This window comes from Oncorhynchus mykiss, chromosome 5 (assembly GCF_013265735.2).
Source record: "Oncorhynchus mykiss isolate Arlee chromosome 5, USDA_OmykA_1.1, whole genome shotgun sequence".
Taxonomy (NCBI): domain Eukaryota; kingdom Metazoa; phylum Chordata; class Actinopteri; order Salmoniformes; family Salmonidae; genus Oncorhynchus; species Oncorhynchus mykiss.
Genome location: NC_048569.1, coordinates 8,768,415 through 8,912,593, shown reverse-complemented (window position 1 = coordinate 8,912,593; position 144,179 = coordinate 8,768,415). Strand labels below are relative to the sequence as shown.

Sequence of the window (144,179 nt, the reverse complement as noted above, 5' to 3'; positions counted from 1 at the left end):
AGTAAGACATAAGGGAACCCCCCATTTTTTTTGTCAAGAGCCCCCCATGGACCCCCACGCCAACAACTATTATACAGAATTAGTTCTCTCTGTTTGACAAGTAGTACGAAGCAGTGTCTTAGAGAATTGCTTCTCCATAATATGTCATGTATTCCCTGTGAATCTGGTTGTTTTTCACTTGCTCTGTGAAATTAGTAATTGAAGTTGCTTGAATTAATTTCCCATAAAGTAGTGTGATAATACGATGTGACTAGGTTTTGGCCGTTGTTCCTACTATACCGTCACACTATTTTATCCATTTTGCTGGTCTCTTGTGTTTATTAAATAGATCACAACATTTCCTCTGCAACTTCGGAAAGGGAAATCAAATCGATTTTTGCTCATGATGAAAATAAATTGTGTGATCATCCTCACAATTCAAGCCAGTCCTCCATGAAAGCAATTCAGTTTGTCCTTCTCTTATAAACCTATAGCTTCAACACAACTCTCCTTGAACAGTCCAAGTGGCCTCTCTCTGAGACAGCTATCCCTATGAAATTCTCATATGAAGACTTTTCCTACAAGCCCAAAACTGATGGAGAAATGGGCTAGGGACTAAAACATTGGGACAACCCTAATCGGGGCGGCAGGGTAGCCTTGTGGTTAGAGCGTTGGACTAGTAACCGGAAGGTTGCAAGTTCAAACCCCCGAGCTGACAAGGTACAAATCTGTCGTTCTGCCCCTGAACAGGCAGTTAACCCAGGCCGTCATTGAAAATAAGAACAAATTCTTAACTGACTTGCCTAGTTAAATAAAGGTAAAATAAAAAAAATTCTGACAATTTAGAACATTTTCTAAATGTTCTAATTTCATCTAGGAGAATATTTCCCTCCCTTGTTAAATATCATTTGAAGTCATTTTCCTTACCGACATCCGTCCTTATCTTTATATTCAAGTTACGCCCATCCTCTTTGTACACACCCCTGGCTTTGACCATCTTTTACTCCCTGTAACTATCATCTGACAGCGTCCTATGATCCCTTTTACAATCAAAACAGACACAGACACAGAGACAGAGAGGCAGAGGAGAAAGAACCAAACCTAGGAGGTTATGACAATCTTCTAGACTTTCTGATTAGCCATTTTGAATGCAGTGTATTGTAGTAAATACAGTCACTTCTAACATCATTAAAAGTATACTAGCTATGGAATGAGCAATTTCCTCCACAAAACACCCTGAGCTGTACTAAAGGGGAGGCACTGCTGGTTTTCTTGTGGTTCTTCTCAGCAGGAGTGGTTCTCCTTCACTGTAGCACCGAAGGCAATTAGTTGGATGTGTTCACATTATGGGTAAATAGACACGGCTCTGTTTTACATGCAATCAAGATCATTTTGCCCAATCAACGAAGTCAAATGAATGTTCCAGCCAAATAAATAAAGAGCACTGCGGGTCACAGACAAAAGTCATTATCTTTAAGAGTGCAAGCTTTTTCAGTCATTGGCTAGCCTGGCTTTCTGTTGAATAGGAGCTAGGTCCAAGAAGGTATAGTTTCATTTGGAGGAGAAACTCAAGGTAATTTTCACTGACTACAATGTACTAAAGTAGTCATAATAAATTAGTTGCGATTTAGGTTTCAGTGCTGTTTTTTGCCATCATAAATCTGACTGAAAGATACAAGAAAAACACAGCACTTAAAACGGTAGGAGAGAAATTCCACAAAAATACTCATATCGATGTTGAAATTACAACCAAGAGTTCTAGACCCCTGCAGAGACATACATAGAGGCACCAAAGCTGAGCTGTTGGTGCTAAAGCAACCGCATTAATGACACGTCCTTGGTTTATGGTTTTCTACTGATGAAATATGATCTGTTCTTGGAGGAGACTGGTACAGCAAAGCAGATTTTTAGCGATTTAAGAACATTCAATTTACCTGTGTTTACCTTTCTATGCCTCATGCAAAATTCCAGATTGAGGATGGGGGGAAAAAAAATTATAAATCGCTCTCAAAACATTTTGAATTACCTTCACATTAGTGTTGCACCAGGGACAGAGGAGAGATCCAATTTTCCAACAGAAGGCCACCGCATTAATATTCCTTTCCACTGAAAAGTCAATGTTCATCTTTGAGTTTGGTTAGACGCTGACCTTTTCCCTCATTATAAATCACTGGATCTCCTAGTGTGGTTTTCAACCATCTTGAACCAAGTTACTCCTAAGAGCTGATCTGAGGTCAGAATTTCCTTTTAAGATATGAATTCCTTTTAAGATATGAAGAGTAAACTGACCCTAGAACAGTACGGTTTACATTACCTCCGCCTCATCTCACTGAAACCAGTGCAACAGAATCTGTAACAATTTAGATGTTCCTTTACAGATGATTGAGGCCTGGTGTTCACTATTCAACTAACTAAACACATGCCGTCCGTTTCATGTATTGAGAGCCATCTGTAGCACGCAACAACTAGGCCAACTTTTACAGCTAGGACGGACGAAGACAATAAACAGTTACGGATGTCAGCGGAGTAGCAGTTGACTTTCAATAAATCTATGCATATAGTTTGTTGAACATCTGAGAAGCTGTTGGGGACTATCCAAATAGGGCTGTCCAGATTACGTGAATGTACACAGATTCTGGTGTTCTTTTATGGCCTACTATTTTACTTCTCTGGTTTACTGATGCCCTAACCTAATTTAGAAAATGATTTAGCTTAAATCGGAGTGTAAGTCTGAAGGTTCCAAACAAAATGGGGACCAAGAGATCCAAGTTCAAAAGAACTACAACCAAGCTGAGAACAACAACATGTAATGGTCTTGTTACACGTATCAGTTTGTTCATGTTATTCTATGAAATAAGGGGGAAATGAATGATACAATAGGACTGCTGTTGGTTTGTGTCAAGCCTTTCTTAGGCTTCCTCTCTACTCCGTGACCGCAGCTCTGAGCGACTATTCCGGGGCTGTGCTTTGGGTGGCCCAAAGAAAATGTTACTATGTGGCTTTAATGCGGTGCGTGGATGAATTAGGGCCCTCCAACTGCCAGAAGAAAATCATAAGTTTCAGAGTCAGCACAAATTCCACGGACGTTAGTCATCCAACAGAATGGCTTGGAAAACTCTCAAAATGTCAAGAACAAGCTTGGCACAGAAGGGTAATGGCTGTCAATCACACCAAGTAAAATGAGCACCTTGTGTAAAATTTTAGGTGTGAGAAGACAAATGACTGACGCAAATAAATACATATTTTAGAGAGAGAGAGTTCTATTTTTCTTTTATTGATTAGAATGCAGGAATTACACAGAGGGCATGGAATATTTTTTCTGATTAAAAAAAAAAGTCAGTTACACCAGGGGAAAACTTTACTAAAATATGACAGACTAGTGGGGATGTGACAATACCAGTATCGCAATATTTTTCCCAATGTAAAATAAAAACACAAATCAGACTAAACTCTTTGATCCTTTAAAAACTTGCTGTATGTATAAAATGTGTGCTATAGCTTGGAAAATACACAAATGTGACTCTGGATGAGAACAGAAAGATGTTTGTTTCCAACATTAGGGCTATTTTCCTAAAGAAGTTCAATCCACTTTGCATTTTGTTCTTTGCCACGATACTAAACGGTATCCCAATACTGGTGTCATCCTGGACCTACTAGACTAGTATGCCTTTAAATCCATTTGATATCAAACCGATTAAAATAAAAATATCATGGACAACACGCAACTGTGTTCAGGGGTTGGACAATAGACAGGGTTAGACTTCCTATATTTTCCTAGTCACTAGTATGACTAGAAGCCTAGCAAGAAAGGCTGGTTGGGACCCTATAGATGTGCCTTCTAATAGCATGACTTAAAGCTCCACCTGCTCTTGCAGGAGGCAGATCAGCCCTCTTGTTTTCCGTGTCACTCTTCTCCCTCCATCCTGGCATCTTTCAGCACTCCCCACATGTGTCAGATTATCTAATGACGTGATGCTGAGATCTCATTTCCAGCCAAGGCCCCCTTGATTAAAAATGGAGCTCTTCTCCCACAACTACAGGTATGCCTAAGAAAAGTCGCGTTTCGACAACCCAGCATGGCTTTCTCGGGGTAATTAATCCACCTGGGATGCTTCGTCTGGGCGCGTATTCATAAAAAGAGTCTCAGACTAGGAGTGCTGATCTAGGATCAGGTCTCCCGGTCCATGTAAATGTTATTCATTATGATATAAAAAGGCAAAACTGATCCTAAATAAAGCACTAATACTCTAAGACTCTTTAAGAATAGTCAGTTAAAGTTCCGTGCATGATCAGCATTGAGGTTTCTGTGTTTGGATTTTTATTCTTTGGGATAAGCATATAGGGAACCACTGGGAGAGGGTTGAGTTGATAGCGGAGGAGGAAAGGTAGAGGGTTGGGGGAGAGTTGACAGCGGAGGAGGAAAGGTAGAGGGTTGGGGGAGAGTTGACAGCGGAGGAGGAAAGGTAGAGGGTTGGGGGAGAGTTGACAGCGGAGGAGGAAAGGTAGAGGGTTGGGGGAGAGTTGACAGCGAAGGAGGAAAGGTAGAGGGTTGGGGGAGAGTTGACAGTGGAGGAGGAAAGGTAGAGGGTTGGGGGAGAGTTGACAGCGGAGGAGGAAAGGTAGAGGGTTGGGGGAGAGTTGACAGCGGAGGAGGAAAGGTAGAGGGTTGGGGGAGAGTTGACAGCGGAGGAGGAAAGGTAGAGGGTTGGGGGAGAGTTGACAGCGGAGGAGGAAAGGTAGAGGGTTGGGGGAGAGTTGACAGCGGAGGAGGAAAGGTAGAGGGTTGGGGGAGAGTTGACAGCGAAGGAGGAAAGGTAGAGGGTTGGGGGAGAGTTGACAGCGGAGGAGGAAAGGTAGAGGGTTGGGGGAGAGTTGACAGCGGAGGAGGAAAGGTAGAGGGTTGGGGGAGAGTTGACAGCGGAGGAGGAAAGGTAGAGGGTTGGGGGAGAGTTGACAGCGGAGGAGGAAAGGTAGAGGGTTGGGGGAGAGTTGACAGCGGAGGAGGAAAGGTAGAGGGTTGGGGGAGAGTTGACAGCGGAGGAGGAAAGGTAGAGGGTTGGGGGAGAGTTGACAGCGGAGGAGGAAAGGTAGAGGGTTGGGGGAGAGTTGACAGCGGAGGAGGAAAGGGAGAGGATTGGGGGATGAGCATATAGGGAACCACTGACCACAACCTGAGAACGCACAATGAGGCCTTCATTCTGACAATGTGTTCTCTATGCTGACATTGCATGTCATCGTTGGTGCACATCTACATGGGTTTCGTGTGATAGCTGCTCGGTCGTAGTGACACACCATACCTTAGCCTCTCCTCCTCGCTCCTGTTCTGCTAGAGGGGAGTGCTGTGTACATCAACACGTCAACTACCATGTCAGTTTCTATTCTCTCAGTTGTCACCAGCTGGTAATTACAGAACAAAGGAGACAATTACTGTTCTCTGCACACTGGCAACGAACTACTCCTTATAGGCATGAGGGCACATTGATATGAACCCCCTTCATGTGTTGAGTTCGTGAGTGAGATGAACATTTATATAAATATCCAAATCTAGACTATGCCAATCAGGAAAGCTGCCAAGCCTACAGAGGTATGCCTAACTATGCCAAATTGTAATGCATTAGAGGACAAACAGATGTAAGCTTGCCAAAATTGCATTTGCAAGCTATGTTATTGGCATGGCTCAAATATTATGAAAAATGAAGAGGGGGGATCAAAACTGTTGTTGAGATGCGGGGGAACCCGGAGCAGGGAGCAGCTTTGAAGATTTCCGTCCGCGGCCTGAGTTAACACTAGATTAGCTGGCTGAACTCTGGCTAACTTCTCTACCACGTCCAGTCCCACTACCTCTCGCCTTACTTCACAGCTCAGCTGCGGGAGAGGAAAGGGAGAGGGTTGGGGAAGAGTTGATAGCAGAGGAGGCAAGGGAGAGGAGAGTTGATAGCAGAGGAGGAAAGGGTGAGGGTTGTGGGGGTTGGAGAGTGGATCGCGTAGGAGGAAAGGAAGAGGGTTGTGGGGGTTGGAGAGTGGATAGCATAGGAGGAAAGGAAGAGGGTTGTGGGGGTTGGAGAGTGGATAGCGAAGGAGGAAAGGGTTGGGGGAGTGTTGATAGCGAAGGAGGAAAGGGTTGGGGGAGTGTTGATAGCGGAGGAGGAGAGGGTTGGGGGAGTGTTGATAGCGGAGGAGGAAAGGGTTGGGGGAGTGTTGATAGCGAAGGAGGAAAGGGAGAGCGTTGGGAGAGTTGATAGCGGAGGAGGAAAGGGAGAGGGTTGGGGTGGGGGAGTGTTGATAGCGAAGGAGGAAAGGGTTGGGGGAGTGTTGATAGCGGAGGAGGAAAGGGTTGGGGGAGTGTTGATAGCGGAGGAGGAAAGGGTTGGGGGAGTGTTGATAGCGGAGGAGGAAAGGGTTGGGGGAGTGTTGATAGCGGAGGAGGAAAGGGTTGGGGGAGTGTTGATAGCGAAGGAGGAAAGGGTTGGGGGAGTGTTGATAGCGAAGGAGGAAAGGGTTGGGGGAGTGTTGATAGCAAAGGAGGAAAGGGTTGGGGGAGTGTTGATAGCGGAGGAGGAAAGGGTTGGGGGAGTGTTGATAGCGGAGGAGGAAAGGGTTGGGGGAGTGTTGATAGCGGAGGAGGAAAGGGTTGGGGGAGAGTTGATAGCGGAGGAGGAAAGGGTTGGGGGGAGTGTTGATAGCGGAGGAGGAAAGGGTTGGGGGAGAGTTGATAGCGGAGGAGGAAAGGGTTGGGGGAGTGTTGATAGCGGAGGAGGAAAGGGTTGGGGGGAGTGTTGATAGCGGAGGAGGAGGAAAGGGTTGGGGGAGTGTTGATAGTGGAGGAGGAGGAAAGGGTTGGGGGAGTGTTGATAGCGGAGGAGGAAAGTGTTGGGGGAGTGTTGATAGCGGAGGAGGAAAGTGTTGGGGGAGTGTTGATAGCGAAGGAGGAAAGGGTTGGGGGAGTGTTGATAGCGAAGGAGGAAAGGGTTGGGGGAGTGTTGATAGCAAAGGAGGAAAGGGTTGGGGGAGTGTTGATAGCGGAGGAGGAAAGGGTTGGGGGAGTGTTGATAGCGGAGGAGGAAAGGGTTGGGGGAGTGTTGATAGCGGAGGAAGAAAGTGTTGGGGGAGTGTTGATAGCGGAGGAGGAAAGGGTTGGGGGAGTGTTGATAGCGAAGGAGGAAAGTGTTGGGGGAGTGTTGATAGCGGAGGAGGAAAGTGTTGGGGGAGTGTTGATAGCGGAGGAAGAAAGTGTTGGGGGAGTGTTGATAGCGGAGGAGGAAAGGGTTGGGGGAGTGTTGATAGCGAAGGAGGAAAGGGAGAGCGTTGGGAGAGTTGATAGCGGAGGAGGAAAGGGAGAGCGTTGGGAGAGTTGATAGCGGAGGAGGAAAGGGTTGGGGGAGTGTTGATAGCAGAGGAGGAAAGGGGAGGGTTGGGGTGGGAGAGTTGATAGCGAAGGAGGAAAGGGAGAGTGTTGGGGAGAGTTGGTAGTGGAGGCAGTAAAGAAGAAAAGAAAAAAGAGAAACCAGCCCTGTTTGTAACTCTTCTTCTGCCAGTCCCCTGCCCTGTTTGTAACTCTTCTTCTGCCAGTCCCCTGCCCTGTTTGTAACTCTTCTTCTGCCAGTCCCCTGCCCTGTTTGTAACTCTTCTTCTGCCAGTCCCCTGCCCTGTTTGTAACTCTTCTTCTGCCAGTCCCCTGCCCTGTTTGTAACTCTTCTTCTGCCAGTCCCCTGCCCTGTTTGTAACTCTTCTTCTGCCAGTCCCCTGCCCTGTTTGTAACTCTTCTTCTGCCAGTCCCCTGCCCTGTTTGTAACTCTTCTTCTGCCAGTCCCCTGCCCTGTTTGTAACTCTTCTTCTGCCAGTCCCCTGCCCTGTTTGTAACTCTTCTTCTGCCAGTCCCCTGCCCTGTTTGTAACTCTTCTTCTGCCAGTCCCCTGCCCTGTTTGTAACTCTTCTTCTGCCAGTCCCCTGCCCTGTTTGTAACTCTTCATTCTGCCAGTCCCCTGCCCTGTTTGTAACTCTTCATTCTGCCAGTCCCCTGCCCTGTTTGTAACTCTTCTTCTGCCAGTCCCCTGCCCTGTTTGTAACTCTTCTTCTGCCAGTCCCCTGCCCTGTTTGTAACTCTTCTTCTGCCAGTCCCCTGCCCTGTTTGTAACTCTTCTTCTGCCAGTCCCCTGCCCTGTTTGTAACTCTTCTTCTGCCAGTCCCCTGCCCTGTTTGTAACTCTTCTTCTGCCAGTCCCCTGCCCTGTTTGTAACTCTTCTTCTGCCAGTCCCCTGCCCTGTTTGTAACTCTTCTTCTGCCAGTCCCCTGCCCTGTTTGTAACTCTTCTTCTGCCAGTCCCCTGCCCTGTTTGTAACTCTTCTTCTGCCAGTCCCCTGCCCTGTTTGTAACTCTTATTCTGCCAGTCCCCTGCCCTGTTTGTAACTCTTCTTCTGCCAGTCCCCTGCCCTGTTTGTAACTCTTCTTCTGCCAGTCCCCTGCCCTGTTTGTAACTCTTCTTCTGCCAGTCCCCTGCCCTGTTTGTAACTCTTCTTCTGCCAGTCCCCTGCCCTGTTTGTAACTCTTCTTCTGCCAGTCCCCTGCCCTGTTTGTAACTCTTCTTCTGCCAGTCCCCTGCCCTGTTTGTAACTCTTCTTCTGCCAGTCCCCTGCCCTGTTTGTAACTCTTCTTCTGCCAGTCCCCTGCCCTGTTTGTAACTCTTCTTCTGCCAGTCCCCTGCCCTGTTTGTAACTCTTCTTCTGCCAGTCCCCTGCCCTGTTTGTAACTCTTCTTCTGCCAGTCCCCTGCCCTGTTTGTAACTCTTCTTCTGCCAGTCCCCTGCCCTGTTTGTAACTCTTCTTCTGCCAGTCCCCTGCCCTGTTTGTAACTCTTCTTCTGCCAGTCCCCTGCCCTGTTTGTAACTCTTCTTCTGCCAGTCCCCTGCCCTGTTTGTAACTCTTCTTCTGCCAGTCCCCTGCCCTGTTTGTAACTCTTCTTCTGCCAGTCCCCTGCCCTGTTTGTAACTCTTCTTCTGCCAGTCCCCTGCCCTGTTTGTAACTCTTCTTCTGCCAGTCCCCTGCCCTGTTTGTAACTCTTCTTCTGCCAGTTCCCTGCCTTGCGACTATTTTCAATAGTTCCCCTCAATAAAATTGCACCATGTGAGGCAGTTCTGTTCATAGCGTCACTGGTTGTGTGTCGTGATTGTAGCAAAGCTATTGGTTAGTATTACAAACACATAAGTGATCCACTACCATGATAGATGTGTTTATTATGCTCTTAATCTAATTCAAATCACTAAATTAGAGGGCACCTCGTTGCAACACCAAGCATGATCTGTTTACTCTACACTGAAAAAGGGGCCAGACATCAATCATTTTGACCTGCTGTTACTATTGCAAGTTTTAAACTGCATTAGGGTTGGGCACTGCAGGGAGAAACACTGGAAAATGTATGTTATGGTTTTGCTTGTGATGAAGGAAAAAAAAAAAAAATCAGATGTATGAACACAAAGTTGTTTTAGAAGTCAATAAATAGGACCAGTTATCACCAAGTTGGCATACCTGGATATTGCCATGGCTTGAACATACAAGGAGGACACCCATACAATGAGTGGAGCAGCGGTATAAGGCACTGCATCTCAGTGCTAGAGGCGTCACTCGACACCCTGGTTCGAATCCAGGCTGTATCACAACCGGCCGTGATTGGGAGTCCCATAGGAAGGCGCACAATTGGCCCAGCTTTGCCAATGTTTGGCTGGTGTAGGCCGTCATTGTAAATATGAATTTGTTCTTAACTGACTTGCCTAGTTAAATAAAGGTTAAATAAATAAAACCCATATAGCCTTTAACGTAAACAATGTTTTCTCAAGAAAAGTCATACAAAAGGTACATTTAAAAGACAATGTGTGCATAATCATTCCAGTTAAAGAGTACAGACATCAACTCAAGGCTAAAAGACAGCCTCAACACATTCACATTCTAAAAATCAACTACTCTTTAGAGAAGAAATGCTCCTTTGTTCGATGGTAAAGACGATAGGCCTGTAAGTTCAAGGGCCGGTTATTAGCAAGTGAAACTATTAGCATGTCAATGGCCAGTTTGAATATCCCCCAACACCTTTTGATGGGATGTGAGTAAGGAGCACAAGAGGTGAGCCTTCTGTGGATACCCCCTGCCCCCTCTCACCCCCTTCACATACCTCCCCAGGCCAGGCCAAGCTGTGCCTGGCCCCATCAACAGGCACTTTTATTCTATTTATACCCAAACCCCTGGATGAGAGACCGTTGCGCCAGCCAGTAAAAAAAGAAGCCTGCGTGACCAGTAGCCTATAAATGACAGAATTTGTAAAAACGAACTAACCACCACCAGGTGAAAAGAGCAAATCCTTTAGCTTGATTTTGTCGTTAAAAAAATCTGCTGTAATTGAAAGCAATTCCATAGGAGTTCCATAACCATTTTTTTCCTTTCAATCATATAGGCATATAGTCTTTTCCCCCAATCATGAACCACTGTAATTCTACTAAGGTAGGCAATTACGTTATTGTATATGTTATTGGAAGGTCCTTTGAGGGGACCTGGAGACACAAGGTAGGCCTACATGATCCTAAATATCTGTCCTACCCCCCTTTGACCTGATACCAAATGGCAGGACCTGGGGACCCAAGCTGAAAACAGGAAATCCCAACATCTGTCACCCCCCCACCAGGGTCTAAATGAATTAGCAAGACTGACAACGACAAGAGATCACTTTCAAATAGGCAACTGATTAACACCTTCACCAACCGTGGCCTCTGCCTAGTAATCCTTGGTTTTATATGAGATGGATACTGAATATCATACGATGGACACTTTTAGTGTCATGGCACTAAAACAGCCTCTTCAGTTCGGTCTGTAGACCAACCACATTTCAGATCACACACATTAAAAACAGGACAAAGATGGCTACATTTTGAACTTGTCCAATACAGTGCACCACTCTATTCTATTCCTTGAATAAACGGGCCTAATTAGGACGAGAAAAACACACTCTCCTGGTCCACTAGGAACTTCTAGGGGGTGATTTAAAATGACCGAGGTCTGATCATCACAACCTGAATGTATCCCGCCCCAACAACAATGGACGTGCTTGTTGAACCAAATCCAAACGTCCCACAGACAAGAAAATAAATGGAAAAGGTCTGACAGGAATCATAGGAAAAAGAAACCACTGTAGTATTCCAATAAACTCTTTCAGAACCTATCCCTGCGATGCAACACAGAATAAGAATAACGTATTTATGTATGTGAAACTGTGCTATCCTACTGTAAACTATTGCTCAAACTTCAGAAACGGATGGCATTTCTTATTTAAGAGTTTTTTAACTAAGCAAATTAAAGTAATTGAGATTACTCACTGACATAAAACGTGCTAGCGTATAACACGAAGTTATAAATAACTGCGAATTCCAAGGAGCACTTACCTGCGGATCTCAAACTTGGAGCCAACACAACCGCAATAAGGAAGCTTTTGAAGAGCTTGATCAAAACACCACTCTTTATCCATGCCATGGTTCCACAAAGTGCTCATGCAGTTTTATGAAACTTGACCTAGGAAAGTCTCATCCGATATGCACTACAGGTATTTCAATTATTATCTTGGGAGATTGAATTCGTCTGGGGAAAAATTGAAGTAGTAAGTAGCACTCAATGGGATAAAAACTACGGTGTGCAATAAACGAAATTCCTGTTTATAGTAGCTAGTTGTTCTGAAAAAATAACGGCGAATTTCATCCAGTGCATTCAGAGGGAGACCGTCGAGAGTCGCTATTCCTTCCTTAACTGTTGCCCGAAGTATCCTAGTTCAAAACGTCAGCTTTCTTCACACATGACGTAGCATGGAACTCTCCCCCAAGGAGTGAAGCAACTTTGGGGCGCTTTGTGTTGTGGGAGAAGCGCCATCTACGGGCGAAATATGTGATACGTTCAAGACCTTGACGTGCAACATTGTTTCTGAGAGGTCTGCTCTGTGGATCATTTGCTCATTGGTCGATATCTACAATAAGGAACTTACTAATGATTCTTACAATCATTTTACTAACCCTTAAAGCCGAAATATGCGATTACTACATACATATTGGGACTTTTAAATTAATTATATACCGATTGATTCTTGAAGAATATAGAGTATAAATCCTCATGTACTTAATTAGGTTCAACAGTTGTCTTCCATCAGAACCCAAAATAAACTTGTTTTACTCCAATGTTTACAAACGTAAACAAGCACTATATAGCCTCAACATGGTTAAAACTATAATTTAGATATCATGGATGTCCTGTCCTTGAATGATACATAAATATGAGTGGTTACATTGCTCCAGCCCCACCCGTTTGACGACCCACCCCCCCCAAAAAATGATAAGTTACCATTTTCCCATTTATTTGATTAATAGTCAATCAAATTGATCGCACATTTAGCAACACAAAGGCACATAATATACTGCATATTGGATGTTGTATAAATGAACCAGTGAGTATGTCTTTGTTACAAAAAAGTGACACTAGTGTGTCTTGCAGGAGTGTCATTATGTCACTCAACAATAGGCTTCAACATGAAAACGAGATTGATGTGCATCACAGTGCAAATGTATTTATATTCAAGTTGGCATGTGTTAAAACTCTCAAATTACATTAGGTGAAATTTGTATGCAAATCATTCATGTGATCTAATGAAGAAATTGAATTAACTTTTCAAATCAAACTTCAAATCATTTAAAACACGTTAAAAAAAACTGGAGGCAAGTTACTTAATGATCAGTAACAGAACGTTATAATACGTTAAAACGAACCTAACATAAAAATAAATCCCCAATGATAAATACCGCCAGGGTGCCAATGCAGGCTGACCTAACCATGATGCCAAGTGAGGCGATTGGTAAGATGAGAAAGAGAAACAATCTTGCAAGTCTTAAAATCAGTGACCGCTTGGAATCAAATATGAATTAGTATACAAGACAACAAAACTAAAATAGGTGCATTTCATACAACGCAGTGCGATAATGTGAAACTCTTGGGAATACAATCTAACATTTAGGCAAAAGACAGAAAATACACAATTTGGTTTGTGTCAGTATATAAAACAAACAAAAACAAAGAAACGGTTTCATAATACAGTATGTATATAAAATCATTTTAAAGTAACTTCACTTACAAAATGAATCAGCTCTTTGGTTACAAATATTTATGGGTTTATTAGTTAAGACTTTCAACCTTCATTCAAACAGACCTGAATGACGGTTGGGGGACGAGGCCCAGATTTTACATTCATGTATATGTGAGAAGGTGAACGAGGACCGTCAGCAAAATGGGAGGTCAAACATAAATAAGTAGCTGTGAGAAGGATAATCTGATTTTTAAAAAAAAAAATCGACAACGCTCCTCACAGAAAGTGTTGTCCACCTTGAGTCTTCTCCTCCTCGAGTTTGTGGATGAACGCACCCGGCTATGCCTTGATGGACCTTTCCAATGTCGCTGTCGATTGATGCTCTGCGAAGCCTGGAGGTGAATCCTGGGAATGTCGGCAAACTGAGAACGGAGAACTACAGGTCTGGTTGGTCAGGAATCATTTGAGGATAGCCAGAGCTGCCTCTCTGATACAGGATGCAGCTTTCTCAATGTCCTCTTCAGTCTGCTCGATGGTGACCACTACCCGGATCCTGCAGACAGTGGGGCCGTCATGGCAAATGTCATCTTTCAATGCTATGATAACTTCCAATAGATATTCTACTCATTTACAACAAAAACTGCATACATAACCTTTATGTTAATATATATATTTGATAAACTTACGAAGGCGGAGGGAGAAACCGCTCCTCTTTATCCAAGTACCGAGCTAGGGTGAGTGCGATCTGTCTCTCCAAACACTGGTCAATGAAGAACAGTAGAACCATCAAACAAAACCTACACAAACAGCTCTCGGGAAAACCAAGGCCACCTGTCTAAAAGAAACTCATGGTATCCATCTCTCTACAGTAGTTCCTTCATATGTAATGTAAGATAAAAACACTCACCTATGAGCAACACTCAAGAATCAAGGCAAAACATTTTAAATTGAAAAAAAAAACCTCAACATAGTAAAAGCCAATGTTTATCATTAAGACACTAGTGTTCTAAAATATGTCATACAAAATGTAGATGTCTTACGTAATCTACAATGCTGCGAAGCATCTTCACGTCAGTGTCTCTGGATCCAGAGCTTCTCTCTAGCTGTAGGTGTAGGGCAGGGGCATAAGCTTCTCCTATTACCTTCACCCCAGGACTCCTGCAATACAGAAACGACATCTACATAAGAATAGTGTAAATACAGATTTCACAGCAGAATAAGAGAAAGTCGATTTGAAAAATATTTACTCACCAAATCATACATAAAAAAATAAAATCTAAACCAGATAAGTATTACAACTTTGAAAGGACTACTACTTCTTCAAACCCTTGAGAAACCAAAACACCGAAATTCCCAATGTCTTACGCATATTGAATATGAAGTGCTTTCTCCCTACAGACTTCTTGGAACAGAAGAATTCTTAGCAACCCTGTGGTCATAACTCTGAACATGCTTCCCTTTTAGAGTCGCTGCAGTTTTCAGCTCTGGGAAGCTATTTACAAGGAAAGGAGGTTCTTCTAGTGCTGCTTTTCCACAGTAACACCAGTGTTCCACCCTGATGTTATACTAGGGACATGGGGTTTACATATCTAGGGTTGACAATGAGGACTTGTGAAGAGCAGAATCAACAACATCTGCATCATCAAGACAGTTGCTTTGTGAGAAGGTGTCAAAGTCCACATTTAACCCTTGTTATGTAAATGACAGCTGAAAAGTACCAGTGGCCTGGCTTTGTCTCTAAGTGAGAGCAGGTCTGCCGGAGCCATGGGACATGCAGACGGAAACAGAGGAGTCTGAGCCTTTTGGGGTAAAACACTGGGGTAAATCCTGAGCCTTTTGGGTAAAACACTGGGGTAAAACACTGGGGTAAAATCCTGAGCCTTTTGGGTAAAACACTGGGGTAAAACACTGGGGTAAAATCCTGAGCCTTTTGGGTAAAACACTGGGGTAAAACACTGGGGTAAAATCCTGAGCCTTTTGGGTAAAACACTGGGGTAAAATCCTGAGCCTTTTTGGGTAAAACACTGGGGTAAAACACTGGGGTAAAATCCTGAGCCTTTTGGGTAAAACACTGGGGTAAAATCCTGAGCCTTTTTGGGTAAAACACTGGGGTAAAACACTGGGGTAAAATCCTGAGCCTTTTGGGGTAAAACACTGGGGTAAAACACTGGGGTAAAACACTGGGGTAAATCCTGAGCCTTTTTGGGTAAAACACTGGGGTAAAACACTGGGGTAAAACACTGGGGTAAAACACTGGGGTAAAACACTGGGGTAAAACACTGGGCCTTTTGGGGTAAAACACTGGGGTAAAACACTGGGCCTTTTGGGGTAAAACACTGGGGTAAAACACTGGGCCTTTTGGGGTAAAACACTGGGGCAAAACACTGGGGTAAAACACTGGGCCTTTTGGGGTAAAACACTGGGGCAAAACACTGGGGTAAAACACTGGGTTTTTTGGGGTAAAACACTGGGGTAAAACACTGGGGTAAAACACTGGGGTAAAACACTGGGCCTTTTGGGGTAAAACACTGGGGTAAAACACTGGGGTAAAACACTGGGGTAAAACACTGGGGTAAAACACTGGGGTAAAACACTGGGGTAAAACACTGGGCCTTTTGGGGTAAAACACTGGGGTAAAACACTGGGCCTTTTGGGGTAAAACACTGGGGTAAAACACTGGGCCTTTTGGGGTAAAACACTGGGGTAAAACACTGGGCCTTTTGGGGTAAAACACTGGGGTAAAACACTGGGGTAAAACACTGGGGTAAAACACTGGGCCTTTTGGGGTAAAACACTGGGGTAAAACACTGGGCCTTTTGGGGTAAAACACTGGGGTAAAACACTGGGGTAGATCCTGTATGGAAATGTTCCGATGTTCCAATCATACTGACCCCTTTGTTAACTTCCCAGTACATTGTGTCAGATATGAAATACTTACTACATCCCTATGGAACAAGACTGATTTTGTGATGTATAGCCTAGCTATGGTATAGAGACAGCCAATATAAGCAGTGGGGGGGGGGGGGGGGGGATCTGGATAAAGAGAGACATGTGAGCCTCAAAACTAGGAGGAGGTCTCCTAAGAGATATCCTATTGCCAGACGAGAGGACGAGACGCTAAGCAGACACTATGGAACAGTCGCAGGGAGAATCCATGGAAAACAGAGACATGCGAGAGACTGCTGTTATGGTTTGGTGTATAGGATTTCAAAATGTGTAAAAACACATATGGATAACCCCAGGGTCCCGCACCGAGGTTGAGCGAAGAAAGTAAACGGGGAAGGTTTTGTCAGAGCAGCGCAATTGCGTGTGGAGATCTCATTGTTAAAAGGTGTAATAAATAACTGAAAATGTCTGCGTCTCGTTTTAACTACTCCCACGCCCTGCCTATATTCACTGTTTTCTTGAGTTGGGTTTCATTTCAATCAATAAAAATATATAAAGCCTTTTTTATTTATTTTTTTTACATCACCCAATGTCACAAAGTGCTGTACAGAAACCCAGCCTAAAACCCCAAACAGCAAGCAATGCAGAAGCATGGTGCCTAGGAAAAACTCCCTAGATAGGCAGGAACCTAGGAAGAAACCTAGAGAGGATCCAGGCTCTGAGGGTGGCCAGTCCTCTTCTGGCTGTGCAGGGTGGAGCTTATAACAGAACATGATTGGTTCTCACTCTTTTTTCCCCCGCAAGGACCAGTGTTAATATAATGGGAACAACATGACTGCTGGGACATACAGTTGAGGTCGGAAGTTTACATACACTTAGGTTGGAGTCATTAAAAATCGTTTTTCAACCACTCCTCAAATTTCTTGTTAACAAACTATAGTTTTGGGAAGTCGGTTACATCTATTTTGTGCATGACACATACATTTTTCAACAATTGTTTACAGACAGATTATTTCACTGTATCACAATTCCAGTGGGTCAGAAGTTTACATACACTAAGCTGACTGTGCCTTTAAACAGCTTGGAAAATTCCAGAAAATGATGTCATGGCTTAAGAAGCTTCTGATAGGCTAATTGACATCATTTGAGTCAATTGGAGGTGTACCTGTGGATGTATTTCAAGGCCAACTTTCAAACTCAGTGCCTCTTTGCTTGACATCATGGGAAAATCAAAAGAAATCAGCAAAGACCTCAGAAAAATAATTGTAGACCTCCACAAGTCTGGTTCATCCTTGGGAGCAATTTTCAAACACCTGAAGGTACCACGTTCATCTATACAAACAATAGTACGCAAGTATAAACACCATGGAACCACACAGCCGTCATACCGCTCATGAAGGAGAGGCGTTCTGTCTCCTAGAGATGAACGTTCTTTTGTGCGAAAAGTGCAAATCAATCCCAGAACAACAGTAAAAGGACCTTGTGAAGATGCTGGAGGAAACAGGCACAAAAGTATCTATATCCACAGTAAAACAAGTCCTATATCAACATAAGCTGAAAGGCTGCTCAGCAAGGAAGAAGCCACTGCTCCAAAACCGACATTACGGTTTCCAGATTACAGTTTGCAACTGCACATGGGGACAAAGATCGTACTTTTTGGAGACATGTCCTCTGGTCTGATGAAACAAAAATAAAAACAAGCATACAAACCTGACTCAGTTACACCAGCTCTGTCAGGAGGAATGGGCCAAAATTCACCCAACTTATTGTGGGAAGCTTGTGGAAGGCTACCCAAAACATTTGACCCTAGTTAAATAATTTAAAGGCAATGCTACCAAATACTAATTGAGTATGTACACTTCTGACCCACTGGGAATGTGATGAAATAAATAAAAGCTGAAATAAATTATTCTCTCTACTATTATTCTGACATTTCACATTCTTAAAATAAAGTGGTGATCCTAACTGACCTAAGACGGGGCATTTTTACTCGGATTAAACGTCAGGAATTGTGAAAAACTTTTTAAATGTAAAGTTTAAATGTATTTGGCTAAGGTGTATGTAAACTTCAGACTTTCTGAAGTCTTGGCTGATCTCTTGATTTTCTCATGATGTCAAGCAAAGGGGCTTGAAGGTAAGCCTTGAAATACATCCACAGATACACCTCCTATTTAGTCAAAATATTTTATTTTGTCTATCAGAAGCGTCTAAAGCCATGACATAATTTTCTGGAATTTTCCAAGCTGTTTAAAGGCACAGTCAACTTAGTGTATGTAAACCTCTGACCCACTGGAATTGTGCTACAGTGAAATAATCTGTCAGTAAACAATTGTTGGAACAATGACTTGTGTCATATACAAAGTAGATGTCCTAACAGACTTGCCAAAACTATAGTTTGTTAACAAGAAATTTGTGGAGTGGTTGAAAAACAAGTTTTAATGACTCCAACCTAAGTGTATGTAAACTTCTGACTCCAATTGTGCGCCGCCCTATGGGTCTCCCAATCATGGCCGGTTGTGCTACAGCCTAGAAATGAACCAGGGTCTGTAGTGACGCCTCTAGCACTGAGATGGCAGTGCCTTAGACGCTGCGCCACTCGGGAGCCCCAATGATATCAATCACAAAATATGCATTAAGGCAGCCTGGATCTTATCGTTCAATGGAAAGTTCACAAGACCATGCAACATAACAATTCCTTTCCCAGGACAAAAATCAACTTAACTTACTCTTGCAACGCTTTGTGGACGTGTTTGCACTTCTCCCTCAGGATGGCAAAAATTTCTACAACACAAGAGAAGGGAAAGGGTTCAGTATTTTTCATTCTCAGATTGAAGCACCAGACGAGCTAAGTTCCAGCTGGCGTACAGTAATTAGTTTACCTTGGCCAGTGTGTGGCTGGCGCCTTTTCAACAGGGAGTGAGACTGGGGTCTGCTCGGCAGTGCTAAGTGCACTCGACCTCAGCTCACGCTGTGAGACACGCGTGAGTGCGCACACACGCACGTAAGCATACTTAGCATTCACACACACACACACACACAAATGTACTGTTCAAGCACCAATCACACCTAATAACACAAACACTGAAATAACTTTCACTGGACATACACACTTAGAAATTGGACTGCCATTCCTAGAATCCTCCTTATTGGAGGAGAGGAAAAGCTGTCCAGGTTGTGAACAGTGCATGTGGTTTGGATCAGAAACTCAAATTGATCACATGGTGTTTCACTGAAGCGCTGCCAATTCAATCAGGAATAGTCAAACAAAGTCTGGAGTCATTTGATTGGAATTTAATAAACAAATTAGTTGATAGACATGAATATCAGGGGGCAAATAATTGTTCTAAGTGTAAGATATGGTGTGTGTGTGTGTTTGGAAGAATCCTTGTTGCGAGCGAGTGTGTGTGTGTGTGTCTCTCGCTCATCTACCTGGGTCTTCCTCCATGATGTTAAGGGCCTCTATGGCTGCAGCAGCCAGCATGGGGGGCAGGGAGGCAGAGAAACAGTACCCCTGGCCTGACAGACGCTGAGAAACACAACACATCAGACCTGGGAAACACAGAGAAACAGTACCCCTGGCCTGACAGACACAAATTATCTTGTTTGCTCAGAACCAATAGTTACAAAAGTGCAAACTCTAAATTGAATCAAGTGCCTGAAATACTTATCCTATACTATGACTTGTCCGTTACCTAAACACCCATATCAAAGCAGTCAGCATTCAAAAGTCAGTATTCACACATGGACAGCTGACGTCAGACCTGTACAGCTGACGTAATTGTATACAAACATAGACATGTTTTCCTCTTTCAAAGTAGAGCTTTGCATGTTACAGCTGTTTTTAGAAAAACAACTGATCATTGAATGCATGTTCGCTTTGTGTGTGTGCGTGTATGTGTGTGTAAACTGCTTATGGGAATTTCTCCAAGTGTGTGTCCTTTGGAAATAACAAGAGACAGTTTAGGGAGCAAAACCAGTTTACACAGTGGGCCTCCAAGACTATGACTGGGAAATACTGCACTCCAATCTGTAAAAAGCCTATTATCAATACCTGATGGTCTATGACGAACGACCTCCCACAGCAGAAGCCACCGATGGAAGCCACAGCGTTCTCCATGTTGGCACTAATGAGGTCAATATCGTCAATCTGAAAATGACAAATAGGAACCGAAGGGAGGGTAGTGAGATCCACCACACAGAACCCAGGGTCATGTTCACGAGGGCACACAATTAAAGACGTTTCACAACAGAAAATGGAAGCAAGCGTTTCTAATTGTCCAGGTAGTCCCTCCCTGTTTTCAGCCAGTTGTCTTCCGTTTGGTGTCTAATGAACACTAACCAGATTTAATCCATCCTATGGGGTTGGCTGTGTGGCGTACTACTCACGTTGACCCCAAAGTGTTCCGTAACCCCTCTGCCATGTTCTCCCAGCACCCCGAACGACATACTCTCCTCCAGGAAGATGCGGACCTTGTACTTGTACTTCAGCTTCACCTGGCGGCCAATAGAAATATGAGCTGGAAGGTGGAACATACCAAACACTATATTCTGTTGTAACGTGCTAGAAACTTGTCCCATAGACTGAAAGTAGAAAAAAGGGGCGAGCGCTCATTTATACAGCTGCAGTTGATACTTTGATCAAAATACTGTATAATATGAACCATGAATCCAAGTACCATCATTACAAAGTACCACATATGACACACACAGCTCTATGGGAATCAATCGGTGTGCTCAAACTCAACAGTAAAAAAAGGTCAACCATCTTGGGATATAATGGAACCGTATTGGGTCACTCACCAGGTCTGGAAGGGGACAAACATCTGCAGTGTTTATATACAGCCCCTCCACTATGATGAACCTCCTGGTCACTCTGGCCTTCCGAGGATTCTACAGCAATAGAACAAGATAGGTTTGATAAGTGTGACTTTCAAAATGGCCTCCGCACACTTACAGGTCAACTAGATTGTGTTGAAACAAAAATGGTGGCAGCCCTCACACAGATTGCGTCCCAATCAAATGCTTTTAAATGTGGGGACTAGTGAAGAAGCGCAAGCTTCAGTAAGGAGATATTGAGACTCAACAAGAGTCTACATCCCAATTCTTCACCCTTCTTCTGAAGTGTGCACTTCTCATCATGAATTTAACTATGTTGGAAACTCCCATCAGCCAAAACTTACACCATTCCTATACTTTTAAATCCATGCCAGGGGGAAAATCTCAATTGCATTTCCTTGATTCCTTGCGTCCCCTCTCCAAGCTTCCTTCTCAAAACACAATGGATGAGGTCAGAGATCCCTCCCCTGGGTTTTAAGAAGGAGGTGGGGAGAGAGGATGCAAGAAAATTCAATTGAGATACTCCCACTGAGTATGTAAGTGCACACTTAAGGAAAAAAGTGCAGAGAATCGGGATGAAGAGATTGGTCAAGTGGATGGTGTTGACAAAATGGTGGCAGGCCTGCTTTGACTAACCCTCTGATCCTCGATCTCCTGCTCTTTGAGCAGTCTCTCCAGATCTTCCATGTCGTTGTGTTTGAAGTACTTGATGAAACTGCGGGAGGCTTGGAGACCCTTTTGTATGGAGAAACATGCCGCCTCATCCCTGGAAAGATTAAAATAAATATGGATTCAAAATGCTTGTTGGAGACTAAATTGAAATAGGACTAGCTGGCTTGTTGAACCAATGGGGGGGGGGGGGGGGGGGGGGGGTGAGAGAGGAAACTTACACAAACACTATGTCTCCTCTCTTGGAGTAGGCCGGTATAGCACTAGCTATCGTTGCAAAGCCATAGGAATAGATGATGGCCTCCTCTGTTTTCATGAACTTGGCCAAACGATCCTCTAACTCCAAGTGGACATCTGGAATGATCCCCCCAAAAAAAGAGTTATGGAGACAAAATGGAACAATACTGACAACCCTTCAGTCTACATTTGTACATGTTGACACATAGGGACATATTGTAAGATCTGAAATACACAAGAGGATAACTGAGCTGCAAATCAAATTTTATTTGTCACATGAGTCAAATAAAACAGGTACAGTGAAATGCTTACTTTACAAGCCCTTAACCAACAATGCAGTTAAGAAAAATATTTTATAAATAAAATAAAATGTAAAAACATAAAAGAGCAGCAAAATAATAACAAGGCTATATGGGGGGACTGGTACCAAGTCAATGTGCAGGGGTACAGGTTCGATTTTTTTTATTTTACCTTTATTTAACTAGGCAAGTCAGTTAAGAACAAATTCTTATTTTCAATGACGGCCTAGGAACATCATGTAGTCCCCCCCCCCCCCCCCAAAAAAAAGTTATATTTAATACGTTTTACCATCCTGAGGGAGAAGTGCAAACATGTCCACAAAGCGTTGCAAGAGTAAGTTAAGTTGATTTTGTCCTGGTGAAGGAATTGTTATGTTGCATGGTCTTGTGAACTTTCCATTGAACGATACGATCCAGGTCCTTCTTAATGCATATTTAGTAGCGCAGCGGTTTAAGGCACTGCATCTCAGTGCTAGAGGTGTCACTACAGGCCCTGGTTCAAAATATAATTTATATTTGAGATACTTCAAAGTAGCCACCCTTTGCACACTGTTGGCATTCTCTCAACCAGCTTCATGGAGGTAGTCACCTGGAATGCATTTCAATTAACAGGTGTAATTTGTTAAGTTAATTTGTGGAATTTCTTTCCTTCTTAATGCGTTTGAGACTATCAGTTGTGTTATGACAAGGTAGGGGTGGTATATAGAAGATGGCCCTATTTGGTAAAAGACCAAGTCCATATTATGGCAAGAACAGCTCACATAAGCAAAGAGAAATGACAGTCCATCAACCTGGAACATTTCAAGAACTTTGAAAGTTTCTTCAAGTTCAGTCGCAAAACCCATCAAGCGCTATGATGAAACTGACTCTCATGAGGACCGTCACAGGAAAGGAAGACCCAGAGTTACCTCTACTGCAGAGTATGAGTTCATTTGAGTTACCAGCCTCAGAAATTGCAGCAAAATAATAAATACTTCAGAGTACAATTAAGACACATCAACATTAACTGTTCAGAGGAGACTGTGCCATGGTCAAATTGCTGCAAATAAACCAGCACTAAAGGACACCAATAAGAAGACTTGCATGGGCCAAAAAATGAGCAATGGACATTAGACCGGTGGAAATCTGTCCTTTGGTCTGATGAGTCCAAATTTGAGATTTTTGATTGTAAAACAGTCTTTGAGATGCAGTGTAGGTGAACGGATGATCTCTGCATGTGAGGTTACCACAATGAAGCATGGAGGAGGTGTGATGGTGCTTTGCTGGTGACACTGACTTATTTAGAATTCAAGGCACACTTAACCAGCATGGCTACCACAGCATTCAGCAGCGATACACCATTCCATATGGTTTGCGCGTAGTGGGTCTATCATTTGTTGTTCAACAGGGCAATGACCCAACACACCTCCAGGCTGTGTAAGGGCTATTTGACCAAGAAGGAGAGTGATGGAGTGCTGCATCAGATGACCTGGCCTCTACAATCACCTGACCTCAACCCAATTGAGATGGTTTGGGATGAGTTGGGATGATTTGGACCGCAGAGTGAAGGAAAAGCAGCCAACTAGTGTTCAGCATGTGGGAACTCCATCAAGACTGTAGGAAAAGCAAAGCATTCCTCATGAAGCTGGTTGAGAGAATGCCAAGTGTGCAAAGCTGTCATCAAGGTAAAGGGTGGCTACTTTGAAGAATCTCAAATATGAAGATTTTTTAAATTTATTTGCTTAACACTTTTTTGTTTACTACATGATTCCATGTGTTATTTCATAGCTATTTCATCGTTTCATAATGTAGAAAATAGTCAAAATTGAGAGAAACCCTGGAATGAATAGCTGTGTCCAAACTGACTGGTACTGTACATTTAGGTAGGGAGGGGTAAAGTGACTATGCATAGATATTAAACAGAGATTAGCAGCAGTGTAAAAATATGCAAATAGTCCAGATAGCCATTTGATTAGCTGTTCAGCAGTCTTATAGCCTGGGGGTAGAAGCTGTTAAGAAGCCTTTTGGACCTAGACTTGGCACTCCGGTACCGCTTGCCATGCGGTAGCAGAGAGAACAGTCTATGACTAGGGTGGAGTCCTTGACAATTTTTAGGGCTTTCCTCGGACACCGTCTGGTATAGAGGTCCTGGATGGCAGGAAGCTTAACCAAGTGATGTACTGGGCCGTAAGCATTACCCTCTGTAGCTCCTTGCGGTGATGCAACCAGTCAGGATGCTCTCAATGGTGCAGCTGTAGATCTTTGAGGATCTGAGGACCCATGCCAAATCTTTTCAGTCTCCTGGGGGGGAACAGGCATTGTCATGCCCTCTTCACTACTGTCTTGGTGTGTTTGGACCATGATAGTTTGTTAGTGATGTGGACACCAAGGAACTTAAAGCTCTCAACCTGCTCCACTACAGCCCCGTCGACGAGAATGGGGGTGTGCTGGGCCCTCCTTTTCATGTAGTCCACGATCATCTCCTTTGTCTAGATCACATTGAGGGAGAGGTTGTTGACCTGGCACCACACTGCCAGGTCTCTGACCTCCTGCCTATAGACCATCTCATCGCTGATCAGGCCTATCACCGTTGTGTCTTCGACAAACTTAATGATGGTGTTGGAGTCGTGCTTGGCTACGCGGTCATGGGTGAACAGGGAGTACAGGAAGGGCCTAAGCAAACACCCCTGAGGGGGCCCCCGTGTTGAGGCTCAGCGTGGCAGAGGTGTTGTTGCCTACCCTTACCACCTGGGGGCTGCCCATCAGGAAGTCCAGGATCCAGTTGCAGATCGAGGTGTTCAGTCCCAGGGTCCTTAGCTTAGTGATGAGCTTTGAGGGCACAATGGTGTTGAACGCTGAGCTGTAGTCAATGAACAGCATTTTCACGTAGGTGTTATATATGTCCAGGTGGCAAAGGGCAGTGTTGATGCAAGAGCTTGCGTCATCTGTGGATCTGTTTGGGCGGTATTCAAATTGGAGTGGGTCTAGGGTTTCTGGTATAATGGTGTTTATGTGAGCCATGACCACCCTTTCAAAGCACTTCATGGCTACCGACGTGAGCGCTATCGGTCGGTAGTCACTTAGGCAGGATAGCTTGGTGTTGTTGGGCTCAGGGACTATGGTGGTCTGCTTGAAACATGTTGGTATAAGACTCATGTCAGGGATAGGTTGAAAATGTCAGTGAAGACACTTGCCAGTTCGTCAGCGCATGCTAGGATTACACATCCTGGTAATCCATCTGGCCCTGCGGCCTTGTTAATGTTGACCTGTTTAAAGGTCTTACTCACATCGGCTACGGTGAACGTGATCACAGTCATCCAGAACAGCTGGCGCTCTCATGCATGCTTCAGTGTTGCTTGCCTCGAAGGATGCATAGAAGTAATTTAGCTCATCTGGTAGGCTTGAGTCACTGGGCAGCTCACGGCTGGGCTTCTCTTTGTAGTCCGCAATAGTTTGCAAACCCAGCCACATTCGACGAGCGTCGGAGACGGTGTAGTAGGATTCAATCTTAGTCCTCTATTGACACTGTCTGTTTGATGGCTCGTCTGAGGGCATAGCGGGATTTCTTATAAGCGTCCAGACTAGAGTCCCACTCCTTGAAAGTGGCAGCTCTAACCTTTAGCTCCGTAGTATTGAGCGAGTCACTGCTACTTCCTGCTTTAGTTTTTGCTAATAGGCAGCAATCAGTAGGACAGAATTATGGTCAGATTTGCCAAATGGAGAGAGAGCTTTTTATGCATCTCTGTGTGTGCAGTAAAGGTGGTCTAGAGTTTGCACATGTAACATGCCGGTAGAAATGAGGTAAAACTGATTTAAGTTTCCCTGCATTAAAGTCCCAGGCCACTAGGGGCGCCACTTCTGGATGAGCATTTTCTTGTTTGCTTATGGCTTTATACAGCTCGTTGAGTGCGGTCTTTGTGATCGCATCGGTTTGTGGTGGTAAATAGACAGCTACGAAAAATAGATGAAAACTCTATTGGTAAACAGTGTGGCCTGGTCCTTTAATCTGGAGTAAATCCTTTGAATACGACTTAAATAAATCTTTGTCCAGTTCGAGGTGAGTAATCGCTGTTCTGATATCCAGAAGCTCTTTTCGGTCATAAGAGATGGTGGCAGGAACATTATGGACAAAATAAGTTAAAAACAAGGTGAAAAACCACCCACAAAATACCACAATTGGTTAGAAGCCCGTAAAAAAAGCAGCCATCTCCTCCGGTTCTCAGAGCATGATTTTTCTTTAGAGCAACTCACCAAAGGTCCCATAGAAACCTCTTGGACCACAGGTACCAACACCATACCTCCTGAGAGAAGTCAAGGCCTTTTGCTGTCAGAGAAAGAGGGGAAATAGAGCAATTGATATTCATTGAAATGCTTTTGTCCTCCTACAAATATGCATTGCCGCTATAGGCATGAGTGGTGATGGTATGTTCAGAAAGACTAAACAAAACAAATAGATGGGTTAGCTGACATCACGAAAACGATGCGCACCCTTCAAATGGGGCAGAAGTGTGCGAGTTGCCAGATAGCGACCAACAATGACAAGAAACAGCCATGTGGGGAACCATTAGTGACTCGGTTCAGCTAGAGTCTTGTTCTTGATACCATGTCTTGTTTTGACTGATTTCATGTCAATGCTAATATGGCAAAAATATTTGCTAGCTAGCGAACCAACAACTTTAACAACGTATTTGAGAGACAAGTGCTCATTGTGCAAATGTATTTATGTTTTCAATAAACATTGGGATGGAGAATAAATATAGTTTACATGTTGTTACAATGTTTATACATTGTAAACCAACTGTCTGTTTTGCCCCATAGTTGTGCATAATCAGAAATGGCTAATATCTTAGAAAATAAACAAAAAAGGTATGCTTCTACTTAAAATAGTACAGACCTTCACTCGCTCGTTGTCAAGGAAACCCAAGAAGTTAAATGAAGCAAAGTTAATGCACTCTTTTCCATTTACAATGATTTTGTGGCTTGGTGGGCTGTAAAATAAAACACATGCTATTAGCTAAACACAACACAAGGTTCACTTGATGTTAGAATGAAGTGAGGTAGACAGCTAGACCGACCAGGGTACTGTTCAGTAGGCAGAAAACTGTTTTGAAACCATGTACACCGTTAACTTGTTCAACAAGACCACATATTGTAGTTTTTGCTACGGTGTGCCCTACTGAACAGGACCCAGGTATTTGACTGTACTGTGTAAAGCAAGCTAGATTTGCCTACTCGGAAAGATGTTACAGCATAGGCTGTGAGATCATTCACTGCACTTCAAAAACAAGTCAAGAAAGCATCATTAGCTTACCCAGTGACGATGTCATAATTGAGGGAAGGATGGTCTTTGGACATAGGAGGGACAAGGGGTTCTGGTTGCCATTCTTCAATTAAGTCCTCCTTTTCCTGTTATAGACCAACACTACAGAGTTAACACATTGTGCCAGAAACAGTTGCACGCAGAATTTCCATCCATAGTGTCCTATGCACTCACAGGTGGGTGAAACCATTTTTCTCTACCTTCTCTGTGAGGTCTGAACGCTCCTGTAGTTTGTACGTCTTTGAAAACAGCAGTCTGATGATCCACAATATGAGGATCCCCTCCAGGACCAGATGGTAGGCAGGTGCCTGGGGAGAGAAATGGGTAAAATCTTATTTGTCACATGCGTAGAATACAACAGGTAGACCTTACCGTGAAATGCTTACTTACAAGCCCTTAAACAACAATTCAGTTCAAGAGTTAAAAACATATTTGCGAAACAAACAAAATAACAACGTTATATACATACAGGGGGTACCGGTACCAAGTAAATGTGCAGGATTATAGGTTAGTCGAGGTAATTTGTACATGTAGGTAGGGATAAAGTGACTATGCATAGATAACAAATAGTGATTAGTAGCAGTGTCAATGTAAATAGTCAGGGTGGCCAGTTGATTTGTTCAGCAGTCTTATGGCTTGGGGGTAGAAGCTGTTAAGGAGCCTTTTGGACCTAGACTTGGTGCGCCGGTACCGCTTGCCGTGCGGTAGCAGAGAGAACAGTCTATAACTAGGGTGGAGTCCTTGACAATTTTTAGGGCCTTCCTCTGACACCACCCCGTCGATGAGAATGGAGGCCTGTACGGACCTCCTTTTCCTGTAGTCCACGATCAGTTCCTTTGTCTTGCTCACATTGAGGGAGAGGTTCTTGTCCTGGCACCACACTGACAGGTCTCTGATCTCCTCCTTATAGGCCATCTCATCGTTGTCATTGATCAGGCCTACCAACGTTGTGTTGTCAGCAAACTTAATGATGGTGTTGGAGCCATGACTGGCCACGCAGTCGTGGGTGAACAAGGAGTACAGGAGGGTACTAAGCACGCACACAAGTGGCCATGTGTTGAGGATCAGCCTGGCAGATGTGTTGTTGCCTACCCTTACCACCTGGGGGCTGCCCATCAGGAAGTCCAGGATCCAGTTGCAGATCGAGGTGTTCAGTCCCAGGGTCCTTAGCTTAGTGATGAGCTTTGTGGAAATGATGGTGTTGAACGCTGAGCTGTAGTCAATGAACAGCATTCTCACGAAGGTGTTCCTTTTGTCCAGGTGGGAAAGGGCAGTGTGGAGTGGAATTGAGATTGCATCATCTGTGGATCTGTTGAGGCGGTATGCAAATTGGAGTGGGTTTAGGGTTTCTGGGATGTTGGTTTTGATGTGAGCCATGACCAGCCTTTCAAAACACTTAATTTCTAACGACGTGAGTGTTACGGGGCGGTAGTCATTTAGGCAGGTTCCCTTCTCTTTCCTGGGCACATGGACTATGGTGGTCTGCTTGAAGCATGTAGGTATTACAGACTCAGTCAGGGAGAGGTTGAAAATGTCAGTGAAGACACTTGCCAGTGGGTCCGCACATGAATACACTTCCTGGTAATCTGCTCCGAATACACGTCCTGGTAATCTGCTCTAGAAATAAACGTCCTGGTAATCTGCTCCAGAAATAAACGTCCTGGTAATCTGCTCCAGAAATAAACGTCCTGGTAATCTGCTCCAGAAATAAACGTCCTGGTAATCTGCTCCAAAAATAAACGTCCTGATAATCTGCTCCGAATACACATCCTGGTAATCTGCTCCGAATACACATCCTGGTAATCTGCTCCGAATACACGTCCTGGTAATCTGCTCCGAATACACGTCCTGGTAATCTGCTCCGAATACACATCCTGGTAATCTGCAGCGAATACACGTCCTGGTAATCTGCTCCGAATACACGTCCTGGTAATCTGCTCCGAATACACGTCCTGGTAATCTGCTCCGAATACACGTCCTGGTAATCTGCTCCGAATACACGTCCTGGTAATCTGCTCCGAATACACGTCCTGGTAATCTGCTCCGAATACACGTCCTGGTAATCTGCTCCGAATACACGTCCTGGTAATCTGCTCCGAATACACATCCTGGTAATCTGCTCCGAATACACATCCTGGTAATCTGCTCTGAATATACATCCTAGTAATCCGTCTGGCACCAGTCTTGTGAATGTTGACCTGTTTAAAGGTCTTGCCGACATTGGCTACGGCAAGCGTGATCACACAGTCACCCGGAACAGCTGGCGCACTCCTTGAAAGCGGCAGCTCTGGCTAGCTCCCATGGAGGAGCGGTAATCATGCTTACCAACGCTAGGATCATTACAGTATCTTAGATACTTCCCCTCTCCCAAACCATGTAAAGCAGTTGTTGACTGCCACCCGGGAGGCTAGGACCTTCTCTTTCAAATGAGTGTTGAAATAATATTTTATACATGCCTTTTTATGGTTAGGGTTCCCACACTGCCAATATTTTCATGTTACAGCACTTGTTTATAAAAAACAGATGAAAGACAGAGTGGACTACCTGTGCTAATTAGCCATCTGTGTAAACGGAAGACAGACGCCACAAACTGAAAAATACTGTCCGCTGCAACTGTTAAACCAGTACACAGTAAGAGTGTATTTTGCATTTGTGAAATTATTTTTGATGTGACATGAAAGTAGAAGGATTTATGTTTCTAAAACCGTACCGCAGCTGAGAATCGATTCACGTTTACTTTAAATATTTGTCTGTTTTGACTTCGAACCAATTCGCCTTTAAACAGAACATGTGTGGTCCTTGGACTATAAAAGAGTCATGTTTGGCTCCTTTCGTCCATAATTGGGCTACTGTTAAGGAAAAAACATCACTTACTCAACAAACAATATGTATACTAACAAAATGTGGCTCCATTTCACGGGGTATTGATCAGCAATGCTAAAGTTAAGTGTCAAGATAATAGCTCTCAAATCATAAGATATCTGGTGATCAATGAAGTTGGAACAAACTCAACCCAAAAACTATCAAAATATGCCCTCGACGTGGAACATGTGAAATAAAAAGAAATACGTGTGTGTTTCGAAATTAAGATAATGGAAAATATATGTAGTGTAAAGTCCTGTTATAAAATCATCACAGCCCCCTTCATATTTATCTCACTACGATTGGCTCATACTACAAAATCGAACGACGCACCTCTGACACGAAAGACTATTGCCTACAATATTCTGTCAATCATACCTGGTAACAATATGAAGTACACTTCCTGAAAAACCGGAGTTGTCTGTCGTTTCTCTCTTTTTATATAGTTTAATACACAAACAACATATGAGACCGTTTTTTGTAACTGAACAGAATACATCTACAACTTCAAATTTAAAAAAGTATTTAAATAAAGATAAATTACCTCGTATAGTGCTTGTACCATCTCCACTAACACCCACTGCTGCCCCGACGCCATCTTGGTTACCTGATCACATGGTCAACGTCATCGTCCGTAAAATGAAGGGTGCGTTCGTAAGTTCACTCTGGTTATCTACTCCAATTAATTAACGAAAACGCAACACCGGTTGAATATAACGGATGTCAGTAAACGTCGCAAAATTGTTGCCAGCAGCACAGTTAGTCACCAACCCAATAGAACACATGAAAACAGCCTAACCAGCTCTGCTAATACAAATCAAATGGTGGTGTTCTCTCATTTGGGGCTGGAAGTAGTTAGCCAACTTTAGACAGTAAATTTGGGTGCTTGACTTCCGTTGTAAGGTCAGAACGCTCGCATCAACCCTAATCATTGGCCATAACATCCAGTGTGCGCTCTGGACGGTCCTCTGAATTTGCGAACGGACAATCTGACAACGCTCTGAATTTAAGAACGACCAGACATCCTCTAGCACTCCAGAGTGAATTTACGAACACACCCGAAGATGAGCAAGGCCTCTAGCGAATGCGCATATAGGGCTGCGCCCCTTTCCGGGCCATGGCTTGAAAAGGGTTTGCGCTTTTCTCAAATGATCGTCAAAAGTTTAAATCTCCGGGGTGAACTATAATAATTCAAAAGATTAGAAATCGCTTTTAAAAAAACGCTTATTTATGTTTTTTTTTTTTAAAGGCAAAGGTACAAAGACTGTACATACCAGAATTAGGGGGCAAACAAACTGCTCATCCCATACAATGGCGCGGCCTGTATCGCCCAATCAGAGAGCAGATTACAAGTGACGTGACCTGTTAGCGACAGGTAAAGGCATGTTTGCAAACAGAGCCCCAGTGTTTCAATAAATACCTTGATTACTTAAAAAAATAAAAAAATATTTTTAAAACAGATCACATGAGTTGTATCTTATCTGTGATTGGACGATACAGACAGTGAGGCTCATGGTTAGTGTAGGTTTTTGGTGCTATTTGAAACAGAATCTGACACTAAAAACACGACTTCTCAACATAAACGTAGCCTGCTTCGCTACGTTTTTACTTTCTGGAACGTTCAATTGAACGGAAACGACGCTGTACTGAACGACCAGTTGAAAAATGGGGAGGGGTTGGGGAACGCTGTCAGCATGGCCACTGCCTTTTAACAACGCCACTCATTGCTTAAAGATACACCCATCAAACGGTGACACACATCAAATCAAATTGTATTAGTCACATACACATACACATATCATACACATATTTAGAAGATGTTATTACCGGTGTATCAAAATGCTTGTGTTCCTAGCTCCAACAGTGCAGTAATATCTAACAATTCACAACAATATACACAAATCTAAATGTAGAATAATGGAATTATGAAATCTATAAATATTAGGACGAGAAATGTCAGAGTGGCGTTGACTAAAATACATTAGAAGTCTGTTCAAAAATCTACCTCAAAGTCTGTTCAAGAACGTATTGGGGAAACATGTCGTTCAGTACAAACCGTTCTGCGACATAGCAAACGTTCAATCGAACTGAATGAACAGGTTTCCATCCAACCTTTTTATTGGGGTGAAGTAGGCACGGGCGTAACTTTGTAGAATTTTGTAGTATATTAACAATATCAGTGAACAATACAAAGTTCCATCTTGAGTTGATGGGTAGGCCTACAGTAGCTACGGGACAGCAGTTTAAAGCTTAAAACTACAGTCTGGAATCTGGTAATAATGGTCATTTCAATTATTGAACAATTGATTCTATTCTTGGATAATATAATGTATAAATGCACACCAAGGTAATCCTTTTCATGCCTAATTTTGGGGAGGATCAGATGGTGACAGGGGGTCTCAGCAGGGTCAGGCAGTAGGGGAAGACCAGGCTGTGACGGAGGTGATGTGAATTTTTGCAGATACAACACTTTGTTCTCTCTGTGCAGCAAACACTGGACAAACCAGATGCTATTTTAAAGACAGTCTGACAAACCTCCAAAGTTGATTTCCAAGAGGCTTTAGAGGCTTTTCCCGATGACACAAAACATGTAAAACAAAAGTGCGAGGAAGATCTGGTAGAAGCTATTGATGATGATGAATGGATACAGATGTGTTTGAATGCCCAGTCATGTTCATATCATCACAGACATAGATTGCTGCAGTTTAAGGCCACCCATAGAACACACTAAATTCCAGTGAAACTGAATTACACAGACTCGGAAAAGTACTTCCTCTGCTGGAGGTGTAAAACACAAAAGGGGAACATATTTGCATATGTTATGGTCTTGTGAAGGCTGGCTCAATTCTGGCAAAGAGTATGTTCTTTTATCTCAGCACGTCTACAGATTCTCCCTTCTCCCTGTTATGTTTGCTTAGAAAGGTTGATACTGGACACTTATCTGAAGAAACTGTATAACCAAGCATTTCTAGTATCTAAGAAATGAACTGCTATTACCTGGAAGGATGGATGGAATACAGTACGACTAAAGGAGTCTGTATTGAAAACATGCCAACGTCTGGAGAGATCCCTATTTAGGCAATCGCTAGCTGCTGGGCTAATCAGTCCTGGCCCTGGGGGTCTGTCGTCCTGTGGGTTGTCGCTCTGGCATTGGCCTAACACCCGAAACCACTAAGGTCCTAAAGCTGAGTGGGGTGTGTTGGGTTTGGGGGGCTGCAGAGTTGTGGACCCCTAGAGACAGGACGGGGCGACCCAGCTATATTGTTTGCAATTTTTTTTTTTAAAGCTCTACAGTACTATTAGTCCTATGAGATTAATTATTTGCTGTTTCTGTATTTTAATGAATATTTGAAGTGTTTGTGGGGTTTCTTTTGTTTTTTTGGTAGTTTTTTCCCCCAAACCTTTCCCGTAGGAATTTTAAAAATTAAAGGTGTGAACTGGGAAGGAAATTGTGTTGGGAGTGAGTTGAGAGTTGGGAGAGAGTTGAGAGTTGAGAGTTGAGAGAGTTGGGGGTTGGGCGTGCAGGCGGCTCAGGCTGGCTGGTCGGTTTGGCTGAAATTTGATATAGAAGATGTCTTAATAAAGACAATCAGTTGTTTATTTGTTATGCAATTGATTAAAGGTGCAACATAATATGTATTATTGAATTAACTTTGATCTAGTTCAGTCTTATTGATCACTTAAACATATTTAATAATTATATATTACCTAGCTGGATTACTGTGGGCATTTTTCTTAATTTTTGTTCAAAAAAGAGATGGTTTATTGAATTGTGCAAAAATGCAGGAAATAACCTTTAGATGCCCACAAAAATTCTGGGGGAGGACCCCAAGACCCCCCGCCAGGTTATGTTCCCCCCAGTTCTAAAACCAAAGTGGAGCCCCTGGAGGTAGTCATTAAAAAAATCATGGTAAACACTATTATTGCATACAGAGTGACTTGTTAAGCACATTTTTACTCCATAACTTATTTAGGTTTGCCAAAACAAAGTGGTTGAATACTTATTGACTCAAGACATTTCAGCTTTTCATTTTGTATTAATTTGTAAACATCTCTAAGAACATAATTCCACTTTGACATTATGGGGTATCGTGTGTAGGCCAGTGACACAAAATCTAAAATCTCCATAAAATGGGGCTCCTGAGTTGTGCAGTGGTCTAAGGCACTGCATCTCAGTGTTAGAGGCGTCACTACAGACCCTGGTTCGATACCAGGCTGTATCACAACTACCCGTGATTGGGAGTCCAGTAAGGCGGCTCACAATTGGCCCAGCGTCATCCGGGTTAGGGTTTGGCCGGGGTAGGCCGTCATTGTAAATAAGAATTTGTTCTTAACTGGCTTGCCTAGTATAATAAAGGTTAAATAAAAACATTAAAATGCAGGCTGTTACACAGCAAAATGTGGAAAAAGTCAAGGGGTGTGAATACTTTCTGAAGGCACTGTATATGATGGTGTATAGAGACAGTATGGACAGTATATGAATAGAAAAGGTGTTTACAGCAGTAGTTATATAGGATCAGCATTGACTAGAATACAGTATATACATATGAAGTGGGTATAACATATGTAAACATGTTCTCGATAGCTGGTGTACGACCTTCCCAGAATGATTCTGCAGTCTCTCTTCTGGACACGCTACAGCTGAGCAGTCATTGCTTGGGGATTTTGACGCATTGCCTCGGAGCGCCGGTATCAAGCGTAACATCATTGGGAGTCACACAATGATATCTACGACTCGGGATGCAGTTTATTAGGCTACAGATTAATTGAAGCTGCAATATGTAACTTTTTGGGCAACCCGATATACTTTTAATTTTGGTTTTGTACACCTCCTTAAGAAAAGCTGAAAAGACTCTATTTTTTGGTTATTGAAAAGATATTTCACAGAGGTTGAGATGGTACAGTGATTCTCTACACTATACTAGCTTGTTTTTTTCACATAAACCTAAATTAGGGAAACTATTAGACTTTTAGCAACCAGGAAATGGAGGAGCGATTTCTGCATATTGCACCTTTAAATGATGATGAACTTCACAGGGATGCACTGTGATGAGCTTTGTGCTCCTTTCCACTAAATATTGAGGGTCTTATTCTGGTGACATGATGTTACTTTGTAAATGTGTCTCTTTGAGGAAAATACGTTGGTTACTCATATCTGCTGTCCTGCGCCTGACTCTCTACACCAGCTACAAACACAGGATCCTTACACACATTCACTTTAGAACAAAACCACCAGTAGAGTTGAAAATGCACTGGAAACACATTTAACTTGTATTTTTTTTCTATTACATGGAAATTTAATCGCAGAAGTTATTGTTATGTGCACTACTTCATCACGCATAGCATTTTACCCACAACATGTCAATTTGATGGAAACGTCTCTAGTGGGAAAATGCGCATATTGTTTTTATTTTACCCCTATTACTAGCTTGTTCAACCTCTCTTTCGTGTCGTCTGAGATTCCCAAAGATTGGAAAGCAGCTGAGGTCATCCCCCTTTTCAAAGGGGGGGGGACACTCTTGACCCAAACTGCTACAGACCTATATCTATCCTACCCTTCTAAGGTCTTCGAAAGCCAAGTCAACAAACAGATTACCGATCATTTCGAATCCCACCGCACCTTCTCCGCTAGGCAATCTGGTTTCAGAGCTGGTCATGGGTGCACCTCAGCCACGCTCCTAAATGATATCTTAACCACCATCGATAAGAAACAATACTGTGCAGCCGTATTCCGTGACCTGGCCAAGGCTTTCGACTCTGTCAATCACCACATCCTCATTGGCAGACTCAATAGCTTTGGTTTCTCAAATGATTGCCTCGCCTGGTTCACCAACTACTTCTCTGATAGTGTTCAGTGTGTCAAATCGGAGGGCCTGTTGTCCGGGTCTCTGGCAGTCTCTATGGGGGTGCCACAGGGTTCAATTCTGGAACCGACTCTCTTCTCTGTATACATCAATGATGTCGCTCTTGCTGATGTCGCTCTTGCTGATGTCGCTCTTGCCGTTCGCTTTGGACACCGTGTTAACAAACCTCCAGATGAGCTTCAATGCCATACAACTCTCCTTCCATGGCCTCCAACTGCTCTTAAATACAAGTAAAACTAAATGCATGCTCTTCAACCGATCACTGCCTGCACCTGCCCGCCCATCCAGCATCACTACTCTGGACGGCTCTGACTTAGAATACGTGGATAACTACAAATACCTAGGTGTCTGGTTAGACTGTAAACTCTCCTTCCAGACTCACATCAAACATCTCCAATCCAAAGTTAAATCTAGAATTTACTTCCTATTTCGCAACAAAGCATCCTTCACTCATGCCGCCAAACATACCCTCGTAAAACTGACCATCCTCGACCATCCTCTATTTCGGCGATGTCATTTACAAAATAGCCTCCAATACCCTACTCAATAAATTGGATGCAGTCTATCACAGTGCTATCTGTTTTGTCACCAAAGCCCCATATACTACCCACCACTGCGACCTGTACGCTCTCATTGGCTGGCCCTTGCTTCATACTCGTTGCCAAACCCACTGGCCCCAGGTCATCTACAAGACCCTGCTAGGTAAAGTCCTCCCTTATCTCAGCTCGCTGGTCACCATAGCAGCACTCACCTGTAGCACGCGCTCCAGCAGGTATATCTCTCTGGTCACCCTCAAAACCAGTCAATTGTGCCAATTGTGCGCCGCCCTCAGGGACTCCCAATCATGGCCGGTTGTGATACAGCCTGGAATCGAACCAGGATCTGTAGTGACGCCTCTAGCACTGACATGCAGTGCCTTAGACTGCTGCACCACTCAGGAACCAAATCCACCAGTAGACAAAGGCAAAGGCTGTGTTCGAGAGCATCAAATCCATGATGCATTATGGGTAAATGTTGACTGACTGATCTACAAATAATAATGAGTAATCTTATTTTCTGGGATTGTGTTGGCGGATCGCATCCAACTTCTAACGTACATACACATACCTACTGTACAGCAGTGTGAGGCCAGTCACGGCCTAACTACATTAAATTATCTTCATTAGTCCTGTTCCAATGAGTAGCATTCATGATGCAAGGTGATCTGTAGAAGAGTCAGTCAGCAGTCGCCTGCACTGTCAGCTGCAATGTCGAACAAGCCCAAAACTCTGTGGTACAGCACACCGTTCCAGAACATTTTGAACGTTTCCCTGTATCCAAAACACAGTATCATAGAATGCAATTTAACGTTCCAGAACATATTGAACGTTTCCCTGTATTCAAAGCACAGTATCATAGAATGCAATTTAACGTTCCAGAACATATTGAACGTTTCCCTGTATTCAAAGCACAGTATCATAGAATGCAATTTAACGTTCCAGAACATATTGAACGTTTCCCTGTATTCAAAACACAGTATCATAGAATGCAATTTAACGTTCCAGAACATATTGAACGTTTCCCTGTATTCAAAGCACAGTATCATAGAATGCAATTTAACGTTCCAGAACATATTGAACGTTTCCCTGTATTCAAAGCACAGTATCATAGAATGCAATTTAACGTTCCAGAACATATTGAACGTTTCCCTGTATCCAAAACACAGTATCATAGAATGCAATTTAACGTTCCAGAACATATTGAACGTTTCCCTGTATCCAAAACACAGTATCATAGAATGCAATTTAACGTTCCAGAACATATGGAACGTTTCCCTGTATTCAAAGCACAGTATCATAGAATGCAATTTAACGTTCCAGAACATATTGAACGTTTCCCTGTATTCAAAACACAGTATCATAGAATGCAATTTAACGTTCCAGAACGTATTGAACGTTTCCCTGTATCCAAAACACAGTATCATAGAATGCAATTTAGCCAGTTCACATCCCATGAAGGATCAGAATACTAAATAATGGACTATTAAAAAAACATAGATACGCCACCCGAACAAGGCGCCACCCGAACGCCACCCGAACGCCACCCGAACAAGGCACCACCCGAACGCCACCCGAACAAGGCGCCACCCGAACGCCACCCGAACAAGGCGCCACCCGAACGCCACCCGAACAAGGCGCCACCCGAACGCCACCCGAACAAGGCGCCACCTGAACGCCACCCGAACAAGGCGCCACCCGAACAAGGCGAGGGACCAACCTCGCGGAAGTCGTGACAGCAACACACAGCCAAGCACTTCGTTTAGAAAGTGTATTATAGTAAATAACATTTGTGGGACTGGATTTCTATTCAATGAGAATTCTGGGTAGAAAGTCCTTGAATGGCATCTCTAAAGTGAACATGAGTGGAAGCAGAAGCAGATTGATCTTAATTGTATGGGATGTTGTTGATTAAAGCCAAGTTTACCGAAGTCTCTAAATGACGGTTATGAAATGATAGCAAAGCCTTTGTTTAAGAAAACAGTGATGACTTATTACTTTTTAGCTTGCTCTTTAGTTTGATTAAATTACCAAGTGAGTGCGCTTGATTGAGACCAGGTATCAAAAACATTAGAATTTCGATTCAAAACAGATTTCCACCATGTGATCAAAACACTCGAGGCAGGATGTATTTACGAGTTTCCCCAGTTTGCCTTAAATCATAATGAAATGGTCATAGCGGTGGGTTTTGTAGTTTGGCACCAAGAATTGTAAACTGTATCCCAGTAGGTTTCTTACCCTGTGAGCAATACTAATGATTGCCTCAAAAATATACTGGTTGTGCTACTGGTTTAAGTTTCGTTGTTTAGTTACTATTATTGTTAAAAACATGCACATTATCAAAAGCTTGAAAGCAATCTCATTGGTCCCACTTTTAAGTTTACAATCAAGTCCAGGGTCAGCACTTTTTATTGGAAAGGTAAGGTACGAATTGCACTGCACCTCTACGTGTTTTCATTATGAGATTTTTGTATTTTTATGAGGTAATTCCAATAAATTACCATCTAAAATCTAATAAAATGTCATTTGTCACATGCTTCGTAAACAGCAGGTGGAGACTAACAGTGAAATGCCTAATTACTGGCCCTTCCCAACATTGCAGAGAGAAAAATATAGAAAAATAATAACACAAGGAATAAATACACAATGAGTAACGATAACTTAAAATTATGACAAATAATTGAATAAATATGGTTCAGTAGCCTGGAAACTGGATTAGCTTCATAGGTCTCAGGCTGACTGTCAGCCGGTCTAGTTCAATAACATACACCAACCACCAGAGGCCAGTGTTGTACCTTTGCCTGGGCCAAAAGTACATCATGTACTCTGTTCGGGAACTGCAATGCTGCAAATGAATGTCATATTGTCATGTTTAGACAGTGTGCTGTGGTAAAAATACAACTTCCCTTCCACCCCAACAGTTGCTACTGAGAGGCAAAGGATTCTAAATGATTTGTTAGAATGATATATTTTGGGAGAGACAATTCAAATTGCTGCAGGATTTCCTTTTTCAAATTAAACGCATCAAATAATGTGACAGCAATATTCGGTTTTTCATCAAAATAATAATTTTTGCGAGCTAACATGACGTATTAAATACATTTGCATATGTCGCAAGAGAAAATCTAATTCGCCTTTATTAAACTCGACAGATAATATTGCATCAATGGCTGTCGATTTGACTCGTTTGACTGCTAGGATTTAAAATAAATCCGCTTTGCGCATGTGCAAAACAATAGATAAATCCATCAGTTGAGTTTGAGTGATGAAAGTTGGGACAGAGGATTTACGAAATCTCAGCGCAAGAAACACTTTTACGAATTTAAAAGAACGAATGTTATTTCTGGCAATTGTGTCTCATTCTGTACCAGATGTTATACAAACTGTTACAAAGGAATAAGGCAAATAGTTAGGCCTATTTGCGTGATTGACTTGTCATTTCAATAGGCCTAAACTACTGAATAAAACCTCAGTTTATGATTGTAATTCAACTTTGCCATGGTTTATTGAGCTAGATGCAGGGAGCCTATAGCCTATAGCCCCAGATAGCCTCCAGTAGCCTAGGCAAGATGTAATTAACATGAACGATTTAGCAGTTTGTATAGTTCATATTGACAGACTCATTTATTCAATCTAAATAGCGAGGCGTTATCGAGGTAAGAAGGGCTTGTGTTGTCCAAAATCCTACTGGAATAGGCTACTGAGGATGGGGTCATAATTTCAATCAAAAATTAATAATATGGAAATGAACAGACAGTTTTTAAACTGTTTTTAATTTTTTTTAAACCTGTAGCCTAATCTGATTTACAGTTACGGTCAATCTAATGCATTCTAGCAATAGCTGGTCGGCAATTGCGATAGAGCTGTGACCATGATCACAATTGATAGCGTTCAATTTAATTAACTAAACATGGCTATTAATAATTGCATAATAACACAAGGCTACAACAGCAATAAACTGAAGTTGTAGGCTATTTATTAAATCCATTTGCCAGCTCCATGCAAATGTATCATTCTACACATTTCATGTCAGTTTCATTGTGTGAGTTCCATAAACTCCATTTCAAATTTTAACTGGTTTGATACGGTTTTACATAAGCAAAATCGAGATTAGAGTGGAGTTAAAAGCACCTCTTCCATCTAATTTATCTAATGCGCTCTTGTGCGTCCAAAGTAGGTTTAAACTTTTTCAGAGCATTTTTGTCAGATTAGTTCTTGATGGGCATCAGTTCTAGCATGTTTTTTTTATTTTATGGAAAAAGGGTTAAAGCAGTGGTGCCCAAACTAGGGGTCACGAGCCCATTTGCGGTCGCCTGATATGAAAATGGGATCGCGGGAGAATTTCCAAAATCCTGAGACTTTTTCCACATTTTGTTATATTACGGTCTTATTCTAAAATAGTACCCCCCGCCAACGCGCGGCTCCAGCAGCGCATCGACACCGACCTCGGGGACGACCTGGAGGGCGAGGCGCATTGCGACCCGGATGGAGACGGTGGAACTCTCGCACCATTGAAGGATCCATCACGTCCTCCACCGGAACCCAGCATCTCTCTGCCGGACCATACCCCTCCCAGTCCACGAGGTACTGAAGGCCCCTCGCCCGACGTCTCGAATCCTGTATGGAACGAACGGAGTAAGCCAGGGCCCCCTCGATGTCCAGAGGGGGCGGAGGAACCTCCCGCACCTCAGACTCCTGGAGCGGGCCAGCCACCACCGGCCTGAGGAGAGACACATGGAACAAGGGGTTAATGCGGTAATCGGGGGGAAGATGTAACCTTTAACAAACCTCGTTCACTCTCCTCAGAACTTTAAATGGCCCCACAAACCGCGGACCCAGCTTCCGACAGGGCAGGCGAAGGGGCATGTTTTGGGTCAAGAGCCAGACTCGGTCCACACCGGGGCCTCACAGGCGGTGACGGTCTGCGCCAACATTCTGGCCAACAGGCGACCAAGCACTCTGCGCACCAGGGACACATGCACAGCTAGTGTAGCGGAGTATATAAAAATGTCATCAATATACACCACTACACCCTGCCCATGCAGGTCCCTGAAAATCTCGTCTACAAAGTCTTGGAAGACTGATGGCGCATTCATCATCCTGTACGGCATGACGAGGTACTCATAGGTGGTACTGAAAGCCATCTTCCACTCGTCTCCCTCTCTGATACGCACCAGGTTGTAAGCGCTCCTGAGATCTAAATAGGTGAAAAAGTGTGTATTGACTCTATAGCTGTGGCTATGAGTGGTAGCTGGTAACTATACCTCACAGTGATCTGATTCAGACCCCGATAGTCAATACACGGGCGCAGACCTCCCTCCTTCTTCTTCACAAAAAATGAACTTGAGGAGACGGGTGAAGTGGAGGACCGAATGTACCCCTGACGCAGGGATTCGGAGACATGTTTCCATAGCCTCCATCTCTGCCTGTGAGAGGGGATACACGTGACTCCTGGGAAGTGCAGCGTCTACCAGGAGAACTATCGCACAATCTCCCCGTCGATGAGGTGGTAATTGAGTCACCTTCTTTTTGGAGAAGGCGAGAGCCAAATCGGCATATTCAGGGGGAATGCGCACGGTGGAGACCTGGTCTGGACTCTCCACCGTAGTAGCACCAACGGAAACCCCTAAACACCTACCTGAGCATTCTCAAGACCACCCCGTGAGAGCCCTCTGTAGCCAAGAAACTGTTGGGTTGTGACAAGCTAACCAGGGTAGGCCCAGCACCATGGGAAACGCAGGAGAGTCAATAAGGAAGAGACTAATTCTCTCCGTATGACCCCCCTGTTACCCCCCTGCGTGACCTCCCTAAGCAACTCTGACCCTAATGGTTGACTATCTAAGGCATGAATGGGAAGGGCACATCCACGGAAACTATGGGGATCCCTAAACTATAGGCTAAAGCTATATCAATAAAATTCCCAGCCACGCCTGAATTGACGAGCGTCTTATGCTCAGGGAACGTGACAGACACAAACATTTGTGCAACAGAGGGCTTTGGTTGAGAATGGTGCTGGCTCACCTGGGGTGACGCCAGAGCGCCCTACCTGCTGCCTCGATTCCCAGAGGAACCAACCCAGCACCGACTGGCAGTGTGACCTCTGCGGCCACAGATGGTGCACGAGCGGGAACCCCCTCCGGTCTCCCTGCGCTCTGCCCCTCCCAGCTCCATGGGTATCGGAGAGGGGGTGCGGGAGGATGGAACCACCAGACCCCGATCTGAACGTCCGCGAGTAGCCAGCAGGTTGTCCACCCGGATGGACAGGTCCACCAGCTGGTCAAATGAGCAGACTGCAGCGGTAATGGTCGATCAGGGCCCTGTTGTTCCATCCCGCGCCGGCAGCCAGGGTCCTAAACTCCAGGGTGAACTCCTCAAACTGGTCCACATTTGCCTCTGACCTCGCCATGATGGATAATCCGCCATTTTGAAAATGTTGTGCAACTATTGAGAAGTCCAGATAATACGTTATGAGAAAGACGTCATATTTTGGTTTTCTGGTCAGAGAAAGTATTTAGCTAAACTTTTTTTTTTATCCTCTGAGAATGAAACCTTTCCCTAAACTTGGTGTGCAGCATCTATTGACCAAGATCATTGTAAGTTGATACCTTGAACGTCATAGCTGCTGGAGTCAATTAAGTTGAGTGAGTGTGTGGTCTTTTCAAATGCTCTTGGAGGGTTGGAGCCTCCTGCTGGCTCTGAAGATTGACCTGGAATTTAAATTTAATTGATGGAATTTACAAGGAAAGTGAATTGAATTTGTGGAATTGACCCCAACTCTGAGAACTATACAACATAGATTTGAGATATGTAATCGCTGTTTATCTGAGTCACTTGAAACTTGATTTCTACATAACTTCCTGTTTCAGTGTTTCCTCATTGTGTATCCGTTCAGGATGATCTAGCTGATCTGCGCTTCTGTGTGACAGAAGAGACCAGTCAATTGCCTCAATAACTAAGGTAGGATGGAAGAGAAACTGTAAGTCTCTATGTTTTTTAAATGTTCATTATACACTGACTGTACAACACATTAAGGACACCTGCTCTTTCCATGGCATAAAATCCAAGATGGTGTAGCAGTCAGACGTCTTTGTCCTTTGTCTTGTCTCGTATATATCTTTTTATATATTTTTATTTGCATTCTTTTTAATATTTTTCCTAAACCTCAACTTCAAAATACTCTCCTGCAACCCGCCTCACCCAATGTGGTGTGGATCAGTTTTTTTTCTAAAGTATTTCAATTTACCTCCGAACTGGAATACCTCAACTGAAGCTAGATAGCTAACTAGCTACCAGCTATCAGCTATCAGTCAGCTAACCTTAAGCTCGGAAAGCTCTCGCCAGTTCGTACAACGCGTTTCAAACCAGGGCATACTGGACCTATTTTTCTCTCCATATCCCCGGATTCCTACCGCAAACTCTGAACCCTTTCATCTGGATCATGGCAGCTAGCTAACCGCAACCCGGGTTGACTACTCCTGGCTAACGTTTCCATCACGGAGAATGCACCAACTAGCCTGGGGCTAGCCCATGATAGACCAATCTCCCAGCTAGGGCTCCTGGGCTACTCCTGAAGCCCACTCCTCGGCTACAATATCCGGACCCCTTCTACTGCCGGTACGGGGCAATGAACCCCGCCGATCCTTCACGACTGGAATACCGACATAATCTGCCCGAGGATTCCAACAGGCCCCTCAGAATCGACGTCCCCCGAAGGCCCATTCTGCTAACCGCGGCCTGCTAGCTATCTATAGCAAATTGGACTGTTAGCTGATCCACCAGCTAGTTTCTTGGACCACTATACCCATTTTGCCAATTGGACTTGGACCCCTCTGCTGCTTGGAAGCCTACTAATTACACGACTGGTCTATCGTCGTCACCGCACGAGGAGGCAAAAACAGACTTTTCCCCCATCGCGACGTCCCTCTAAGGTCCTTATGCTAGCTTGCTAGCCCCGGCCTGCTAACTGCTAGCTTGCTAGCCCCGGCCTGCTAATTGTCTGAATTGCCATGTCCCCATACCCACTGCACTGAGGCTAGGAAACACTGTCACTACCGATAAATCCACAATAATTGAGAATTTAAATAAGCATTTTTCTACGGCTGACCATGCTTTCCACCTGGCTACCCCTACCCCGGTCAACAGCACTGCGTTCCCCACAGCAACTCGCCCAAACCTCCCCCACTTCTCCTTCACCCAAATCCAGATAGCTGATGTTTTTAAAGAGCTGCAAAATCTGGACCCCTACAAATCAGCCGGGCTAGACAATCTGGACCCTCTCTTTCTAAAATGAAATTATGCCGAAATTATTGCAACCCCTATTACTAGCCTGTTCAACCTCTCTTTCATATCTTCTGAGATTCCCATAGATTGGAAAGCTGCCGCGGTCATCCCCATCTTCAAAGGGGGTGACACTCTAGACCCAAACTGCTACAGACCTATATCCATCCTGCCCTGCCTTTCTAAAGTCTTTGAAAGCAAAGTTAACAAACAGATCACTGACCATTTCGAATCTCACCGTACCTTCTCTGCTGTGCAATCTGGTTTCAGAGCTGGTCATGGGTGCACCTCAGCCACGCTCAAGGTCCTAAACGATATCATAACCGCCATCGATAAGAGACAGTACTGTGCAGCCGTATTCATCGACCTGGCTAAGGCTTTCGACTCTGTCAATCATAAAATTATTATTGGCAGACTCAACAGCCTTGGTTTCTCAAATGATTGCCTCGCTTGGTTCACCAACTACTTCACCGATAAAGTTCAGTATGTCAAATCGGAGGGCCTGTTGTCCAGACCTCTGGCAGTCTCTATGGGGGTGCCACAGCGTTCAATTCTCGGGCCGACTCTCTTCTCTCACTGCTGGTGATTCTTTGATCCACCTCTACGCAGACGACACCATTCTGTATACCTCTGGCCCTTCATTGGACACTGTGTTAACTAACCTCCAGATGAGCTTCAATGCCATACAACTCTCCTTCCGTGGCCTCCAACTGCTCTTAAATGCAAGTAAAACTAAATGCATGCTCTTCAACCGATCGCTGCCCGCACCTGCCCGCCTGCCCAGCATCACTACTCTGGACAGTTCTGACTTAGAATATGTGGACAACTACAAATACCTAGGTGTCTGGTTAGACTGTAAACTCCACACTCACATTAAACATCTCCAATCCAAAATTAAATCCAGAATTGGCTTCCTATTTCGCAACAAAGCATTCTTCACTCATGCTGCCAAACATACCCTCATAAAACTGACCATCCTACCGATCCTCAACTTCGGCGATGTCATTTACAAAATAGCCTCCAACAATCTACTCAACAAATTGGATGCAGTCTATCACAGTGCCATTCGTTTTGTCACCAAAGCCCCATATACTACCCACCACTGTGACCTGTATGATCTCGTTGGCTGGCCCTCGCTTCATACTTGTCACCAAACCCACTGGCTTCAGGTCATCTATAAGTCTCTGCCAGGTAAAGCCCCGCCTTATCTCAGCTCAGCAGGTATTCCTCACTGGTCACCCCCAAAGCCAATTCTTCCTTTGGCCGCCTCCCCTTCCAGTTCTCTGCTGCCAATGACTGGAACGAACTGCAAAAATCTCTGAAGCTGGAGACTCTTACCTCCCTCACTAGCTTTAAGCACCAGCTGTCAGAGCAGCTCACATATCACTGCACCTGTACATAGCTCATCTGTAAATAGCCCATCCAATCTTCCTCATCCCCATACTGTATTTATTTATCTTGCTCCTTTGCACCCCAGTATCTCAACTTGCACATTCATCTTCTGCACATCCTACCATTCCAGTGTTTAATTGCTATATTGTAATTACTTCGCCACCATGGCCTATTTATTGCCTTACCTCTCTTAACCTACCTCATTTACACACACTGTATATAGACTTTTCTATTGTATTATTGACCGTGTTTGTTTACTCCATGTGTAACTCTGTGTTGTTGTATGTGTCGAACTGCTTTGCTTTATCTTGGCCAGGTCGCAGATGCAAATGAGAACTTGTTTTCAACAAGCCTACCTTGTTAAATAAAGGTGAAATAAAAAATAAATAAAATAAACATAGACTGACCAGGTGAATCCTTGTGAAAGCTTTGATCCCTTATTGATGTAACCTGTTAAATCCACTTCAATCAGTGTAGATGAAGGGGAGGAGACAGATTAAAGAAGGATTTTTAAGCCTTGAGACAATTGAAACATGGATTGTGTGTATGTGCCATTTAGAGGGTGAATGGGTAAGACAAAATATTTAAGAACTGTCAAGAACTGCAACGCTGCTGGGTTTTTCACACTGAACCATTTCCCGTGTGTATCAAGAATGGTCCACCACCCAAAGGACATCCAGCCAACTTGACACAACTGTGGGAAGCATTGGAGTCAACCTGGGCCAGGGAACCTGTCCCATAGTGTGTTTGATTCTGTTGATTGGGTCTGTTGATCGGGTGTTTTTTTAAAATTATTATCATGACTATTGTTTATGATTGGGTTATCTTCTGTTTACAACCCAGAAGTGAGATTAACAGTCTCTTCCCAGTCACAGCAACACAGTGTTCTAGCCCTCCATTAACAGTCTCTTCCCAGTCACAGCAACACAGTGTTCTAGCCCTCCATTAACAGTCTCTTCCCAGTCACAGCAACACAGTGTTCTAGCCTTCCACCATTTCCAGCCAGACCCTGTCGTATATTCAGACAAAATGTCATCATTCTTTGTGCTGATGGGAACTTAGAGCTTCCTTCTGATTCCTTTGTTGCGACAAAATAGTTACGATCACAACTAACTTCCTTTTCTCAGTGATCTGCAATGGCTCCTGTTCCTGGGCTGCTGCTGGCCACTCTGGAGGAGTTGGTTGAAGCAGAATTTAAGACATTTAAATGGCACCTGACCCAGGACCTGGTGAAAGGCTTTCCTCACATCCCAGTGAGCCAGCTGGAGAACACTGACAGACTGGACACTATGAAGAAGATGGTGGAGACCTACGGTCCTGAGGGAACTGTGAAGATCTCACTGGAGATCCTGAGGAAAATGAGCCAGAACCAACTGGCTAAAACACTAAAGAATGAGTACGATGAGGTTGAGACAACAGAACCAGCAGGTTAGTGGACTGTAAAACAACACAAAGCAGATAAGAGATTACTGATTTTTGCATAGCAGGTAACATAAAGGAGGAACTAGTAGGAGGACGATAGAACAAAACAGAATTTTTCTTTGTTTCCCAGAGTGCTCCTTTGGTTCTAGAGGTAAGCTTAATGAATCAAGAAAACACCCGTTGGACCAAAGTGATGTTGTAAACAGTTTTTTGGGGGGCTGAGAAGTGCAGGTAAAACATTTATGAAAACGTCATGAGAAAGACATCATATTTTGGTTATCTGTTCAGAAAAAATGATAATTGTCTGGTTTCTAGAAAGCATTTAGCTAAACTTTTTACAACCTTAACCAAAAGACATCATGATGACGTCATATTGCAGCCAGTTGTATCCGCTGGACAGGCTCTAGTTATTGCACTCTGACTGATCCAATCCAGACACAAACACATAAAGTTATCATGACCGTAATAAAAGTAAGCTTTGTTTTTTCCTTGCAGTCGAAGACAAACTGAAATGCTATCTCAAGAAGAAGTACGGCTGTATATATGAGGGGACGTCAAAGGAAGGGGATTTTATCTATCTAAATCAGATCTTCACTGAGCTCCATGTGTTTGAGGGGGCCTGGGGAGGGGTCAGAGATGAGCATGAGGTCATACATCCGAACATCAGAACACCAGTCACAGGAGAGACCACTGTTGAAGTCAGAAACATTTTCAAACAACAGTCCGATCAAAAGAAGCCAATCAGAACAGTTCTAACTCAGGGCATTGCCGGTGTAGGAAAGACTGTCTCTATTCAGAAGTTTATTCTAGACTGGGCAGAAGAAAAGGAGAACCAGGACATTGGTTTCATCTTTCCACTTTCTTTTCGCCAAATCAACTCTAATATAGGGGACGACGACTGCAGTCTGATTGAACTGCTTCATCAATTCTTCCCTGACATGGAACCAATCAAGAATCTAAGAAACAAGTCTAAAGTTCTGTTCATATTTGACGGTCTGGACGAGTGTCGACTCCGTCTAGACTTCAACAATAAGGTCCTGACAGATGAAACAAAGCCAGCCTCTCTGGACAAATTGATCACAAATCTGATCACAGGTGAGCTTCTGCCTTCTGCTCTCATCTGGATAACCTCCCGGCCTGCAGCAGCCTATAAGATCCCTCGAAAATACATCCAGCAGTGGACAGAGGTACGAGGGTTCAATGACCCACAGAAGGACGAGTACTTCAGGAAAAAAATCAGGGATGACAACATGGCCAGCAGAATTATCACACACATGAAGTCATCGAGGAGCCTACACATCATTTGCCACATACCAGTGTTCTGTTGGATATCAGCCACTGTTCTAGAGAAACTGTTGGGTGAAGCAGAGAGAAGAAAGATACCTAAGACTCTGACTGAGATGAACATACATTTCCTGATCTTTCAGATAGACAGAATGAGAGAAGCAGAAAATTCCACAGGAAGTGACAGCATAGTCCTTAAACTTGGAGAGCTGGCATTCCGTCAGCTGGAGAAGGGACATCTGATATTCTACAAGGAAGACCTGAGAGAGTGTGGCATTGATGTCACAGAAGCATCAGTGTACTCAGGTTTATGCACGGAGATCTTTAAGATGGAGGGAAGGACGTGTCAGAAAACTATGTTCAGCTTTGTGCATCTGAGCATCCAGGAGTTTCTTGCTGCTGTATACGTGTTTTTCACATTCATAAACTGCAATGAGAACCCACTGGTCAAACAGAACACCCTCGTCAAACTTTTGAAATGGCGGAAACACCAACAACCTATGATTGACTTATACAAGAGTGCAGTAGATCAGGCCTTACAGAGTGAGAATGGACACCTGGACCTTTTCCTCCGTTTCCTTCTCGGCCTCTCACTGGAGTCCAATCAGACTCTCCTACAAGGCCTACTGAACCAGACAGGAAGAAGCTCACAAACCAATGAGAACATAATTGAATACATCAAGAAGAAGATCAGGAAGAATCCCTCTCCAGAGAGATGCATCAATCTGTTTCACTGTCTGAATGAGTTGAATGATCATTCTCTGGTGGAGGAGATCCAAACCTACCTGAGCTCAGGAAGTCTTTCAGAGGCCGAACTTTCACCTGCACAGTGGTCAGCTCTGGTGTTCGTGTTGCTGACTTCAGAAGAGGACCTGGATGTGTTTGACCTGAAGAAATACTCCAGATCAGAGGAGGGTCTTCTGAGGTTGTTGCCAGTGGTCAAAGCGTCCAGAATAGCTCTGTGAGTTCCCGTATTAACGTCATGCTCAATATTAAATGTGAATATATTCAAAAATTCAACAACTAATAAGTCATTGTAATTAATAAAGCCTTTTAATGATAATGGATGAATAATTTAAGAACCCTAAAGGAGATCCTTTAAAGGGGCAATCCAGGATTGGTACATCTATTTTTGGAATTTTGTATTAATCATATACCGTATAGGCATTGATTCTTGAAGAATATAACTTAGAAATGGCTCATGAGCTTAGTTCTTATCCCATCAGAACCCAACATATAAACTTGTTTTACTCCATTGTTTGAAAACAATGTAATTGTAAACTGTATCACTTAAAAAACATGGTTAAAATTATGATTTTGATCTCATGGATCTATGAGCCCCGTCTATGAATTTGAGAGTGGTAAACATTTTCCAGACCCATCCATAACTAGATTTCTGTTACAATTAAGTGAATTTCAGTTCAATGTGCATGTATATACAGTACCAGTCAAAATTTTGGACACATACTCATTCCAGTTTTTTTATTTATTTGTACTATTTTCTACATTGTGTAATAATAGTGAAGACATCAAAACTATTAAATAACACATATGGAATCATGTAGTAACCAAAAAAGTGTTAAAAAAATTCAAATATATTTTATATTTAAGATTCTTCAAAGTAGCCACCCTTTGCCTTGATGACAGCTTCCATCACACCACTGATTCTAACGTCTGGTCTCAATATCTAGTAGGCTACAATGTGAAGCACATTCCTCACACAAGATCATCATGCTTAAATATCTCCTTTAGCCCAAACTGACCTCAGGGTCTCAAGTTTACAATGTGTTGTTTTCTTCTTTGCACTCTCTTGGCATTCTCTTAACCAGCTTCACCTGGAATGCTTTTCCAACTGTCTTGAAGGAGTTCTCACATATGCTGAGCACTTGTTGGCTGCTTTTCCTTCACTCTGTAGTCCAACTCATCCCAAACCATCTCAATTGGGTTGAGGTCAGGTGATTGTGGAGGTCAGGTCATCTGTTGCAGCACTCCATCACTCTCGTTCTTGGTCAAACAGCCCTTACACAGCCTGGAGATTTGTTGGGTCATTGTAATTTTGTTCAAGTGTGCCTTGAATTCTGTAAATAAATTACAGACAGTGTCACCATCAAGGCAACCCCACACCATCACACCTCCTCATCCATGCTTCACAGTGTGAACTACACATGCGGAGATCATCCATTCACCTACTCTGCATCTCACAAAGACACGGTGGTTGGAACCAAAAATCTCAAATTTGGACAGATTTCCACTGGTCTAATGTCCATTGCCCGTGTTTCTTGGCCCGAGCAAGTGTCTTCTTCTTATTGGTGTCCATTAGTAATGGTTTCTTTGCAGCAATTTGACCTCGAAGGCCTGATTCATGCAGTCTCTTCTGAACAGTTAATGTTGAGATGTGTCTGTTACTTGAACTCTGTGAAGCATTTATTTAAGCTGCAATTTCTGAGGCTGGAAACTCTAATGAACTTATCCTCTGCAGCAGAGGTAACTGGGTCCTCTCCTGTGGCGGTCCTCATGAGAGCCATATTCATCATAGCTCTCAATGTTTTTTTGCAACTGCACTTGAATAAACTTTTAAAGTTCTTGAAATTTTCCAGATTGACTGACCTTCATATCTTAAAGTAATGATGGAATGTCGTTTCTATTTGCTTATTTGAGCCGTTTTTGCATAATATGGACTTGGTCTTTTACCAAATATGGTTATCTTCTGTATATCACCCCTACCTTGTCACAACACAACTGATTGGTTCAAACACATTAAGAAGAAGAAGAAATTCCACAAATTATCTTGAAATGCATTCCAAGTGACTACCTCATGAAGCTGGTTGAGAGAATGCCAAGAGTGTGCAAAGCTGTTATCAAGGCAAAGGGTGCTACTATGAAGAATCTCAAATATAAAATATATTTTGATTTGTTTAACACTTTTTTGGTTACTACATGATTCCATGTGTTATTTCATAGTTTTGATGTCTTCACTATTATTCTACAATGTAGAAAATAGTACAAATAAAGAAAAATCCTTGTCTAAACTTTAATTTGTTTGTATGTTGGATTGTTTTCTTCATTAGGCTGAATGGATGTAACCTCACAGAGAAATGCTGTGAAGCATTGGCCTCAGTTCTCAGCTCAAACACTTGTCACATGAGAGAGCTGGACCTGAGTAAAAACAAGCTGCAGGATTCAGGAGTGATGCTACTCTCCGCTGCACTGGAGAGTTCACATTGTAAACTTGAGACCCTGAGGTCAGTTTGGGCTAAAGGAGATATTTAAGCATGATGATCTTGTGTGAGGAATGTGCTTCACATTGTAGCCTACTAGATATTGAGACCAGACGTTAGAATCAGTGGTGTGATTGAAGTAAAAGTACATAAAGGCTGTTTACACACTTTTTTTCCTATAAGCATTTACCCACCTATCACAGAAAAATGTAGGGAGCATTGCTTTATTCCCCTAGAACAGAGATCAGCATTTACCCACCATTTTGTTTTTTTATACCACTGACTGCATTGAATCTGGGAGATTGTATATCAGAAAACAGACTAATATGATCACAATCATTCTAAATAATTGTACTTCCATTCAAGACTTGTTCCACAGGTCATCTCCAGTCTTTCTACATGTCTGCTGTTCTTCATTAGCATCACCGTTTTCTGAGTATTTATTTGTATTTACTCTTGTTTCGTATCTAGTCTGAATGGATGTCAACTCACAGAGACAAGCTGTAAAATCTTGTCTTCAGCCCTCACGTCTTCACACCTGAGAGTGCTGGACCTGAGCGACAACAAGCTGCAGGATTCAGGAATGAAGCTGCTCTCTGCTGGACTTGCGAGTCCACACTGTAAACTGGAGACACTGAGGTCAGTTTGGGCTAATGGAGATATTTAAGCATGTTGATCAATGTTTAAGGAATGTGCTTAAACGTTTGGGCTTGATAACTGAGCATCATCTCGTTTTAGGAAGCCATCATAATGGGCTGTTGCCTTCCACTCACTAGAAACTTTAGTAACAGTAAGCAGTGGCCTAGTGGTTAGAGCGTTGGGCTAGTAACCGAAAGGTTGCTAGATCGAATCCCCAAGCTGCCGTTCTGTCCCTGAACAAGGTTGTCATTGTAAATAAGAATTTGTTCTTAACTGACTTGCCTAGTTAAATAAAGGTGAAATAAAAATAAATTTAAAAAACACCCAACACCGTAACTACTGATGTGACCTGTAAGAAAAGGAAGCGCAGCAATTAGGAATTGTTTGGCAATGGAGTTGAGTGTTTTTAACGTGGATTAAGAACAGTCAATTCATCGTTATGTGAATACAAAAATCTTCATTTTTATAATGTAACAACAATGTAACAATATGTTATGTAACAATGTAATAATACGTTACATAGTGTTACTACAGATATCGAATCCCTGAGCTGACAACTGTTACCAAACACTTGATATCAGATAGAATTAAACTATTTCCACAGGTTGTCATTCTGTGGAGTCACGAAGGAAGGCTGTGCATCTCTGGCTTCAGCTCTGAGGTCAAACCCTTTTCATCTGAGAGGGCTGGACCTGAGCTACAATCACCCAGGAGACTCAGGAGTGAGCCTGTTCTCCTCTGGACTGGAGGATACCATGTACAAACTACAAACTGTCATGTGAGAACTGAATCTGTAAATCTGTCAAATAAAGGATAAATACAAATATGACTTGTGATAGAGGAACTTAGTCATGGGGTCTCAACTTACTGTTGAGAGATAGAATAGTAGGTATAATTTTCGAAAATTGGTTACAGCAATATTTTTGTTTTTTTGTTGCTTACGTGTTGTTTTTGCTTACAGTGTTCACCCTGGGGGAGAGGGCTGGTTGTTTAGAAGACGTGGGTTATTATTCTGTTTTTGTTCTGCACATATTATCAAAAACACCATTGTCTTACGTCAGATGGTGTCACTCCTACGGTAAAAAAAAATAATACCTCAACCAAGATACGAGACTGTAAGTGTAGTAGGCAAGTGTTGCCCTGACGTAAGATAATGGGGGAAAAAATAACATTTAATGCAATACACCAATTACATCGCCAATACATAACTGCATCATGATGTTCTTGTCCTTATCTCCCTCAGTGTATGGCTGTGATCTCACACTGAATCCGAACACAGCACACAGATACCTCTCTCTGTCTGAGGAGAACAGGAAGGTGACACAGGTGAAAGAGAAGCAGCCGTATCCTGACCAACCAGGGAGATATGACAAATGGCCCCAGGTGCTGTGTAGAGAGGGTCTGACTGGACGCTGTTACTGGGAGGTAGAGTGGAGTGGGGATTGGGCTCTCATAGCGGTGACATATAGAAGATTATACAAGACGGGAAGGAGACGGCTAGGAGCCAATGACACGTCCTGGAGTCTGGACTGCTGCGGAAACAGTTACACTGCCTGGCACAATAATGAAAACACCGACATATCTGTTTCCTCCTCCCACTCCAACAGAGTAGGAGTCTATCTGGACTGGCAGGCTGGCATTCTGTCCTTCTACAATGTCTCCTCTGACACACTGACCCACCTGCACTCATTCAATACCACATTCACTGAGCCCCTCTACCCAGGGGTTGGGGTTAAGTTTGACTCTTCAGTGACCCTGTGTGATGTAGATACCAAAGACTTCAAAGCAACTCAACCATAACAATGTCATGTTTTCCTACTGTAACCAATCCTACAGGCAATTAGATGAGTAGTGTTGTGTTTGAATTCATTTGTGCTGTTGCGCCTGCCGTATAAAATACATCCTATTCAAGGTTTTTGCAACTGCACTTGAAGAAACTTTCAAAGTTCTTGAAATGTTCCGGATTGACTGACCTTCATGTCTTAAAGTAATGATGGACTGTCGTTTCTCTTTGCCTATTTGAGCTGTTCTTGCCATAATATGAACTTGGTCTTTTACCAAATAGAGCTATCTAGAGCTATACCAAACCCTACCTAGTCACAACACAACTGATTGGCTCAAACGCATTAAAAAGGAAATAAATTCCCAAAATGTACTTTTAACAAGGCACACCTGTTAATTGAAACGCATTCCAGGTGACTACCTCATGAAGCTGGTTGAGAGAATGCCAAGCGTCTGCAAAGCTGTCAATCAAGGCAAAGGGTGGCTACTTTGAAGAATATAAAATATTTTTTTGCTTACTACATGATTACCATATGTGTTATTTCATGGTTTTGATGTCTTCACTATTATTCTACAATGTAGAAAATATTACAAATAAAGAAAAATGTAGGTGTGTCCAAATTTTGGACTGGTACTGTATATCATTTTTAAAAATGGGGGGTGGGGGGGATTCAGTCTGGGCTTCAACTTACTGTTGAGTGTTTGAATAGTAGAATACAAAAGGTGCAATTTGGTAAATTGGTTGCTGCAGTTTTCCTCTCGTTGTATGTCATTCACAGACATTCACTTAATCATTAGCCCCTGCCATGCCTAAACATTTTAGATTGGTAAAGTAGTCTAGTTAGTATAGCCAGCTATCTAAACTTGTAGTAATCATGGCTGAATTTCCGACCGGGCACAGAGGACATGTGCCCAGAGGCCCTGACCTCCAGGGTGCCACCATTGATTTAGTTAGTTCCTCTCACTCTCACTGGCATAAGTAATGGCAAAATGTGTATAATTGCAGGACATTTTCTGTGAAGCAAATTATTTGTTTACCTTTTGTTCATAAAATACCTTTTTAATCCCGGTGCTGCGTTAACGTGTAATCGTATAGCTAATAGGCTGCGTTTGTTGATCGACTGTGAGTGAAGCTACAGCAACCAATGAGATAATGGCTGGGGTCATATTTGCTAGTTTTTGCTGTTCTCCAAATAGCATTTTTTTTTGTTTTTAAATTGTATACATATGCAGTAAATGAGCTTCAATTTAAAAAAAATGTGGGTCATCAGACTCACCTGGACACCATCACTTCCCTGATTACCTTCCCTATAAATGTCTCTCCCTTTGGTTCCTTCCCCATCACTTCCCTTGGGAAGGTTGAACACCAGGTGGGCTGTTCTACTGGAGTTGTCGACCATAGGTATGATGATTTAGTAACTTATCATTAAATCCTATAATTTTGCTCCCGAGTCGAGCAGAAGTCTAAGGCTAGAGGCTAGAGGAGTCACTACAGACCCTTGTTTGAGTCCAGGCTGTATCACAACCGGCCGTGATTGGGAGTCCTATAGGGCGGCACACAATTGGCCCAGCGTCGTCCAGGGTTAGGGTTTGGCCGGGGTAGGCCGTCATTGTAAATAAGAATTTGTTCTTATCTGACTTGCCCAGTTAAATAAAGGTTCAATATTTGTATTTTTTTATCCACCCTGTCATAGCAATGTTCTTCTAGTTTTCGTTCAATTTACAGAGAAATTGCATGCCTATGTCTGAAAATTGTGAGCTTCCTCTTCCTGTGAGCTGGGGTAGGCCTATACAGTTGAAGTCGGAAGTTTACATACACTTAGGTTGGAGTCATTAAAAATCGTTTTTCAACCACTCCTCAAATTTCTTGTTAACAAACTATAGTTTTGGGAAGTCGGTTACATCTATTTTGTGCATGACACAAGTAATGTTTCCAACAATTGTTTACAGACAGATTATTTCACTTATAATTCACTGTATCACAATTCCAGTGGGTCAGAAGTTTACATACACTAAGTTGACTGTGCCTTTAAGCAGCTTGGAAAAATCAAGAAAATTATGACATGCCTATAGAAGCTTCTGATAGGCTAATTGACATCATTTGAGTCAATTGGAGGTGTACCTGTGGATGTATTTCAAGGCTTACCTTCAAACTCAGTGCCTCTTCGCTTGACATCATGGCAAAATCAAAAGAAATCAGCCAAGACCTCAGAAAAAATATTGTAGACCTCCACAAGTCTGGTTCATCCTTGGGAGCAATTTCCAAACGTCTAGGTTAGCCAAAGAAGGTAAACAAAAGGTAAACAAATAAGGTACCACGTTCAACTGTATAAACAATAGTACGCAAGTATAAACACCAAGGGACCACGCAGCCGTCATACCGCTCAGGAAGGAGACGCGTTCTGTCTCCTAGAGATGAACGTACTTTGGTGCGAAAAGTGCAAATCAATTCCAGAACAACAGCAAAGGACCTTGTGAAGATGCTGGAAGAAACAGCCACAAAAGGATCTATACCCACAGTCAAACAAGTCCTATATCGACAACCCAAAAGGCAGCTCAGCAAGGAAGAAGCCACTGCTCTAAAACCGCCATAAATAAGCCAGACTATGGTTTGCAACTGCACATGCGGACAAAGATCATACTTTTTGGAAAAATGTCCTCTGGTCTGATGAAACAAAAATAGAACTGTTTGGCCATAATGACCATCGTTATTTTTGGAGGGAAAAGGGGGAGGCTTGCAAGCCAAAGAATACTATCCCAACCGTGAAGCACAGGGGTGGCAGCATCATGTTGTGGGGGTGCTTTGCTGCTGGAGGGACTGATGCACTTCACAAAATAGATGGCATCATGAGGTTGGAAAATTATGTGGATATATTGACGCAACATCTCAAGACATCAGTCAAGAAGTTAAAGCTTGGTTGCAAATGGGTCTTCCAAATGGACAATGACCCCAAGCATACTTCCAACGTTGTGGCAAAATAGCTGAAAGACAACAACGTCAAGGTATTGGAGTAGCCATCACAAAACCCTGACCTCAATCCGATAGAAAATGCATGGGCAGAACTGAAAAAGCGTGTGTGCGAGCAAGGAGGCCTACAAGCCTGACTCAGTTACACCAGCTCTGCCCGGAGGAATGGGCCAAAATTCACCCAACTTATTGTGGGAAGCTTGTGAAAGGCTAAACAATTTATAGGCAATGCTATCAAATACTAATTGAGTATGTAAACTTCTGACCCACTGGGAAAGTGATGAATGTAACAAAAGCTGAAAGAAATCATTCTCTCTACTATTATTCTGACATTTCACATTCTTAAAATAAAGTGGTTATCCTAACTGACCTAAAACAGGGAATTTTTACTTGGATTAAATGTCAGGAATTGTGAAAAACTGAGTTTAAATGTATTTGGCTAAGGTGTATGTAAACTTCCAACTTCAACTGTATCTTTTTTATTTACTTTTTTTTACAGTACCCCAAACTGTGAGTACTGCAATGCGGCTTTGATTGAATTGAGCGTAGCTTTATTCATCTGTTCCAATGTGTTTCTATCAGGTAGCCTAACTCACAAGACAACTTGGGATGAGAAGTGCTTCAGAAGGGTTCAATAGCAACTCCATGGAATGGCATTGGTTGTTTAACAAAGACATTCTTAGAATAGAACTAAGTCCTGAAAAACAATAACAAATCTGGAGAAAAATGTAAATGATTAGTCACCATAAGCTGGTGGAGAACTTCTTAGAAGAGGATTAGTTTTTTTTTACCAGGTATGTTGACTGAGAGCACATTCTCATTTACAGCAATGACCTGGGGAATAGTTACAGGGGAGAGGACCTTTCGATAGGAATTCGAAAAGATACATCGTTCAAAACATTGCATGAAGGCTGCATCCCTTTTCATGCATAGCCTCAGGAAGTTTTACATGTGAAGTCTGCAAGTGCCCCTACAAGGTGCTTCACTTGTAGCACATGGTTACGAGAACAAGGTTAATACCTAGCTCTGTGTGTTTACGGGGAAGCTGAAAGTTAAGAGCTGTTCCTAGTTTTGCCATTGCAGTAGGTTTGTTATATACGCGGCTGTCTTAGGCCGACCTCTGTTAGAATCAATATTTGCCAAGGTTTCAAAGAATTTATGTCATAGCGAAATATCCGCTGTAGTTAACTTCCAGCCTAGGGTAGGACATATTCCCTACATATCAAGCAACTAAAACCTTTCTGTGCTTACACCTTATCTGGGCATGATGTTGTGGTATAATATGATCTAATGTAATAATCCAAAGCTGCATTAGACTCTGTACTGTACCATACTATGCTTCTGTTGTGTAAAATAAGTGATATTGTTTTTTATAGGCTGATGTTGTGGAACTGAAATCCAGAAGTGTTTCAGGGGCTCCAGATGGGCCACATTAATTGAACAAAGCTCGCTACGTACGCTTCACTTAAAAACCTGAAGGCTCTTTGAAAAATGAGTCTAAGTGATGGCTAACCTAGCAGATGGCAGATTCATTGCTGCAGAAGTGAAGAAAATAAAATAAGGGTTCTGCTTGGCAGTTGAACACCAGTGGTAGCTAGCATAATCGTCTGAATGTGACATATGAGGCACAGGGCAGTAACCAGCTCAGTGAAATCTCATTAAAGGAGAATAGAGGAAATATTGGTTTCAGTAAAATACCGTTTCTTTGCCCCAGTGCCATCTTTTATGGGGTTTGAACCATTAACTCTGACTGAAACAATAGAACTTTGTCCAACTTCTTTTGATTGGCGTGAGCTCGACAACTTCCCTCTCTGCATGCGAGGCAACCCGTTCAGGAAGCTTCGTCTACGGTTCTGACCACAGTAGAACTGGCTCCTGGCAGTAGTGATCAATGACGAAAGCCACATGGCAAGGGTGTCGAAAAACAAATACACAAGTGAAGGGGACACCAGTCAGATTTCCTATTTCATGGTACCTTGAATTCATTACGATCCCAACAAGGTTTGAAGGTGAATACTGTTTGTAGGTGAATACTGTTTGTAGGTGAATACTGTTTGTAGGTGAATACTGTTTGTAGGTGAATACTGTTTGTAGGTGAATACTGTTTGTAGGTGAATACTGTTTGTAGGTGAATACTGTTTGTAGGTGAATACTGCAAATTCCCCTAATGCTTATCAATGACCACACTGTGGTTTTCCAATTCCATTCATTCAAGTGGAATGACAGCGTGGGGAAGGCAAGTCTCAGTCATTTAGGAAAGCGTCAATGGTGAAAAATCTGCATCATTGGCCACCACGTTGCCTAGCAACAGCAGGCAGCCAGCCGCCTGTGATAGTTTGACACTTCCTTCTCACCGGAGCCACCAATGCTCCCACAAGCCTACCAGAAGATACTGATACACCATTGGATTTCCCTTTGGATATGCAATTTAAAGAGATGCTCCACACAAAATACAACCTAACGTTTTTTTTTTCTTCTCCTGAGTGATTTAACCACAGATAGGGTCTCTAATCATAGATTTTTATTTTAGCCAGTAAGTTGACTGAGAACACATTCTCATTTACAGCAACAACCTGTGGAATCGTTACAGGGGAGAGGAGGGGGATGAATGAGCTGGGGATGATTAGGTGGCCATGACGGTATAAGGGCCAGATTGGGAATTTAGCTTGGACACCGGGGTTAACACCCCTACAATTAGTGCCATGGGATCTTTAGTGACCACAGAGAGTCAGGACACCCGTTTTAACGTCCCCGACAAAAGACAACACCATACACAGGACAATGTCCCCAATCAGTGCCATGTTTTTTAGACCAGAGGAAAGAGTGGCCCTCCAACACCACTTCCAGCAGCATCTGGTCTTCCATCCAGGGACTGAACAGGACCAACCCTACTTAGCTTCAGAGGCAAGCCAGCAGTGGAATGCAGGGTAGTATGCTGCTGGCAATAAATACAATGAACACAAATAAATACACAACATGTAATGTGTTGGTCCCATGTTTCATGAGCTGAAATAAAAGATCCCAGAAATGTTCCATTCCATACACACAAAAAGCTTCTTTCTCAAACTTCCGTGCACACATTTGTTTACATCCCTGTTAGTAAGTATTTCTAATTTGCCAAAATAATCCTTCCACCTGACAGGTGTGGCATATCAAAAAGCTGATAAACAGCCTGATAATTACACAGGTGCACCTTGTTCTGGGGACAATAAAAGGCCACTTTAAAATGAGCAGTTTAGTCTCACAACACAATGCCACAGATGCCTCAAGTTTTGAGGGAGCCTGCAATTCGCATGCTGACTGCAGGAATGTCCACCAGAGCTGTTGCCAGAGAATTTAATGTTTATTTCTCTACCATAAGCCACCTCCAATGTAATTTTAGAGAATATGTCAGTAGGTCCAACTGGCCTCACAACCACAGACCCATGTGTAGCCACGCCAGCCTCCACATCCTAAGACTAGCCACCTGGACAGCTGATGAAACTGTGGGTTTGCACAACCAAATAATTTCTGCACAAACTGTCAGAAACTGTCTCAGGGAAGCTCATCTGCATGCTCGCCGTCCACACCAGGGTCTAGACATGACTGCAATTCGCCCTCGTCGTAACTGACTTCTGTGGGCAATTGCTCTCCTTTGCACAGCCATTGAAGAGAAGTGGGACAACATTCCACAGGCCACCCTTACAAAAAAAAGATTGCAGTTTTGAACTGCAGTCGACTGTAGTATTTTGGACACAGTAATTGCAGAACAACTGGTCTAAAGCACTGCATCTCAGTGTCATCTCAGACACTACAGTCCCTGGTTGGGTTCGAATCCAGGCTGTATCAAATCCGGCCGTGACTGTGAGTCCCATAGGGCCAATTGGCCCAGCGTCGTCCGGGTTTGGCCGGGGTAGAGCGTCATTGTAAATAATAATTTGTTCTTAACTGACTTGCCCGGTTAAATAAAAAGTTAAAGAAAAAATAAAAATAACAACTGCAGTTACACTGCAAAATTACTGCAGTAAAAAAAACAAGTGTTATTTTGGATGCAGTATTTGCAGCCGGGGCGTCCCGAACGCATTTTGAAATTGCATTTTTGTCCCTGACAGTTTTATCATTGAAATGTGGCAACAACGGTGTGCTTTCGAACCATGCGGACGCCTAAGAGTAGGCTGTTTGGAGTGTTCATCAAGACTTACATTTTTTAAAAATTTTAAGTAATGCCCCCCCCCCCCCTCTGACTGCAATATTTTTTCTTAAAGGCACAATCAACAGCCTGATCAACTCTATGCGAAGGAGATGTGAGATGTGTTGCTCTGCATGAGTCAAATGGTAGCAGGGCATAACACCCGCCACCTGCGGGTAGATTTAGGTATTGGCGGGTATGTATATGTATAGTTCACCAGCCACGTTAGCGGGTGGTGAATTTGCAGGGCTCTACGGTGAGAGCATTACATTAGCGAATAAAAAGTCAAAAAGTCAAGTATAAGCACATGTTCGAGTTAGGGTTAGAATCATGTTGCAGAAGCTGTTTCAAAGTCATTCTCCTGACTTGTTTCATAGCTGCTAATAGGCATCTTATATCCCACCTCTCGCAGAAACACTGCTTGGCAGCGGAGGTGTCGCAAGGAGTGAAAGTGCTGATATACTGTATTCATTTTTGGAGGTGCTGTGCACAGGCATAAACGTTGGTATAATTTACTCAAAAATCTACAAAGTGCGACTTTGTCCTCGTGTATCTTGGCTATTTACATTTTTTTGCTCACAAACTTGTTTGTTTTTCAACATTAGTTTGAGTCTGCTACTTCAACTGATTGTGAAGTAAAGGTCCCTTCTCTTACACACACACCGACACGTGACAGGACTAGAGTGGCCCGTTACCACGGAAACATCCCGCCCTTAAAGGGGCAGGAGAAAATGTTGTCTGATATTTTGATTAAAAGACTCAGGTCACAAAAAATGAAATACAATTGAATATACCACATTACTTCTTACAAATACATTTATTTTACAAACATTACAAAGCATGGTCATCCATTAGTTTTTTTTTATGTAATTATGTCCCCAAAAATATTTTGGCTGTGAAAAAAATCTGAGTGGTTGATATATATTTTGAATCTACCTGCCACAGTGGCTGGTGGACCACAACGTTAAATGGTAGTCACACCAGATACTGACTGGTTTTCTGACCCACACCCCAATTTTTAAAGGTATATGTGACCAACAGGTGCACATCTGTATTCCCAGTCATGTGAAATCCATAGATTAGGGCCTAATGAATTCATTTCAATTGACTGATTTCCTTATAGGAACTGTAACTCGTAAAAATCTTAGAAATTGTTGCATGTTGTGTTTATATTTTTGTTGCTTTTTCACATTAACTTAACCATCTTTTCAAATTCCAAACAATCGCCCATCTTGTTTCTGCAATTCTGAGCAATGTCACTTGCTTCAAGTGAGTTTCCTGAAACATTTCTATTATCTAACTAACCTTAGGCTTGGAGCTCATAATCTTCTCAACAGAGGGGGAATTCACAGGGATTATGCCCACTCACAGTCACCACATGGTAGGCTCCATGGATGGATTATGGAGTACACAATGTCCTTTTTCACATTCAAGTCAGTACACATTACCACACCACACTGAATACTGACATCTACATTGTATATTAAGATTTCATTCCAAATGGCACCCTATCCTTTTACAGTGCACTACTTTTGAGCAGAGCACTATGGCTCCTGGTAAAAGGAAGTACACTATATATAGGGAATAGAATGCTATTTGGGACAGTCTAATTCCTCTTTAAAGCTGTGATGGCATTTACTTACAATGTACTGTACCCACTAGTCATATGTATTAAAATGAATACTGGTAACCATCATGGTTAATAGATTAATAGTTCAAATCAACTGTTTGTTGTCTATGGCATTTTCCTAAAAAGTGTTAACTATGTATAACAGTTTCTGGTGGGAGTGGATACATTCCAATTGGCACCCTAATCACTATATAGTGCACTACTTTTGATCACCGCCAATAGGGCTCTGGTTCTATTCAAATGATTCCACAAAGACAGGGTCACATAACATGGAAAAAAAAATATTTATTTCAACCGAAGACATTTGGTAATCTACAAGCCAACACTGGATGTCAATTCATGAGGGATGGAAGTGTACAAAAAAAAAAAAAAAGCACAAAAAAAAACCCATCAGATATGTAAAACAACAAAAAAAATTAACATTACTGAGCAGAGTGAATTCCCTGATGTTGAAATTCATTTGTGGTGAGCATTGGCTGAGAGTAGATTCATGCTGACGTACCCTGGTCAATACCACTTTGGCCGACACTCGCATTGTATTGCAAACTTCATATTGTTCACACACACACACACACACACACACACACACACACACACACACAAACACACACTCTTGTGCTTTTCAGTTGTCACAAAACATTGTATGACACTCTCATTTAGACTTAGTATTTGGGAAAACTTCTCTCTCTCCCCCGCCCCCCAGTACATTTCTAATAATGGTGAATAAATATTACCACAATTATTTATCATATGGTGAATTCTTTTTTTGGGGGGGGGGGGGGGGGGGGGGGGGTTGAACATTCCAATCAATCTGAAATAAACTAAGAGTACAAAAAAGTTACAAAAGACAAACAATAAATTAGAATACCTCAGGTTGTGGCACACAAGGAATATGGTATATACAAACAAAACACTTGAGGGAAGGACCGCCAACAATCAGTGTGATACTTTTATTATATGAGTTCGAGGCCCAGTGACTCTTCTTTCCTCATCAATACTGGTATTAGTTTTAATCCAAATAAGTGAACCAAACCCCCATTTCATTATTTACATTTTCAATGACAGAGGCATCAATTGAAAACAAATTATTAATTTGATAAATTAAAGGACTTTTTGAAGACTTCATTTTTTTTGATTTTGAATATTTTCTCTTTACTTCTTGTTAAAATTCTTAAAATATTCTACCCTAATCCATAAACTACACCCTATCCTACCCATAGACTACCCCCTATTCTACCTAAATACATAAACTACCCTCTAGCCTACCCTAACCCATAGAGACCTCACCCTATCCTATGCCAAACCACATCCTATTCTACCCTAACCCATACAAACTACACCCTAGCCTGCCCTAACCCATACAGACTACACCCTATCCTACCCATACATACTACACCCTATCCTACACCTAACCCACAGAGACTACACCCTAGCCTACCCTAACCCATAGAGATTACACCCTAGCCTACCCTAACCCATAGAGACTACACTCTATTCTATGCTAAACCACAGAGACTACATCCTATTCTACCCTAACCCATACAAACTACACCCTATCCTACCCTAACCCATAGAGACTACACCCTATCCTACCCTAACCCATAGACTACACTATATATCCTACCCCAAACCATAGACTACACCATATATCCTACCCCAACCCATAGACTACACCATATATCCTACCCCAAACCCATAGACTACACCATATATCCTACCCCAACCCATAGACTACACCATATATCCTACCCCAACCCATAGACTACACCATATATCCTACCCCAAACCATAGACTACACCCTATATTAGACCACACCATATCCTACCCCAAACCATTTACAACACCAGTGCAATATCATACACGCGTCATGTTTAAAATAATGGAAAATATGCCTCTGAACCTGAACAAAATGTCTTGGAGCTAAACAGTAGGATGTCAACCTGTGTGTCAATGGTAATCATACTGTCCTTTGTTTTGCACAAACATTGGAGTTGTCTAGGCATCTTCAATGACCAAGTAATTTCATAGACAAAAGATAACATTTGCTTTGATAAGTTATTCTTTACTCTTAGAATGTGCATGAGTTCATGAACTCGGCCACATGGTCAAGTTTTTACAGACAACTTTGAGTTTGGGTTCGCCTCGATGCCAGATTGCAACATTGAATGCTTTATAGATTCTGTTACCCACACCAGTACCTAGTCCTTAACCACCAGAAGCTAGTCCTTAACCACCAGTAGCCAGCACTGTACCATCAGTAGCTAGTTCACCAGTAGCCAGCACTGTACCACCAGTAGCCAGCACTGCACCACCAGTAGCCAGCACTGCACCACCAGTAGCCAGCACTGCACCACCAGTAGCCAGCACTGCACCACCAGTAGCCAGCACTGTACCACCAGTAGCCAGCACTGTACCACCAGTAGCCAGCACTGTACCACCAGTAGCCAGCACTGTACCACCAGTAGCCAGCACTGTACCACCAGTAGCCAGCACTGTACCACCAGTAGCCAGCACTGTACCACCAGTAGCCAGCACTGTACCACCAGTAGCCAGCACTGTACCACATAGCTAAAGGTCTTTACATTTTACTGCACAGCATATACTCATATAGCCCAGGCTTATTGAAATCAAGTTTACCAAAACATTTACAGTAGAATGTCGAGTGAAATGCCAGTTCATGCCATTTCAACATCAGTTATTGTTCTACTGAACAATTATCATGAAAATAAAGACAAGGAATGGGAACTGGAACGATGTAAACAACAGCGAAGTAACAATCACATTTCCTATTGGAGTGGAATTCACTTGAGGCAGTCAAAAAAAAAAAAAAAAATATTCGTCAGCAGAAAAAATATAATTCCATATGCTCTACAGACATTTTGGCACCCAAGGGCCATAGCAAGCCACTTTTCACAAACGTGGTCACCCACCATTCTGACCGCCAAACCAGACAAAACTATATATAAAAAGAAATATGTTAATAATAAAAATAAAACAAAAATCTACATTTTGTACTTGTAGGTTCCAGACCTTTAAACACTGAATTGACAAAACCCCACAGACCCCCCCCCCCCAAAAAAAAACTCACATCAAAAAATAATAATTTGAAGAGAAGAAGCGTTTTACACTTTGAACTTGCAGAGATGAGGATCATGCTTTTTGCGTCTGGCTTAAGTTGGAAGGGTGAGGTACACTAAAACTGAAGCGCTGCTGTCCTTTTGACTGTCGTCCTCCGTGGGAGAGGGCCGATGGACAGACAGGCAGAGGGGGGGAGCAGCCTCATTCCAATGGCGTGACAAAAACTGTCCATGTATTTGTGGCGCGAGGAGAGTTGAGAGGGCTGAGGCGGAGAGAAGGGGGGGGTCGATAGTGGGCTCATTGGGAGGAGCAAAGGAGGGCAGACAGAGCGGAAGGACAGGAGGCGAACATCATCCCCTAGTCCAATATTGGGGAGGGAGGATGAGGGAAGCAGTCACTGAAGGCAGACATGGAGACCAGGATGAAAAACATCAACATGAAGGAACCTAGAGGGAAGACAAACAGGCAAGGTTTAAACAACTGTCTGAAACCAAACAGTCTTCAGATAAGTTAAATGACCGTCTTTTAAGACATATTCCTAAAATACAGGCCACATCTCCCATACATGGCACATTACCAGAGTACATGACAAACATCTACATTCATTTAGGCCAAATATGACCATTTTATTTTAAATAAGACAACAAAAAAATATTGTTTTAATGTTTTTCACTCCTTCAGCTATTCAAAGCAGAGTCAATGTTACAGTCTCTGAGCTCTTACCGTGAAGCTGCCCCTCCATGTTATCCTGCTTTTGTGTCCACCAGTTGCAGCTGCACATTCACAGGCATGGCCTCTCCGCCGTATCCACCTTTTGACTGCATTTGGTTTTGAATGGAGTTCACCTGTGGAGGAAGTAAACAGTATGTTAAAGACAAGATGATGGACAACTGCTAACCTTGTTGAAGCAATACCCACATGTATCTATTAACCTGCTAACCTTGTTGAAGCAATACCCACATTTATCTATTAACCTGCTAACCTTGTTGAAGCAATACCCACATTTATCTATTAACCTGCTAAACCTGTTGAAGCAATACCCACATTTATCTATAAACCTGCTAACCTTGTTGAAGCAATACCCACATTTATCTATAAACCTGCTAACCTTGTTGAAGCAATACCCACATTTATCTATTCATCTGCTAACCCGAACATTTAAATTACATTGTCATCTAGCAGACGCTCCCATTCAGGGCGACCCACAGGAGCAACCAGGGTCAAGCACACTGCCAAAGGGCACAAGGACAGTTCCCCCCCACCCAGTCGAATCGGGGACCCGAACCAGCGACCTCTCAGCCACTGGCCCAAGCTCCCAAACCTCTAGTTTGTGTGCATGTGTGGCACTATTTACATGTGTATGTCCGTGTGCATACAAGTGCTTGCTTGGCATCAGGCAAAAAGGCATTGGATGTAACAACGTTCCTGTTTAGCATCAGTTTAAACTATTTTTTCGTTTTGTTCATTTAGACTTAATTTTTTGGTTTTTAATCTTTGAACATCATTCCCAGCAACTTCACTCCCACATCCCCGACCCTCAGTTTCCCTCAACACACCAAGTATTCAGACCCTTTCCTGAGACTTGAAATTGACCTCCGGTGAATCCTGTTTCCATTGATCATCATTGAGATGTTTCTACAACTTGATTGGTGTCCACCTGTGGTAAATTCAATTGATTGGACATGATTTGGAAAGGCACACCACACAGTTGACAGTGCATGTCAGAGCAAAAAAAGCCATGAGGTCGAGGGAACTGTCCGTAGAGCTCTGAGACAGGATTGTGTCGAGGAACAGATCTGGGGAAGGGTACCAAAAAATGTCTGCAGCATTGAAGGTCCAAGAACACAATGGTCTCTATCATTCTTAAATGGAAGAAGTTTGGAACCACCAATATCCATCCTAGAGCTGCCCGCCCAGCCAAACTGAGCAATCAGGGGAGAAGGACCTTGGGTCAGGGAGGTGACCAAGAACTGGTCACTCTGACAGACCTCCAGAGTTCCTCTGTGGAGATGGGAGAATCTTCCAGAAGGACAACCATCTCTGCAGCACTCCACCAATCAGGCCTTTATCGTAGACTGGCCAGACGGAAGCCACTCCTCAATAAAAGGCACATGACAGCCCGCTTGGAGTTTGCCAAAAGGCACCTAAAGGATCCTCAGATCATGAGAAACAAGATCCTCTGGTCTGATGAAACCAAGATTGAACTCTCTGGCCTGAATGCCAAATGTCACATCTGGAGGAAACCTGGCACCATCCCTACCGTGAAGCATGGTGGTGGCAGCTTCATGATGTGGGGATGGTTTTCAGTGGCAGGGACTGAATTGTCAGGATTGTTTGAAATATGAACGAAGCAAAGTACAGAGAGATCCTTGATGAAAACCTGCTCAAGAGCGCTCAGGACCTCAGACTGTGGCAAAGGGTTACCTTCCAACAGGACTGGTACATCTGGTACCGGGGGACCTGCAGATGAGTTGTGAGGCCTGTAGGTGTCCTAGAGCAAAACAACCGACATGTGTTCAACAGTTCCACCTTTCCAGAGGGGTCATATGAGTGTGTAGCCCAAACTTCTCGGACGCTACAGACCGAAGTTGGTACATCGGCTGTACCGACTTCAGACGAGTCCCAAGACACTTGTGTACAGCACAATGGAGAACACCATTCGTGAGTCTCATCTTTCCATAAATGGGTCATAATAGTGCAATCTTTAAATCATAATGAATAGTCTTTAAATCATACTGTAGTCAATCATAATGAATAGTATATAAATGAATAGTTTTTAAATCATCGTAGTGTCTTTAAATCCTAATGAATAGTCTTTAAATAATAATGTATAGGTCTATACTTATCCCATCTTGGTGGCTAATGATTGACATCCCATCACATTCCCATTATGCATTGCTTCCTCTGCACGGCTTCCATTGCTTCCTCTTACCGAGTTCATGCCACTGAAGATGTCTCCCGATCCCACGTGGGATGTGTGGACAAAATTAGTGGGCTCCCCGATCATACTCCTGTCGATGCGCCTCCGCCGCTTCTGCAAGAGGGGGAGGAAAAGGATACATTCACCATCCGTCTTTTTCTACCCAAGGTCCATCTGGGAATTGTTTTTTATTCTATGACAAGGATAAGAGTTTCAGTTTACCATTACGTTTAATGTTAAACCAATTTCCTATGTTCAGCTTCCAAGGGGTTTGTGCATCAGTGAAGCAAGCAACAGAATCTATCGCTATGTACACATGCCTGAGCTGTATGGAATACAAGCCAGTGGGTGAATCCTTTCTCTCCCAGTAAAAAGGAATTTGCCCTCTCTCTCAGTGCTGGTGCCTCTGATGTATTTAATGTAAACATACATTTTTCCCACTCTGACAACCAAAATAAACTTGACTCTTTAGCGAAGGATAATGAACTGTGCTTGTAATGAATTGTCAGAGCGAGTCAGCTAGCAGGCATCACAGCATGCACAATATAGGCCTATTCTGGCAACATTAGCAGTGTGTGATTAGATGGCATTGCTCGTGGTGTTCTGACTTGTTACATAGTTGATGAAGGTTGTAACCTATGCCGTGAGGCCCTTTAGTACACATTGTAACACTACTGTAAAAATATCAACAGTTCCTGAAAAGCTATTGTCCTTCCCTTCACGTCATACTGCTGTAAAGAATCAGTAACTAAAATCGGTAACTACTTGAACGCCACACATCCAGTTGCTATGACAACTGCTTTCTGATAACCGAGGTGCTGTGAGGTCTGCCATTTTCCTCAGTCTACACACGTCACTGGTCACAGAGACAAATATCATGTCATGGTAGCATCACACATACACACACCACAGGACCATCTTCAAAGCCATCGTCAAAGACTGATTCCACTATAGTGGTGAATAAAATTCAGACAAACATGCTTGTGAATGCCCATGTAAACCAATGTTTCAATCACACCTTTTCCTCAGAGTGCGGTAAGCCACGAAAAACACCGGGTCTCGCCCTTAGCCCCATCGTCAATAAAGGATTTATGATAAACGGCCAAATCCCTTTCGTGGGATACAGCAGTGCTGCGTGAGTCCTAGGTCTGCAGCTGTGATTGCTCCTTCACTTGCAAATCTCACTCAGCGAGCTGGAGCACTGGTCTAGGGGTGAGGGGTCACTGGCAGGTCTGTTTACACTGCGCTCCAGTGTTTTACTACAGGGAAGCCTCGTTACACTGCGCTCCAGTGTTTTACTACAGGGAAGCCTCGTTACACTGCGCTCCAGTGTTTTACTACAGGGAAGCCTCGTTACACTGCGCTCCAGTGTTTTACTACAGGGAAGCCTCGTTACACTGCGCTCCAGTGTTTTACTACAGGGAAGCCTCGTTACACTGCGCTCCAGTGTTTTACTACAGGGAAGCCTCGTTACACTGCGCTCCAGTGTTTTACTACAGGGAAGCCTCGTTACACTGCGCTCCAGTGTTTTACTACAGGGAAGAGCTGGAATTCCAGACTGAGCACAATGACAGGAAATCCTTCCGTTTCCCTCTCAGACATTCCCCAAATCTGCGTTGCAGAATATTAGCATCCTTGGGTACTTCAAAGCGGCTCACTGAGATTACACTGACATTCCAAAAATGGAGAAATGAGCTCAAAGCTGACACAAAAAACATACTTGTTCATTGTTGTTGCAATGCAAAATGCCCTTGATCTTGGGTTTAACTGGAGAGGGAAGCCAAGTTGGTTCTCAGGGAAAAGGTAGGCTATACTTCATACTATGACAAAAATTGCTCGATTGGCCAACATCTCTAGACTATACACTACTAGGAGACAAACTGTAGCCTACATTTGAACCCAAACATATGGGACATCCATGCTTCATGGGTATCAATCCCCCCACCTTCGTATAATATGTATTTTCAAAGAACATCAGAGGTTTACAGCAAAATAGCATGCTGCTTCCACTATCCCCCAAAACAATTAGCCTCAACATATTTCCTGGGGTTGGCCTATTAACCTTTCTGCAGCGCATGGCTTTGAGACGAAGGATAAATAAAAATGCACTGACATTTAAGGTATCGTCTGTTTACTGGCTGTGTCCCTTAAGGACAACCTATTTAAAATGTACTACTTTTGGGCCCATAGGCTCTGGTCAAAAAGTAGTGCACTATATAGGGAATGGGGTGCCATTTTGGGACACAGCCTATGAAAATGTACTGACGGTTCCCCACCAAGTGCTTTGATGTGCTTTCAACCCCAAATTATTTTTTAGCTTAATAGCATACAACGGTGAAGTCCAAAAAACGAATATCTTCCTATTAGCGAGTTCTAATCCCCTAAGAGCTAGACCAGTTGCTCCATCATTGACGCCAGCAAAAGCCGTTCAAATCTTTTGCTGACCCCCAGATAAACAAACCAATGTTTCTGGTCACAACTCAGGAAACTAACACGATCCACTAGTGGTTCCCGACCCAACATAGAGTCCATAACATACTTCTACCTCAGGCTAACCGTTTCTCAGGCTAATGTTTACAACCCAGGAAACACTTTCTGTCATAGTGGAAGTACACCACATGACCAAATGTATGTGGACACCTGCTCGTCAAACATCTCATTCCAAAATCATGGGCATTAATATGGAGTTGGTTCCCCCTTTGCTACTATGACAGCCTCCACTCTTCTGGGAAGGCTTTTCCACTAGATGTTGGAACATTGCTGTGGGGACTTGCTTCCATTCAGCCACAAGAGCATTAGTGAGGTTGGGCACTGATGTTGGGCGATTAGGCCTGGCTCACAGTTGTGTCAAGAAGCAGTGCGATTTCGGAGGACGCACGGCACTCGACCTTCGCCTCTCCCGAGTCCGTACGGGAGTTGCAGCGATGGGACAAGACTAACTACCAATTAGATACCACGAAATTGGGAATAAAACATATTTTAAAAAGTATTTGATAGGGTCAGGGCTCTGTGCAGGCCAGTCAAGTTCTTCCACACCGATCTCAACCAACAAGTTCTGTATGGAACTTTGCTTTGTGCACAGGGGGCATTGTCATGCTGAAACAGGAAAGGGCTTTCCCCAAACTGTTGCCACAAAGTGGGAAGCATAGAATCGTCCAGAATGTCATTGTATGCTGTAGCGTTAAGATTTCTCTTCACTGGAACTAAGGGGCCTAGCCTAAAGCATGAAAAACTGCCCCAGAACATTATTCCACCTCCACCAAACTTTACAGTGTGCACTATGCATTCAGACCGGTAGTGTTCTCCTGGTTTCCACCAAACCCAGATTCGGCCGCCAGACGGTGAAGCGTGATTCATCACGCCAGAGAACGAGTTTTCACTGCTCCAGAGTCCAATGGTGGCGAGCTTTACACCACTCCAACTGACATTTGGCATCACGCATGGTGATCTTAGGCTTGTGTGCACATGCTCAGCCATTACATGAAGCTCCAGACAAAACAGTTACTGTGCTGACGTTGCTTTCAGAGGCAGTTTGGAACTCGGTAGTGACTGTTGCAACCGAGGACAGATGATTGCGATTTTTATGCGCTGCGTGCTTCAGCACTCGGCGGTGCCGTTCTGTGAACTTGTGGCCCTACCACATCACGGCCGAGCTGTTGTTTCTCCTAGACGTTTCCACTTCACAATATCAGCACTTAGTGTACCGGGGCAGCTCTAGCAGGGCAGGAACTTGACAAACTGACTTTTTTTGGAAAAGTGGTATCCTATGACGGTGCCACGTTGAAAGTCAGAGGTCTTCAGTAAGGCCACTCTACTGCCAATTTTTGTCTATGGAGATTGTATGGCTGTGTGCTCGATTTTATACACCTGTCAGCAACAAGTGTGGCTGAAATAGACAAATCCACTAATTTGAAGGGGTGTCCACATACTGATATGTTTGTGTTATAGTGTAATGCACTGTTACTGGGACTGACTGTGCCGTTGGTCATGTTGGCCCCAAGCATGGTGGAAAGAGTCTGCAGGGCATGGCTGGAGCAGTGCTGTGTGGCTTTCCTGCCTTGTCAGTGAAACTCACCATAACGAGATTCCAATGGCTCATTAGTGAGATTTCCATGGGCTTCCAAGCGCCGGGAATCAACCTCCGTTAGCAGTTTGAGAGCCTGTCAGTTTAACAGTACTGCCGAGCCGGTTGAGGAGAGGGTCAAAACGGAGTACTAAATATATAATTGAGGCCTGGTGTCGGGACAAGCCAGGACGGCTCCCCTTCTCCTCTACTTTCACAGGCCACACTTTCATACTTATTCATACATAAAAAAAAAACGATCTAATGTAGTCTGAAGGAGCATTTTTATGAAAAAAAAAAAGCTCTAGAAGTGTGTATGTATGGGAAAGAGAGAGCGTGAGAGTCAGACAGAGAAAGAGAGAGAAAGACACACACAGACAGCCAGCCAGCCAGAGAGACAGCCAGAGAGACTGACTCAGAGTGCTAGTGAGATCATCTATAGATCAACAGTAATAACAAAGACTAGCCCCTACATGTCAGATGTCAGCAGCACTACCAGGACTATCATTTCTCTCATTTGAGAGTTCACAAGAGTTTTACGGTTCAAGACCATAAAGGCTGAGCAGTTGAGTATAAACAAAACTATAGACCCAGTGTACATTATGACTCATTTGATAAATATGGTTTCATAGTTTTCCAGTTTGTGAGCACAGGAAATAAAAGTTGGAAGCTCCTGTGTCAAATGGCAATCTGTTAGCCTAGCGACGGAACACTATCTGTTGCTAGGGAGGAGTCATAACGTTCTCATCGTGATCATGACACCATGGACCTCTTGAGTACGTTTCCATGGTATTAAGTGGGTTATTGAATGACATGTTAATGTAATTATATCTGGCCGGCGAAACAATGAGGTGCTTAATTTCCGCTCCAGTGTTTTCACTCACAGAAGGGCTTAAGACGGTCCTGAAAAAGATGAAAGCTACAAGTTACAGTGTTCCTCAGGATCTAAACCTAATCTCAAGAAACCTTTGAGAATAATAAGATTCAAATAGGTTAGTTTTCCTGTAATATAGGCTATGACATAACCAAATGAGCTTTGTCTATTTATCTCAATTAGTATTTCAGATGACAAAACAGTAATTCAACCTTCCAGGTTTATTTTGCCCAGTTCATCCAACACTATGATCCAGACTGTCTGGTGTGGCTTGCATGTTCAGGACTTCCGTTCAGCATGACCTTTGTGCTCATTGAACACAATATTGAGCATGATGGAACCCGGCAGCAGCATATGGTGGGTGGCCTCAGGTCAGAATTAGCCATAGTAAACTGTGATCTAGATAGCAATGATGTCAAATCCAGGGTACTAACCGCAATTCTCACCATTTGATTATCTTGAAGTCCAACATAGTTCTAATTAAACCACAACATTATGAAGCTCCGACTACTGGTTTGTGTCCTGATTTAGAAACACATATATCTTTACTTCTAGCTGGTTTGTATCCTGATTTAGTTCTACATAGCTTTCATTTTAGCCAAAGGTTCGAGGCAGGGGCGGCCAACCCTCCACCAGGGGAGCTACTGGCTTTTGTTCCAGCCCTGCTCTAACCCATCTGACTAATAAGCAGTGGTCCATCAGGACCTGAATCAGTTAGAGCAAAGCTTGCAGACCCAGTAGTTCTCTAGGAGGGTTGGCCAGACATCAAAAATATTCCTAATTGGAGATGGGCCTGGTAGACCTAGAGTTTTGTAGGATTTTTAGAGTACCTTGTCCTAGACTGGTCAACTTCACTAGTCCTCCACTCCTTGTTGGAGTGGCTAAATTACCCTGGGAAACGTTCCCTTGGAAAGGCTATTTAACAGAACCCATGATAACTAACGCAACTTAGATCCTATGGCGAGCTCTACCCGCTCACCAAATACAAAACAAATACTTTGCAGCACAGAATGCTAATAGCCTTGCCTATAATACCCAGGAAATAGTTAGTGCCTTCAGAAAGTACTCCTACCCCTTGACTTATTCCACAATTTGTTGTGTTACAGCCTGAATTCAATTGATTAAATATATATATTTTAAAAATCACTTCTCTACACACAATACCCCATAAACTGTATTAAAAAAAGAAAAACAGAAATATCTACAAGTATTCACACCCCTTGAGTCAATACATGTTAGCATCACCTTTGGCAGCGATTACAGCTGTGAGTCTTTCTGGGTAAGTCTAAGAGCTTTGCACACCTGTATTGTACAAAATTCTTCAAGCTCTGTCAAGTTGGTTGTTGATCATTGCTAGACAGCCATAGATTATCAAGCCGATTTAATTTAAAACTAGGCTATACACACACACACACACACACACCCCCCCCCCCCCCCCCGGCCACTCAGGAATAGGGCTGTTGCGGGGACCGTATTACTGCCACACCGGCGGTCAAATTCCACATGACCACGGTAATTAGGCTTCTCCAAGCTCTGATGCTGATCATTAGTAGCCTACCAAACTTGCTAACTGCCTGGTACTCAGCGCTCTATTGTCCCTCTAATCACTCTGACATCAATGCAAATGTAATGAAAATCTAATAAAAACACATCATGAGAGCCCATGAGCTCATTTTGTGCAACATTTCTATAGGTTTTGTAAATGCAGGAGAAAACAGAGTGATGGCTGCTAATAAAAAGAGGAGGATCCATCAGCTTTCTATAGGCTAGGCCTACTGTAGTATCTTGAATAGATCAACATATAATTGGAGGACACAGGATGTAATCTTTACTTGTCATTTATTAGGAACTGATTTACACCACTATCTATCATGGAGACCAATACTCAACTATCTTTATTGCTCACAGAACGGTCACCAATCTAGGACCGGTGATAGCGCTGCCTATTGATTAGATGAGCCAGCATCATTTTCCACTCTATAACAGCTACTATATTTGTTTCTCAACTTTCGTAATATTAAGCACTTTGCGTCTCTTTACAACAGGAGTAGAGCCTACCTGGCTCGCATGAAAATAAACCATTCGCTATTTAAGTGCATAGATATGTATTTTTTCCCGCTGCCTCGTTTCCCGCTGCCTCGTTTCCCGCTGCCTCGTTGCATGGTAACAAATGTCACAAACAGTACAAGTCAAAAGTTTGACACCTACTCATTCAAGGGGTTTTCTTAATTTGACCATTTTCTACATTGTAGAATAATAGTGAAGACATCAAAACTATGAAATAACATATATGGAATCATGTAGTAACAAAAACAGTGTAAAACAAAGCAAAATATTTAATATTTGAGATTCTTCAAAGTAGCCACCCTTTGCCTTGATGACAGCTTTTCACACTCTTGGCATTCTCTCAACCAGCTTCATGAGGTAGTCACCTGAAATACATTTCAATTAACAGGTGTGCCTTGTTAAAAGTTAATTTGTCGAATATCTTTCCTTCTTAATGCATTTGAGCCAATCAGTTGTGTGGTATCAACGAAGGGGTGGTATACAGAAGATAGCCCTATTTGGTAAAAGACCAAGTCCATATATGGCAAGAACAGTTCAAATAAGCAAAGAGAAACAGTCCATCATTACTTTGAGACATGAAGGTCATTCAATGCGGAAAATGTCAAAAACTTTTAAAGTTTCTTCAAGTGGAGTCGCCAAAAACATCAAGCTCTATGATGAAACTGTCTCTCATGGGGACCACCACAGGAAAGGAAGACCCAGAGTTACCTCTAATTAACTTATCCTCTGCAGCAGAGTTAACTGCACCTCAGATTGCAGCACAAATAAATGCTTCACAGAGTTCAAGTAACAGACACATCTCAACATCAACTGTTCATAGGAGACTGCGTGAAATCAGGCCTTCATGGTCAAATTGCTGCAAAGAAACCACTACTAAAGGACAACAATAAGAAGAATAGAGTTGCTTGGGCCAAGAAACACGAGCAATGGACATTAGACCGGTGAAAATCTGTCCTTTGGTCTGATGAGTCCAAATTTGAGATGTTTGGTTCCAACCGTTGTGTCTTTGTGAGACGCACTGTAGGTGAACGGATGATCTCCGCATGTGTGGTTCTCACCGTGAAGCATGGAGGAGGTGTGATGATGCTCTGCTGGCGGAACTGTCTGATTTATTTAGAATTCAAGGCACACTTAACCAGCATGGCTACCACAGAATTCTGCAGGGATACGCCATCCTATCTGGTTTGCCCTTAGTGGGACTATTGTTTATTTTTTCAACAGGATAATGACCCAAAACACACCATCGGGCTGTGTAAAGGGCTATTTGACCAAGGAGAGTAATGGAGGGCTGCATCAGATTACCTGGCCTCCACAACCACCCAACCTCAACCCAATTGAGATGGTTTGGGATGAGCTGGACCGCAGAGTGAAGGAAAATCAGCCCAAAAGTGCTCAGCATATGTGGGAACTCCTTCAAGACTGTTGGAAAAGCATTCCTCATGAAGCTAGAGAATGCCAAGAGTAACAAAGCTGTCATCAAGGCAAAGGGTGGGTACTTTGAAGAATCTCAAATATATTTTGATTTGTTTAACACTTTTTGGTTACTACATTATTCCATATGTGTTATTTTATAGTTTAGAGGACCTATTTATTTGTTAACCGCTCAACACAGAATAGCAGCATGTGCGCACTCCCTCAAATGCTATTATTTTCTTCTGAAATAGACGACATTTTCTTCATATGATGCTTCTTTAGACCCGTCTAAAATAAATAATGGATTTACTGTGAAGGTGTAGGCTGTGTTACATGGATTTACTGTGAAGGTGTAGGCTGTGTTACATGGATTTACTGTGAAGGTGTAGGCTGTGTTACATGGATTTACTGTGAAGGTGTAGGCTGTGTTACATGGATTTACTGTGAAGGTGTAGGCTGTGTTACATGGATTTACTGTGAAGGTGTAGGCTGTGTTACATGGATCTACTGTGAAGGTGTAGGCTGTGTTACATGGATCTACTGTGAAGGTGTAGGCTGTGTTACATGGATCTACTGTGAAGGTGTAGGCTATGTTACATGGATCTACTGTGAAGGTGTAGGCTATATTACATGGATCTACTGTGAAGGTGTAGGCTATATTACATGGATCTACTGTGAAGGTGTAGGCTGTTACATGGATCTACTGTGAAGGTGTAGGCTATGTTACATGGATCTACTGTGAAGGTGTAGGCTGTGTTACATGGATCTACTGTGAAGGTGTAGGCTGTTACATGGATTTACTGTGAAGGTGTAGGCTATATTACATGGATTTATTACTTTATTAAAATGGCTTGTAGGCTATGAGTGGAAGCCAGGAGATGCTAAATGTGTTTATGTTAATTAACGGTAAATTACCGTGAGACCGACAGTTATTTTCTTGACAATCACCGACTGACAACATTTCGTGACCGCCACAGCCCTACTCAGGAACATTCAATGTGGTCTTCGTAAGCAACTCCAGTGTATGTTTAATGTTGTTGTACTGCTGAAAGGTGAATTTGTCTCCCAGTGTCTGTTGGAAAGCAGACTAAGCCAGGTTATCCTCTAGGATTTTGCCTGTGCTTAGCTCTATTCTGTTTATTTTTATCATAAAAAGACTCCCTAGTCCTTGACTAGGACAAGCACACCCATAACATGAAGCTTGAACATATGAAGAGTGGTTCTCTGATGTGTTGCGTTGGATTTGCCACAAACATACCGCTTTGTATTCAGGACATGAAATTAATTTCTTTGCCACATTTTCTGCAGTTTTACTTTAGTGTCTTATTGCAAAACAGAGGCATGTTTTGAAATAGGGTTTTTAATGTACAGGTTTCCATTTCACTCTCATTTAGGTTAGTATTGTGGAGTAACTACAATGTTGTTGATCCATCCTCGGTTTTCTCCCATCACAGCCATTCAACTCTAACAGTAATAAAGTCCCCATTGGCCAAATAGTGAAATCCCTGTGCGGCTTCCTTCCTCACCGGCAACTGAGTTAGGAAGGATGCACGTATCTTTGTAATGACTGGGTGTATGGATACGCCATCCAAATTAATTAATAACTGCACCATGCTCAAAGGGATATTCAATATCTGCTTCATTTTTTAAAAACCTATCTACCAATAGGTGCCCTTCTTTGTGAGGCATTGGAAAACCTCCCTGGGTCTTTGTGGTTGAAACTGTGTTTGAAATGCACTGCTTGACTGAGGGACCTTACAGATAATTATGTGTGAGGTACAGAGATGTGTAGTCATTCAAAATGTTATCATGTTAAAAACTATTATTGCACGAAGAGTGAGTCCATGCAACTAATTATGTGACTTGTTAAGCACACTTTTACTTATTAACTTATTTAGGCTTGCCATAATAAAGGGGTTGAAAAAAATCTAAATCAAATTATTTGTCACATGCGCCGAATACAACAGAATACAACCTTACAGTGAAATGCTTACAAGCCCTTAACCAACAACGCAGTTAAGAAAAATAAGTGGTAATTAAAAAAATAGATATGTAAAAAAAGAAAAATAAATAATTAAAGAGCAGCAGTAAAATAATAGTAGCGATGCTATATACAGGGGGTGCCGGTACAGAGTCAATGTGTGGGGGCACAGATTAGTCGAGGTAACATGTACATGTAGGTAGAGTTATTAAAGTGACTATGCATAGATAATAACCAGAGAGAAGCAGCAGCATAAAAGAGAGGGTGGGACAATGCAAATAGTCTGGGTAGTCATTTGATTAGCTGTTCAGGGGTCTTATGGCTTGGGCGTAGAAGCTGTTAAGAAGCCTTTTGGACGTAAACTTGGTGCTCCGGTACCGCTTGCCGTGCGGTAGCAGAGAGAACAGTCTATGACTAGGGTGGCTGGAGTCTGACAATTTTTAGGGCCTTCCTCTGACATCGCCTGATATAGAGGTCCTGGATGGCAGGAAGCTTGGTCCCTGTGATGACTGGGCCGTACACACTACCCTCTGTAGTGCCTTGTGGTCGGAGGCTGAGAAGTTGCCATTCCAGGCTGTGATGCAACCAGATTCTCTCGATGGTGCAGCTGCAGAACCTTTTTGAGGATCTGAGGACCCATGACAAATCTTTTCAGTCTCCTGAGGGGGAATAGGCTTTGTCGTGCCCTATTCATGACTGTCTTGGTATGTTTGGACCATGATAATTCGTTGGAGATGTGGACACCGAGGAACTTGAAGCTCTCAATTTGCTCCACTCCGCTCCCGTCTAAGAGAATGGAGGCGTGCTCGGTCCTCCTTTTCCTGTAGTCCACAATCATCTCCTTTGTCTTGATCACGTTGAGGGAGAGGTTGTTGTCATGGCACCAATTGGCCAGGTCTCTGACTTCCTCCCTATAGGCTCTCTCATAGTTGTCGGTGATCAGGCTGTTGTGTCGACAGCAAACTTGGTGTTGGAGTCGTGCCTGGCCATGCAGTCATGGGTGAACAGGGAGTACAGGAGGGGTCTAAGTATACACCTCTCAGGGGCTCCAGTGTTGAGGATCAATGTGGCAGATGTGCTGTTACCTACCCTTACCACCTGGGGGCGACCCATCAGGAAGTCCAGAATCCAGTTGCACATCAAGGCATTCAGTCCCAGGGTCCTTAGCTTAGTGATGAGCTTTGAGGGCACTATGGTTTGAACGCTGAGCTGTAGTGAATGAATAGCATTCTCAAATAGGTGTTCTTTTTGTACAGGTGGGAAAGGGCAGTGTGGAGTGCAATAGAGATTGCATCATCCGTGGATCTGTTGGGGCGGTACGGCAAATTGGAGTGGGTCTAAGGTTTCTGGGATAATGGTGTTGATGTGACCCATGACCTGCCTTTCAAAGCACTTCACGGCTACAGACGTGAGTGCTATGGGTCGGAAGTCATTTAGACATGTAACCTTCGTGTTCTTGGGAACAGGGACTATGGTGGTCTGCTTGAAACATGTTGGTATTACAGACTCAGGTCAGGGAGAGTTTGAAAATGTCAGTGAAGACACTTGCCAGTTGGTCAGCGCATGCTCGGAGTACACGTCCTGGTAATCCGTCTGGCCCCGCAGCCTTGTGAATGTTGACCTGTTTAAAAGGTCTTACTCACGTCGGCTACGGAGAGCGTGATCACACAGTCGTCCAGAACAGCTGATGCTCTCATGCATGCTCGTCTGGTATGCTTGCGTCACTGGGCAGCTCGCGGCTGTGCTTACCTTTGTAGTTTGTAATAGCTTGCAAGCCCCGTCACATGTGACAAGCGTCGGAACCGGTGTAGTACGATTCAATCTTAGTCCTGTATTGACGCTTTGCCTGTTTGATGGTTCGTCGGAGGGCATAGCGGGAGTTCTTATAAGCATGCGGGTTAGAGTCCAGCTCCTTGAAAGCGGCAGCTCCACCCTTTAGCTCAGTGCGGATATTGCCTGTAATCCTTTGTTTCTGTTTGGGGTATGTATGTACTGTCACCGTGGGGACGATGTCATCGATGCACTTACTGATGAAGCCAGCGACTGATGTGGTGTACTCCTCAATGCCATCGGAAGAATCCCGGAACATATTCCAGTCTGTGCTAACAAAACAGTCCTGTAGCTTAGCTTCTGCGTCCTCTGACCACTTCTTTATTTACAGAGTCACCTGTGCCTCCTGCTTTACTTTCTGCTTGTAAGCAGGAATCAGGAAGATAGAATTATGGTCAGATTTGCCAAATGGAGGGCTTTGTATGCGTCTCTGTGTGTGGAATAAAGGTTGTCTAGAGTTTTTTTCCCCTCTGGTTGCACATGTGACATGCTGGTAGAAATGAGGTAAAACGGATTTAAGTTTCTCTGCATTAAAGTCCCAGGCACTTAGGAGCGCCGCCTCTGGATGAGCATTTTCCTGTTTGCTTATGGCTTTAAACAGCTCATTGAGTGCAGACTTAGTGCCAGCATCGGTGGTAGATCGACAATTACGAAGAATATAGATGACAACTCTTGGCAAATAGTGTGGTCTACAACTTATGAGATACTCTACCTCAGGTGAGCAATACCTCGAGACTTCCTTAATATTAGATTTTGTGCACCAGCGGTTTACAAATATACACAGACCGCCACCCCTCGTCTTACCGGAGCCAGCTGTTCTTGCTGATGCAGCGTAAACACCGCCAGCTGTATGTTATCCATGTTGTCGTTCAGCCAAGACTCGGAGAAACATAAGATATTACAGGATATTCATAAATCGTAGCTCGTCTATTTTGTTATCCAATGACTGTGCGTCCTATCCTTACAAGGCACCGCGACCCACGTCCCCGATATCTCCCTCTCTTTCTCCTGTGAATGACGGGGATGTTGGCCTTGTCGGGTGTCTGAAGTAAATCCTTTGCATCCGACTCGTTAAAGAAAATAATCTTCGTCCAGAACAAGGCAAGTAAACACTGTCCTGATATCCAGAAGCTATTTTCGGTCATTAGAGACAGTGGCAGAAATATGATGTACAAAATAAGTTACAAATAATGCGAAACACACACACACAATAGCACAATTGGTTAAGAGCCCGAAAAACGGCAGCCATCTCCTCCGGCAACATTCTGTTGTATACTTAATGACTAAAGATATTTCAGCTTTTCATTTTAAAAACATAATTCCACTTTTGACATTATGGGGTATTGTGTGTAGGCCAGTGACACAAAATAGATTTTTTTGGGGGAAAAAGAGGTGTGAATACTTTAAGGCAGTGTAGAGCACTAAGCTATTGGGATGAACAGCATGATGTAGGCCTTTATATTTCCATTAACACACTACTGATCATTCAGTTCCCACAGAGCCTGGCAAGTGGCAACACCAGGGTTGAATCCCACAAGCACCACATAGTTTACTGGAAATGGCTTTGGATAAAAGAGCCTGTTAAAATGACCATGACTATCATAAAACAATACAACAGTTATAAAATGTGGAGAGAATGCTAGATGTGGCCTATTGCTATGCATCCCGGAATGATTAAGCTAGATGTGGCCTATTGCTATGCATCCCGGAATGATTAAGCTAGATGTGGCCTATTGCTATGCATCCCGGAATGATTAAGCTAGATGTGGCCTATTGCGATGCATCCTGGAATGATTAAGCTAGATGTGGCCTATTGCTATGCATCCTGGAATGATTAAGCTAGATGTGGCCTATTGCTATGCATCCTGGAATGATTAAGCTAGATGTGGCCTATTGCTATGCATCCTGGGAATGATTAAGCTAGATGTGGCCTATTGCTGTGCATCCTGGGAATGATTAAGCTAGATGTGGCCTATTGCTGTGCATCCCGGAATGATTAAGCTAGATGTGGCCTATTGCTATGCATCCCGGAATGATTAAGCTAGATGTGGTCTATTGCTATGCATCCCGGAATGATTAAGCTAGATGTGGCCTATTGCTATGCATCCCGGAATGATTAAGCTAGATGTGGCCTATTGCTATGCATCCCGGAATGATTAAGCTAGATGTGGCCTATTGCTATGCATCCCGGAATGATTAAGCTAGATGTGGCCTATTGCTATGCATCCCGGAATGATTAAGCTAGATGTGGCCTATTGCTATGCATCCTGGAATGATTAAGCTAGATGTGGCCTATTGCTATGCATCCTGGAATGATTAAGCTAGATGTGGCCTATTGCTATGCATCCCGGAATGATTAAGCTAGGTGTGGCCTATTGCTATGCATCCTGGAATGATTAAGCTAGGTGTGGCCTATTGCTATGCATCCCGGAATGATTAAGCTAGATGTGGCCTCTTGCTATACATCCCGGGAATGATTAAGCTAGATGTGGCCTAATGCTATGCATCCGGAATGAGGACACACTAGTGCTCTGGGTGTAGATGGGGAAAGTGTTCACGTGAGGAAGTCCTCAGGCGCTCTTCTCCGTACTGGATGGTCTAATTTATATAGGCCTCCCCATCACCGCTCATCAGAAGTGCAATGCCTGTTTTAGCAATTTAGTCTAATATGGGTTAGGGTTAGTTAAATCTGGGACAAAGAGATGCTCACACACAAGCTCATTCATACACAAAGTTTCATTCTCACAGACATACACACAATCATACAAGCGTATACCACACACAGAATCCCACACACGCCACACAGAATCACGCGCATGCCACACAGACACACATGCTTGAACACCACAGAGAACCACACACGCAATGCTTAGGGGAACGTACAACTAATTTCTCTTAAACACATCTTCCTAAACTGAACAAAAATATAAACGCAACATGTAAAGTGTTGGTCCCATGTTTCATGAGCTGAAATAAAAGAGCCCAGAAATGTTCCATATGCACAAAAAAATGTATTTCTCTACAATTTTGTGCACAAATTTGTTTACATCCCTGTTAATGAGCATTTCTCCTTTGCCAAGATAATCCATCCACCTGACAGGTGTGGCATATCAAGAAGCTGATTAAACAGCATGATCATTAAATGCAAGTAAAACTAAAATGCATGCTCTTCAACCAATCGCTGCCCGCACCTGCCCGCCCGCCCGCCCAGCATCACTACTCTGGAAGATTCTGACTTAGAATATGTGGACAACTACAAATACCTAGGTGTCTGGTTAGACTGTAAACTCTCCGTCCAAACTCACATCAAACATCTCCGATCCAAAATTAAATCTAGAATCGGCTTCCTATTTCACAACAAAGCATTTACATTGACAAAATAGTCTCCAACACTCTACTCAACAAATTGGATGCAGTCTATCACAGTGCCATCCGTTTTGTCACCAAAGCCCCATATACTATCCACCACTGTGACCTGTATGCTCTCGTTGGCTGGCCCTCACTTCATATTCGTCGCCAAACCCACTGGCTTCAGGTCATCTACAAGTCTCTGCTAGGTAAAGCCCCGCCTTATCTCAGCTCACTGGTCACCAAAGCAGTACCCGCCCGCAGCATGCGCTCCAGCAGGTATGTATATCTCACTAGTCACCCCCAAAGCCGCCTCTCCTTCCAGTTTCTGCCGCCAATGACTGGCAAAACTCTCTGAAGCTGGAGACTCTTACCTCACAGATCACTGCACCTGTACATAGCTCATCTGTAAACAGCCCATCCAATCTACCTCATCCCCATACTGTATTTATTTATCTTGCTCCTTTGCACCCCAGTATCTCTACTTGCACATTCATCTTCTGCACATCCTACCATTCCAGTGTTTAATTGCTATATTGTAATTATTTCGCCACCATGGCCTATTTATTGCCTTACCTCCCTTATCCTACCTCATTTACACATGCTGTATCTATATTTTTCTACTGTATTATTGATTGTATGTTTGTTTATTTCATGTGTAACTCTGTTGTTGTTGTATGTATCAAACTGCTTTGCTTTATCTTGGCCAGGTCGCAGATGCAAATGAGAACTTGTTTTCAACAAGCCTACCTGGTTAAATAAAGGTGAAATAAAATTACAATAAAAATTACACAGGTGCACCTTGTTCAGAGGACAATAAAAGGCCTCTCTAAAATACAGATGTCAGATGTCTCAAGTTGAGCGAGCATGCAATTGGTATGCTGACTGCAGGAATGTCCACTAGAGCTGTTGCTAGAGAATTGAATGTTCATTGAAATGTTCAATACCATAAGCCGCCTCCAATATAATTTCAGAGAATTTGACAGTACGTCCAACCGGCCTCACAACCGCAGACCACGTGTAACCAGCTGAGACCAGCCACCTGTACAGCTGATGAAACTGTGGGTTTTTGCACAAGCAAAGTATCTCTGCACAAACTGTAACAAACCGTCTCAGGGAAGCTCATCTGCGTGCTCATCGTCCTCACAAGGGTCTTGACCTGACTGCAGTTTGGGGTCGTAACCGGCTGCAGTGGGCAAATGCTCACCTTCGATGGCCACTGGCACACTGGAGAAGTGTGCTCTTCACAGATGAATCCCAGTTTCAACTGTACCGGGCAGATGGCAGACAGCATGTATGGTGTCATGTGGACAAGCAGTCTGCTGATGCCAACATTGTGAACAGAGTGCCCAATGGTGGCGGTGGGGTTATGGTATGGGCAGGCATAAACTACGGACAATGAACCCAAGTGCGTTTTATCAATGGCAATTTGAATGCACAGAGATACCGTGATGAGATCCTGAGACCCATTGTCGTGCCATTCATCCGCCGCCATCACCTCATGTTTCAGCATGATAATTCACGGCCCCATGTCACAAGAATCTGTACACAATTCCTGAAGCTGAAAATGTACCAGTTCTTCCATGGCCTGCATACTCACCAGACATGTCACCCACTGAGCATGTTTGCTCTGCATTAACATGTACGACAGCGTGTTCCAGTTCCTGCCAATATCCACCAACTTTGCACAACCATTGAAGAGTGGGACAATAATTCTACAGGCCACAATTGACAGCCTGATCAACTCTATGGAAAGGAGATGACGCGCTGCACAAGGCAAATGGTGGCCACACCAGATGCTGAATGGTTTTCTGAACCACACCTACTTTTTTCCCCCAAAGGGAATCTTTGACCAAAAGATGCATATCTGTATTCCCAGTCATGTGAAATCCATAGATTGTGAATAAGAAATGAGGCTTCATTTATTGTAGCTGAGGATTTTATCTAAGTTAATCTGAGAACAAGGCTTCCTAAATTCTATCAGCATATTGAACACAAGCTGGTAGCATTCTGGACCATTGCTACTCTAACTTCCGCAATGCATACAAAGCCCTCCCCTGCCCTCCCTTCGGCAAATCTGACCATGACTCAATTTTGTTGCTCCCATCCTATAGGCAGAAACTAAAACAGGAAATGCCCGTGCTCAGGTCAACCAACGCTGGTCTGACCAATCGGATTCCACGTTTCAAGGTTGCTTCGATCACGTGGACTGAGATATGTTCCGGGTAGCCTCAGACAATAACATTGATGTATATGCTAACTCGGTGAGTGACTTTATTAGCACGTGCATCAGAGATGTTGTACCCACTGTGACTATTAAAAAATCTTACCTAAACCTAATCAGAAACTGTGGATTGATGGCAGCATTCGCACTAAACTGAAAGCGCAAACCACCGCTTTTAATCATGGCAAGGCGACTGGAAACATGATTGAATACAAACAGTGTAGTTTTTCGCAAGGCAATCAAACAAGCAAAGCGTCTGTATAGAGACAAAGTAGCGTCGCAATTCAACAGCTCAAACACGAGACGTATGTGGCAGGGTCTACAGTCAATCACGGATTACAAAAAGAAAACCCTCATTTCACCACCACCCTACCTGATACCGTCAACCCACTTCAGTTTGCTTACCGCCCCAATAGGTCCAAGATGCAATCCCCATCACACTGCCCTATCCCACCTGGACAAGAGGAATACGTATGTAAGAATGCTGTTCATTAACTAGAGCTCAGCATTTAACCTCTCTGGGATATGTGGGACGGTAGCATCCCACTCGGTCAAAAGCCAGAGAAAATGCAGAGCGCCAAATTCAAATAAATTCCTATAGAAATCAAACTTTCATGAAATCTGTAAGATACCAAATTAAAGCTACACGTGTTGTGAATCCAGCCAACATGTCAGATTTCAAAAAGGCTTTTCGGCGAAAGCAAACAATGCTATTATCTGAGCATAGCACCATAGTAAACAAAAGAGAGAAAACATTTCAACCCTGCAGGCGCGACACAAAATGCGGAAATAAAAATATAATTAATGCCTTACCTTTGAAGAACTGCTTCTGTTGGCACTCCAATATGTCCCATAAACATCACAAATGGTCCTTTTGTTTGATTAATTCCGTCGATATATATCCAAAATGTCCATTTATTTGGCGCATTTGATCCAGAAAAACAGGTTCCAACTTCCGCAACGACAAAATATCTCAAAAGTTACCTGTAAACTTTGCCAAAACATTCCAAACTACTTTTGTAATACAACTTTAGGTATTTTTAAAAATAAATAGACAAAATTGAAGACGGGAAGAAAGTTTGTTTTCAAGCATGCTTTCTGGTCTTGCGCCTCTACACAAAGGAAAAACCTCAACCAATTTCTAAAGACTGGTGACATCCAGTGGAAGCGGTAGGAACTGCAAGCAAGTCCCTTAGAAATCTGGATTCTCATTGAAAACTGGGTGACCTAAAAAAAAAAATCTGAATGGTTTGTCCTCTGGGTTTTGCCTGCTACATAAGTTCTGTTATACTCACAGACATGATTCAAACAGTTTCAGAAACTTCAGAGTGTTTTCTATCCAAATCTACTAATAATATGCATATCTTATCTTCTGTGGATGAGTAGCAGGCAGTTGAAATTGGGCATGCTTTTCATCCAAAATTCCAAATGCTGCCACCGATCCTTGAGAAGTTAACACCATAGTACCCTCCAAACTTGTCATTAATCTCGAGACCCTGGGTCTCGACCCCGCCCTGTGCAACTGGGTCCTGGACTTTGACGGACCACCCCCAGGTGGTGAAGGTAGGAAACAACTTCTCCACCCCCATGATCGTCAACACTGGGGTCCCACAAGGGTACGTTTTCAGCCCTCTCCTGTACTCCCTGTTCACGCATGACTGCGTGGCCATGCACGCCTCCAACTCAAATCAGCAGGCGACACTAGTGGTAGGCTTGATTACCAACAACGATGAGACGGCATACAGGGAGGAGGTGAGGGCCTTTTTCTAGCCTACCCCAAGACCTATAGACATGACAGGATTCGTGATCCTCATGAAGACTTTGGTGAGTCTTAACATAGTTATTCAATAGAAGTCAATAAACAAATTATTTGAGTGTGAAGCAGTGTGTCTTGTCAGATGGGAAGAGAGAGCGAATTGTTTGCTCTGCTACATGTATGACAGAGCGACAAGCGTTTAAGCCCTGTGGTCAGCCAAGCTTAGGGTTAGGTTTGTACCATGTTTTGTACTGCTACCATGTTGTGTTGCTACCATGTCGTTGTCATGTGTTGCTGCCATGTCGTTATCATGTGTTGCTACCTTAGGTCTCTTTATGAAGTGTTGTCACTCGTCATGATGTGTGTTTTGTACTACACACACGTACGTGTGTGTGTGTGTCTGTGTGTGTATATATATTTTTATCCCAGCCCCTGTCCCTGCAGGAGGCCTTTCGGTAGGCAGTCATTGTAAATAAGAATTTGTTCTTAACTAACTTGCCTAGTTAAATAAAGGTAAAAAATCTATATAAAAAGGTCTCAGCCCTCTGGTCGGCCAGACTTAGCAGAATCATCAACTCTCGGCTTGGACAGAGCTGACAAAAACGCTCAGGATTCTTCACATGCTTTGGCCATAAAAAGGCAGAGGGAGGGAAACCTCACCTCTTATTGTGGAGAAAGCTAGATGCACGTGCACACACACTGAGGGGGGGGACCAGTTGGAGACACACACTGGGGGGAGGGGGGGATCAGTTGGAGACACACACTGGGGGGGAGGGGGGGGACCAGTTCGAGACACAGACACACTGGGGGGGAGGGGACCAGCTGGACACCACTCACACACACACACCAGACACCCCTCAAATAGTAGAGAAAGAACAAGAACAAAGGATTTTCTGCTGTGGAGGAATCTAATCAGAGACACATTTCCATCTATTTTTAGACCACGTTTCCAGGGTGTGTGTGATCAGCCTGGGAATTGGGGGGGGGGGGGAGAATGTGACAGCAGCTATCTCCTGGGATGTGTAATGATTTTAAAGTTTAGGCCTAGAGGGAGGGCATTCACATTGCACAGAGACGGTACAAAAACACAGTGCACACACACACACACACACACTGGGGATCACAGTATCCTACTTGTTGGAAGAGGGAGCATGTTTCTCTACATTCAAATAAATCAACCCGTACTGTAGTTGATGATGGGACGATTTCAAAATTAGAACATTTTCAACAACAAAAATGTAACATCTCCTGCCTTGCTTGGGTGTTTAAAACAGACCTAATCCACCCACATAACACAGACCCACCCCCGGCTCCTACCCAAGACGGACCCCCGGCTCCTACCCAAGACGGACCCCCGGCTCCTACCCACGACTCCTTCTCCTAGATCTGAAAGTCTGATGGATGTTAGGATAATTTCTCCACCGAGCCCTATGGTACACTGGTGGAGGCTAGGGGCTTGGGGTCTGAGGCATGGGGTCTGAAGCTAGGGGTCTGAGGCGTAGCGGTCTCTGAGTTGGAGGATACAGGACACTACAGGCAGTTCACACACACACACACACACACACACACACATACTTAACCCAGATCCTGAGTGTCGCATACTAACAAAACACTAAATCACGTAGTTAAATGGGTGTGTTCTATACTACAACGCTATTAAAAAGTCTGACATAAAATGACTCAATTGTTTGTGGGGTCACTTACCGGCTGGGGCTGCTCTGCAATACAGCAGTTGAAACACAACCAGAACTCGCTCATCACTTAGCAGTCTTAACGTGTTCCAGGCTAGGATGATGCTCCAAAGTTCCACGGTGGGGTGGGGGAGGGGGGTACTGTAGCGCAGGCCTGGGTAGGTGGGGATGGGGGAGGGGGTACTGTAGCGCAGGCCTGGGTAGGTGGGGATGGGGGACGCAGCCTGAGAGGTAGAGATCCAGAGAGCCTCTCAGGGCAGTAGTAGCTCCTGACCGGGTCAGTCACACCTGGGATAGAGAGGAGAGGCAAGAGATGAGCTGACCGTTTGTACAGTCGTCACATTAGCACTACCCATACACATGTGAAATGTGTTCAAGTGTACAGTCACACACACACACACACACACAGTCGTGCACACAAACAAATGCTCGAAGGGCAGAGTATGCGTAAGGTTCTCCAAGTCGTCACTATCTGGGTTTGTGGGTTAGAGATATTCCTTGTCTTAATAAGACAGGAGAGACTGGCCGCAGGCTCCTGTGTGTGTGTGCGTTTGTGTTTCTGACACTATTCTCTACCTAGCTGTGGTGCTACTTTACTCACAATGAGCCCGGAGTACAGACATATGCCATTGTGTCTGGTGACCGACACAGACACAATAGATGTGTATTGCTTGGCTCCCTTCGGCTAGTGTCCCAACACTACCCGAGGCCAAGACATTTCACATTAAACACCTGGCCTTGTGAAACCACACATAATAGAAAATATGTTGGTGTTCTCATACTTGTTTTCTTAAGGGGAAAAAAATTTGCAATAATAGACTGTCTGGGACTTTTTCAGCAGACATATGTTGAGCTGAAGTGTGAGTTCATTGGTATTCTGAGATGTGATGATGAGTCCATTGGTATTCTGAGATGTGAAGATGAGTCCATTGGTATTCTGAGACGTAAAAGGTGTCCATTGGTATGGTGAGACGTGATTGCTCCCCAAAAATATGAAACATGAAAAAAATATTTATAAATCGGAGGCACATTGAAGATACTAGAACCAATCCACATTTACTTTTCCTCTGCAAACACAAGGAGTAATGAGTCTGACAACCCCAGTGTAGAATAGTTGATCTATTTACCTAGTCGGCTTGTTGTTGTTGTGTGTTCTAGGCTAGAGAAATATTCCTCCAGAGGCACATCCAAGTTACCAGTGCCACAGGGAGGGAAACCTGCATTCTGACAGGCAGCCAATGCACAGCACAGCAGCTTTAAACAGTCTCTGTTAAAAAGATAGCGATCCAAACCTTCCATTCCTACTTTATTTCTCAATTCCTAAATATGCACGAAACTGCACCATTTTAAACCCAGCGTTTTTAGCAGCATGGTTAGGCACGTTACCACTCACCCAGTGAGTGCATAGGGGAGAGTGGGGCTAAATGTAACAGGTCAAATGTAGGATAACTTTGGGGTAAAACGCAACCCTGCATCATTTTTTGGGGAGTGACTTAAATTGTGATTTAGACAGATGGCATTTTTGTTGTTGAACAAGAGTTGTGGCAACCAGGGAAAGTGTTGGGGGACAAACTGGTGACATGAAGTGGGTTTCTGTGAGAGCTACAGGCCAGAGGTCAGACAATAGATTCAAATGTTATGAATCCACGATTCCAATTAAATTTTTTTGCTCATATTACTTACTACTTTCCGAAAATACCTAATTTTCATTCAATGTTGAACTGAGCATGTAACCGTGTTGACGGTCATTGATCTACAAGCAAAAACAAACTATGGAATAGCTACCGATATTCCCTATGGAATATCGGTAGCCTAATGAATCCGCACGCTATGCCCGGGCCTTCGCCCCGGCGTGCACGGCTTTCGACCGGGCTGACTAACGCAAGGTAGGTGGCCTGTTTACCCCCCCCTGTTCAGAGAAATTAGTAAGTGAAGTCGCTTGAATTATTTTCCATGAAGTGAAAGTACCAGGTTTTGTTTACTACATGATTCCATGTGTGTTATTTCATAGTTCTGATGTCTTCACTATTATTCTACAATATATAAAATAGTAAAAAATAAAAACCCTGGGATGAATAAGTGTCCAGACTGGTATTTCTAACAAGACCCCTTTTCCATCAGTTTATCCAGAAAACAACTGCTCTTTAATTACTTGTTACTTTCATTTTTTATTCTTATCAGTATTTTTTTTGTTTAAACTGCATTGTTGTACTAGGGGCTCGTAGGTACACCTGTTGTACTAGGGGCTCGTAGGTACACCTGTTGTACTAGGGGCTCGTAGGTACACCTGTTGTACTAGGGGCTCGTAGGTACACCTGTTGTACTAGGGGCTCGTAGGTACACCTGTTGTACTAGGGGCTCGTAGGTACACCTGTTGTACTAGGGGCTCGTAGGTACACCTGTTGTACTAGGGGCTCGTAGGTACACCTGTTGTACTAGGGGCTCGTAGGTACACCTGTTGTACTAGGGGCTCGTAGGTACACCTGTAGAACTAGGCGCATGTGACTAATACAATTTGATTTTATTTAAGTTAAAGCCTTTACTTAGGCCAAATGTTTTAGATGGAAATGGTCGAGAAATGTATCAATTCCTTCATTCCATGTGTAACTCTGTGTTGTTGTATGTGTCGAACTGCTTTGCTTTATCTTGGCCAGGTCGCAGATGAAAATGAGAACTTGTTCTCAACTGGCCTACCTGTTGAAATAAAGGTGTTCTCAACTGGCCTACCTGGTTAAATAAAGGTGTTCTCAACTAGCCTACCTGGTTAAATAAAGGTGTTCTCAACTAGCCTACCTGGTTAAATAAAGGTGTTCTCAACTGGCCTACCTGGTTAAATAAAGGTGTTCTCAACTGGCCTACCTGGTTAAATAAAGGTGTTCTCAACTGGCCTACCTGGTTAAATAAAGGTGTTCTCAACTAGCCTACCTGGTTAAATAAATATATATATATTTTTAAATACCCTAAAAATAGACTCCACTTTAATTTGTCACCCAATTCGACATGCTCCTATGAATTTCACATGTTGGTGCTCATGGGTCCTTTTACATGGAAATACCCTCCAAGGAAAACCTCAGTGCATTCATTACTTCATGTTCCGAAAGTAAAGCATGTCAACAAACCGTCTTTCCTATGTTACCTCCAGAAGTACAACCACGATACACCTGTAGTAAGGTCTACAGATGAAAAGTTGTGCTTTCCACTCAGTAGCATAATTTTGCAGATGGAGTATACAGATCCAGTAGAACTTGGCTTCGATTGGTTCCTTCACAAAGTGGGCTAATATAGGAGTATTCTGTGAATAATGCCATGCTGTGATTAAAAGATTTGTGTAAACAATTTTTTTATTTTACCTTTATTTAGCAAGTCAGTTGAGAACAAATTCTTATTTTCAATGACGGCCTAGGAACAGTGGGTTTAACTGCCTTGTTCAGGGGCAGAACGACAGATTTGTAGTTTGTCAGCTCGGGGATTTGAACTTGCAACCTTCCGGTTACGCTCTAACCACTAGGCTACCCTGCCGCCCCGTTAATGGCAGGAATGTGAAGCAGCATGCACTAAGGAATGTAATCAGGATTTGGGGCAATATCGTAATATTTCTCAATACAATCGCGGGAAAACATAGTTTGGGATACATTCCCTCTGGCGTTTTGAAATATTCACTCTATCATTGGGGTCAGTCAGTGGCAGTTGAAACTTTCTTCGGACAATCATTTTCTCCTCCATGTTAGATGTCATATTGTACATTGTGTTTCTCCTTTTCGTAAGCCTAGCTTAGGCGGTTGCATACAAGACATGGCTGCGGGAAGTTGTTTAGATTAGGGGGTGCTGACGATCACCTTTATGATAAAGCATTGCATGCATCCATTTAAAACGTTTTTAAAAATTAGGCAAGTCAATAAAAACAAATTGTTATTTACAATGACGGCCTACACCAGCCAAACCCTAACGATGCTGGGCCAATTGCGCACCGCCCTATGGGACTACCAACCATTGCCGGTTGTGATACAGCCTGGAATCAAACCAGGGTTTCTGTAGCAATGAGATGCAGTGCCTTAGACCACTGCACCACTCCTATTCTTAACCTAAGCATAGGACAAGATTGGGTAACAGCAGTCACAGCACTAAGTTCATTAATGGCTGTTTGGAAAAAGCCTGCGGAAAAGCTTGTTGTCAACAGCACTCGCGCAGAGACAGAGGCTCAAATGCCCTGAGGGAGCGAGCGTGAGCCCCAATCCCAATTACATTCCTTAGTGCAAGCAGCTTCACATACCTGCCATTGTGTTTACACAAATCTTTAAAAATCGAGCTCCACACTGCCCTTTCCCACCTGGACAAAATGGAACACCTATGTGAGAATGCTGTTCAATGACTACAGCTCAGCGTTCAATACCATAGTGCCCACAAAGCTCATCACTAAGCTAAGGACCCTGGGGGGACTAAACACCTCCCTCTGCAACTGGATCCTGGACTTCCTGACAGGCCGACCCCAGGTGGTAAGGGCAGGCAACAACACCTCTGCCACGCTGAGCCTCAACACTGGGGCCCCTCAGGGGTGTCTACTTAGTCCTGTACTCGCTGTTCACCCACGATTGTGTGGCCAAACACAACTCCAACATCATCATTAAGTTTGCTGAAGACAACAGTGGTAGGCCTGATCAACGACGAGACAGCATATAGGGAGAAGGTCAGAGACCTGTCAGTGTGGTGCCAGGACAACAACCTCTCCCTCAATGTGAGCAAGACAAAGGAGCTGATCGTGGACTACAGGAAAAGGCGGGCCGAACAGGCCCTCATTAACATCAGTGGGGCTGTAGTGGAGCGGGTCGAGAGTTTCAAGTTCCTTGGTGTCCACATCACCAACAAACTATCATGGTCCAAACACACTAAGACAACCGTGAAGAGGGCACGACAAAACCTTTTCCTCCCTTAGGAGGGCATGAGTCCCCAGATTCTCAAAAAGTTCTACAGCTGCACCATTGAGAGCATCCTGACCGGTTGCATCCACCGCCTGGTATGGCAACTACTCGGCATCTGACCGTAAGGTCATCACTGGGGCCAAGCTTCCTGCAATTCAGGACCGATATAATAGGCGATGTCAGAGGAAAGCCCATAACTCCAGTCACCCAAGTCCTAGAGTGTTCTCTCTGCTACCGCACGGCAAGCGATACCGGAGCGCCAAGTCTAGGTCCAAAAGGCTCCTTAACAGCTTCTACCCTCAGGCCATAAGACTGCTGAACAACTAATCAAATGGCCACCGGACTATTTACATTGACCCCCCTCCATTTGTTTTGTACACTGCTGCTACTCGCTGTTTATCATCTATGCATAGTCACTTCACCCCTACCTACATGTACAAATTACCTAAACTAACCTGTACCCCCGCACACCGACTCAACACGGTACCCCCTGTATATAGCCTCGTTATTGTTAGTTTATTACTTATTTTTAAACTTTTGTTTATTTGGTAAATATTTTAACTCTTCTTGAACTGCACTGTTGGTTAAGGGCTTGTAAGTAATCATTTCACGGTAAGATCTACACTTGTTGTATTCGAAGCATGTGACAAATAAAAGCTTGATTTGACATTCGCAACTCAACAATCATCTATTTCAGGGATGGGCAACTTTGATGGGGGTGAAAAACAGGACTCATAAGGGACTAACAGTGGCTCGTGAGTCTGCGTACACATGATAACATAATAACCCCCCCCTCCCCTCTTCACGAGCAAAACATTTTAGCAGCCCCCCTTGTGACAGTGAAGAGAAAACATTTACGTTTTAAAAAGGGAATTTCCTGCAATTTTGCCATGGGGTGGAGAGAACATTTTGCAATTTTAAATCAAGTTTGCTGCAATTCTACACATTTTGCCATGGGGTGGAGAGAACATTTTGCAATTTTAAATCAAGTTTGCTGCAATTCTACACATTTTGCCATGGGGCGTAGAGATAAATGTGCAGTTTTACAGGTCATTTCTGCAGGCCGCCAGTTGCCCATTCCTGATCCATTTGGTTCTTGCCGCGGGCCTCCCAACTGTAAGCTATGCGCTTGTGATTTAAAACAATCCACAGCGGTTATTATTTTATTTATTTTTTTAAGCGAAAGATCTGGGGCCAAATCATGCTCATCTATTTTGACTGATTTTTATTTATTTCTGTGCCCTCATGGTGAATATGAAGTGATCTAGAGCTTCTATTTTCTATTAGTTTATCATTCTAACCTCGGTGAAAAGGGAACAAACACAAACAGGGAACATGGCATTCTCTCACCCTCGGCTTGCAGGCCTGCTCCTGCCCATGTCAAACACAAACAGGGAACATGGCATTCTCTCACCCTCGGCTTGCAGGCCTGCTCCTGCCCATGTCAAACACAAACAGGGAACATGGCATTCTCTCACCCTCGGCTTGCAGGCCTGCTCCTGCCCATGTCAAACACAAACAGGGAACATGGCATTCTCTCACCCTCGGCTTGCAGGCCTGCTCCTGCCCATGTCAAACACAAACAAGTTGGCGTACTTGCCTCACTAGTCTAGCAAGCAACACAGTGTTGGATCGAGTTGAGCGCTTTTCTCTGCGATATCCATTTGTGCCCAGTTTTAAATTAGGCAAAATCTTGTGGATCTCTCTCTCTCGAAACTTGAGCTCTGTTCATAACGGTCTATTTTGCGTTGCAAACAGTCACAAGTTAAATTAACTTAGGCTACAGTGACAACTGCTACTGAATCTTGGCTACTCATCACATTAGGAATTGTATGATATTGTTAACCTGCGAATGCCAGATTTTATTTCATCTCCAAGTAAGACACTGCAGCAAGAGGGGTTCAAAACACCACCTCAGAAGTCTTTCATCACAGTTTAGTGAAGGGGACAGAGCCACCGGAAGGAAAATCATTTGGACTTGAAAGAGAAGTTAACACACACACACACACACGCGTAACGTTTTCCCTGTGTGTTTCTTGTTAAAGCCAGTACTCGATACTAAGTCACAGGAAATTACCAAATTATAAAGCAAATCAGAATTTCAAAAAAAAGGCACACACTTTTCACCACTGTGTCCAAATATGTGTAACTGAAAAAAAAAGTGTTCACTTTAACAGTGAATGTGAAAAAAATAAAAGATGTCCAAAGCCAACATAAACATCCTCCGCTCACAGAGGGGTTAATTCATGGAGCTATAGAACCAGAGGATGAAGATGAATCTAAAAATAAAAAAACACTCCTTCACACATCCTCCTCATGGGCCAAATATGTACGGGCCAGAGTTGAAAGCACCAGAACAGAAGTGCTGCCAGAGCCCCATCTTCAAGTGCTAAAATTAAAAACGCTGTATTTCCGTCTCCTTTGATTCCTCCAGCTGATGCTGTGCTTGTCCCTCCTCTGGTTGGTCTCTCTGTACTCCCCTGCCTTCATCTATTCTGGGTCCTTTGGAGTTTCAGTCCGTTTCCGATGAGAGACTATACAAATCAGTGTTTGAATCATGAATAGACTAGATTTGACCAACTTTTGGTTTGCTCCAACTAACCTAAATCAAAAAGTCAGAACGGAATCGCATTCCATCCACTAGGATGATTCCAAACCCTAAAGGTCTACTTGTAATTAAGTAACGCACTTGATGTCAAGTCTTGGAAGGTGTTGGAAGGGGTTGAGGGAAGGTAGGCCTACAACTTTCAGCCTTCAGTCAAAATCATCATTCCACTCCACCTCATGAAATTCATGAGAATGCCCTGCTTTTCCCTGGGGCAGTAACTGAGGAGTTGGTTAGTTCATTACTTGGTCTTTAAAAATGGCAAACCTCACTTTCTCTCACATTATTTGCAGGGCTAGAGCGGGAAGGCATTCAAATTGCTCCCAAGAGAAGAAGTTGCATTTTCCCTTGACTGGATGGGATGATGAATGATCCAGGTCCAAACACACAGTCACACTAATCATTTGCACACACTGTATATAGAATTTTCTATTGTGTTATTGACTGTACGTTTGCTTATCCCATGTGTAACACTGTGTTGTTTGTGTCACACTGCTTTGCTTGATCTTGGCCAGGTCGCAGTTCTAAATGAAAACTTGTTCTCAACTGGCCTACCTGGTTAAATAAAGGTGAATAAATAAATAAATTAAACAGTCACACACACACTAATACAGTCACACACCCCCTCCCTTAGTGGTGAGCCATAAATGGAACCAGGGCCAGTGAAAGGAAGATTGGCGCTCCATAGGGAACCCCACAGGCAGGTACACACACACACACACAAAACTCTACAGGAGGTAGAACAACAAATAGTGCTTGATGGGTATGGCCCAAGGCCTGGATCTTACAGTGGCATTGCAGAATCTTTCTGAAAGTACCGGTACTCATAAAGTGTATTGAAAACAAGACTTCAGTCTAGACTTGCACTGATCTGAAGTGTTGAGCTGGCTAACTAAAGTCTGTGCAAAGAGACCCACAGACACACAGACCGGTCATGGAGTTATTTTCTCTACTCAAAATCAGCCTAACCGAACTTAAACGCGACCATAAAAAAATAAATCACTCACCCCACCTCGACCATCTAGGGTCGAGGGACAAACACAGAAAGCATGTCCGGGTAAAGGGTGTCTGAGTGGGCAGTCAGAGACCTAGTTTCTCCCCTTCTCATCACGTGTGGCAGGGAGGTGCACCATCACAAAGCGACAGTATGGGGACAGCAACACAGGGCCTGAGGAGGAGGGGTCCTCTCTCTCTCTCTCTCCCTCGGTGGACTCCTCACCATAGGCCTTTGTCCCACACTCAGTCACGGATCAGTGGGTCTGTGGTATTATTCACCAACACCTCCCTGCTTCCCTCGCTAGCAACTGCCTCCCTTCACACTCAGGCACGCTTGATAGGTAGACCTAGGCTATGTCCAAAGAGAAAAGGTGTTTATTAATCGGGGCGGCAGCTAGACTAGTGGTTAGAGCGTTGGGTCAATAACCGAAAGGTTGCTGGATCGAATCCCCGAGCTGACAAGGTAAAAATATGTCGTTCTGCCCCTGAACAAGGCAGTTAACCCACTGTTCTTAGGCCGTGTTTATAAATAAGAATGTTCTTAACCGACTTGCCTAGTTAATAAAACAAATAAAAAGACCAATGACTGTTGACAGGACAGGATGGGTGAAAAGTGATATGGTGGACACCTATGGAATCCTTAGAGGTCAACGGAAGTCAAGGAGTGGGAGTTATTCAAGCTTGTTGGATCTCTCACCAAAGCCATACAGCAGGTTGCTGATGGGTAAAATACCCACTGGGCACAACCACTACCCGTCCTCGTCACAAAAAACCTATCCTCGTCCTGACGACACGAAATAAAAAAGGTTTTGATCACATGGGAACTTTTACATAAGCCCAGTGACAGAACTGAACAGAACCATTTCCCGATCAGATGTGTCTTATGTAACTATTTCAGGGAGGAGAAAGAACACTTGAAATACCATGTGGTCAGACTCAATTTGGGGCGACTGTCTTTCAGTTGAAATAAATAAAAGAAGCGAGGGCTAATCCTTTTCAAAGCGCCACGTAAGAGCATTAAAACTCCATTTTGCATTACATGAGTCCAAGCCAGTGTCGGGATTGACCCTTTGTTTGCCAGCTCACAGCAACAGGGTTGATCAGGTTGACGGTTGAACACCGGTAAAAAAGTTCTGTGTGTTTAAATCATAAAAGGGGAGAAATTTCACACGACGGATACAGCAATGAAGTGTCTTACTTCAGAATTGCAAACATAAACATAGTCCTTATTTTAGGAAAAGACCCCGTTCATTCATTGCATCTCTTCACCAAACTACTAAAGGGAACAATAGTTGGCCTTGTTTTGAGGCTGGCCCTCAATTCTTGTGTCCCTGGCTTTGTTGCCACGGCAGCAGCTGCCAGGCTGCATCTTCACTGGGACGGGGTTAGTGGGACACAAGGCCCAACAGAGAGGAAGGGGTGAGTGAGACACAAGGCCCAACAGAGAGGAAGGGGTGAGTGGGACAAGGCCCAACAGAGAGGAAGGGGTTAGTGGGACACAAGGCCCAACAGAGAGGAAGGGGTGAGTGGGACACAAGGCCCAACAGAGAGGAAGGGGTGAGTGAGACACAAGGCCCAACAGAGAGGAAGGGGTGAGTGAGACACAAGGCCCAACAGAGAGGAAGGGGTTAGTGGGACACAAGGCCCAACAGAGAGGAAGGGGTTAGTGGGACACAAGGCCCAACAGAGAGGAAGGGGTGAGTGGGGCACAAGGCCCAACAGAGAGGAAGGGGTGAGTGGGGCACAAGGCCCAACAGAGAGGGAGGGGTTAGTGGGGCACAAGGCCCAACAGAGAGGGAGGGGTGAGTGAGACACAAGGCCCAACAGAGAGGAAGGGGTGAGTGAGACACAAGGCCCAGGGGTGAGTGAGACACAAGGCCCAACAGAGAGGAAGGGGTGAGTGAGACACAAGGCCCAACAGAGAGGAAGGGGTGAGTGAGACACAAGGCCCAACAGAGAGGAAGGGGTGAGTGAGACACACGGCCCAACAGAGAGGAAGGGGTGAGTGAGACACACAAGGCCCAACAGAGAGGAAGGGGTGAGTGGGGCACAAGGCCCAACAAAAATCGGGAGCGCTCCCCACTTCTGTCTTACAAACACACAGCGAAATCCTCAAACAGTTCCTAGCACAAATGATTGCACATTACACACATTACCTAACCATGCGTACGCATCCACGCACACACGCAAACACACACGCATCATAAACACGTGCACACACAGCCGAGTAGTGGGAGCAAGGTGCAGTCCTACAATACAGCTACACATGTTCAAACAATGGTGTGTTTAAAGTAAGGTGGGACACAAGGTCTTTCAAGGACATGGTATTTCTTTTGACATGTCACAGGACAAGGGACATACGTTAAGGTCAACTGAAGTGGCCAAAGAGCGAGTCGTTTAGAAGCATCAGCTCCAGTCGAAAGCAGAGCAGGGTTCCCCATGCCCACCGGACTTAGAGAATCCTCATGTCATCCTCAAATTAAAAACACTAGCGATCCCAAACGTTGACGAGAACAAAGCAGAATCGACATGAAGAGAACTACGCCGTAAACATTTTTTTTTTTTAAACGACACCGTAAAACTATACCATGGTACACACCCTGACGGTGCAGTTGAATTGTCGTTGGGGGACCATGAAACAGGGCAGTTCCAAGTGACTGAGAACTGTTCTGTTAGTCAAGGGGCAGTATTGTTACTGGTGGCTTGGCAGGTTGTTATTATTGGCGTTGCAGGTTGTTATTATTGGAGTTGCAGGTTGTTATTATTGCAGTTGCAGGTTGTTATTATTGGAGTTGCAGGTTGTTATTATTGGCGTTGCAGGTTGTTATTATTGGAGTTGCAGGTTGTTATTATTGGAGTTGCAGGTTGTTATTATTGGAGTTGCAGGTTGTTATTATTGGAGTTGCAGGTTGTTATTATTGGAGTTGCAGGTTGTTATTATTGGAGTTGCAGGTTGTTATTATTGGCGTTGCAGGTTGTTATTATTGGCGTTGCAGGTTGTTATTATTGGAGTTGCAGGTTGTTATTATTGGCGTTGCAGGTTGTTATTATTGGAGTTGCAGGTTGTTATTATTGGAGTTGCAGGTTGTTATTATTGGCGTTGCAGGTTGTTATTATTGGCGTTGCAGGTTGTTATTATTGGCGTTGCAGGTTGTTATTATTGGAGTTGCAGGTTGTTATTATTGGAGTTGCAGGTTGTTATTATTGGCGTTGCAGGTTGTTATTATTGGCGTTGCAGGTTGTTATTATTGGCGTTGCAGGTTGTTATTATTGGCGTTGCAGGTTGTTATTATTGGCGTTGCAGGTTGTTATTATTGGCGTTGCAGGTTGTTATTATTGGAGTTGCAGGTTGTTATTATTGGAGTTGCAGGTTGTTATTATTGGAGTTGCAGGTTGTTATTATTGGAGTTGCAGGTTGTTATTATTGGCGTTGCAGGTTGTTATTATTGGCGTTGCAGGTTGTTATTATTGGCGTTGCAGGTTGTTATTATTGGAGTTGCAGGTTGTTATTATTGGAGTTGCAGGTTGTTATTATTGGAGTTGCAGGTTGTTATTATTGGAGTTGCAGGTTGTTATTATTGCAGTTGCGCCCTGTATCTCAGAAGAGTTCTAAATCACATTAAATTAGGCCTAACAATTATCCACATTGTGTTCGTAATGAGAGGTGGCCTAGCCCAACATTCCTGTAGATAATGGAATAACCAGCAAATCACATACTCAGCAGTAAATCAGCAGCAGTCTGACTAACACAGAACTGCAGATGTGACATGGCATTTACTTTGAGTGATGTATTTACAGGGAATTCTATTGATTTATGATGTACTCGGCTACACCTCTAATTCTGCAGCAATAGCCTAAATGTGTGCTGGTTTCGGATGAAGTCTAAGCCTAACAGTGCAGATAGCCTAAACAATGCACTCTTCAGATTGTGATTGCATGCATATTTTGACAACAGCATCCCTTTTATTGCACCAACAACAAAATATCCTCTCCTCTATTGTTTTTAGTGCAAATTCAGTTTTGCCAATACAGCATTTCCCACAAGTCAGCTGAATACAGACAGTGGAGGGCTTAAATTGACCATATGGTGCCACTAATCCACAGTAATCTTTCACAAAGACAACAAAACAAAAAAGTTGTGATAAGTCACTTTTACGTAACAGTTGGAATTGTCTGTGGAAATCGTGCCTTTGGAAGAATACCTGTGCTTCAAAGAAGTATGCTAAGCGCGGGGGAAGTTTGTAAATGTAGTCTAATCCCGATACAAAACTATCCTCTCAATTTGAACGGAACGAACAGAACAATTCTTATTCTAAAAGGGGACTTTTCTTATTTCTAACTGCCCAGAATTCAAAATACGACAGAGCAGACATAGGGCCTAGACAATACGACAGAGCAGACATAGGGCCTAGACAATACGACAGAGCAGACATAGGGCCTAGACAATACGACAGAGCAGACATAGGGCCTAGACAATACGACAGAGCAGACATAGGGCCTAGACAATACGACAGAGCAGACATAGGGCCTAGACAATACGACAGAGCAGACATAGGGCCTAGACAACACGACAGAGCAGACAGAGCCTAGACAATACTACAGAGCAGACATAGGGCCTAGACAATACTACAGAGCAGACATAGGGCCTAGACAATGCGACAGAGCAGACATAGGGCCTAGACAATACGACAGAGCAGACATAGGATCTAGACAAAACCCTGAGCTAGAACTTTGACTGTACAAATCCACTAATTTCTCTCTATGGGTGCACTGTGCTGCATCTGCTAGGATAAAGCACATAGACCTCCCTATGCTGAATGGGCACAAGCAATGCTAGCCTAGCAGTACAGTACGATTATACAGCCCCAAACAAAAGGGTTCCTGGCCATCTGCACTGCCCTCAATGGCATGCCTTTTTAGTCTCCCACCAAAACGCTTCCCCCTGCCCCATTCCACCCAAAAGCAGCATGTGACATTCCTCTACTCTTCTCTTGCTAGATTGTATTCTCTCTGGTTCATTTCTCTACCTTCTTCCTGGTTAGACTGAGCTCCCTCCTTATTGGTGACGCTACCCCTTTTATCTCATGGGTACTTGGGATCAATTCCACTTCAACTGTGTGAATTTGTGAGCATCTCACATTTACAATGAAGGGCAGATATTCAATTAATTAACAGCTGCATATTAATTGGTGAATTGACGGAAAAAGGGACAACAAACCCGATATCAGTCCACAGTCCAGTCGTGGACTCCTCTCATTGGTAATGAGGGGAAATTAATCAATTGGATCAATTAAGGCAATATACCAGTGGGGCGGCAGGTAGCCTGGCGGTTAAGAACATTGGGCCAGCAATCGAAAGGTCTCTGGTTTGAATCCCCAACTGCCGTTCTTCCCTTGAGCAAGGCAGTTCACCAACAACAACTGTTCCCTGGGCACTGATGACGTGGATTCTCCTCCCTGATTCAGAGGTATCCCCTTTCCCTTACTATAGCAATGCATTTTTTAATTGATAGGAGGTGAAAAAGCCAAAAAAAGGATGCCGGTCCTGATATCATTCCTCACCGTTTTCCTTCTCCTACGTTTTCTGAAAGCCTCGTCATACCAGCCTTCTCTGCTCGTCATGGTATACAGGGTAAACATTGCGTGAGGATCGAACCCATTAATAACCCTAATGAGTTAGCCAGCTAACTTACCTAAATAATTGTGAAATAACTTCCCTGGACCACCTATAGGACTGTAGGTGATAGATAAATAAGCCTAGTCCCTGACTAACACAAGCCTCATGTTACACATGGTGTATTGAATATGGACCATCCATAGGCAATGGAGCTGATCAAACAGGAGAGACATTTAAGTGATGCAGAAACCTTTTTTCCAGGGTTTATGAGAGTTGTCCCGCAAAGCCTAGTTCTGCAGGCATCACGTCGAGGAACAAGCAAGTCTTTCAGGAGAACCGAATCACAAGACAGCAGCACTGTCACTGCATCCGTCACACACACACACACACACACGCGAGAGAACGCTTTCTGTCCCAGATGGAATGGCTACGCGCCTCTTACGTTGGGCCGAGGTAAACACTGTCCCGGTGTGTGTCATCAGTGGTAGAGCAGGTCACTTGATCCAGTAGATAACCTCGTCCTGACACACACACACACACGGAACACAGACCACGCCCTGGCTATGTGGTGTCATCTTCAGTCACTATGGTGCTGTCAGTAATACGAAACTTGGGTTTCAATTTCAATTCAATGTTAGTTAGTCAAAAGAGAACCTAACATAACTGTCCTGAGTAAAGCTCTTCCTCTTATGAGTGGAGAGTGTGTTAGCCTAAACATTGAGGCAAGCTAATTTTGCATTACCATGAATTGTATTTGCTAGACGTCGGTGTGCAAATACACAGCTTGCTTCCCTTGAAGCCAAAAGGTTCCTCATGTTGAATACACTGGCTGCCGGAGATATAGGGGACGTAGGTCGCGGTGCCATGTAAGGATCCGACGGCGAGTTTGTAATCTGCCTCTACCATCAGTCCTAATAGCCAACGTGCAGTCATTGGATAAGAAAATAGACGAGCTACGATCACGTATATCCTACCAACGGGACATTAAAAACTGTAATATCTTATGTTATATTTCACCAAATCGTGGCTGAACAACAACATGAATAACATACAGCTGGCGGGTTTTATGCTGCATAGGCAACATTGAACAGCCGCCTCCGGCAAGACACCACATCAGTCACTGGCTTCATCAATAAGCTCATCGATGACGTCGTCCCCACAGTGACTGTACATACATACCCCAACCAGCAGGTACCCTAGTGTTATGAGATTTTGGCCAGTAACCGAAAGGTTGCTGGATAGAATCCCCGAGCTGACAAGGTAAAAATCTGTAATTCTGCCCCTGAGCAAGGCAGTTAACCCCCTGTTCCTCGGTTATTATAGGCCCCCCCTCCACCACCTCTCTGATTCAGAGGGATTGGGTTAAATGCAAAAGACATGTCAGCCGAATGCATTCAGTTGTTCAACTGACTAGGTATCCCCCTTTCCCTTCCCCCAACCAGAAGCCATGGATTACAGGCAACATCCGCACAACATCCGATCAGTCTTCATTTCTTTCCAGGAGACATGCAGAACAAACCAATCTTCTGCAAGAGCTCAAATCAGTGGGTGGTGCAGGAAGTGTATGAGAGGCATGTCCACCTGGCTGTGTAGTGCAGAAAGTGTATGAGAGGCATGTCCACCTGGCTGTGTAGTGCAGAAAGGACCAGACGGTTGTCTACAAGGAGCCAGAGTCTCAGCCCCCTCAAACAAAACATCCCTGCCAACACCGCCACATCCTGCTAAACCATATGCCATTACCCAACAAAAGAAGAGAGGTTCACCAGCTGAAGAACATTCTGGAACATGCCTGGAACATTTAACAAACAACATCCTTATTAAGTTAGACTGTAGTAGTATACTATAGAACACCTAGTATGCTCACAACTGCATTGTGGTCTAGATATTACTAGCTGAAGTACATATGTATATAATTGGGTTTTATATATATATTTTTTTTATAAAATAAATATATTAAAAAATCACAAGTGTAATGACAGGTGACTAAAGGATTCCCTCTGCATCAGAAACCAATAGTGTTGACTTCAACTTCTTGATCAACTCATTGCGATATTCATAAAATGTTATTTGGATAAATTAGCTTCAGTCTTATTGCTAAATCAAAATATGCAGGTTTTAATAAAAAACATGAGTCTGTCAATATAATATATACACGTAGACAAGGCTTGTATTCTAGACAAAGTTTATTAGCTCTGGAGACTGAAGTGAGTTTACACAGCAGTATGCAGGAACAGTTATGGCAATGCATGACATATATACAGCAGAAGAAAAATATACTACTAACGACTAGAATAAATAGTACAGTCCTACAGTGCCTTGCGAAAGTATTCGGCCCCCTTGAACTTTGCGACCTTTTGCCACATTTCAGGCTTCAAACATAAAGATATAAAACTGTATTTTTTTGTGAAGAATCAACAACAAGTGGGACACAATCATGAAGTGGAACGACATTTATTGGATATTTCAAACTTTTTTAACAAATCAAAAACTGAAAAATTGGGCGTGCAAAATTATTCAGCCCCCTTAAGTTAATACTTTGTAGCGCCACCTTTTGCTGCGATTACAGCTGTAAGTCGCTTGGAGTATGTCTCTATCAGTTTTGCACATCGAGAGACTGAAATGTTTTCCCATTCCTCCTTGCAAAACAGCTCGAGCTCAGTGAGGTTGGATGGAGAGCATTTGTGAACAGCAGTTTTCAGTTCTTTCCACAGATTCTCGATTGGATTCAGGTCTGGACTTTGACTTGGCCATTCTAACACCTGGATATGTTTATTTTTTAACCATTCCATTGTAGATTTTGCCTTATGTTTTGGATCATTGTCTTGTTAGAAGACAAATCTCTGTCCCAGTCTCAGGTCTTTTGCAGACTCCATCAGGTTCTCTTCCAGAATGGTCCTGTATTTGGCTCCATCCATCTTCCCATCTATTTTAACCATCTTCCCTGTCCCTGCTGAAGAAAAGCAGGCCTAAACCATGATGCTGCCACCACCATGTTTGACAGTGGGGATGGTGTGTTCAGCTGTGTTGCTTTTACGCCAAACATAACGTTTTGCATTGTTGCCAAAAAGTTCAATTTTGGTTTCATCTGACCAGAGCACCTTCTTCCACATGTTTGGTGTGTCTCCCAGGTGGCTTGTGGCAAACTTTAAACAACACTTTTTATGGATATCTTGGATAAATGGCTTTCTTCTTGCCACTCTTCCATAAAGGCCAGATTTGTGCAATATACGACTGATTGTTGTCCTATGGACAGAGTCTCCCACCTCAACTGTAGATCTCTGCAGTTCATCCAGAGTGATCATGGGCCTCTTGGCTGCATCTCTGATCAGTCTTCTCCTTGTATGAGCTGAAAGTTTAGAGGGACGGCCAGGTCTTGGTAGATTTGCAGTGGTCTGATACTCCTTCCATTTCAATATTAGCGCTTGCACAGTGCTCCTTGGGATGTTTAAAGCTTGGGAAATCTTTTTGTATCCAAATCCGGCTTTAAACTTCTTCACAACAGTATCTCGGACCTGCCTGGTGTGTTCCTTGTTCTTCATGATGCTCTCTGCGCTTTTAACGGACCTCTGAGACTATCACAGTGCAGGTGCATTTATACAGAGACTTGATTACACACAGGTGGATTGTATTTATCATCCTTAGTCATTTAGGTCAACATTGGATCCTTCAGAGATCCTCACTGAACTTCTGGAGAGAGTTTGCTGCACTGAAAGTAAAGGGGCTGAATAATTTTGCACGCCCAATTTTTCAGTTTTTGATTTGTTAAAAAAGTTTGAAATATCCAATAAATTTTGTTCCACTTCATGATTGTGTCCCACTTGTTGATTCTTCACAAAAAAATACAGTTTTATATCTTTATGTTTGAAGCCTGAAATGTGGCAAAAGGTCGCAAAGTTCAAGGGGGCCGAATACTTTCGCAAGGCACTGTACAAACTGAATAATTGCATATGGTGTGTTTGGGTGGTGCAGTATTCTGAGTCACTTTAACACAATGGGAAAGTGTTATGGGACAGTATTGTCTGAAGCAGTATTGTCTGTGAAGCAGTATCTAAACAGTATTGTCTGTGAAGCAGTATCTAAACAGTATTGTCTGTGAAAAAAATGGGCAATGGTTGTGTCTGTATTCCTACTGTAGCAGCAGGCTGTAGAATGAGACATCTCACAGACACTAGCTAGCTAGCTAGCTACAACACACGGGTATACAAACGCCAAGACTAATATGAGGTCATCAAGCCAAAGTCATTCCTTTTTTTTATTCTCCTCCATCAAAAACATGTCCCCAGTTTTGCTCCTAATGAGAGGCAACGAGGTTAAACTGGGCTAATTAGCTAAGTATAACTGTTAGACTACAGTACATTATAGCAAACACAGCTAGCTAGCTAAACTTGATGTGGTGCTAGCAAGCCCTGTTATGGCCTAATCTATCACCAAATTGTACTGTACAACACTGCCTCGTGTAAAAAGAGAGTTTATATTGCTAGCTAGCTACCGACAGCAAAATAACTTACTCATTTGTCATTTACCATCCCGAGTCCTGGTCCAGCTGGTCCAGGCTGCCGCCGCTACTCGCTGGTCTCGCGAATTTGTCTCAACTCCAACTGCTACTCATGGAACAATGGATGCCTAGACAAATCATCTCCACTCTAAAGAATAATCTCAGCTAAAAGACCAACACATACAAATAAACAATCTATAAAGCCCAACATATACATACAAAGTATGTACTGTATATATATACACTTAGTGTATAAAACATTAAGAACACTATCCTAATATTGAGTTGCACCCCCCCCCCCCTATTTTGCCCTCAGAACAGCCTCAATTCACCGGTGCATGGACTCTACAATGTGTTGAAAGAGTTCCACAGGGATGCTGGCCCATGTTGACTCCAATGCTTCCTACACAGTTGCGTCAAGTTGGCTGGATGTCCTCCCCCCCCTTCATCTACACTGATTGAAGAGGATTTAACAAGTAACATCATAAAAGGGATCAAAGCTTTCATCTTGATTCACCTGGTCAGTCCATGTCATGGAAAGAGCAAGTGTCCTTAATGTTTTGTATACACAGTGGAAGTCGGTGGCGTTTCAGATTAGAGAGGGCGACTTTAGATTCTTATGAGCACGGCCTTATTTCTATTGCAGCATATTGGATGACTGTCGTTCATATTCCATTAACCCAGCTCAATGTAACTTCAATAGGTTTAGACTACTACATGATACTAAACTGTTCCCTATATCCATCATGAGGTTGCTACAACCTAGCCAATGAATGAAAGTTTACAACGTAGGTGCACAGGTCGAGAGAAATTTGAGTAAGGTAAAACACTTTAACTGAATCAACGGAATGAATAACTCCTGATCACTCGCACACAGTTCACTTTCATAGCAGGCACATAAACAGCACAATCACTTTTCTCGTTGTATAATTCCTTCTCTCACCTTTTCCCTTCACTTGAGGACCTCAATGCCAAACAGCTGTCTGTGACCAGGTGAAAAATAAAAACTTTGCCAAAACCTTTATACCATAAAACGCTAACCGATACACACAGACTACATTGTTGTCACCATATCAGCTTACATCATATTCAACATAGCAACTAGAACTAACGCGTTAGTAAATCCACTACAATCACGCAGTAGTGTAAAGCAAGCAGTTTAGCGGTTACACCGGCGGGCCCCAGTGGCAATAAATTAATCAAACCAAACACTTACCTTGACTTGGAAGAGCTCCCATGTTGAATAGCTTTAGCCAATTCGCTAATATAGCAACCATCTCTGTTGGATAGCCATAGACAGCTAGCTAACATAGCATCCCTCTCTGTTGGATAGCCATAGACAGCTAGCTAACATAGCATCCCTCTCTGTTGGATAGCCATAGACAGCTAGCTAACATAGCCAACACGCTAATACAGCAACCCTCTCGGTTTGAGCCGGGTGTTTGAGTAGGCTAAAAAGGCTAGTTACATTCACTAGCTAAGTAAGCAAATGTTAAGAAAATAAACAACTCTCCCTCTCGCTTCTTCATTTTTGAAGAAATTAATTTGTTCAAAACTGTTCAACTACTCACCACATTTTATGCACTGTTGCTAATGCATTCAGTAATAGATTCATTCTCTGTTCCTTTTATTGGGTGGACAACATGCCAGTTCATGCTGCAAGAGCTGATCGGTTGGAAAACACCCTCCGGAAATCGTCATCATTACTGTGCAAGTCTATGGAACGGGGTGAGAACCATGAGACTCCTAGGTTTTGTATTTAAGTCAATATACCCAGAGGAGGACGGAAACTAGCTGTCCTCCAGCTACACCATCGACAGTGCATTCGGAAAGTATTCAGACCACTTGACTTTTTTCACATTTTGTTACGTTACAGCCTTATTCTAAAATGCATAAAAAAATTTAATGTTAGGCCTCCCGGGTGGCGCAGTGGTTAAGGGCGCTGTACTGCAGCGCCAGCTGTGCCACCAGAGACTCTGGGTTCGCGCCCAGGCTCTGTCATAAGGGAGGTCCGTGGGGCGACGCACAATTGGCCTAGCATCGTCCGGGTTAGGGAGGGTTTGGCCGGTAGGGAAATCCTTGTCTCATCGCGCACCAGCGACTCCTGTGGCGGGCCGGGCGCAGCCAAGGTTGCCAGGTGCACGGTGTTTCCTCTGACACATTAGTGCGGCTGGCTTCCAGGTTGGATGGCGCTGTGTTAAGAAGCAGTGCGGCTTGGTTGGGTTGTGTATCGGAGGACGCATGACTTTCAACCTTCGTCTCTCCCGAGCCCGTATGGGAGTTGTAGCGATGAGACAAGATAGTAGCTACTAAAAACAAATTGGATACCACGAAATTGGGGAGAAAAAAATAAAAATAAAAAAATAAAAATAAAATACTTTTTTTTTTTATGTTAATCAACACAACACACACATAATGACAAAGCAAAAACAGCCTTTTAGATAAGTTTACAAATGTATAAATAAAAAACTCAAATATCACATTTACATAAGTATTCAGACCCACTCAAGGAGACTTGTCCCGAAGCCACTCCTGTGTTCTCTTGGTTATGTGCTTAGAGTCATTTCCTGTTGAAAGGTGAACTTTTGCCCAGTCGGAGGTCCTGAGCAGTCTGGAGCAGGCTTTCCATCAAGGATCTCTGCACTTTGCTATGTTCATCTTTGCCTCGTTCCTGACCAGTCTCCCAGTTCATGCCGCTGAAAAACATCCCCACAGCATGAAGCTGCCACCACCATGCTTCACCATAGGGATGGTGCCAGGTTTCCTCCAGACGTGACGCTTGGCATTCAGGCCAAATGGTTCAATCTTGGTTTCATCTGACCAGAGAATATTGTTTCTCATGGTCTGAGAATCCTTTAGGTGCCTTTTGGCAAACTCCAAGCGGGCTGTCAAGTGCTTTTCACTGAGGAGTGGCTTCAGTCTGGACAAGCTCCTATAAAGGCCTGATTGGTGGAGTGCTGCAGAGATGGGTTGTCCTTCTGGAAGGTTCTCTCATCTCAACAGAGGAACTATGGAGCTCTGTCAGAGTGACCATTGGGTTATTTGTCCCCTCACTGACCAAGGCCCTTCTCCCCCGATTGCTCAGTTAGGCCGGCGGCCAGCTCTAGGTTGAGTCTTGGTGGTTCCAAAGGTGGGTAAAACTTTTTTGATGGGTAAAACTTTTTTTAAATCCATTTTATAATAAGGCTGTAAAGTAACAGAACGTGTAAAAAGTCAACGGGTCTGAACACTTTCAGAATGCACTGTATTACACACATACATATTTGCTTTCCTTGTTTTCAGACCCACAGGGAAGGTTCTCTCTGGTCACCTGGAGGGGCAGATGTAAAATCATCCTCGGCTGACAACCAACCTGTGTTGCTAGGCGGGGTGGAGATGATGTGGGTTGGGGGGAAAAGTGCCTTTGACGTGGGAAGTGTGAAGGGAGGGCTTCTTCAACTGGATTCAAAGCTAATGGAGAAGCACATGCACACAATGCTCCATTGTTTGTAAAAAACCATGACAACCAAAGTTTACTTTTTTCCCCTTATAGTTTGTGTCAACTGACTGACAACTCCTAAGGCAGTTGGGTCAGATGATTTGAGGAAAGGCAAGAGCAAGACGTGATCTCAAGTCTCCTAAGCCTCATGGTTGTTGGGTTACTGTCCTGTTTAACAAGAGTTGCTTACATCTATTTCATGATATACAGTGGGGCAAAAAAGTATTTAGTCAGCCACCAATTGTGCAAGTTCTCCCACTTAAAAAGATGAGGCCTGTAATTTTCATCATAGGTACACTTCAACTATGACAGACAAAATCACATTGTAGGATTTTTAATGAATTTATTTGCAAATGATGGTGGAAAATACGTATTTGGTCACCTACAAACCAGCAAGATCTCTGGCTCTCACAGACCTGTAACTTCTTCTTTAAGAGGCTCCTCTGTCCTCCACTCGTTACCTGTATTAATGGCACCCGTTTGAACTCGTTATCAGTATAAAAGACACCTGTCCACAACCTCAAAACAGTCACACTCCAAACTTCACTATGGCCAAGACCAAAGAGCTGTCAAAGGACACAGGAAACAAAATTGTAGACCTGCACCAGGCTGGGAAGACTGAATCTGCAATAGGTAAGCAGCTTGGTTTGAAGAAATCAACTGTGGGAGCAATTATTAGGAAATGGCAGACATACAAGACCACTGATAATCTCCCTCGATCTGGGGCTCCACGCAAGATCTCGCCCCGTGGGGTCAAAATGATCACAAGAACGGTGAGCAAAAATCCCAGGACCATATGGGGGGACCTAGAATGACCTGCAGAGAGCTGGGACCAAAGTAACAAAGCCTACCATCAGTAACACACTACGCCGCCAGGGACTCAAATCCTGCAGTACCAGACATGTCCCCCTGCTTAAGCCAGTACATGTCCAGGCCCGTCTGATGTTTGCTAGAGAGCATTTGGATGATCCAGAAGAAGGTTGGGAGAATGTTATATGGTCAGATGAAACCAAACTAGAACTTTTTGGTAAAAACTCAACTCGTCGTGTTTGGAGGACAAAGAATGCTGAGTTGCATCCAAAGAACACCATACCTACTGTGAAGCATGGGGGTGGAAACATCATGCATTGGGGCTGTTTTTCTGCAAAGGGACCAGGCCGACTGATCCGTGTAAAGGAAAGAATGAATGGGGCCAAGTATCGTGAGATTTTGAGTGAAAACCTCCTTCCATCAGCAAGGGCATTGAAGATGAAACGTGGCTGGGTCTTTCAGCATGACAATGATCCCAAACACACCGCCCGTGCAACGAAGGAGTGGCTTCGTAAGAAGCATTTCAAGTTCCTGGAGTGGCCTAGCCAGTCTCCAGATCTCAACCCCATAGAAAATCTTAGGAGGGAGTTGAAAGTCTGTGTTGCCCAGCAACAGACCCAAAACATCACTGCTCTAGAGGAGATCTGCATGGAGGAATGGGCCAAAATACCAGCAACAGTGTGTGAAAACCTTGTGAAGACTTACAGAAAACGTTTGACCTCTGTCATTGCCAACAAAGGGTATATAACAAAGTATTGAGATAAACTTTTGTTATTGACCAAATACTTATTTTCCACCATAATTTGCAAATAAATTCATTTGAAAAAATCCTACAATGTGATTTTCTGGATTTGTTTCTCTCATTTTGTCTGTCATAGTTGAAGTGTAGCTATGATGAAAATTACAGGCCTTTCTCATCTTTTTAAGTGGGAGAACTTGCACAATTGGTGGCTGACTAAATACATTTTTGCCCCACTGTATTTCAGCGTAATGGGTGCATCATCAACCCGTTTATCTCCGTTATCTCTGCTGCAGCTTACGAGTCAGCTTTCCTTAGTTATTGATCGGGTGCTCTACAGCATAGCAGCACGCAGACAATGCATTATGTAACAGAGAGCCCTGCAAGGTTCTCAGTTTCACACAGAACTGACAGTCAGTAAGTATTACAGCCAGAAGAGGACTGGCCACCCCTTGGAGCCAGGTTCCTCTCTAGGTTTCTTTCTCAGGTTCCTGCCTTCTAGGGAGTTTACCCTAGCCACTGTGCTTCTGGACTCCACATTGCTTGTTCTTTAGGGTTTTAGGTTGGGTATCTGTATAGCACTTTGTGACAACTGCTGATACAAAAAAAAGGCTTTAGAAAATAAATTGTTTGGTAAATGAACGATCAGTTAGATAAAACAGATCCTTGACCCTATTTAATAATATCTGCTTCTGTTGCCAAGTCTCATAACGTAGCTGGCCTTCCCCTTTTCATTTGACTGGTGGTTAGCAGTTAAAAAAGCCTGGTTTCTGTGATTAACAGTAGGCTAGCCTATTTTCCTAGTGGTGCATGTTCTTTTACGTCATTCAGAGAAGTATTTTATCTCCTGCAAATCATTTTCCAGACAACTAGCCCGCATACAGTATAAGGGGGTGGAGTTTCTTTGTTGTGGCACATCCACCTGGTGTCCCCAATTGACCCTTTATTATTATTTTTTCCTTTGTTTTCTCGTGTCCTTTTCTGAAGAAAAAAAACCTGCGTTCAGGTTCAACCAGAGACTTTCAGTTGTTTTTCAACCCGTTCAAGACGGGTCCAACTGCTATCAGACAACACCCATAACATATTTATTAGTGGTTTTATTTCTGAGGCGGTCACAAGGAAATTCAAAAGTTCTCTCAATAGACGACAGCTCAACTCAATTGTGGAACTAGAGGTGACCTACGGAACCAGTATGAGGTAACAAGTAGCACTAAGTCTAGGTCTCTGGGGGATTCAGCTTGAGAAATGGAGATTCCACTTTGACCACAGAAATGTTGAATCTCATAATCAGAAAACCTAAAAAAAGGTCTGAGCAAGGAGATTAATCGAGCCCTCATTTTGGGCCTGGGCTGGGTTCCAAAATTATAACTAGACCCACAGCATTAAACCCTTTTACTTACAGTTAAAATGTTCACAGCAAAGTATGAAATTCGAGCTAGCGGGATGATTGGGCTCCTTCTTGCCAGACAGTAAATGGATCAAGAGGCAGGATTTTGCGATTAGTCTCGAACGGATCACACCGATATCCCTCCGGGTACTTTCATTTAAAAAAAGCTGTTTCAGCTATCTGCAGATTCAGCTCGCCTGTCCTCAAAAGGCAGACCTTCATTAAGTGAAGAATGCACCACCACCATGGCAACGAGAGGCAGGAGATAATTGCTGTGTCTTTAGCTGTTTGTTCTAGCGAAGGGAGTGACCGGGGAGGCCATCTCTGTTCCAGATTTTCTGGCTTTTAATCCAAACCTATATGTGCAATGCTGGATGACTCTGACATGGAAACTTGGAAGATGAATATTGGTTGACATACTACACACACACTACACACACACACACACACAAAAGTATGTGGACACCCCTTTAAATAAGAGGATTCGGCTATTTCAGCCACACACACTCCTGACAGGTATAAAAATCGAGCACACAGCCATGCAATCTCCATAGACAAACATTGGCAGTAGAATGGCCTTACAGAAGAGCTCAGTGACTTTCAACGTAGAGCTGTCATGCCACTTTTCCAACAAGTCAGTTCATAAAATGTCTGCCTTGCTAGAGCTGACCCTGGTCAACTGTAAGTGCTGTAATTGTGAAGTGGAAATACCTAACAGATCAGCCTGTAATAGTCTGTCCTCGGTTGCCACACCAAAGTACCTCTGGAAGCAACGTCAGCACAATAACTGTTTGTCGGGAGCTTCATGAAGTCTAGGTCTATCATAACCGCTATAGATACTGATATCATAACCGCCATCGATAAGAGACAATACCGTGCAGCTGTATTCATCGACCTGTCCAAGCCTTTCGACTCGGTCAATCACCACATTCTTATCAGCAGACTCAACAGCCTTGGTTTCTCAAATGACTGGCTCGCCTGGTTCACCAACTACTTCTCAGACAGAGTTCAGTGTATCAAATCGGAGGGCCTGTTGGAGGGCCTGTTGTCCGTTGTCTGGCAGTCTCTATGGGGGTGCCACAGGGTTCAATTCTCGGGCCGACTCTTGCTGCTGGTGATTCTCTGATCCACCTCTATGCAGACGATACCATTCTGTATACTTCTGGCCCTTCTTTGGACACTGTTAACTAACCTCCAGACGAGCTTCAATGCCATGCAACTCTCCTTCTGTGGCCTCCAACTGCTCTTAAATGCAAGTAAAACTAAATGCATGCTCTTCAACCGATCGCTGCCTGCACCTGCCCGTCCGCCCAGCATCACTACTCTGGAAGATTCTGACTTAGAATATGTGGACAACTACAAATACCTAGGTGTCTGGTTAGACTGTAAACTGTCCTTCCAGACTCACATTAAGCATCTCCAATCCAAAATTAAATGTAGAATCGGCTTCCTATTTTGCAACAAAGCATCCTTTATTCATGCTGCCAAACATTCCCTCGTAAAACTTCGGCGATGTCATTTACAAAATAGCTTCCAACACTCTACTCAGCAAATTAGATGCAGTCTATCACAGTGCCATCCGTTCTGTCACCAAAGCCCCATATACCACCCACCACTGCGACCTGTATGCTCTCGTTGGCTGGCCCTCGCTTCATATTCGTCGCCAAACCCACTGGCTCCAGGTCATTTATAAGTCTTTGCTAGGTAAAGCCCCGCCTCATCTCAGCTCACTGGTCTCCATAGCAGCACCCACCCGTAGCACACACTCCAGCAGGTATATCTCACTGGTCATCCCCAAAGCCAATTCCTCTTTGGGAGCCTTTCCTTCCAGTTCTCTGCTGCCAATAACTGGAACAAACTGCAGAAATCACTGAAGCTGGAGACTCATATCTCCCTCACTAACTTTAAGCACCAGCTGTCAGAGCAGCCCACAGATCACTGCACATATCCCATCTGTAGATAGTCCATCCAACTACCTCATCCCCATACTGTTATTTATTTTGCTCCTTTGTACCCCAGTATGTCTACTTGCACATTCATCTTCTGTACATCTAATCACTCCAGTGTTTAATTGCTATGTTGTAATTATTTTGCCACTATGGCCTATTTTTTGCCTTACCTCCCTTATCCTACCTCATTTGCACACACTGTATATAGACTTTTTCTATTGTATTATTGACTCTGTTTATTCTATGTGTAACTCTGCTGTTTGTGTCGCACTGCTTTGCTTTATCTTGGCCAGGTCGCAACTTGTTCTCAACTAGCCTACCTGGTTAAATAATGGTGAAATAAAATAGAAAAAATGAAATCGGTTTCCATGGCCGAGCAGCTTCACACAAGCCTAACATCACAATGCGCAATGCCAAGCGTCGGCTGGAGTTGTAAAAGCTGCCACCATTAGACTCTGGCACACTTGAAACGCTTTCTCTGGAGAGAGTTTGAACGCTGATTGCGAGCCAGGCCTAACCGCCCAACATCAGTGCCCGACCTCACTAATGCTTGTGGCTAAATGGAAGCAAGTCCCCACAGTAATGTCGCAACATCTAGTGGAAAGTCTTCCCAGAAGAGTGGAGGCTGTTATAGCAGTAAAGGAGGGACCAGCTCCATATTAAAAACACCTGCGATTTTGGAATGAGATGTTTGACAAGCAGGTGTCTACATACACAAAAGTACGTTGTGTATTTCTCACTGTTGTGGACGAGGGCCTCAGCTAGCAAAATAGTTTAGTCTAAACATGTCCACTACAATCCTTCAAAATTGGTGCAAAGGTTGGAGTGAAGAGTCAATAACATGGATTCTTAACACCGTTTAAGACCATTCAATGGGGTCATCTTAGGGTCAAATAAGTTCCCTTGTCACAACAAACTAACATTTTGTATGGTCTGATAAGTGTACTGATTAGTTAGACTAAGAGTATCCTGCCCATTGTTCTTCACAATGACAGGAAGTACAAACAAAGGATTCGGTGGGCTTTAAAAATAACAGTTTTACAGTACTGTGGTCTTGAGGGAGGGTTTCTCTAACATGCAGGCTACTTGATAATGTTTGTGGAAGTCCTTCATGGAACTGTGATGCAGTGCGACCGAGCAAATTTCTCCTGTCAAATTTGGTCACAGTTGTCAGTGCAAGATTAGAGTAGCTACTTCAATCACAAGTTAAATCATGTCCGTAATACCTATTGTTGAATTCCAATTAAAATCACATGGTGATCCGAGTAGTGCGACTGAAAGGATAAAAATGTGGTGTAGCCGAAGCCAGAAACTCCTAGACATATCTAATTCTAATGGCGCCATATTTAGTTCCTACAGTATCCACTGTCCAGGTCTTATTTTTATTTTTATTGGCAGATGGAGTTGTAACTCGGTTGATTGGCATCGCACAGAGTACGTAATGCTCTGGGTGTTTTTAAAAAAAGGCCCAGTGACAAGCGTGCGCTCCAGATGTGTGTTAACCCCTTGGCTTCAGTCTCAGGACAGTGATCACACACCCAACCCGGTCAGACTAATGAATAGTCATGGGGAAAACTCACAGGTCGAGCACACAGCGAGTGTATACATATGTTGTTAATGTACGATTGCACATTTCCATTACATCTATACTGTGTTGTCTGGTGGTTCACTGAAGCCCTGGAATAGGTCTGCAGTGAACATATTCAGTTCAACACGACTGTGATGAAACAAGACGTGTTGGCAAAGAAGGTGACAGCCTAAAAACCCCCATTAAAATCCTCGCTGTTAAACCACTCAAACATGGGAGTAGCAGAGCTTCGAACGAGTGTTGGTTGGCCTGGAACCATATAAAAAGGGTACATACAGTGGCAAGAAAAAGTATGTGAACCCTTTGAAATTACCTGGATTTCTACATAAATGTGTCAAATTGGATCTTCATCCAAGTCACAACAGACAAACAGTGTGCTTCAACAAATAACACAAATTATTGAGTTTCAGGTCTATATTGAATACTTCATTTAAAAATTCACAGTGTAGGTTGGAAAAAGTATGTGAACCCCTAGGCTAATGACTTTTCCAAAAGCTAATTGAAAATCAGGAGTCAGCTAACCTGGAGTCCAATCAACGGGACGAGAATGGAGATGTTGGTTAGAGCCGTCTTGCCCTGTAAAAAAAACCTCACAAAATTTGAGTTTGCTATTCACAAGAAGCATTGCCTGACGTGAACCATGCCTCAAACAAAGAGATCTCAGAAGACCTAAGATTAAGAATTGTTGACTTGCATAAAGCTGGAAAAGGTTACAAAACTATTTCTAAACGCCTTGATGTTCATCAGTCCACAGTAAGACAAATTGTCTATAAATGGAGAAAATGCTGACACTGTTGCTACTCTCCCGAGTGGCCGTTTTCTGCGCTGTGCTCTTGCAGTTTGCTCAATGAGGTTAAGAGGAATCCTAGAGTGTCAGCTAAAGACTTACAGAAATCTCTGGAAAATGTTAACATCTCTGTTGATGAGTCTACAATACGTAAAACACTAAACAAGAATGGTGTACATGGGAGGACACCATGGAAGAAGCCGGACAGATGAAACTACAGTTGAGTTGTTTGGAAAGAACACACAGCACTACCGATATGTGTGGAGGAAAAAGACACAGCACACCAACATCAAAACCTCATCCAACACTGTAAAGTATGGTGGAGGGAGCATCATGGTTTGGGGCTGCCTCAGGGCCTGGACAGCTTGCCATCGACGGAAAAATAAACTCCCAAGTTTATCAATACATTTTGCGGGAGAATGTTAGGCTATCTGTCCGCCAATTGAAGTTCAACAGAAGTTGGGTGATGCAACAGGACAACGACCCAAAACGCAGAAGTAAATAAACAGAATGGCTTCAACAGAAGAAAATACATCTTCTGGAGTGGCCAAGTCAACCCGAGTCCTGACCTCAACCCGATTGAGATGCTGTGGAATGACCTCAAGAGAGAAGTTCACACCAGACATCAAGAAAATTGCTGAGCTGAAACAGCTTCGTAAAGAGGAATAGTCAAAAAATTCCTCCTGACTGTTGTGCAGGTCTGATCCGCAACTACAGAAAACATTTGGTTGAGGTTATTGATGCCAAAGGACGGTCAACCAGTTATTAAATCCAAGGGTTCATATACCCTTTCCCACCCTGCACTGTGAATGTTTACATGGTGTGTTCAATAATGACATGAAAACATATTGTTTGTGCGTTATTAGTTTAAGCAGACGTTTTTTTGTCTATGGTTGTGACCTAGATGAAGATCAGATCAAATTTTATGACCAATTTATGCAGAAATCCAGGTAATTCCAAAGGGTTCACATACTTTTTTCTTGCCTCTGTCTATCTACATGCTTCCAGTACACATGCATTGTAAATTACATAAAAAAGGTTACAATTCAACACATGAGCCCCAAGGGACAATTATACTTGGAATCTATGACTGATAGCCTTTTACAGAGGGGAGGGAAGGGTCTTAAAACATTGGAGGATCTCCTAAAAAGAAACATATGGGTGCTAGATTAGATTAGAGGGTTACTGAGCATCCTGCAGTGTTGACTACAAACACACTGCTTAGCAGTACAATGCTCTCAGGGGAAAATGTAAGCCTACACTGTGTGCGCGTGTTGGAATAACAAAAACCTCAAGTTGAACAAGGTAAAACTAGAGGTAGGGCCTGGATGACTTAAAAAGGGTCTTCATGATTAATGGATTGATATTAATTAGAAACTGGGTCGTTCGAGCAACGAATGTTGATTGGCATTAGTGGTATGTAAGACTGTATACTACGGGTATGACAAAACATTTATATTTAGTGCTCAAATTACAATGGTAACCAGTTTATAAAAGCTGTAAAGGCACCTTGGGGTGGGGGGGTTGTGGTATATGGTCAACATACCACAGCTAAGGGCTATATCCAGGCACTCAGCGTTGCGTTAAGAACAGCCCTTAGCCATGGTACACTACATGGACAAAATATGTGGAGATCTGCTCGTCAAACATCTCATTCCAAAATCATAGGCGTTAATATGGACTTGGTCCCCCCTTCGCTGCGATAACAGCCTCCACTCTTCCGGGAAGGCTTTCTACTAGAAGTTGGAACATTGCTGAGGGGACTTGCTTCCATTCAGCTACAAGAGTATTAGTGAGGTCAGGCACTGATGTTGGGTGATTAGGCCTGGCTCGCAATCGGTGTTCCAATTCATCCCAAAGGTGTTCAATGGGGTTGAGGTCAGGCCAGTCAAGTTCTTCCACACCAATCGACAAACCATTTCTGTATGGACCGCACTTTGTGCACGGTCATACTGAAACAGGAAATGGCACTCCCCAGACTGTTGCCACAAAGTCAGAAGCACAGAATTGTCTAGAATATCATTGTATGCTGTAGCGTAAAGATTTTCCTTCACTGGAACTAAGGGCCAAGCCCGAACCATGAAAAACAGCCACGTGTATATGCTCCTAAAAACCAATGAGATGGGTAGCCAGGCGCTAAAATAGAACTTGGTTCTATGTGTAACGCTACCCACGTACCAACTCCTCATTGGTTTTTAGGAGCATATACCCACGTACCATCTCCTCATTGGTTTTTAGGAGCATATACCCACGTACCATCTCCTCATTGGTTTTTAGGAGCATATACCCACATAGGTGATTGAAAGATGACGTGAGGTTCACACTCCAGTTGGTAGTGCATCTTAAAGTTGGTTGCCAACCGCCACATAAAGTCCAACAATGTTTATATCCCAGGACAAATTAGCTAGCAACAGCAAGCTAGCTAGCTAAATTGCCATAAATGTTGAATGCTTTTTGATCTGTGACCAAATTTATATAGTTGGTTCAGAGTTTGCGATGATATTTCAACCTGCGTGTCCTGATCACGTCTGGTGTGGGTGGACAATATCAACGTGCGGTCTGGTCAGCATGTTAGGCTTGTGTGCGTCCATGGAAATCCATTTCATGAAGCTCCAGACGAACAGTTATTGTGCTGACGTTGCTTTCAGAGGAAGTTCGGAACTCGGTAGTGACTGTTGCAACCGAAGACAGAATATTTTTACGTGCTTCAGCACTCTCCAGTCCCGTTCTGTGAGCTTGTGTGGTCTACCACTTTGAGGCTGAGCCGTTGTTGCTCCTAGATGTTTCCACTTCACAATAACAGCACTTACTGTTGACCGGGGCAGGTGTAGCAGGGCTGCAATTTGACATGTTGTAAAGGTGGCATCCTGGGACAATGTCACGTTGAAAGTTACTGAGCTCTTCAGTAAGGCCACTCTACTGCCAATATTTATCTATGGAGATTGTTTGGCTGTGTGCTCGATTTTATACACCTGTCAGCATTGGGTGTGGCTGAAATAGCAGAATCTACTAATTTGAAGGGATGTCCAGATACTTTTGGCCATGTAGTGTATATTGGCCATTTACCACACCCCCTCTGGCCTTATTGTTGAATTATAATAGTAAGGAAGACAAACGATATGGCAGGGGATGACTTGTGTAAAGCATTAGCTTCGAGGCGTGTCCCTGGGCCTGAAGCTCTTGGCAAGACATTTCATATTATTCATTTCACACACCCATTCACATCTGAACAAAAATAATAATAATAATATGTGCTCGAAAATGATTGAACTTATTTCAAAATATACAAACAAATAACTACTATTCAACATTTTTGGAGTTGCAGTTCCACCTGTACATGTGAATGCATCTTTTAAAATACCCATAATTCTCCTCTAGGCTGCATTACTGCATTCCTAACAGACTCAGACCCCCAAACCCCCAATTAGTCCCCTTTCTGACCTGTTTGAGGGGTTAAGACCAGTTCTGTGTGGATTTGTCTTTGGACTTGGTACTGGCCGGAAAGGTTGGTTTGTGGTTTACTGCTTCTACCAGCCTAAGCAATGGAAGCAAAGACAATTCAGACATTGACATGAGAAAGGGCTTACAAAGCAAATTTTATTTGCCAAATGGTTAGCAGATGTTAATGCGAGTGTAGCGAAATGCTTGTGCTTCTAGTTCCGACAATGCAGTAATAACCAACGAGTAATCTAACCTAACAATTCCACAACAACTACCTTATACACACACACACACACACACAGACACGTGTAAAGTATAAAGAATATGTACATAAAGATATGAATGAGTGATGGTACAGAACGGCATAGGCAAGATGCAGTAGATGGTATTGAGTACAGTATATACACATATGAGATGAGTAATGTAGGGTATGTAAACATAAAAGTGTCATTGTTTAAAGTGGCTAGTGATCCAGTCACTAGCCGTCTTTCAATGAATGGGTTCTGCAATTCCAAAAAACATACATTAGAAAATATTTGAGCACATCTCATTTATGACATAGTACACATCAATTACAAAAGTCGTACCGCAGTGATTTTTGCAATTGACCGAAGTTTGATTGTTTTTTTTTTTTTAAATGCATTTTTAAAGTTGAGTGCATACGGCATAACATATCTTAAAGAATCAGCTTCAAAAAACAGAGGCTCAGACTGCTCTACAGAAGCTAATTTACACGGATCTCGCATTACAGATTAGTCTCGGATCCTTATGATCAATACCAATCCAACAATAGCGTAACAATGCCGATGACTACTCCCTATGCAGTTGAACTGAATTCAGACAAGCCTCAAAGCTTTTGCTTCAACTGCTGTAGTGTAAATCTAAGGTCGAGACAAACGTCTGCTAATTACGTGACCTTCAGCGAAAGGGCAAGTAGGCAGCAATAAAGAGGAAGACTTAAATATCAGCCGTCTCTCTCTCCAGGGTGAAAGAGCTAGATTCCCCAGTGCTAGCTTTCTGATGTCTACTGCGTTAACTCAGAATTAGCGTCAGCACGGTTTTGCTCAAGGTTGCATTCAGGGCTATAGGCATTTCCATTGGTCACTGCCAGATCCCATCCAGGCATATATTCTATAGAAATGTAGTAGAGTACTTCCTGTGTCCAGTGTGCATGTCCAGTATAATATTTTTTAAAAATGTCCATGCAGCCCAGATCCAACCACCAACTGACAGGGTGGTGATAAGTAGTATAAGCAACAGATAACCCTTGTGATGCTGTAACACACCAGTGCCTCTGCTGATTACAGTTTACAGCCATGCTGGTGTGTGGAAGGAGACTGGGCTTGACCACTGAGCAGATAACAGAGCCTGTGAAGGGATGTGCTTTGGTTTTGGATGCCACGTGTGAGCAAAAGCACTGATAACTGCCACCCAAATTTAGGGCAGGGCAAGTCCACGGTAAACGGAATTACGTGTCGACTCACTTTAAAAATGTATGCAAAAAAAAAGAAAAAAAAGGAACCGATTTCAAAAGTTTAACAAACCATACAACTATAAAGGACAACGACTACTTTTAACCATTTCCACAAACAAACAAAAAATACAAAAACGAATTTAGTTGAACTGTGCAGATGCAAACATGTTACAGAATTTCTCAGGTTTTTATGCAACCACGTTTTCCAAAAACTTGAATATCTTCTCCACATTAAGATTTAAACAGGTCTGCAGAAAGAATGGTGTGTCAGCTACGACATCTCTTTCACATAGAGTTGATCATGCTATTGATTGTGACATGTTGTCCCATTCCTCTTCAATGGCGAAGTTGCTGGATATTGGTGGGAACTGGAACACACTGTTGTACATGTCGATCCAGAGCATCCCAAACGTGCTAATGGATGACATGTCTGATGAGTATGCAGGGAACCGGGACATTTTCAGCTTCCAGGAATTGTATACAGATCCTTGCAACATGGTGCCATGCATTATCGTGAAATTCTTTGGTTGTGAAAACCCAGTTTCATCAGCTGTCCAGGTGGCTGGTCTCAGACAATCCCGCAGGTGAAGAAGCCTGATGTGGATGTCCTAGGCTGGCGTGGTTACACGTGGTCTGTGGTTATGAGGCCAGTTGGACGTACTGCCAAATTCTCCAGAACAACGTTGGAGGCGGCTTATGGTAGAGAAATAATCACTCAATTATTTGTCACCAGCTCTGGTGGACATTCCTGCAGTCAGCATGCCAATTGCATGCTACCTCAAAACATGAGACATCTGTGCCATTGTCATGTGTGATACAACTGCACATTTAGAGTGGTCTTTTATTGTCCCCCAGCACAAGGTGCACCTGTGTAATGATCATGCTGTTTAATCAGATTCTTGATATGCCACAACTGTCACCTGGATGGATTATATTGAAAAGGAGAAAAGCTCACTAAAACAGGGATGTAAACAAATTTGTGCACATAGAAAATGTATGGGATCTTTTATTTGAGCTCATGAAACATGGGACCTTACACTTTTTTTTTGTTGTTCAGTATAAATATACTTGTTGATATTAGTTGGCAGGGTTCATCACGTCAACATTATTGTGTTGATGTATTTATGAAGCCTTTTAAGACTTTCTGGTAGATGTTTTCTCAGACCCCCTTTTCCATCCATTTACGCAGAAATCAAATCCTTTAACTTACGCCCAATTTATAAAGATGAAAAACCGTAATTAAAAAAAAAAAAAAAAAGGAGAGTCTTACCTTTCATTTGACACCCAATTTGACATGCTCCTATAAAACTTCACACGTTGGTGCTCATGGGTCCTTTTACATGGAAATGCCTGGCACCAATTCAGCCAAACTTCAGGGGCTAATTATCACAACGGTAAATGTTCACAGGTAGAAAAGCTGGAGCACACAGAGTATAAACGTTTTCCTACAGACAGACAGACAACACCACCATGTTTAGACAGCCCTCCATACAGACCAGAGGTCGACCACCATGTTTAGACAGCCCTCCATACAGACCAGAGGTCGACCGATTCATCGGAATGGCCCATTAATTAGGGCTGATTTCAAGTTTTCATAACAATCGGAAAATCGAACAACCGATTTTGCTTTTTTTTTATTTTATTTAACTAGGTAAGTCAGTTAAGAACACATTCTTATTTTCAATGACGGCCTAGGAACGGTGGGTTAACTGCCTCGTTCAGGTGCAGAACAACAGATTTTCACCTTGTCAGCTAAGGGGGATCCAATGTTGCAACCTTACAGTTACCTAGTCCAACGCAAATACGACCTGCCTCTCTCTCGTTGCACTCCACAAGGAGACTGACTGCCTGTTATGCGCATGCAGTAAGCCAAGGTAAGTTGCTATCTAGTTAAACGTATCTTATAAAAAACAATCAATCATAATCACTAGTTAACTACACATGGTTGATGAAATTACTAGATATTATCTAGCGTGTCCTGTGTTGCATATAATCTGACTGAGCATACAAGTATCTAAGTATCTGACTGAGTGGTGGTAGGCAGAAGCAGGCGCGTTTTGCCAGCAGCTCTTCATTGTGTGTCAAGCATTGTGCTGTTTATGACTTCAAGCCTATCAACTCCCGAGATGAAGCTGGTGTAACCGATGTGAAATGGCTAGCTAGTTAGCGCGCCGCTAATAGTGTTTCAAACGTCACTCGCTCTGAGCCTTGGAGTGGTTGTTCCCCTTGCTCTGCATGGGTAACGCTGCTTCGAGGGTGGCTGTTGTCGTTGTGTTCCTGGTTCGAGCCCAGGAACAGGGAGAGGGATGGAAGCTATACTGTTCCACTGGCAATACTAAAGTGCCTATAAGAACATCCAATAGTTAAAGGTTAATGAAATACAAATGGTACAGAGGGAAATAGTCGTAGTTATTATAGGAATTATACAACCTAAAACTTCTTACCTGGGAATATTGAAGACTCATGTTAAAAGGAACCACCAGCTTTCATATGTTCTCATGTTCTGAGCAAGGAACTGAAACGTTAGCTTTCTTACATGGCACATATTGCACTTTTACTTTCTTCTCCAACACTTTGTTTTTGCATTATTTAAACCAAATTGAACATGTTTCATTATTTATTTGAGACTAAATTGATTTTATTGATGTATTATATTAAGTTAAAAGTGTTCATTCTGTATTGTTGTAATTGTCATTATTATAAATAAATAAAAATACATTTAAAAATAATAATAATAAATACAATTTTTAAAAATATCTAAAAAATGTGGCCGATTAATCGGTATCAGCTTTTTTGGTCCTCCAATAAATCGGTATCGGCGTTGAAAAATCATAAGCGGTCGACCTCTAATACAGACAGCCCTCCATACAGAGAGCCCATGTGACTCGACATGTCTTGTCACTAAGCAGAGTAGTTGCTATGGATACTGAACTGAGGGCCAAGGCACTTATTTATAAGCGGGAAATGAAAAAAACTTCATTCATTTGCTCACTCTCTTTCTGAATGTGCCCAATCATTACTGCACTGGTGCAATTACAAGTCAGGCCCACACATGAGTTGACACTGATTCATAACCCAAAATGATCTTCTGGATTGAAATCACAATTAGGTAAACTGACAGCAGCGCTCAGGCGTTGGCTAAGGAAACAATTCATTCATGAGCTTTTAAATCTTTCAGGTTCTACACAGATATGATGTAAAACTGTGTTACACAAGGAAGCTCACCCTGTTCGCATGCAGACGTTGTACTACTTGGCTGCATGAGCCCCAGTGAATCCAGATGTCACAAAATACGTTCAGACGAGCTTGTTCATAGGCATAACCAGCTATCATAATGCTTTAAAAATGTGGACTTCTTTGGGAATTTCGTTTGGGAGGGCAGTAGAGCAGTAGGCCTAAGTTTCAATTTGTGGCAACTGCACAAGGACACCTACTTCAGCCGGCGTTGGGTTATATACAGCTGCATTGGTAGAATATGCCCTGCAGCACTACTGGAAGAATGGAGTCTTCACTCGATTAGAGAGTTTGTTCATCGTTGATGTAGTTACGTCATGCTATAGGTTTGCAACTTCTTCTCTTGGCTGTTAAATCACCCGCTCTCAGTTTGTTAAGTACGGCTTGTTCCCTTGATATTACAGATAGCAAATATAGGACAGGTCTGAATGTGCAAAGCAGGGACGACTACGGAGGGTGTTTTATCATTCCTCAGTCAGACGCCAGCTGTAAGCGATGTAGGGGGATTGTCAGATAGGGCCCCTAAAGTGGTTCAGGGATGACAAAAAGGAGACTATCATTTCGCATGCCTTTACTTAAGAGGTAATGCCTCCATTTCCATTGGGCGTCCCCGTGTGGGGCAGCAGTCGAAAGCACTGCATCTTTGTGCAAGAGGCAGTCCCTGGTTCGAATCCAGGCTGTATCACATCCGACCGTGATTGGGAGTCCCATGGGGCGGCGCGCAATTGGCCCAGAATAGTCCAGGTTTGGCCGGAGTAGGCCGTCATTGTAAATAAAACAAATAAAATGTCTTGAATTTTTTTTTTTTTTTTAATGGGGGTTGATCAACGACATACCCCCTTGCAGGACATCATTTTCCGTTATAGCGGGCTTTCTGGGTTTCTCCAAACCCCTGTGGTTCTCTGTTAGGTTAAGTGCATGGATCATGAGCATGCCAGAAGAGTGTTTTGTCTAGATTTGAGGTCACAGCCTCAGTCAGTCTCAAACCACTTAACATGTCAAGACTCAGCAAGTAAAGCATCTGGGGAAAGGCAACAGTGTTAGTAAAACTAGGTTGCATTTTATGCGTAGTCAAACATTTTCCATGTTGTATGTTTTTTTCAGAAGCACAACATAATAAGTCTTCAGCCAATGCAGTGGATGTGGTCTAGTAAAGAGTTCCCACCATTGACATGACAAATGTAGGTTTTACACCGCTTTTCTCAAAGTACTCGGAGAGGAAAGAAACTACAAGAGAATGTTATTCATTAACCACTCCAACTTTTATTCTGACAGAAAAAAAATGTAATGAAACTCCAGCAAGAGCAGGCGTCGTCATGAGAAGAAATTATAAAATGGTCCATTGGGGGTAAATGTTTTTTTTACAAAGCCAAAATAACATTTAATAGATTGTGATCACTTTGTTGATCAAGGTCCAACCGAAATGTGACTTCCGCTTTTAACCCAATCCCTCCAAAAGACACACATACATAAAACAAGTTTTGGAGGGGCAGAGGGCTGCCACATTGGGTGCCCGGGGAGCCCTTGTTGTGGGGAGTTAAGTTCCTTGCTCAAGGACACAATGGCAGGCAATGGCATCTAGAATTTGATACTGGTAGTAGCCCTCCGGTTGCCAGCTCACTGATAGATTTTTCCCGGGACTTGAACTGGCAACCCTCCAGTTGCTGGCTCGCCTCTGACTGCAAGGCTACCTTCATTTATTTATTAATATATTAGCCTACTCGTTAAAAGCTAGAATCCTTAATTGAAACAAAGTGGTCACCTCACCTCTTCTGTTTTTGTTTTTAAAGCTGAGGGCTGGGCCTAGAGAAATGTAACCACTCAAAATCAGCTATGGATGCAAGGAATGACCATCAAAAATATAGTTTTAACCATGTTTTCAGGCTATATACAGTGTTTGTTTACATTTACTTTGTTTGGCCTCCCGAGTGGCACAAAAGTCTAAAGCACTGCATTGCAGTGTTTTAAGTGTCACTACAGATCCAGGTTCGATCCCAGGCTGTCATGCAGCCGGCTGTGACCGGGAGACCCATGAGGCGGTGCACAATTGGCCCAGCGTCATCCGGTTTAGGGGAGGGTTTGGCCAGCCGTGATTTCCTTGTCCCTCTAGCAACTTGTGGCGGGCCGGGCGCCTGCAAGCTGACTTTGGTCGCCAGCTGGACGATGTTGTTTCCTCCGACACATTATGGCAGCTGGCTTCTGGGTTAAGAAGCCAGACTTCCAGGCTTGGCTGGGTCGTGTTTTTCGGAGGACGCATGGCTGAACCTGAACTGAGAACAGGAGGTATTTATAAGTTATATTCTTTAAGAATCAAATGGGTATAGGGTATGTAAAACATTCAAACAGGTCAGGGGGTAAGCACTGCAAAGTGCAGGACAGCCAGGCCAACCCTGGTCTGATTAGTGTACTGGTCATCATAGGGGCATCCAGTGAGGGTAGGACTACGAGGAGCGAGGGTGGGCCTACGTGTACCAGGAGCGAGGGTGGGCCTACGTGTACCAGGAGCGAGGGTGGGCCTACGTGTACCAGGAGCGAGGGTGGGCCTACGTGTACCAGGAGCGAGGGTGGGCCTACGTGTACCAGGAGCGAGGGTAGGCCTACGTGTACCAGGAGTGAGGGTAGGCCTACTTGTACCCTCACTCATTGGGATCAGCGAACCATGAGGCATCTGCCACATACACAACCAACCAATAAATTACTTTAGCCAGATTCCTCCGATTCTCTTTAGCAGTGCCAGTGTCTGGCTCAAAAGAACCCCAAAGAAAAACAGAGCTGAGGGTCTTCGATAAACACAATGCTTGAAACAAGAGGGGCGGGCAAGGGGTTTGTGTGTGTGTGTGTGTGTGTTGTGGACCACAGCTGATTGAGAGAGAGCTGAGAAACAAGATTCGACAACACAGCATTGCAGGATAAATATGATATGGGGTTGTGGTGTAACAGAACGTAGTTGATCCGTACGGATCACCCACCACGGTTCGACACGCATGTGAACAAATCACAGTGTGAAATGCAGTTTTACTGCCGCGGTTACTTTAAAGTAATAATTCCCTAAATCTAAGACCGATGCGTGCTGTGTTTTACTCTGAAGGTTGATTTGATTATTATTATTTTTTAAGCAGTTGTGTGTACTGTTCACGTGAACGGAGCATGTTGAATTCCAACGAATCAAATCCTGGATGCTCGCGTTGTAAAAAGCAGAGAAGAAGAAAAGAGCAGTGGCTAGTGGGAGGAGCTGACGATCTGGAAAAGCCTCCCGCTTTATTTAAGTCTCATGTAGGGGAGCATTTTGGCTTCCCTGACAAATATGATGACAGGAGAAGGGTGGTGGGAGAGCACCATTACGGTGTGTAGGCATTGAGCCACAGAATTGTGGAAATACATTGAGCGTGGCCACACATTTTTAAAGCATCATCACCCTGGTGTGTCAGTGACAGGAGCCAACTCAGCCAAGAGACAACATTTAAACAGCCCTTTGCTGCAGAATCAGACCAGGCTGAAGTCATCACCAGATCTATTGGGATGTTTATCACTGCAGACACGAGGCCATACTCTGTAGTGGAAAACTAAAGGGTTTAAACATATGGTGAAAGTGCATGAGCCACGCTACAAAATCCCCTGGCGCACCCACTTCAGTGTGAAGATCGATCCAGATCTTTATGAACAGGAAAATATCAAAAATTGTCTACGAATTATCCAAGGCATCCTCTGTTACCCTCACCACAGACGGCTGGACCTCCAGGGTAACGGAAAGTTACATGACTGTGACTGCTCACTACACCACAGAGGAGTGGACCTCCAGGGTAACGGAAAGTTACGTGACTGTGACTGCTCACTACACCACAGAGGAGTGGACCTCCAGGGTAACGGAAAGCTACATGACTGTGACTGCTCACTACACCACAGAGGAGTGGACCTCCAGGGTAACGGAAAGCTACATGACTGACTGCTCACTAAAAGGAACCACCAGCTTTCATATGTTCTCATGCTCTGAGCAAGGAACTTAAACGTTAGCTTTCTTACATGGCACATATTGCACTTTTATTTTCTTCTCCAACACTTTGTTTTTGCATTATTTAAACCAAATTGAACACGTTTCATTATTTATTTGAGGCTAAATTTATTTTATTTATGTATTATATTAAGTTAAAATAAGTGTTCATTCAGTATTGTTGTAATTGTCATTATTACAAATAAAATAAAGATATCGGACGATTAATCGGTATCGGCGTTGAAAAATCATAATCGGTCGACCTCTACTATAGACACGCCCTCCTCATAGTCACAAATCTGCCACAGGTACTGCTATGAGCAGTAGCAGAGTGGAAGCTAGAGAGGCCCAATAGCAATATCCCAACCACCACAGATAATGCCAAGAACCAAGTAAATGCAGTGATAGAGGCTGAACTGGGGCCACAGATAGCTTGCTTTGCACATGTGGTCCTCCTTGGGAGGACCAGGGAGGTGGTTTCCTTTTTCCACCGGAGCACAACAGCCGTTCATGTGCTTAAGACCAAGCAGGAAGTGTAACAGCTACCGACCCACAAGCTCATACACGATGTCACAACAAGATGGAACTCTGAAAAAACAAAGACATCATCATCTTGTCTGATGATGACGTGAAAGTGGCAGAGGAGGTCCTCCAGGTGCTCAAACCCCTCAAAACGGTTACAACCCTATTGAGCACTGAAACTGCACTGTCTGTGTCCATGATCCTACCTCTGAAAACAAGGATTCTACAATCCATTGACCCAAGTGAGGAAGACAGCACCATCACTAGAGATGTCAAGGCTGCCATTAGAGAGGACATGAACCCCAGATACCCCCCTAATGTACAGGACTACCTTCATATATTTACTGCACTGGGTCCAAGGTTCGAGTCCCTGCCTGTTCGAGTCCCTGCCTGTTCGAGTCCCTGCCTGTTCGAGTCCCTATCTGTTCGAGTCCCTGCCTGTTCGAGTCCCTGCCTCACCTAGAACCTGCCCTACACCGGAGGACATACAGTGATTTCACTATTGAGATTGTGGCCACTGAAGAGGTAAAAAAAAAAAAAAAAAAGTGTATGCGAACAAGGAGGTCTTACAACCCTGACTCAGTTACACCAGCTCTGTCAGGAGGAATGGGCCAAAATTCACCCAACTCATTGTGGGAAGCTTGTAGAAGGCTACCCAAAACGTTTGACCCAAAGTTCGACAATTTAAAGGCAATGCTAACAAATACTAATTGGGTATGTAAACTTCTGACCCACTGGGAATGTGATGAAAGAAATAAAAGATTATAAAAAAATCCTTCTCTCTCTATTATTGTGACATTTCACATTCTTAAAATAAAGTGGTGATCGTAACTAACCTAAAACAGGGAATTTTTACTTGGATTAAATGTTGAATGGTGAAAAACGGAGTTTAAATGTATTTGGCTAAGGTGTATGTAAACTTCCGACTTCAACTGTGTGTTATATATATATATATATATATATATATAACACACACAGTACCAGTCAAAAGTAGAGTTAATTTGTGGAATTTCTTTCCTTTTTAATGCATTTGCGTCAATCAGTTGTGTTGTGACAAGGTAGGGGTGATATACAGAAGATGGCCCTATTTGGTAAAAGACCAAGTCCATATTATGGCAAGAACAACTCAAATAAGCAAAGAGAAAGGACAGTCCATCAATACTTTGACATGAGCGTCAGTCAATGCGGAAAATTAAGAACTTTGAAAGTTTCTGATGAAACTGGCTCTCATGAGGACCGCCACAGGAAAGGAAGTCCCAGAGTTACTTCTGATGCAGAGGATAAGTTCATTAGAGTTAACTGTACCTAAGATTGCTGCCCAAATAAATGCTTCACAGAGTTCAAGTAACAGACACATTTAAACATCAACTGTTCAGAGGAGACTCAGGCCTTCATGGTCGAATTTCTGCAAAGACAGCACTACTAAAGGACACCAATAATAAGAACTAAAGGACACCAATAATAAGAAGAGACTTGCCTGGGACAAGAAACACGAGCAATGGACATTAGACAGGAAGAAATGTGTCAATTGGTCTGATGAGTCCAAATTTGAGATTTTTGGTTCCAACCACCATGTCTTTGTGAGACACAGAGTACATGAACGAATGATCTCCGCACGTGTGGTTCGCATCATGAAGCATGGAGGTGTGATGGTGCTTTGCTGGTGACACTGTGATTTATTTAGAATTAAAGGCACACAATCTCTGCAGAATGCTGGTTACGCCATCCCATCTGGTTTGCGCTTAGTGGGACTAGCATGTGTTTTCAACAGGACAATGACCAAACACCTCCATGCTGTGTAAAGGCTATTTGACCAAGGAGAGTGATGGAGTGAGGCATCAGATGACTTGGCCTCCACAATCACACGATCTGAACCTAATTGAGATGGTTTGGGATTCATTTTTTAAAATTGAACCTTTATTTAAGTAGGCAAGTCAGTTAAGAACAAATTCTTATTTACAATGACAGCCTAGTAACTGTGGGTTAACTGCCTTGTTCAGGGGCAGAATGACAGATTTTTACCTTGTCAGCACGAGGATTCGATCTAGCAACATTTCGGTTACTGGCCCAACGCTCTAACCACGAGGCTACCTGCCGCCCCATGAGTTGGACCGCAGATTGAAGGAAAAGCAGCCAACAAGTGCTCAGTATATTTGGGAACTCCTTCAAGACTATTGGAAAAGTATTCCAGGTGAAGCTGGTTGAGAGAATGACAAGAGTGTGCAAAGCTGTCATCAAGGAAAAGGGTGGCTATTTTCAAGAATCTAAAATAAAATATATGTTGCTTTGTTTAACACTTTTTTGGTTACTACGTGTGTCATTTCATAGTTTTAATGTTTTAACTATTGTTCTACAATGTAGAAAAAAAGTACAAATTAAGAAAGACCCTTGACTGAGTAGTTGTGTGCAAACTTTTTGAATAAAATGGACCCATTAGGACTATGAACAATCACCAAAATAAAAGTTACAGGGAGAATTGAAAATAATAATACTAATTTAGCTGTATTGATTGTTTGAGCAAAAGAACACAGCATTCGCCATAGAAAGATGCATCAAATTGGCATTAAAACGGCTAAATTCTCTGAGCTCCATGGCAGAATATGTAGAATTACAGGAAATTGGCTTAAAAATACAAAACATTTCTCTACACCGCCAAGATGGGGGAGCTGTAAAATTCAGGTGCCATGATAGGTCGACCGCATCTATTGCCACACCCACCGCCTAAGCCCCTTTCTGATCCATAAAAAAAAAAAAATGATCTAAATTCCTTGTTCTAAATTCTTGAGTGTGCCAGTTTTAAATGTCCTTCCACCACCAATTTCCACCTAATACCTCAGTGGTGTTTCATGTAGGCAAGTTCTCACAGTACCAGTCAAGCACAATTTGGCAGTTTGCCTTCCATTTGACTCCCATGTGTAGGCCTACACTAGCCTGTTGCAGGGAGGGTAGCTAAAGTAGGATCCAATTATGCCCTACCCTACCAGCATAATTGAAGGTAGAGAGGGATTATAGGCTACAGTTTCTACAGAACGGTTCCATTGTGGTGACTATAAGAGGCGCAATGACTCATTGTATTTCTGTCACCTAACCACAACATTTTGTGTCAAATAAAAATGCATTGTTTTGCTTGTGAAATATTTGCATAGATCACAAACTATTGTCCCATAATGTAGGCTTACTGTATGGTTACAAGACTGGCCATCATCATCCTTGGAACAGGTGGAATCACAGAATACACTCCAGCATTCTGAATTTTCACAGTTTGTAAACGGAAAACGGATTGCATCATCCATTAGTTGCAAGCAGAAAATTCCCTGACACCGACTATTGTTGAGATAAAACAATAGCTATATTTGATCATACTGCTGTCCCTATGCTATAGCACCATGTAAAATGTATTTAGCCATATGTACCATGTATGTAAATTGGTGTTCAGATTAAAGAGCCACCTGTCAAAACCGCTAGTAGAACGTAATGGGCTAATGTGACGCTCCAATAGCCATTACAGGAAAGACATCTCTACTTTTTGGAGCAGAACAGATAGTCTCGCCAGGTTAAGGCTGGTTGAAAATTATCTTCGTTCTCGATTCGGCCAAATATGTACCTTCTAAAATGTCTGTGTCCTGTTGAAGGTGGTTCGTTTGAATTTAGAAAATGCACCGTTATTAAAATAAATACATGTTTCGCTCCATGAAGTAATCCAACAATGTGTTCGCCACCATGTTGTCCATTTCAAATCTTCTCTCATTGATGGAGACAGGTGGGTCCATCCCAAAGTGCTGCACACCGGTCTCGATCATTGAGAGAATATTTGAAATAGACAAGATGGTGGTGTACACATTGTTGGATTACTTTATGGCGCAAAACAATTATTTTTAACAAAATGAGTATTTTATCAATTCAAATGAACCACCTGCAACTGGACATGTCAGATTATACATGTTTGTCCGAATCGAGAACGAAGACAGTTGTATCCTCAAATTAAATGATCTGTGCTACACCAAACAGTACCTATCCTGTAACGGCTAATGGAGCATCACATTAGCCTGTTATAATATGTTAGCTAGATACCATGGTGTACACATTGGAGATCTAGCTAGTTAGTCTACAACAGATACACAGGAATAAGTAGCTCACTAGTAGGGACGTCAAAATTGCAGGTGTTCCCCGCAACTGAATAGCTTGCTCTAGTACTGGTTTACTTTTTGTACGCTTTCAGCTTTCAGCATTCAGTGAGTAATTTCCTTGACAGCACGAATTCAGATGAGGAATAAATGATTTCAAATAACACTGGGTCATTCAATGCTTTTCCCTTCCACTCCCAAAACACGAACAATGCTATATTCTTCAGGCATATATCCTAGACGTAACGTTGGATAAGCTTTCATCAAGGTAGAACGAACCGCAATCTTACCAATATCAATCGACCCGTTCAGCTGATGATATCCCAATGCAATCCTCCACCAATGCGGAAAATGGTTGTTTCACCTGTGCAAAGGAACCTCCGCGAGCGTGCAGTGATTTATTCGCAGAATAACACCGGTACCGTTTTCACGGGCGATGTTTTGAAGATTTTAAGTTAAAAACCATGAACGTAACCTTCTTACTACTACTAGCTACACACTATCCGAATTGAATAGGGAGAAATCCGTCGGTATCAGGCGGGAGAGGGGTTGACATAAGAACACTCCCACTGGAAATCTCTAGGAAAAGTATTGTACGCCCAAACAGCGCCCCCTAGTGCTATATTGTAGTAGTCAATAGCAGTTCCACTCCTGACAAATGCACAGGCACTGTAGTTCTAAATGCATTACATCAAAGACAGTACAGTATGAAAACTGCTTATCCAGTCCCCGATCACACTAGTAGGCGTTTTCCATAGCGAAATTGGCTAGCTTAGCGCATGCGTAGAAACACGTCATCGGGTCTAAAAAGTAGTCTCTCGACGAACTGCGCATGTGCATGTCGTCCAATCAAAGGCACACCTTGGATATAAAGTTGTTTTTGACGAAAATGAAAACGTCTCAGTTTGTCAATCTTACGAGGTTGGAGTAATAATATATTCATCTGCTTACGACATTGGCTTGAATCTAGGTTGTGCCTTTAGATTTCGAGAAAATAAACAACTAAGGAATACTTTTGCACTTCTCTCATTGACTTCTCAAATCCCAAACACCGTTCTGGTCTGTTTGGTCTATTTTGCAAGCGTTCCCAGAAGTCACGCGATGTTGTGCCTCTTGGTTTAGAAACTCTGATTATGTTCTCTGTGTTTTCTTCTTCTTCGAGGTTTAATGGCAGACTACAACTCATTGGTGTGTTGCTGCCACCTACTGTACTGGGTAGTGAAATACAAATATTCCATTGCGGGTAATACAAATAAAAAAAACACTCCTTAGGTCACAGTTCAAATCACATCCCTACACAGGCTCAGGAACCTGTGAGGACAGAGTATTAATCGACAGGATTTCTTGTAATACCTCTGCTGTAAAACATAGACACACTCACAACGATGCCTATTTTCCCAGATTTCTCTGTTTGCGCTGTACAGTTGATAATCAATGCAATAAACGCTACAGAGTCCACCTTCTTTAACATGAAAACATGTCAGGATCCCTCTGTCGACAAAGAATAATCACTGGTGTCTCCTTATACTACCATTATTCCTCTCTTCCACTCTTCTCACCCAGTCTCCGGAGAGCAGGCATTCTGGACAGCCCTTATTCTTGTCTCCTTCACCCTAACAGGACACTTCAGTAAATTGAGGCGCATGTTCGCCACCACAATTGTAACATTTAGGCTCAGCCGGCATACGATACTCCTCCCGTCTACATACACTTGACACATGACCAAATAATTTACATTTATCACACTGCATGGGGTTTGGGCATGTAGGCTCTTGCAGGGTATTTCACAAAACCCAAATACTACGTGAGAAGGGAGAAACTCTTCTTCAAAAACCAACAGAATGGATAGAGTGGGTTTCCTCACTCCATACACCATGCGGGTCAGTCGGTGTGCACCAACCACTTGATCCAATTCTTAATGTATTTCCCTTGCATTTGCTTGTAGCGCATAACATTACCCCCTTGATAGGCACACTGCTTTGAAGATCCACACACAACACATTCCAATCCGACATCTCCCTGAGGCGCAGAGCACGCTCCCTTCTGTTCCACAGATGCACAGAAAACCAAAATAAGACCACTTCTCATTACTCTCACCGACGCCACCTCATCTTATCCACGATTTTCATAGACTTCAAAATGGATCTCCCAGGTAACTCCATTGATCCAAAACCCTCACTCCGACCCCCAAAAGAATCAGAACAAGGATCGGATTTAACTAGATTCCACTACCACTTAATTTGTCTTGTTTATTTTTGTAATCCAATTCCTCTCTCTCATCTCCACTCCATGTATCATCTGCTTCAAACAGAACATCCGTTTCTGCTGTCTTCCTACCCCCCTCCACCCACTTCTGTGTGTTTTAGTAGTCCTTCTCTATTTTAAGTGTAATAATGAAAAAGCATCTATTTTAGGGTTATTTTATAGCCCTTGTAGAACTGTAGATCTAGGCTTATTCTGTGTCTGGGAAACAGCCATATGGGTACAGTATTGGCACACACATTAACCAAAAAAAGCTGGGGGAAAAATCCACTTGAACGCTCCCCCCACCTGTGGGACATTAGTCCATCATCTCTGAGCGCCGACTTCTCCCACATTCTGAACTTTGACGTCACATACAAAGGAAATTACCTTGATAACAGCATTTTCGCAGTTAAAATGCCACAAAAAAAACACGATAAAATACAATCTTTTCATTTGTTTACGAAGATGATATCTGTACTTTTATTTGACGGTTGTTGCAGCTTGTTTGCCATGAACTAATCTGCGTTATCAACGAGTTCAAAACACGTGGACAAGTATTTTACAAGTATTTTCCGAGTTTCCCACTTATTATGCAAGCAGCATAACCTGTGGTCACTGGCGTCGTCTACTGATTGAGAGGATCACAGACGTGTACAGACGTTAACACGCTTGAATAATGCAAACACGGCAACCATGTCCATTAGTTTGATGATGTAAACTAGCGCTCTTGGTTCAAAGCTTAGTCTGCATATCCAGCATACATATTGATAACTGGTACGTGAACTGGAACTATTCATGCCACATCAAAAGATAATTCATTTTCAGGCCCGTAAAAAATGTTCGTCAAGATATCAAGGTGTAATTCGCACCTTGCTTGCAAACCATAACACCAAATATAACTGACTTCAAAGCCTATAGTCATCTGAATCATTATTCGTCACGTCTCTCCCAGTTAAGATCATCTTTGCTCGATCCCGAACCTGAGTGTTAGTTCCTTTTTTCATGGCACGGTGCCCCGGGTGAGTGGAGAATTCACTTAACGACCAATGGAATTATCTAAAATGGTTTTAGCGCGCGCACTTTTATAAAATTAGATATTTCTTCTTCTATACAATGTTGATCAGTACAATAAAACGAGTCCCAAATTGAAGGGAAACCGATTGTTTTCCATGAAATCAGCCAAAACAAGCTCAATAACTCAATGCATGCACACACTTCTATTGAATATGCATTAATCTGTATTGTAAATAGGCCTAGGCTACACTTTGATTTACCCAGATTATCAAAAGACAAGTCACATTGTTTGTATGAGTGTAGTTGATTAATTAATGCATACATAAAAACATATATAACAATTCAAATGTAATGATTCTGAACTCAAAAGATTTGTCTGGATCAAGTGCCATTCCGTGACTAATGGCTAATACACATTCTGTTTTTCCCTTGGTATCTTTTTGGTATCGAGTATTACGATACGAAATCTGGTACTGTTCTCAAAGTCATATAACACAACTCAGTTATGGCATTAACAGTCATTCATTCAACAAGAAATCAACATATATAGCAGCAAACAAAATAATATGCATTGAATTTACAATGAATTTCACCTTTGACCTTTCAAAGCCAAATCTACAGCTTCCACATTTGTATGACAAACTCTTAACCCCCCCCCCCACACACACACACATCATACAATTACATACTGTCTGTTCTATAATTGATGTCTCGAATTACACTTAAATTCTTCCAGAGGAGTGAGAAATAAAGTCTTCAGCTGTTATTGTTGGTCATTCACATCGTGTAATTGGTGCATCATTACAACTTTGTTTTGGTGCATTGTTGGAAGAAGATCTTTTTCTAGGTGTATCGCAGTACGGTACGTTTTCCAGAAGAAGGCTCTCTCTAGGTCGGAGTTCTGTGAAATGAAAAGACACAGGAAACACTGGAGGCTAAATGTGAATAACAAACCCCTTGTGGGCATAGCCTAAACCCCTATTCATATCGTTCTTATATATGACTGCTGTAATTGTTGTGTTTCTCATTACCCAACGTGGCAAAAAAAATATAGCAAAAAAATGTTTTCCTTTTCTTGATGTATTAGACTTGATTGTTTAAAAATAAAATAACTTACGAATCCTATCTTCAGCTACATGCTCGGCTTGTACGACATCTTGACGAAGAAACACTTCCACACCAGCGGCCATTTTAATCATCTGGAAAAATACAGTAGAAATATGAACAATCTCTCTATTGTGCTCAGTCTCTAGACACATCAATCAAATCAAATGTATTTATAAAGCCCTTTTTACATCAGCCGATGTCACAAAGTGCTGTACAGAAACCCAGCCTAAAACCCCCAAAAACAGCAAGCAATGCAGATGTAGAAGCACGGTGGCTAGGAAAAACTGTTAAAACAAGTGTATGTTTAACAATACCACATACCAGTTATCAATATGTATGCTGGATATGTCGACTAAGCTTTGAACCAAGAGTGCTAGCTCATATCATCGATAAGAATCCCCTTTCCTGATGAATGAATGCAAAGCCTACTATACCTGACTGATGTTTTCCTCCGAAGTCTCATTTTTGTTTTTCCTGAATTCCTCATTTATCTTTCGTCTTGCAGCTTGAACATAAAAATTACAAATAAAAGCTAGTCAGGTCAAACAGCTGTTACAGTCACTGCTACTACACATATCGTATATAGTCAATCCCTCCAGGATTTCAAATATATATATTTTTTGTGATATTTGCGGTGTAAAATGCTAGATTTTGCTGCAGCTATTTTGACATTTTGCATGACAATGCAACGATTTTGTTCAATTTGTCACAAATGCACGGACAGAGTTTGTTGACATGTGGTTTGATTGAGCCATACTATGCAGCAGCGTTGCAGTTCTTAACACAATCCGGTGCGCCTGGCACCTACTACCATACCCCGTTCAAAGGCACTTAAATATTTTGTCTTGCCCATTCACCCCACACATACACACTCAGTCTCTCAAAGGCTTTAACATTTTTATTTTATTTAACCTGTATCATCCCCTTCATCTACAATGATTGAAGTAACATCAATAAGAGATCATAGCTTTCACCTGGATTCACCTGGTCAGTCTGTCATGGAAAGAGCAGGTGTTCTTAATGTTTTGTATGCGTAACATGACCATATATTTAGCACTACACAACTGATTCCACTTATTACAAATAATCAACTGTCTACTATCTAGCAACTCATTTGATAATAGCCAACTAACTACCTGTCAATGCTCTGGTATCTTCTTTGAACAACTCCATTCTTGTTCTGTGCAGTGCTTTGAACACTCTGAGGACCTATGTAAAGAAACGATGAAATAACCTTTATCATACCACAATCTCTATTGCAATACGATAACACTACAAACAATTATTCATTACCTTCAAAGATGGCCAAGCCTAGGACTAGGTAAGTTTGTTAATATAGCCAGCTAGGCTAGTTTACTAGCTTGCTAGCTAGTTCAAATGCTAAAACATGTGAGCTGGTTTATCTTATACGGCTATCCAGATGAACAAAAATTACTATTTTTAAATTGTTTTCAGTCGTATAAAAATCAAATGCTCTGGAAGCAATATATAATACAAAAACATGCCAAAATCTTAACGTTTTAACAATCACCTTCAAACGAGAAGCCATCTTGACTTTACAATTGAACCGACTCGACAGTAAGCAATACAGGCACGATGCAGCATTAGAGAGCGTATGGGATCATGAAGAATGATAGAGGCCTCTAGTGGCCAAAAGGCCGAACTTGTATGGGCAGCGCCAGTGAGGGATCCATCCATTTTCATGTGGTCAACTGGGTGGGAGTTCCAACTTCATTGACGGATCCTTCCCGTTGACCCTGTTGGAGCAGCAGCAGTGCGTGGGTAAAATCACTGGGGAAGCCAAGCCAGCAAAAAAGCCATATTACAACCTATGTTGTGATAATTGTGTCTTGTATATTTGGGTAGGGTGAATGTAGTGGTTGGTGCACGCCGACTGACCCGTATGGTGAATGTAGTGGTTGGTGCACGCAGACTGACCCGTATGGTGAATGTAGTGGTTGGTGCACGCAGACTGACCCGTACGGTGAATGTAGTGGTTGGTGCACGCCGACTGACCCGTATGGTGAATGTAGTGGTTGGTGCACGCCGACTGACCCGTATGGTGAATGTAGTGGTTGGTGCACGCCAACTGACCCGTATGGTGAATGTAGTGGTTGGTGCACGCAGACTGACCCGTATGGTGAATGTAGTGGTTGGTGCACGCAGACTGACCCGTACGGTGAATGTAGTGGTTGGTGCACGCCGACTGACCCGTAGGGTGAATGTAGTGGTTGGTGCACGCAGACTGACCCGTACGGTGAATGTAGTGGTTGGTGCACGCCGACTGACCCGTATGGTGAATGTAGTGGTTGGTGCACGCCGACTGACCCGTACGGTGGATGTAGTGGTTGGTGCACGCCGACTGACCCGTACGGTGAATGTAGTGGTTGGTATATTTGGGTTATGTGAGATGCCCTGTAACAACAGGATCGTGACATGTTGCATGTTAAAAAGGTGGACTTTATTGTTAAAAATGTGTTGTTTATTGGGTCAGTCGGCATTGGTTATGACCGGCACAGCGCTAACAAAGAGGACATCTGAGAAAACAGGCATCGTTGTGAATGCGGCGCAATGTTTTAATGTGACTATATTTTACAATATAGGCATTACAAAGAAACCTGTCGACAAATTTTCCGTCCTCACAGGCTCCTTAGCCTGTGTAGGGATGTGATTTGGACTATGACTGAAGGAGTGGGATGGGTTTTTGGATAAATTTTATTTTTGTATTGTACAGCGCATTCGGAAAGTATTCAAAGCCTTTGACTTTTTCCACATTTTGTTACGTTACAGCCTTATTCTAAAATGGATTTTTATTTTTAAAATCCTCGTTGTGTCGAGACACAGATCTGTGAAAAGGTACAAGAAATTCTGCAGCTTTGAAGGTCCCCAAAGATAAAGTGGCCTCCATCATTCTTAAATGGAAGAAGTTTGGAAACACCAGGACTCTTACTAGAGCTGGCCGCCCGCCCAAACTGAGCAATCGGGGAGAAGGGCCGTGGTCAGGGAGGTGACCAAGAACCCGATGGTCACTCTGACAGAGCTCCAGAGTTCCTCTGTGGAGACTGGAGAACCTT

The 144,179-nt window shown here is 43.2% G+C and overlaps 5 protein-coding genes across 8 annotated transcripts in view; 1 reads left to right on the top strand and 4 right to left on the bottom strand.

Annotated features, from left to right (window-relative positions):
- ror2 (receptor tyrosine kinase-like orphan receptor 2) overlaps positions 1–11,842 on the bottom strand; it is a 127,789-nt gene extending 115,947 nt beyond the window's left edge. The window contains exon 1 of one of the 2 annotated variants that reach the window (XM_036976705.1): positions 11,399–11,842. In XM_036976705.1, coding sequence (XP_036832600.1) covers positions 11,399–11,486 — 88 coding nt within the window. In that variant the 5' untranslated portion in view covers positions 11,487–11,842. The remainder of the gene's footprint in view (positions 1–11,398) is intronic. The other variant, XM_036976706.1, reaches the window with a different exon arrangement.
- A 522-nt stretch (positions 11,843–12,364) lies between these two features.
- sptlc1 (serine palmitoyltransferase, long chain base subunit 1) lies at positions 12,365–31,540 on the bottom strand. Of its 2 annotated transcripts, XM_036976703.1 has the most exons (16): positions 31,440–31,531; positions 30,710–30,772; positions 27,504–27,611; positions 27,295–27,389; positions 26,878–26,971; positions 26,235–26,307; positions 21,690–21,822; positions 21,436–21,565; positions 20,764–20,853; positions 20,350–20,457; positions 20,015–20,110; positions 19,393–19,489; positions 18,690–18,744; positions 14,118–14,235; positions 13,764–13,837; positions 12,365–13,630 (listed from the first exon to the last, which is right to left on the bottom strand). In XM_036976703.1, the coding sequence occupies exons 2-16, from the start codon at positions 30,761–30,763 to the stop codon at positions 13,537–13,539; spliced, it is 1,419 nt and encodes a 472-aa protein (XP_036832598.1). In that variant the 5' UTR covers positions 30,764–30,772; positions 31,440–31,531; the 3' UTR covers positions 12,365–13,536. The 2 variants fall into 2 exon arrangements, with proteins under 2 accessions (XP_036832598.1, XP_036832599.1); XM_036976704.1 differs by lacking the exon at positions 30,710–30,772 and having other exon boundaries at positions 31,440–31,540.
- A 16,478-nt stretch (positions 31,541–48,018) lies between these two features.
- On the top strand, positions 48,019–54,977 carry LOC110524946 (NLR family CARD domain-containing protein 3-like). The gene is made up of 6 exons (XM_036976535.1): positions 48,019–48,023; positions 48,129–49,901; positions 52,009–52,182; positions 53,402–53,575; positions 53,759–53,796; positions 54,041–54,977. Exons 1-6 carry the CDS (start codon positions 48,019–48,021, stop codon positions 54,595–54,597), a joined length of 2,721 nt encoding a protein of 906 aa, XP_036832430.1. The 3' UTR covers positions 54,598–54,977.
- Positions 54,978–63,605: 8,628 nt separating this feature from the next.
- On the bottom strand, positions 63,606–137,460 carry cdc42se2 (CDC42 small effector 2). 2 transcript variants are annotated; one of them, XM_036976701.1, is made up of 6 exons: positions 137,031–137,460; positions 123,399–123,492; positions 90,605–90,879; positions 69,357–69,458; positions 67,148–67,269; positions 63,606–66,870 (listed from the first exon to the last, which is right to left on the bottom strand). In XM_036976701.1, the coding sequence occupies exons 3-5, from the start codon at positions 90,656–90,658 to the stop codon at positions 67,168–67,170; spliced, it is 258 nt and encodes an 85-aa protein (XP_036832596.1). In that variant the 5' UTR covers positions 90,659–90,879; positions 123,399–123,492; positions 137,031–137,460; the 3' UTR covers positions 63,606–66,870; positions 67,148–67,167. The 2 variants fall into 2 exon arrangements, with proteins under 2 accessions (XP_036832596.1, XP_036832595.1); XM_036976700.1 differs by lacking the exon at positions 123,399–123,492.
- A 2,744-nt stretch (positions 137,461–140,204) lies between these two features.
- Positions 140,205–142,810, bottom strand: lyrm7 (LYR motif containing 7). Its single transcript, XM_021601567.2, has 5 exons — positions 142,637–142,810; positions 142,242–142,314; positions 141,540–141,610; positions 141,116–141,197; positions 140,205–140,899 (listed from the first exon to the last, which is right to left on the bottom strand). Exons 1-5 carry the CDS (start codon positions 142,652–142,654, stop codon positions 140,772–140,774), a joined length of 372 nt encoding a protein of 123 aa, XP_021457242.2. The 5' UTR covers positions 142,655–142,810; the 3' UTR covers positions 140,205–140,771.
- Positions 142,811–144,179: the final 1,369 nt, after the last annotated feature.

Excerpts from the sequence above, each read along its gene's own strand:
- LOC110524946 (XM_036976535.1), top strand. Across the intron at positions 52,183-53,401 it reads TGTAAACTTGAGACCCTGAG|GTTGTCATTCTGTGGAGTCA; the intron begins GTCAGTTTGGGC and ends CTATTTCCACAG. Across the intron at positions 53,797-54,040 it reads GGGCTGGTTGTTTAGAAGAC|TGTATGGCTGTGATCTCACA; the intron begins GTGGGTTATTAT and ends TATCTCCCTCAG.
- sptlc1 (XM_036976703.1), bottom strand. The coding sequence starts at position 30,763 with ATGGCGTCGGGGCAGCAGTGGGTGTTAGTGGAGATGGTACAAGCACTA. Across the intron at positions 26,972-27,294 it reads AATTATGACATCGTCACTGG|CCCACCAAGCCACAAAATCA; the intron begins GTAAGCTAATGA and ends TTTATTTTACAG. Across the intron at positions 13,838-14,117 it reads TTCGCAGCATTGTAGATTAC|TGTTTGGAGAGACAGATCGC; the intron begins GTAAGACATCTA and ends TTCATTGACCAG.
- cdc42se2 (XM_036976701.1), bottom strand. The coding sequence starts at position 90,658 with ATGAGCGAGTTCTGGTTGTGTTTCAACTGCTGTATTGCAGAGCAGCCC. Across the intron at positions 69,459-90,604 it reads TTGCAGAGCAGCCCCAGCCG|AAGCGGCGGAGGCGCATCGA; the intron begins GTAAGTGACCCC and ends CCCCTCTTGCAG. Across the intron at positions 67,270-69,356 it reads TCTTCAGTGGCATGAACTCG|GTGAACTCCATTCAAAACCA; the intron begins GTAAGAGGAAGC and ends CTTCCTCCACAG.
- lyrm7 (XM_021601567.2), bottom strand. Across the intron at positions 141,611-142,241 it reads AGATACCAGAGCATTGACAG|CTGCAAGACGAAAGATAAAT; the intron begins GTAGTTAGTTGG and ends TTTATGTTCAAG. Across the intron at positions 140,900-141,115 it reads TGTAGCTGAAGATAGGATTC|AACTCCGACCTAGAGAGAGC; the intron begins GTAAGTTATTTT and ends TTCATTTCACAG.